A 127,839-nucleotide genomic window follows, 5' to 3' on the forward strand; every position below is an offset into this window, starting at 1 on the left:
GAAGGTGGTGGGGGTCCAGGTCGAACCAAGCTGGGGGTTGACTATATTTGGGGTTGCAGAAGAGCCGGGAGTGCAGGAGGCGAGAGAGGCTGATGTTTTGGCCTTTGTGTCCCTAGTAGCCCGGCGCAGGATATTGTTAATGTGGAAGGAAGCCAAACCCCCGGGTGTGGAGACCTGGATAAACGACATGGCAGGGTTTATAAAGTTAGAACGGATTAAGTTCGTACTAAGGGGTTCGGCTCAAGGGTTCACCAGGCGGTGGCAACCGTTCGTCGACTACCTCACAGAAAGATAGAGGGAATGGAAAAGAAGAAGACACCACCAGCAACCCAGGGGGGGGGGGGAGGAATCGGACGGACTCTCAGGGATGTTATTGTATATGTATAGGCACTTGTTTTAGGTATTGTATATTGGACTGTTGGATTGTATCTTTGGAGAGTATTTATTTTTGACAAGGCAGTTGCCATTTAGTTTGGTTTTTGTTTCTGTTCATATATTATTTATTTATTTGTTTAAAACTGGCCACTGTTACTTATATTGCTTTATTGTTGTTTAAAAGAAACACTACGTACTGTTATGTTTGGCCAAAAAATCTTGAATAAAATATATTTAAAAAAAAAAACACAGGTGGAGAAGGTAGTCAAGAGGCATACGGCATGCTTGCCTTCATTGGCCGGGGCATTGAGTATAAAAATTGGCAAGTCATGTTGCAGCTGTATAGAACCTTAGTTAGGCCACACTTGGAGTATAGTGTTCAATTCTGGTCGCTGATGCATTGGGTGCTCTGGATCCGTGGAACACATACAGGCCACCAACACTTAAAATAGTACAACACTATTTTATTAAGTTAGAAACTGTTGAACATACTTTCACTGTGGGTTAACACAATGTTAGATTAAATTAAACACCTATGCCTGTCCTAACCAGTCTATGCACTCAGCACATGGTGAGGATCTGTGCTGTAAGCTGTAAGCTCTGTCCTTCTGAGAGGCTGCATCCCGAATGAACGGGAACTCTGATGCCCTCTGTCTATATAGTTTGTGTGCTCTAACTGGTGATTGGCTGCGGTGCTGTGTGTGTTGATTGGTCTTGCTGTGTGTCCATCAGTGTGTGTGTCTGCACCATGATATACTGGTGTATATTATGACAGTCACCACACTACCAGAAGGATGTGGAGGCTTTAAAGAGGGTGCAGAAGAGATTTACCAGGATGTTACCTGGTATGGAGGGCACTAGCTATGAGGAGAGGTTGAATAAACTCGGTTTGTTCTCACTGGAATGACGGAAGTTGAGGGGCGACTGATAGAGGTCTACAAAATTATGAGGGGCATAGACAGAGTGGATAGTCAGAGGCTTTTTACCAGGGTAGAGGGGTCAATTACTAGGGGGCATAGGTTTAAGGTGCGAGGGGCAAGGTTTAGAGTAGATGTACGAGGCAAGTTTTTTCCACAGAGGGTAGTGGGTGCCTGGAACTAGCTGCCGGAGGAGGTGGTGGAAGCAGGGATGGTAGTGACGTTTAAGGGGCATCTTGACAAATACATGAATAGGATGGGAATAGAGGGATACGGACCCCGGAAGTGGAGAAGATTTTAGTTTAGTCGGGCAGCATGGTCGGCACAGGCTTGGAGGGCCGAAGGGCCTGTTCCTGTGCTGTACCTTTCTTTGTTCTTTGTTCTTTGACTACTGCATTTGGCATGGGTAAGTGATGAATGGGCATTGTGCAGTGTGTGGGACAGAGGAAGGGTGTTTGTTCATTATTGCAATCAAGCGTGTGGGTTTCAGGGAGGTTCAGGTCACACTTATGCCGGTGTGCCTGAAGGCTGGAGAGATGAATCTGAAGCTTGGACTCAACAAAGGGTCAGATGTTCAAACGGGTGGTGATGTTTTCTAGCCTCTTGTAGGTGATCTGAGTTAGAGGGCAGCATGAAGGTAGAGAGTTGAGTACTCAATTGAGCTCTGCACTTACTTACACGAGAAATATAGCCACAACAACCAAGAGAGAACTGCCACTAGTGGTGGGGTAGCACACCTAGCCATCCTCACCATTCATGAGATGGGAGCCCTGCAGCTTGACTGCGAGTGGGGAGTGAGGTCATCAGGTCATGTTGAGGCTGGCTGCTCAGAGGAAGCTAAGAGCCCAGTGGGTAGAATCATGACAGGATGCGGGTGAAAGTGATGAATGGACATCTCATCCCTCAGAACAACGTCAGGTATGTGCCAGTCACTGAGACACTTCGATGCAACTGAGACCATTCACAATGGGCAGCATATGTTGAAAATTAATTCTTGTTTCCATCCCTCAGATTAACCGTCCACCTGGCCAGCCAAGAAACCACGACCCTCCGTTGATACCACAGCATGACAACTCGCTGGATTCAACCGTGGCAAATCGGCGGGCATAACCGTTTTGGGAACGTTGGTAATGCACAGCAGTGAGGGCACATCATGCTCACTGGTGTAGATGGTGGGGACAGGGAGTGGCTAGTGTGCTGATAGTCGGAGGAATGTTGGAGACTAGGACCATGCTGAGCCCCAGGAGGATGATAATGAGACTCTGGAATCGTCAGTAAGGCAGCAAAAGCTGGCTGTCCAGGGGATGCGCAGAGAGATCTGACGGAGATCCCTGAGGGTCGGCGTGCCATGGGCTCTCTCATGGAGTGGTCTTTGCAAAGCATGAGTGCTGCTGTGACTCTGAGCTCCAAGCACACAGCCTCACCCATTGAGAGACTGGCGACTCATAGAGGCAACTCTAGGATCGAATGAGCCTTTCCTGGGGTTACATTCAGATATGTGAGCCCTCACATAGGCACTAAACTCAAGAAGTCACTTCCAGTGTGGGGGAAGGATGTGGCAACAGTCTCTTCGATGCCATCCTTTAGTGGCAAGCAGAAGGGTCCAGGCACACCTTGCAATGGTGGCCAAGGTGCCTTGTCATCTCCTCTCATGGCATCGCGGACGAGGGCAGCATCTCCACCGCCTCTCTGCCAGTCACAGAACCATCCTCCGAGTCCGTGCCAATTGAGGTTGCCTGGCTGGTCAGCTGGCACCCTGATAGCCACATGGGTGCAATCTATGTCATCCTGGATGCGGGGGGGAAAACAGCAATTGTGGCAAATTCTCTCATCTACTCAGTCTGCCTGACTTGGTCTGTCCTGAAATGAATGAATGTTCTCAGCCACCTGAATATAGAATCAGTGATCAGCTTGACACAGCTGTGTATAACTGACTGCGGGACTCCACAGAGATCACCCACAGTGTCCTGGAACAATCAAGAAGCATAAATATTTAGTGCCACAATGGCCTTCAGAGCCACAGGCATTGAGTGTCCACCCACAAATTTGTGACTATCTCAGCCAATCATCTGGCGGATGGTTGTCACGGCTTCCCTTGAAAGCAGGAACCTCCTGTGGCACTGGACCTCTGTCTTGTCCAAGTAATGTGATCGCAGCCTGTACGCCATGGCCTGAGCATGGTAATGACGTCTTCTCCAGGGGCGGCCTCCTTGTCCTCTCTGTTGGTCCTCACGATCCAGTTCCTGCGCCTCTGCCCGAGGTGGATGCCTACGACCACTAGGTGTCATCCCTCTTTGTTCCCTGTCCTCCACAGTGGAGGGGGCGATCCCTGCTGAGTAAACAATACCCATCTCAGGTAATGCTGATCCGCCCACCGACTGAAATATCGCGGGTGTGCGCAATGATGCCGGTACAGTTCTGGGCGCCACAGTATAGGAAGAATGTGAACGCATTGGAGAGAATTCAGAAGTGGTTTACAGAAGAATGGTTCCAAGGATGAGAAACTTCAGTTATGAGACTATATTGGAGAGGTTAGGACTGTTCTCAATGGAGAGAAGGCCATGAGAAGGCTAAGATGGATGGCACGGTGGCACAGTGGTTAGCACTGCTGTCTGACAGCGCCAGGGACCCCAGTTCAAATCCAGCCTTGTGCAACTGTGTGGAGTTTGCATGTTCTCCCAGTGTCTGCGTGGGTTTCCTCTGGGTGCTCCAGTTTCCTCCCACAGTCCAAAGATGTGCAGGTTAGGTGGATTGGCCATGCTAAATTGCTCCTTAGTGTCCAAAAAGGTCAGTTGGCATTACTGGGTTACGATAGGATGGGGTATGGGCCTAGGTATGGTGCTTTTTTCAGGGGTCGGTGCGGACGCAATGAGCCGAGTGGCCTCCTTCTGCAGTGTCGAGCTTCTATGATTCAATGATTTGATAGAAATGTTGAAAATCACGAGGGGGCTGGACAGGGTAGATAAGGAGAAACTGTTACTGTTCATAAAAGGATCAAGAACAAGAGGGCGCAGATTTAAAGTGATTTGCAAAAGAAGCAATTGTGATGCGTTAAAAATCTTCCACACAGGTGATTTGTCTCTGGAATGCACTGCCTGAAAGTGTGGTGGAGGCAGGTCCAATCGAGCAGCCGCGTGTACATCTATAAGATGCACTTTAGGAACTCCCCAAGGATCCTTAGCAACTTCCAAACCCACAATCACTACCATCTAGAAGGACAAGAGCAGGAGATACCTGGGAACACCACCACCTGGAGGTCCCCCTCCAAGTCACTCACCATCCTGACCTGAAAATATATCGCTGTTCCTTCACGGTCACTGGGAACTCTCCCGCTAACAGCACTGTGGGTGTACCTACACCTCAGGGACTGCAGCTTTTCAAGAAAGTAGTTCGCCACCACCTTCTCAAGTTCCATTAGGGATGGACAATAAATGCTGACAGGGCCAGCAATGCCCACATCCATTGAAGAATGAATTTTTAAAAATGATCTTAATACAAAAGTTAAATCCAACAGATGGTGGAAATCTGAAATAAGAACAAAAATGCTGGAAATTGTCAGCATGAGTGGAGAGAGAAATAGAGTTTACCAATGACCTTTTCATCACAACCGTCCACAGTGCAGTGAGCTGCATCATCCACAAGGCCATAAGACACAGAAGCTGAAATAGGCCACTTGGCCCATCAAGTCTGGTCTGCCATTCAATGAGATCATGAATGATCTGATCTGATAATCCTCAACTCCACTTTCCTGCCCTATCCTCTTAATCCTTGATTCCCTTAATGATTGTAAATCTGTCTATCTCAGCCTTGAATATACTTAACGACTCATCCTCTACAGCTCTCTGCGTAAAGGATTTCACAGATTCACTACCCTCTGAGAGAAGAAATTCCTCTTCATCTCTGTTTACAATGGACAACCCCTGAATCTGAGATTATGCCCTCTGGTCCGCGACTCTTTCACAAGGGGAAATAACCTCTCAGCATCCGAGCTTCACTAGTGTGTATATCCATGATGTTTATCCTTTATAGAAGCTTAAACTGTAATAACTTTAGATGTAAACATCATTGAAACTTTTTCATTGGAATTATCATTGAGTTGCTATGCAGTACAATGGTCCTTATATCAGTGTATATACCACTGCCATCGCCTACAATTCTCCTCAGCCTAACACCTCGTTCCCTTAACAGTGCCAGTTTTCAATTAGGGAAGCAATGCTGCATTAACATTTTTAAAAAATGAATTACGTTTTCCTACACTTGTTCCAGTTTCTTTCCACATTTACACGCGATGGTATTAAAGTTTAACGTCGCAGAAGGCCTAGGTGAACAACCTGTGTGCATTTTGATTACAGTATAATTAAACTAACCCTATATACAATTCAAAGCATTTTCACAATTCCTTAGCATCTACATAATTTCTGTGTTTAGCAGAGTAAGAGTCCGGCCAATTGATCAGCTTTTCTTTTCAACACAATAACGTCAGTTAAATCCGGACACTCCCACTCTGCTGCAGGAAACTTACCTGGATTACTGGAGCCCATTCTTTACTGCTGGATTCACTGCAGAAGCTCGTTTCTTTCTGGAAAGCAGGTTTGAGCGATTGAGTTAAAATGATCTATTTTGCTTGTAGTTCAGGAATCGTTAACAAAACAAACGGTTCTATTAATGGTATAAATAATATCCGTGATGTTAGAAATATTTGTCATTGCTTGTAAAAGTCACCTATCTACCCTTTTTTAACAAAAATGTGCAATGATTTACCAGGCTTGTGGATTTTTATGTATTTGGTTTGTTGGATTTTCTATGAGTTTTGGGTCCACCTTTAAAAAAAGTTGGTTAACGGGCTGGTCACTTGCCCCTTTGTAGCTAGCTTGGTGAAGAATGCCTGGAGGTTTTTTTACGATTAGATCTTTTGGGAATATTGGGTTAAGTCTGTCCAAAGCTGCAATGACTGGTGGATTTCTGTACTTGATTTTTTGGGGGATTAAACTAAAGATGTCGAAGGGGCGTTTGTGATATTCTGAGATTTTTGGAGCATTGATGGATGAGGAAACAAATTTCCGTGGGGATTGCTGGGAAGCAGCCTGTCTAACAGAGCTTGGACCAGTCAACACCCCCAGACACTCACATCCAGATAGAGACTCAATACTATAATACTAATAATAATCTTTAATGTCAAAAGTAGGCTTACATTAACACTGCAATGAAGTTACTGTGAAAAGTCCCTAGTCGCCACATTCCAGCACTTGTTCGGGTACACAGAGAGAGCCGGAGGAAACCCATGCAGACACGGAGAGAACATGCAGACTCCACACAGACAGTGACCCAAGCCAGGAATCGAACCTGGGACCCTGGAGCTGTGAAGCAACAGTGATAACGACTGTGCTAATTGTATGTGTCTGAATTTTGGATAAATTAATCTCAAATACTTCGCAATTTAAGTGTCATCCCAACCAAATGCACGCCTGTTTCTAAACAGAGATACTACAAAATATTCCAGGTTGTGTTTTTGTATCAAATGTGTGAATGGCTGAGAGTGATGGTTTCTGCAGGAGTTTTCAAAGCAGGCTAATTTTGTCAGTGAATATATGAGCAGTCATATTTGGGGGTGAATGTTTTTTCTTTTATAAATTTAGAGCATCCAATTATGTTTTTTTCAATTAATTTAGCATGACCAATCCACCTACCCTGCACATCTTTGGGTTGTGGGGGTTAGACCCACGCAGACACGGGGAGAATGTGCAAACTCCACACGGACAGTGACCCGGGGCCGGGATCGAACCAGGGACCTCAATGCCGTGAGGCTGCAGTGTTAACCACTGCACCACCGTTCCGCCCTAGGCGGCGAATGTTTAATGGAATCTTCAAACATCTTCCACCATCAAAACTGTTATAACCCCCATGTGACCCACGGGGATGAGCCGATCGATCTCCCCGTGGGGCTCATGGAATGTGAGCTCCCCCCTGGGCGGAGGCCCAACAGTGGGCTCCTTAATTCCCCGAGATAAAAGAGGGAGTCGGCATCTGAGGATGGTCCCGGCTGGGACTTGGAGTGTTGCTTAGTCGCTGTATTTCCTAGCTGTGAGTCGGAAATAAACAACTTTTGACTCACCTTTTCGGGACTTCTCATTGACTACAATAGAAACTAAACCTTGTGCAATTCTATCGCCAGTGGCCAGAACAAACCTGCAAACTTTTCTTTGCCCAAGTAGATTGGGATTGCACAGCTCAACTCTGACCTGACTGGTTAGGAACATTTGAGGGCCGTTGGTTGGCCACTATGTCAGAACACTCCCATTGGGGGATACTCGCTCAGTTTGAATACAGTCGATTTTCCTGTTTGGAAGAATTGATTTATTGGTCATGGTGCTGGTGGTGGAACGTTTTGGAGCTCAAACATGTGGGGCAGGATTCTCCAACCCCCCGCCAGTTCGGAGAATCGCCGGGGGCTGGCGTGAATCTCGCCTCTGCCGGTTACCGAATCCTCCGGCACCGGATATTCGGCGGGGGTGGGAATCGCGCCGCGCCGGTTGCCGGGCCCCCCCCCCGGCGATTCTCCAGCCCGCGATGGGCCGAAGTCCCGCTGCTGGAATGCCTGTCCCGCCGGCGAGAATCAAACCACCTCTCTTACCGGCGGGACAAGGCGGCGCGGGCGGGCTCCGGGGTCCTGGGGGGGGCGCGGGGCGATCTGGCCCCGGGGGGTGCCCCTACGGTGGCCTGGCCCACGATCGGGGCCCACCGATCCGCGGGCGGGCCTGTGCCGTGGGGGCACTCTTTTCCTTCCGCCTTCGCCATGGTCTCCACTATGGCGGAGGCGGAAGAGACCCCCTCCACTGCGCATGCGCGGGGATGCCGTGAGCGGCCGCTGACACTCCTGTGCATGCGCCGCACGGCAAAGTCATTTCCGCGCCAGCTGGCGGGGCACCAAAGGCCTTTCCCGCCAGCTGGCGGGGCACCAAAGGCCTTTCCCGCCAGCTGGCGGGGCGGAAATCAATCCGGCACGGGCCTAGCCCCTCAAGGTGAGGGCTCGGCCCCTCAAGATGTGGAGAATTCTGCACCTTTGGGGGGGCACGATGCTGGACTGATTTGCGCCATTTTTGGCGCCGGTCGGCGAACATCGCGCCGATTGCGGAGAATCCCGCCTGTGGCGTGTGCTGAGATAAAAAATATGTGTTTCAGAAAGGAGTGAGAAAGAGGGGAGTGTGAGAATGAGAAACAGACACACACAGTTGTAAAGGGGAAGTCAGAGAGACAGGTTGGGAAAGGCGGAGTGTAAGAGAGAGAGACAGAGGGGAAATGTAAAGTGAGAGAGACAGTGTGGGAAATGGGGGGGGGGGGGGAGAGGGGGGGGGGAGGGGGGGAGAGAGTGTGGGAAAGGAGAGGAAATTACAGTATTTAAGAGCTTAATGGCTCCAAGTGTCAGCACAGTAGAGTGAGATCCCCCTTGTGTGAAACAAATGGTTCAGTCACATAACTGAACCAACACATTTTAGAGGTTTGTATATCTCTTATTGGCCCATTTATACATTAATAGCAGTGTAATTTGTTAATGTACCTTTATAGTTCTGGAAAGATCTGTCTCCAAAGATTGTACAGGCCCTTGGTGACCTAGTTGGACACTTGCTGTCCTCTACACATGGCCTCGATTTTCAGCTTCTGGAGAAATCTTTATGCCTGAAGTCAGATTTTTTGAATCAATTGAAGACACCGATCGATTTTAAGGAAACAACTCATCTCAGCATTGTTTAGCTTTTATAGCACTGGTGAACTCAAAGGGAAAATGTTTCTTAAAGAATCAGTATAACCTACTGTGTTAAGGTTGACAAAATAGAAAGATGTACAATAATGAGTGGAGGAATGTTCTGATTGCAATCAATGACGGAAATTAAAAAACAAAACTTGTTGATAAATCCTGGAATCTGATCAGACTTGACGGTGTTTGAACAAGAATTTACCTCCCACAAGAAATGACAATAGGACAAAATAAAACAAGTACTAAGTTTATCTTCAATTGGTGCCACGATCAAACGTTTGGCATTCTCATGGACTTGCATTTCTGGAAAAAAGAAATAGAAAGATGGAATTGCAAAAACCAAAATGAATACAAGCAATTCATTTTCATATTCAAAGTATCCATAGAATCCCTACAGTGCAGAAGGAGATCATTCGGCCCATCGAGTTAGCACCAACCTTCTGAAAGAGCACCCTACCCAGGCCCAGTCCTCCACCCTATCCCCGTAACCCCACCGTCTTGGTCACTGCCAACCCACGTAACCCGCACATCTTTGGACTGTGGGAGGAAACCGGAGCACCCGGAGGAAACCCACGCAGACACAGGGAGAACGTGCAAACTCCACATAGTCACCCAAGGCCTGAATCAAACCCGGGTCCCTGATGCTGTGAGGCAGCAGTGCTGACCACAGTGCTGCAGTGCCACCCTCAACCATTTCATGTTTGCCCCATGAATTCTCTTGGCTCAGAATGTGTCAAAACGCCACCCAGTATAATTAGCATTTCCATCTTTCCAAATGTAACTGATTTGAATCTGGCAACGCAAGAGAAAAGTGTACCTAACTCAGACCAAAAATGTTCAATCATCTTCAGCTACTGCATTTTTAAAATTTGTTCTTGGGATGTGGGCATCACTGGCTGGGTCAGCATTAGTTGGCTATCCCTAATTGCCCTTGAGTTCAGTGCCTGGCTAAGCCATTTCAGTGGGGGGCAGTTAAGAGTCAATCACATTGCTGTGGGTCTGGAGTCACATGTAGGTCAGATCAGGTAAGGATGGCAGATTTCCTTCCCTTAAGGACATTAGTGAAGCAAATGACAATCGGCAATCATTTCATGTCATCATTAGACTTAATTCCAAGTTTTTTTAATTGAATTTAAATTCCACCCTCTGTCATGATGTGAATCGAACCCACGACTCCAGAGCATTACCCTGGGTCACACCACTAACTCCCTGCATCAATGACCTCCCTCCACCATAAGGTCAGATGTAGAGATGTTCGCTGATGATTGCAGCGTAAAATATCATTCGCAACTCCTCAGATACCAAAGCAATCCATGTCCATATGAAACAGGTCCCGGACAACGTGCAGACTTGGGCTGATGAAATCCAAGTACCAATGGTGTCGCACAAGTACCAGGTAATGACCATCTCTAACAAGAGAGTATCTAATCATCATCCCTTGACATTTAATAGCATTGAGTCCCCCACCATCAACATCCTGTGGGTTACTATTGATCAGTAACTGAACTGGATCAGCCATTAAAATACTGTAGCTGCAAGACCAAGTCACAGACTGGGGGGGTGGGGGGCTTCAGTGACAAGTAACTCACCTCCTGACTCCCCAAAGCATGCCCATCATCTGTAAGGCACAAGTCAGGAGTGTGGTTGAACACTCTACTCTTGCCTGGATGAGTGCAGCTCCAAATTGCAAGAAGATTGGCACTATTTACATTGTGTATTTATGTATGCTCCATGTCTTTTTCCATGTATGGAATAATCTCTCTGGACTGTACGTAGGACAATATTTTTCACTGCACCTCGATACACGTGACAATAGAACAAATCCAAATCCTATGCAGGACATAGCAACCCATTTGATTGGCAACCATTCACCACCATAAACATTCGCTAACTCCACCACCAATGAATAGTAGCAGCAGTGTGTGACATTCACAAGAACGTGCAGGAACTTGCCATGGCTCCTGTTACAAAGCCCTGGTGATGCTTTGTGCGAGAGTGTTCCAACCTTAAATGTTGGTTTCATGTGGTGCATTGTTTTTACAGATTAGTGAGCAATGTTTGCGGAAATAATGAGAAATAAAATCTCTCTTTCATTAAGCAACAACAAAGTATTTATTAAAGTAGAACAAAGATAATGGACAAAAGTCTCTGTTTGAGAGACAAAGTGTTGACACTAGCACTGAATTGCGTGCGGTTCGCATTACCATTGGGAACGTTATTCCCTGAGCAATTCATGACATGTTAATGGTCCAGTACCTCAGCCCACGCGAATCGAGAGCGATCCTCATTCCCGCTAGCATTGATTTGGCTGGGACTGGAATTGATGCTGGAGAGTCTGACAATCTGGATCTGCTTATAAGCACTCCACTCTCCACACAATCTTATTCCAGCCAAGACGCTGGCACAGAAGATAACGGCTCCGAGATTTGAGTCGGAGATCAATAGAACAGTGGTTTTCAAACTTTTTCCGAGGACCCATTTTTACCAACCGGCCAACTTCGGGACCCACGCCGGCCGACCTTCGGGACCCACGCCGGCCGACCTCCGCGACCCATGGCGACCGACCTTCGCGACCCACGTCGGCCGACCTTCGCGACTCACGAGGGCCGACCTTCGCGACGCACGCAGGCCGACATTCGCAAACCACCATTTTCTCTTACCTTTAATGCGAGAGGTGAGCCTGCTTGGTCCTCATTTACTTGTTTGCTGCTGACAAAATGGAGGAATTGCAATCGCGCACAAAGCACGTGACGTCGACGTTCGGGGGGCGAGACCTGTTCTCTGCCTCCCTTCAGGCAGGACGATTACATCAAATTTGAAAAAAATCTTCTCTTGCATCTCCGATTGCGCAAATACGCGCACAACAGCCGCAGCAGTCGTCTTTTAACACTGCTGGCTGGGAGTGGCCTTCAAAATGACGGCCGCGACCATATAAAAAAAGCGGGCACTACGCATGCGTATGCACAGTACCGTGTGCATGAGCACTGATGAGCAGGCACACATGCGCAATGCGTCCGCATTTTTCTATAAGGTTGCGGCGGTCATTTTGAAGGCCGCTCAAAGCCGGCATTGTTAAAAGCTGGTTGCTGCGGCTGTTGCGCATGAATTTGTGCAATAGGGAGCACTGCGATGGACGGTTTCACGACCCTCCCACAGGTCGCGACCCCGACTTTGAAAATGCCTGCAATAGAATGTTGGATGTGGTGGAGGAGAGGTGGGATTCCCTGTTCCCAGGGTGGGCAGGAGTCTATTGCCCACCGTCGTCATCCATGCCTGGGTAGAGGTGGCAGAGACCATGAGTGCTGCCAGCCTCACCAGATGAACTGGCGCACAGTGTTGCAAGGAGATGAACAACCTCCTTAGGGCAGCTCGGGTGAATCACCACCTCTGTTCCCTGGCATCACCTCTGTCCCTCACTCCTTACATCACCCCCACTCTAATATAGGCCAATCAAAACCCACCTGCCCACATCTCCCTCATATCCTACCTTGCACCAAATCACAACACCTGTATTGTCCTCTTTGGGCCTTGCTCACACATGCCACCAGCTACAGACCTCCCATGTAACTCGCTTCCATGTGTCTCACCATGTCCTTTATGTGTCCCCAGGAAACAAAAGCCCATGACAGAAGAGAGCGGGAGAAGACTGGAGGGAGTGACATGGATCTCCTAGCTCTCACCCCCGCCGAGAAGAGGGTGATGGCATTATCCAGAGAGGTGCAGGAGAGGGCTATCTCTGAGGCGGAGATTGGCATGTGACAACCAAGGGACCCCCTAATGCAAAATTATGTCCCTATAGCAAGTGAGTCACCCCACTTCCCCAGACCACTCCTTCCCAATATCTCACCATGTGTCTTGTCTTTTGTCTTGCAGTATCGCCAACGGTGGATTGGCCATGCTAAAATTGCCCTTCGTGTCCAAAATTGCCCTTAGTGTTGGGAGGGGTTAGTGGGATAGGGTGAAGGTGTAGGCTTGGGTAGGGTGCTCTTTGCAAGAACTGGTGCAGACTCGATGGGCCAAATGGTCTCCTTCTGCACTGTAAATTCTATGGTCTATACCAGGCCGGCCCGACTGGGGTACCTTGCCCTCAGGCACAACCCCAGCACAGCCGGAGATGACATGGACTTCTCGGCACTGCTTTCACTTGCACCCTCCACTATCGCAGAGACCATCACTTTGGTGGGTCATTTTAGCTCCTGGGTCACCATCTGGTGCGCACTTCACACATGTTGCAGCACATCAGGTGGAGATTGGGACTCCCAAGGGAGTGGACAATCAGAGAGTTGCCCGGTCGCAGGAACTAGCTGTAGTCAGGACAGATATCGCGTTTTTGGAATGAATGATCATATCACTGGTGGAGATGCAGACACAGAACCAGAATCTACAGGAGGGGCTGTCAGCAACTTTCCAGCACCTGCAGGTGCAGCTGGAGGAGTCCAACCATCTTCAAGCAAATGAGACGGCACCGACAATGCGTGGTACCCAGGCCATCATTGAATGGATAGCGTCCACAGGGGCAAGAAGTCAGAGCCATGGGTCAAGACGTCCAAGGCTTGGGGCATACTGTATGGTCGATGGCTAAGGCTCAGGACAGGCAAGCCCAGTCACAGGCAGACATATACACGGCCCACATGGACATTGCTGCAGCCCTCCATAGCTTGGCCCAGTCACAAAGGTGAATGGCTGAGGGAGTCAAGAGCATTGGCCGGGTGCTGAATGATCTGGGCCAGGCAGAGAGGAACATGACTCACTCACTGAGGGATGTGGCCCAGTCTCTGTGCTCCATGGTTGATGGCATCAAGACCTTGGTTGAGACAAGAGCGGGCCTCGAGGACTGGCAGCGCCAGATGGTAGTGGAGCCTCGAGAGCTCACTCCAGATTCACCTCTGACCCATGGAATAGCCCAAGGGCTATGGAGCACTCCGAGGGAGGAGGAAGTCAAGGGGTCCATGGAGGTTCCTCCCACAGAGGAGGTGCTGGAACATCTCAGCGCTTCTGAATCCCCCCCACCCCACCTGACACTGGCCCATCTCACGGGCAGCGGGCAGAACAGGGTGTCAAATTGTAACCAGTGACACCCGAAAGTCAGCCGGGCCCATCATGGTCCAGGCCCTCCAGAGGACAGCTGCCAAAGGCACCTCAGTTCAGAGGGTAACCTCCACATCTGACGTGCTGTCTGGTGTCACATCTAGAATGAACGGTAAGATAAGGAAGTTAGACAACAGTTAAGTTAACACGGGTGCACCACATACGTTAGAGGTAGAGTGTGAGGGATGGATTGGGCAGGGTTTAGAGGATGTGCCAGGTGGCAGGTGGGGGATGTGATATGTTGGTGGTTTTCGTATGGATGTTGGAGGATGGTATGGGGCAGGGCCCACAGGACAATTGGACATTCCACCTGGGGTCACCCTCAGAGGGGGCAGGGAATGAAGTGTGAGCCCATATTGTAGGACAGCTTACCCAGTGAGTGACCCACCACCATCTCCATAACTGATCCCCCTCCCCTCATCAAAGGGTAAAAATGGCCTGTGAGATGGAATAGCCATCACACATTCAACAATCACTCGGACGGTCAGTGAAATGCGATCATGCAGGCAGGAGTCAGACTTTGTCAAACGATGAGGAGCACCAGAGCTGATCTCACAATGAGTCATCAACATCGTCCGCCCCATGGGCAAGATGCGCTGATAGTGGCAACCCAGTGTCAACACCCTGCAGTGATGCTGGCAGAATCCTCGGAGGGGGGAGGGGGAGCTGGTGTGGTGGGGTGGAGTAATTTTTAAAAAAATCTTTATTAGTGTCACGAGTAGGCTTACATTAACACTGCAATGAAGTTACTGTGAAAATCCCCTAGTATCGGGTGGCACAGTAGCACACAAGTTAGCACTGTTGCTTCGCAGTGCCAGGGTCCCAGGTTCGATTCCCGGCTTGTGGCAATAAAGATTATATTAAAAAATAAAAATAAAATGACCACGCTCCGATGCCTGTTCGGGTACACTGAGGGAAAATTCAGAATGTCCAATTCACCTAACAAGCACGTCTTTCGGGATTTGTGGGAGGAAACCAGAGCACCCGGAGAAAACCCACACAGACACGGCAGACTCCGTGAACGCGCAGACTCCGCGCAGACAGTTTTCTTTTTGTTTTATAAATTTAGAGTACCAAATTAATTTTTTAATTAATTAATAGGCAATTTAGCGTGGTCAATCCACCTAGCCTGCACATCTTTGGGTTGTGGGGATGAAACCCACACACCGGCACAGACAGTGACTCAAGCTGAGAATTGAACCCGGGTCCCTGGCACTGTTAAGCAACAGTGCTAACTACTGTCCTATCGAGCTGCCCAAGTAAAGTAAGGGGACACCAATTGGAAGGTGTGCGGGGGGAGGGACAGTATGGAGGGGTGGGACAGGGTGGCGGAGCTGCCGGCAGGGGGTCGGGATTGAAAGCACTAGCAACAGCGCCCCCCCGATGGCCATGGGGAAATATTCAGGGAGTCCGGTAATAATAGCTTCATTGAGAATTTGGAGGCAGTTTCGCCAACACTTCGGGTGAACCACAGATTTGAGCAAGGGAAGTGGGGTGGAAATTTTCAGAAATGGGAGGAGAAGGGGATTAAGACACTAAAAGATTTGTTTCTTCGGGGTCGGTTTGCAGGATTGAAGGAGCTGGAAGCGAAGTATGGGCTGGAGCAGGGTGAAATGATTAGATACATGCAGGTTCGAGATTTTGCCAGAAAGGAGATACAGAGCTTCCTGGTGGAGCTGGCCTCCACATTGCTGGAGGAGGTGCTGACGACAGGGGGACTGGAGAAGGGGGTAGTGTCGGAGGTTGTGGAGCTATTTTGGAAGAGGAGAAGGCACCACTGGAAGTGATCAAAGCAAAAGTGGGAGGAAGAGTTGGGAGAGGATATGGAGGAGAGGTTCTGGTGTGAGGTGCTCTGGAGAGTGAACGCCTCCACCTCATGCGGGAGGTTGGGGCTGATACAGCTGAAGGTGGTATAAAGAGCACACCTCATGAGGGCGAGGATGAGCCGATTCTTTGAAGGAGTAGAAGATGTGTGTGAACGTTGCGAGGGGGGGCCCGGCTAACCACGTTCATATGTTTTGGTCCTGTCCAAAGCTGGAGAATTACTGGAAGGAGGTTTTAAGGGTAATCTCTAAAGTGGTGCACGTGAAACTGGACCCGGGCCCCCGGGAGGCCATATTCGGGGTGTCGGACCAGCCAGGGTTGGAAACGGGTGCTGAGGCAGATGTTGTAGCCTTCGCCTCGTTGATCGCCCGAAGGCAGATCCTGATGGGTTGGAGAGCAACCTCTCCACCCTGTGCCCTGGCGTGGCGGGGGGACCTGTTGGAATTCTTGACTCTTGAGAAGGTTAAGTTTGAACTGAGGGGAAGGATGGAGGGGTTGTACAATTCATGGGCATTATTCATTATGCACTTTCAAGAACTGGATAACATTGAACATTAGTTGGGAGGCGGGTGGGTGGGAGGGTTGGGGGGAGGGGGGTTGTGTGTGTTCATGGTGACTATGGGTGATCCCTAATTCCTTTTTGTCATTTATGTTAACATGCGGACTAATGTTTGAGGTTTGGTAGGAGGAAGGGATAGTTGTTATTGATATGGTGATTGACATATTTGTTACTGATTATTGTTTATTGTTGGTGGGTGTAAATTTGGGAGAAAATGTGAAAACTGAGGAGAATAAAAATATTTTTTTTAAAAACAATGTCCTGACCAGCTGCCTCCTTAATCCTTCCCATAACTCCGCTGTTTTTCCCAGTCATGTTGGCTGCTCCATCGTTTGTGATTCTTCTGCAACAAACCCAGTCGGACCCACACTTTCCAACCACAAAACTTTCAAAGCTTCAAAATTCTCTGTGCCAGTCGTGTGGGTTGGTAAAGTCTGGTAGCACAGCAAATCCTCAATAAATTCATAGTGCCAAACATACCTAGCCCAAACGTAAACTAGCAAGATTGTACAATCTGAAACATCTGTACTTTCATCCAGTTGTATTGAGAACTCCTGCGCTGACTTTAAACGAGAAATAAGCTGGGTTTCAAAATTCTCAGCAATATGCCAAATTTGGCGAGCCACTGTGTTATCACTAAATGGGATACATTTCACTTTTACAACGAATCTCTCATCTATGACCATATGAACTATATCTAATATTGCAGGGAGAATTAATCCCGATTGGCAGGCGGGCTGGTTCCATGGGGGCCTATGTTCCTCCGCGCCAGACCCCCGTAGGGCTCTGCCATATTGCCCGGAGGCCAGCGCGGAGAGGGGAACCCACGCGCATGCGCAGAATCACGCTGGCCGTTCCGCGCATGCACGAACTTGTGCCGGCCGGAACTTGGCCGCGGGATTGGAGAATCCCATCCAAAGTCTTTGGGCTGGATCCTCAGATTTTGAGGAAATGTCTGGAGGAAGCTTCTGGTCTTACGACCAAAAGGTCGGCGATACCCCCGCATCGATGCTCCGCCGGTGGGGGGTTAGCAGCCGCGCCACGTAAAGGCCTGCCAGATAGTACCCACCCATAAACCCCACTCAAAACCCCCAGACCACCCCCCACCAGTCCCCCCAGCCCCCGCTGAAGCCCCCTGTGCCAGTGGAACGGCTCACCCCCAGACTGTGGCGCCGTTCCTTCAATATCCTTTCTGGACAACAAAAATCTTTATCCCACAATATTAAAGATTAACTCATGCCTGTACATCTTAAGATTTTAATATCTTTCCCCATTCTAGTCTGTTCACATGGGAATACTTAACCTTCACACACAAAATCCTTAAACACATGAGCCACCTGCTGGTCATTCTGCTCCTGTACCATTTGTCCCACATTTTTATTCCTATTGTTTAGCCTTTTCCTCTGTGTATATATCCTATCTGCTTTTCCTATTATTGAACCTCTAATTTCATATTTCCCATTTTAAGATTAATAACTCCAACTGGCTTTCCGTTTAACACTGCAGCATACAGACTTTGTGTGGCTCAGTTTATTAGCGTGAAAGCATCTAGCTTTCCTCATGTCTCTTATCCCTAGAGTACCATCTTTTTGATTTTGAGGTGAAGTCTCTTTGGAAGGTTTAACCACTCTCTTGCTTGTATCGCACCTTCCTTAGAGTGTTGCTAAAAATGTTTTGACCTATGAACTAACTCATTATCGTCAGCATGCTCCACCACATGTTTTTCAGTCTTAACTCTTTGTTCCTCAACTTGAGCCCTTATCGTTGTAGCTAATGAGTCTTTAAATTCTTCCACCAGAACTACTTCTCTAAGGGCTTGATAGATTTTTGCTATTTTTAATGCTCTCACCCACCTCTCAAAATTACTTTGTTTTAACCCTTTCAAATTAATTGTAAATCTGTCCAGACTACTGTTTTTTTATATTTTGAAATTTTAGTCTGTAAGCCTCTGGTACTAACTCAGTATAGCTTTGTTCACTGTTTGATATTCCCCAGATCTTTCCTCCGACAAAGGCACATGGACTTTACTAGTCATACCCTCAAATTTACTTTGTAAGAGCAATGTCCAAATATCTTGTGCTCATTTAATCTGTTTAGTTATTTTCTTAAAAGCATTAAAAAATACCTGTGTCCCTTTCATCAAATTTTGGAAGTGCCTGTATAAATCTAAATATCTCCCCAGTAGGTTCATGTCAAGAACTACTTTCTTCTTCATTCAGCTCCGTTGTCCAGGCTGCAAGTCGCAGCATTTTAACTTAATGTTCTCTCTCTTTTTATCCTTTTCTCTTTCTGCCATTGTTAACTTCTGCAATTCCACTTACCCTGGGAAAACTCTCTCTTTCTTGCATTTCTAATTTCCTCATTTCTATTCTTTTTGTGATTGAATTTTTGCTCATTACATTTCCCCATTTTCGAAGTACTCAGTCTGTCTGACACAACTTTGCTTTGCTTGTAAATACTTCACTTTCTTAGCTCCTGTAGATATCATAATTTATTTGCCACTTCCATCAAGTTAGCTTTAGGTACAATTTTCAAATTTGCGAAGGTTATATTGTCTGGGTGGCACGGTTAACACTGCCATGGTTAACACTGTTACTTCACAGCGTCAAGGTCCCAGGTTCTATTCCTGGCTTGGGTCACTGTCTGTGCGGAGTCTGCATGTTCTCCCCGTGTCTGACCGGGTTTCCTTCAGGTGCTCCAGTTTCCTCCCAGGAGCCCCGAAAGACATGCTGTTATCATAGAATCATTCTGGGGGAGGTGGGACCAGTACAAACCGGACGGTCTGCACCTGGGCAGGACTGGAACCGACGTCCTAGGGGGGTGTTTGCTAGAGCTGTTGGGGAGAGTTTAAACTAATGTGGCAGGGGGATTGCAACCGATGCAGGAAGTTGGAAGGTAGTAAAACAGGGACAGAAATAAAAGGCAGTAAGGGGGAAAATGTAAGGCAGAGAAGCCAGAGTCAAAAATCAAAAAGGGCGACAGTACAAGGTACAGTGACTGAGGGGAGCTCAGTGAATAGGACCAGGAATACTAAAAGAAATAAAACGGGAAGTGAAAACATTAATGGTAAGCGACGCGGCAGGTTGTTACAGGAAGATATGGGTTCGATGACAAGGAAAATTAGGAGAAAGGTTAAGAGGAAATATAACTTAGGAGAGGTTACTGATCAAGGTGGTAAGATTAAGAACAGGGGTAAAAAAGCCAACATAAGCGTACTTTACCTGAATGCTCGTAGTATTCGGAATAAGGTAAATGAGTTGATGGCGCAAATCATCGTGAATGACTATGATTTAGTGGCCATTACTGAAACATGGTTAAAGGATGGTCACGACTGGGAGTTAAATATCCGAGGGTATCAAACTTTTCAGAAGGACAGAGTGGATGGTAAGGGAGGTGGTGTAGCTCTGTTATTTAAGGATGACATCCAGGCAACAGTAAGGGATGACATCGGTGCTATGGAGGATAAGGTTGAATCCATTTGGGTGGAAATCAGGAATAGTAAGGCGAAAAAGTCACTGATAGGAGTAATCTATAGGCCACCAAATAGTAACATTATGGTGGGGCAGGCAATAAACAAAGAAATAACAGATGCATGTAGAAATGGTACAGCAGTTATCATGGGGGATTTTAATCTACATGTTGATTGGTTTAACCAGGTCGGTCAAGGCAGCCTTGAGGAGGAGTTTATAGAATGTATCCGCGATAGTTTCCAAGAACAGTATGTAATGGAACCTACGAGGGAACAAGCGGTCCTAGATCTGGTCCTGTGTAATGAGACAGGATTGATTCAGGATCTCATAGTTAGGGATCCTCTCGGAAGGAGCGATCACAATATGGTGGAATTTAAAATACAGATGGAGGGTGAGAAGGTAAAATCAAACACTAGTGTTTTGTGCTTAAACAAAGGAGATTACAATGGGATGAGAGAAGAACTAGCTAAGGTAGACTGGGAGCAAAGACTTTATGGTGAAACAGTGGAGGAACAGTGGAGAACCTTCCAAGTGATTTTTCACAGTGCACAGCAAAGGTTTATACCAACAAAAAGGAAGGACGGTAAAAAGAGGGAAAATCGACCGTGGATATCTAAGGAAATAAGGGAGAGTATCAAATTGAAGGAAAAAACATACAAAGTAGCAAAGATCAGTGGGAGACTAGAGGACTGGGAAATCTTTAGGGGGCAACAGAAAGCTACTAAAAAAGCTATAAAGAAGAGTAAGATAGATTATGAGAGTAAACTTGCTCAGAATATAAAAACAGATAGTAAAAGTTTCTACAAATACATAAAACAAAAAAGAGTGGCGAAGGTAAACATTGGTCCTTTAGAGAATGAGTAGGGAGATTTAATAATGGGTGATGAGGAAATGGCTGAGGAACTGAACAGGTTTTTTGGGTCGGTCTTCACAGTGGAAGACACAAATAACATGCCAGTGACTGATGGAAATGAGGCTATGACAGGTGAGGACCTTGAGAGGATTGATATCACCAAGGAGGTAGTGATGGGCAAGCTAATGGGGCTAAAGGTAGACAAGTCTCCTGGCCCTGATGGAATGCATCCCAGAGTGCTAAAAGAGATGGCTAGGGAAATTGCAAATGCACTAGTGATAATTTACCAAAATTCACTAGACTCTGGGGTGGTCTCGGCGGATTGGAAATTAGCAAACGTGACATCACTGTTTAAAAAAGGAGGTAGGCAGAAAGCAGGTAATTATAGGCCAGTGAGCTTAACTTCGGTAGTAGGGAAGATGCTAGAATCTATCATCAAGGACGAAATAGCGAGGCATCTGGATGGAAATTGTCCCATTGGACAGACGCAGCATGGGTTCATAAAGTGCAGGTCGTGCCTAACTAATTTAGTGGAATTTTTTGAGGAAATTAACAGTGCGGTAGATAATGGGGAGCCAATGGATGTGGTATATCTGGATTTCCAGAAAGCCTTTGACAAGGTGCCACACAAAAGGTTGTTGCATAAGATAAAGATGCATGGCATTAAGGGGAAAGTAGTAGCATGAGTAGAGCGAAGTATGGGCTGGAGCAGGGTGAACTGATTAGATACATGCAGGTTCGAGATTTTGCCAGAAAGGAGATACAGAGCTTCCTGGTGGAGCTGGCCTCCACATTGCTGGAGGAGGTGCTGACCACAGGGGGACTGGAGAAGGGGGTAGTGTCGGCGGTTGTGGAGCTATTTTGGAAGGGGAGAAGGTACCACTGGAAGTGATCAAAGCAAACGTCGGAGGAAGAGTTGGGAGAGGATATGGAGGAGAGGTTCTGGTGTGAGGTGCTCTGGAGAGTGAACGCCTCCACCTCATGCGGGAGGTTAGGGCTGATACAGCTGAAGGTGGTATACAGAAAGCAAAGAGTGGGGATTAATGGGTGTTTCTCTGGTTGGCAATCAGTAGCTAGTGGCGTCCCTCAGGGATCAGTGTTGGGCCCACAACTGTTCACAATTTACATAGATGATTTGGAGTTGGGCACCAAGGGCAATGTGTCCAAGTTTGCAGACGACACTAAGATAAGTGGTAAAGCAAAAAGTGCAGAGGATACTGGAAGTCTGCAGAGGGATTTGGATAGGCTAAGTGAATGGGCTAGGGTCTGGCAGATGGAACACAATGTTGACAAATGTGAGGTTATCCATTTTGGTAGGAATAACAGCAAAAGGGATTATTATTTAAATGATAAAATATTAAAACATGCTGCTGTGCAGAGAGACCTGGGTGTGCTAGTGCATGAGTCGCAGAAAGTTGGTTTTCAGGTGCAACAGGTGATTAAGAAGGCAAATGGAATTTTGTCCTTCATTGCCAGAGGGATGGAGTTTAAGACTAGGGAGGTTCTGCTGCAATTGTATAAGGTGTTAGTGAGGCCACACCTGGAGTATTGTGTTCAGTTTTGGTCTCCTTACTTGAGAAAGGACGTACTGGCACTGGAGAGTGTGCAGAGGAGATTCACTAGGTTAATCCCAGAGCTGAAGGGGTTGGATTACGAGGAGAGGTTGAGTAGACTGGGACCATACTCGTTGGAATTTAGAAGGATGAGGGGGGATCTTATAGAAACATATAAGATTATGAAGGGAATAGATAGGATAGATGCGGGCAGGTTGTTTCCACTGGCGGGTGAAAGCAGAACTAGGGGGCATAGCCTCAAAATAAGGGGAAGTAGATTTAGGACTGAGTTTAGGAGGAACTTCTTCACCCAAAGGGTTGTGAAGCTATGGAATTCCTTGCCCAGTGAAGCAGTAGAGGCTCCTTCATTAAATGTTTTTAAGATAAAGATAGATAGTTTTTTGAAGAATAAAGGGATTAAGGGTTATGGTGTTCGGGTCAGAAAGTGGAGCTGAGTCCACAAAAGATCAGCCATGATCTCATTGAATGGTGGAGCAGGCTCGAGGGGCCAGATGGCCTACTCCTGCTCCTAGTTCTTATGTTCTTATGTTCTAATCATAGAATTTACAGTGCAGAAGGAGGCCATTCTGCCCATCAAGTCTGCAGCGGCCCCTGGAAAGAGCACCCCACCTAAGCCCACAACCCCACCCTATCCTCGCAACCCAGTCATCCCACCCAACCCAACCTTTTTTGGACACTAAGGGCAAGTTAGCATGGCCAATCCACCTAACCTGTTAGGTAATTTGGACATTCTGACTTCTATCCGTGTACCCGAACAGGCGCCGGAATGTGGCGACCTGGGCTTTTCACAGTAACTTCACTGCAATGTTAAGTCTACTTGTGACAATAACAAAGATGATTATTATTATTATTAAATAAGCCAGGGCTAGAAAAAGAGCCATCTTTGCAGTCTCCTTATTTAAATTACACATTCTCACTCCGTTCCATGATTCTTCAATCTTGTTACATTTAAAAAGTCACAAATCCTCTACATCCAAAAGGAATTATGCATTTTTAAATCCCAGCCAAGGTCCCCCAATGTTGTTAAGAACCCCGCTGACGTTATCTGTGAGAGTGTCTCAAAGACCGGAAGGATAACTTGAAACATTGGTTCTCAATGGTATATATTTTTTAGAATAATGTGAGGAATAATATACAACCAAGTGAGGAACAAGTTGTTGTGTAAACAAAAAATAAAGAATATTTATTAAAGTAATAGAAAAGAAAAAACTCACAACAAAAGCCGAGTATACACTATGACACTTAAGTATTTTATCTTGTTCCCAATATATACCCTAGATCCCTGAACAAACTGAGGCACCCCTTTTCCCAAACAACATCCAAGATTACTGACTCTATCTGTCAAATCCAGCTAATAGTTACCACACAATACCACTTAGGTTACCAAGTCTGAGAAAACGTCTCTTTCTGGTTTGGCAAAGGCACAAAATTATGTCTTTTAGAGGAGAATATTTGCAATCTGCTGTGACTCTAAATGTTAAATGGAACAGGCCTCCGTGGCTCGAATCATAGATGGAAGTGACCTGTCTGACTGTTGGATGGACACGAGCCTCTTTCAACAATGAGGCTGCCAGCAGTTATACTGTTCAATTTCTTTACTATTCTCCTCTGTGGACTCAGCTGTCTACTTCTCTCAAATTCCTTGCCTTTTGAAGTTATCATTCATATAGACCCACTGAGCTCTAGTAAACAATGTTTTTGAAATGCCCATTCACACCTCAATGCCTCCAAACTCCTCCTAATTTTGTTACTGGGCAAAATCACATCTAATTATTCCTCTAGATGCCTGCTGGTGTCATTACATTTCTGTTATTTTATTTTAATCTCAAATTTGCTGTTAATCTCGTTAACTCTCCACATTCCTGACAGATGATGTTGCCAGGACCGGAAACGTGGAGCTATGATGAAAGATTCGAGAGGCTGGAGTTGTCAGGGGGATGGGAAAACGAGCTGTAGCCCAGAAGCCAGTGTTGAGAGTAGTGAGGTACTGAGGAGGTTATCAAGGTCGCAGGAGTGTACTGGCAGACAGAAAGGTGGGTTGAAGTGTGTCTACTTCAATGCAAGGAGCATCCGGAATATGGTAGGTGAACTTGGAGCGTGGATTGGTACTTGGGGCTACGATGTTGTGGCCATTACGGAGACATGGTTAGAACAGGGACAGGAATGGTTGTTGGAAGTTTCGGGGTATAGATGTTTCAGTAAGAGTAGGAAAGGTGGTAAAAGAGGTGGAGGAGTAGCATTGTTAATCAAGGATAGTTTAACGACTGCAGAAAGGCAGTTCGAAGGGGATCTGCCTACTGAGGTAACATGGGCCGAAGTTAGAATAGGAAAGGAGCGGTCACGTTGTTAGGAGTTTTCTATAGGCCCCCAAATAGTAATAGAGATGTGGAGGAAGAAATTGCAAGACAGATTATGGATAGGTGTGGAGGTCTCAGGGTAGTTGTCATGAGTGACTTTAACTTTCCAAATATTGATTTGAACCTCTATAGGTCGAACAGTTCGGATGGGGCAGTTTTTGTACAGTGTGTGCAGGAGGGTCTCCTGACACAATGGGCGAGATTCTCCGACCCCCCGCCGGGTCGGAGAATCGCCGGGGGCTGGCGTGAATCTCGCCCCCGCCGGTTGCCGAAGTCTCCGGCACCGGAGATTCGGCGGGGGCGGGAATCGCGCCGCGCCTTTTGGCGGGCCCCCCCGCGCGATTCTCCGGCCCGGATGGGCCGAAGTCCCGCCGCTAAAATGCCTGTCCCACCGGCGTAAATTAAACCACCTACCTTACTGGCGGGACAAGGCGGCGCGGGCGGGCTCCGGGGTCCTGGGGGGGGGGGCGCGGGGCGATCTGGTCCTGGGGGGTGCCCCCACGGTGGCCTGGCCCACGATCGGGGCCCACCGGTCTGCGGGTGGGCTTGTGCCGTGGGGGCACTCTTTCCCTTCCGCCTCTGCCACGGTCTCCACCATGGCGGAGACGAAAGAGACTCCCTCCACTGCACATGCGCGGGAATGCTGTCAGTGGCCGCTAACGCTCCCGCGCATGCGCCGCCAGGAGATGTCATTTCCGCGCCAGCTGGCGGGGCACCAAAGGCCTTTACATCCAGCTGGCGGGGCGGAAATTCGTCCGGCGCCGACCTAGCCCCTTAAGGTTGGGGCCCGGCTCCCAAAGATGTGGAGCATTCCGCACCTTTGGGGCGGCACGATGCCCGTCTGATTTGCGCCGTTTTGGGCGCCAGTCGGCGGACACCGCGCCGTTTCCGGAGAATTTCGCCCAATATGTGGATAGGCCGACAAGAGGGGGGGGGCCACATTGGATTTGGTACTGGGTAATGAACTGGGCCAAGTGTTAGATTTGTTTGTGGGAGTGCACTTTGGAGATAGTGACCACAATTCGCTGTCTTTCACTATTGCAATGGAGAGGGATAGGAACATAGGGCAGGGCAAGGTTTATAATTGGGGGAGGGGTCATTATGATGTGATTAGGTAAGAATTAGGGAGCATAAGATGTAAACAGAAATTGTCAGGGAAAGGCACAAATGAAAAGTGGAGCTTGTTCAAGGAACAAATACTACGTGTCCTTGATAGGTATGTCCCTGTCAGGCAGGGAGGAAATGGCCGTGTGAGGGAACCATGGTTCACAAAAGAGGTTGAATGTCTTGTCAAGAGGAAAAAGGAAGTGTATGTAAGGATGAGAAAACAAGGTTCAGTTGGGTCACTTGAGGGTTATAAGGTAGCAAGGAATGAGCTAAAAAAAGGGCTGAGGTGAGCTCGGAAGGGGCATGAGAAGTCCTTGGCAGATCGGATCAAGGAAAACCCCAAGGCTTTTTACTCTTATGGGAGAAATAAAAGAATGATCAGGATGAGGTTAGGGCCGATCAAGCACAGTAGTGGGAACTTGTTCATGGAGTCAGAAGAAATTCGGATGGGCGCCGCCTCTCTCTCTATACGCACACAATGTTCATGGGGAACCTGGTGCTAAAATATTCACAGACGACCTGATTCTGGCTCAGGGTTTCGTACGTAGCAGAGCAGCTATCTCGCTGCGATCTATTGAAAGTCATCCCTCGAGCCAAACCTTTGTAAAAAACAAAAACAAATGGGCAGCACGGTAGCATAGTGGATAGCACAATTGCTTCACAGCTCCAGGGTCCCAGGTTCGATTCCGGCTTGGGTCACTGTCTATGCGGAGTCTGCACATCCTCCCCGTGTGTGCGTGGGTTTCCTCCGGGTGCTCCGGTTTCCTCCCACAGTCCAAAGATGTGCAGGTTAGGTGGATTGGCCGTGATAAATTGCCCTTAGTGTCCAAAGTTGCCCTTAGTGTTGGGTGGGATTACTGGGTTATGGGGATAGGGTGGAGGTGTTGACCTTGGGTAGGGTGCTCTTTCCAACAGCCGGTGCAGACTCGATGGGCTGAATGGCCTCCTTCTGCACTGTAAATTCTATGAAATAGGAGAGGCGTTGAATGAATACTTTTCTTCAGTGTTCACCAAGGAGAGGGGCCATGTTTTTGAGGATGAGAGTGTGATACAGGTGGGTAGGCTGGAGGAGGTACATGTTCTGAGGAAGGATGTATTAGCAATTTTGAAAAACCTTAGGGTCGACAAGCCCCCTGGGCCAGATGGGATATATCCAAGGATTCTTTGGGAGGCAAGGGGTGAGATTGCAGAGCCTTTGGCTTTGATCTTTGGGTCGTCACTGTCCACGGGGATAGTGCCAGAGGACTGGAGAGTGGTGAATGTTGTTCCTCTGTTCAAGAAAGGGTAATTATAGGCCGGTTAGTCTTACTTCGGTAGTCGGTAAGTTAATGGAAAAGGTCCTGAAGGATAGGATTTATGACCATTTGGAAAGCTGCAGCTTAATCCGGGATAGTCAACACGGATTTGTGAAGGGTAAGTGTTGCCTCACAAATTTGATTGAATTCTTTGAGGAGGTAACTAAGTGTGTAGATTAAGGTAGAGCAGTTGATGTCGTGTACATGGATTTTAGTAAGGCGTTTGATAAGGTTCCCATTGGTCGGCTTATGAAGAAATTAAGGAGGTGTGGGATAGAGGGAAATTTGGCCAATTGGATAAGTAACTGGCTATCACATAGAAGACAGAAGGTGGTGGCGGATGGAAAATTTTCAGACTGGAGACCAGTTACCAGCGGTGTACCACAGGGACCAGTGCTGGGTTCTCTGCTATTTGTGATTTTTATCAATGACTTACGTAACGGAGGAGGGGGCTGAAGGGTGGGTCAGTAAATTTGCTGATGACACCAAGATTGGTGGAGTAGTGGATGAGGTGGAGGGCTGTTGTAGGCTGCAAAGAGACATTGATAGGATGCAGAGCTGGGCCGAAAAATGGCAGATGGAGTTTAATCCTGATAAGTGCGAGGTGATTCATTTTGGTAGAAAAAATTTGAATGCGGATTACAGGGTCAACGGCAGGGTTCTGAGGAATGTGGAGGAACAGAGAGATCTTGGGGATCATGTCCACAGATCTCTGAAGGTTGCCACTCAAGTGGATAGAGCCGTGATGAAGGCCTACAGTGTGTTAGCGTTTATTAACAGGGGGTTGAGTTTAAGGGCCGCGGGGTTATGCTGGAACTGTACATGACCCTGGTGAGACCACATTTGGAGTATTCTGTGCAGTTCTGGTCACCTCATTATAGGAAGGATGTGGAAGCATTGGAAAGGGTGCAAAGGAGATTTACCAGGATGCTGCCTGGTTTGCAGGATAGGTCTTATGAGGAAAGGTTGAGGGAGCTAGGGCTTTTCTCTTTGGAGCGGAGGAGGATGAGAGGCAACTTAATAGAGGCTTATAAGATGATGAGGGGCGTAGATAGAGTGGACGTTCAGAGACTATTTCCTCGGGTGGATGTAGCTGTTACAAGGGGGCATAACTATAAGGTTCATGGTGGGAGATATAGGAGGGATGTCCGAGGTAGGTTTTTTACTCAGAGAGTGGTTAGGGTGTGGAATGGACTGCCTGCTGTGATAGTGGAGTCAGACACTTTAGGAACTTTCAAGCGGTTATTGGATAGGCACATGGAGCACACCAGAATGACAGGGAGTGGGATGGCTTGATCTTGGTTTCGGACAATGCTCGGCAAAACATCGAGGGCCGAAGGGCCTGTTCTGTGCTGTACTGTTCTATGTTCTATGTTTTCCATGGAACAGAGGAGGCTGAGGTGGGAGATTTGATTGAGATGTACAAAATTGTGGGGAGCCTGGATAGAGTGGGTGGGAAGGGCCGACTTACCTTAACAGAGAGGTCAGTGACTAGGGGACATAGATTTGCTGAAAGATTAGAGGGGAGAAGAGGAAAACATTTTCTTCACCCAGAGGGTTGTAACGGTTCTGGAAATTTCTGCCTGAAAGGCTGGTAGAGGCAGAAACCTACGACTGAAAGCTGGAAAGTATGACTAGGCTGGGTGACTCGTTTTTCAGACGACGCAGGCACAATGGGCCAAATGGCCTCTTTCTGTGATTCTAATAGAGAATTGGCAACACATGGACTCAGTGGCTTTTGCAGTATGGCTGACCAGGAACTCGCCCAGTCTTTGCATTGGGTTTATTGGAAGTATTTACAGAGTGCATGGCCATCAAGTCCTGAACTGGAACTTACATGCAGCTTGTGACCCAGAGTAGAGATGCGACCCACTGCGCCACAAGACCTCTGCTTATTAGCACCACTATCTCTTTGATATATCTGTATATTAGGCTATGTATATTAACCCAGCTGCACGGACAAAAGTTTGCAGGTGATCTCAAATTGGATAGTAAGTAAGCAATGAGGTGGATAGTAACAAACTTCAGGAGGACAAAGAGAGAGTGATGAAATGGGCAGGTAATTGGCAGATGAAATTTCCTCGAGAGACATGGGAAGCAAATACGTTTTATTGTGCAGCTTGAGGAGAGGCAATTTAAAAGGTACAATTTCAAAATGGCTGCCGAATGGTGCCTCACGTCATCACTGTGTTGGGACGACACAGAATGCCAAAGGAATTCAGCACAGTGATCAGGACTGCACTGCCTGAAAAGGAAGTCGAAGTAGATTAAATAGTAACTTTCAATAGAAAATTAGCTAAATATCTGAAACGAGAAAAATGATCGATGGGACTGTTTGGATAACTCTTTCAAATTAAGAGACATGTGTGGTATTATCATAACTATCAGCATTACACGGGTTAATGTAGTACCATGAATAGCTACTAGATGGAGCTGCAGATACTACTATAGAAATGTTAGACCTTAGTAAGAAGTCTTACAACAGCAGGGTAAAGTCTAACAGGTTTGTTTCGAATCACTAGCTTTCAGAGCACTGCTCCTTCCTCAGGAGTGCTACGAAAGCTAGTGCTCTGAAAGCTAGTGATTTGAAACAAACCTGTTGGACTTGAACCTGGTGTTGTAAGACTTCTTACTGTGCTCACCCCAGTCCAACGCTGGCAATTCCACATCATGGCTAGACCATAGGGGAAGCAGAAGACAGCTAATGAAGGTCATAAGAGCAGTTAGTGTGAGAAGGTTAGATTATAGTTTATACCAGTTAGTGAGATTAGCATTGGTGAGTGTAGTTAGATGCTATTGATCAATTCTGTATTCTAAAAGGACTAAATGTTGAAACCCAGTTTAGTAGTGTCAATAAAATCATAACTTGTTTAAGTAAAAGCTATACTGTGGTCTTTGTGAAACATTATGTCAACCATCCTAAATAAGCAACACAAAGAACACCACATTGTACCAGGAGTCTATTCCTTGAAAGAAACGGTAATTAGATTAGTGTAGAATAGCATTGGAGATTGAAGAAAGCAATCCAGAAGCTACATCTCAGAAAAAATCTACAGTAAAGACTGATCAGAAGATGGAAGGTCTCAAGAAGCCTGACCACTTCAAGCCACACGGTAAACTATGCCAGAACTGGGCTTTCTTCAAGCAACAGTTTGAAATCTGTATTTCTGCCTCCGCGCTTGAAAATGCATCAGACCAACATAAGATAGCTGTCCTGCTAAATTTGGCTGGACCGCAGGCATTGGAGTTATTTATTCGTTTTAGAATTCAGTGCAGATGAGGACAAAAATAAATACAGCATGGTGCTCCAGAAGTTTGGCACACACTGTAAGAACCAGGTGAATGAAATTTATGAGTGCTACATGTTTCGGAAAGGGCTGTAGCTCGGGGGAAAGTATTCCTTTGTCACAGCTTTCAAGCTCCGAGCACAGTCCTGGAATTTTAAAAAAAAGAAATTTTTTAATTCTCCTTTTTCACATTTTCTCCCACATTTACATCCATCAACAATAAACAATAATCAGCAAGATATGTCAATCCCCATAATAACAACGATCCCATCTGCCCACCAACCCCCAAACCTCAACCCGCATGTTTACATAAACAAATGACAAAAAGGAATCAGGGATTACCCGTAGTCACCCTTAATCTACACAGCTCCCCCCCCGCCCCCCCCCCCCCCCCGCAAATCTCCAGCTCCTCCCGTCCACTGCCTCTTGTAAAACTCCTCCTCCCAACCTCGGTTCCTTCCCCCCAACTTTCCACCCCGGCTAGACCACTCGGACCCTGTTCTGCCAGGCTCCGATGGCCGCAGCCCCTCCCCCCACCTCACTCCCGTTCACTGGCCGGCTTAAACCGGCCAGCGTGGAGGACCCGCCCGGGTCCCTTTCCCCCTTGCCCGGCCCTAGGAAAGCCCAAAGATCCCCTTTTAGCACACAAACCCCGCATGTCCACCTACTCCCCAAAGAGCCCTCATTTCGAGTGAAAGTCCCGTCCCTTCCCTTATCCAAATGTATACAACATTGGCTGCTTTAGCCTCTACACCCGCGTGCAGTGATACAAAAAAGAAAATACAGTCATGAGGTTCTGCCACAGTCCTTCTGCTTTCGCAAACTCCTCCGCTGCTTCCGCCGTTCCAAAATAAAAGTCCCTGAGCTTGTAAGTCACCCTCAGCTTCGCTGGATATACAATGCCGCACTGCACCTTGCTAATGTACAGTGCCTCTTCACCCGGTTGTAGGCAGCCCGCCTCCTTGCCAGCTCCACCGTAAAGTCCTGGTATACATGTATACCAGCTCCAGCCCACTGCACCACCCGCTTCTGCTTGGCCCAGCTCAGGACCTTCTCCTTCACACTGTACCTACGGAAGCACAGAGTCACTACCCTTGGCGGCTCACTCGCCTTTGGTACAGGCCTCCACGACCGATGAGCCCGATCCAGTTCATATCGGGAGGGATCCTTCCCCTCCCCCAATAGTTTTGCCAGCATCGCGGCAAAATACTCAGTCGGCTTCGGTCCTTCAACTCCTTCGGGCAGCCCCACAATCCTCAAATTCTGTCGCCTGGATCTGTTTTCCAGGTCTTCCATTTTTCCTCGCAGATCCTTGTTAGTGTCCATCACCTTCCGCATCTCCTTCCCCATCTGGGCAAGTTGATCACCGTGCTGCAATAATGACTCCTCCACTTCCTTCAACGCCTCCCCTTGCTCTCGCACCTCCGCCACTGCGCTTGCCACCGCCGTCCTCACATGGGAGACCGCCTCCTCCACCAGCGCACTCAAAACCTCCCTCATCTCCTTCCTCACCGTCTCCATGCATTTTGCAATCTGCGCCAACTGCTTTTCGAATTCCGCAGCCATCACCTGAGTTATTTCTTCAGCCGTAAGCAATGCGGCCTCCCCTGGTGCTCCAGCCTCCATTTTCCTTGGTGACCCTGTGGTGACCTTTCCACCCCCCGACAGACCGTCAGCTGTTTTGTTTAAGGCCGTTTTATTGCTCACCCTCGACATTTTTCTTTTTTTACTGTGCCTTCACTGTGCCTCCTCTGTGCCTTCTCCCTGCTTTTGCCGCCTCCGTGGACCCTGGGACCGGGCTTAAAGCCCCGAAAATGCCGTTCCCGAACGGGAGCCCTCCATTGTGCGGCCGCCTCCCGCCCGCTGTCACCAGAAGTCACAGTCCTGGAATTTTAACTCATTCTCCGAGTCTATGCTGTGGGACCAAGTTGTGTTCGGAATAAACGATGAACGGTTGCACGAGAAAATGTTGAGAAAACTGGTGTTGTCGATTGAAGATGTTATAAATATGTGTAAGGCCAGCAAGCAGACATTGAGCGAATATGCCGAATTCGTGGCTGAGGAAAAGTGCGAACCTTGAAGTCTGCTTTTAAATTATATGGCAGCAGTCCAAGGTTTTAGTCACAAATTTGTTACATAAACAAGATGAAATGGGCCATAAACTCAAGGCTATGTGGGAGCAAGACTAATACACTCACACAGTGAGGGAGTCAGCAGTGGTAACCAGGCAAGTGCTGGCTGATGTTCATGTACTGCTGATCTTCCATGCGCTGCATCACAAGTGTATATCTGAAATCATCATGGGCCACAGCACCAAGAGAACTGCGTACATTTTTGTCCCATTATTTGAGGAGGGCTGTAATTGCATTTGCAGCAGTTCAGAGGAGGTTCACTCGATTGATTCCAGAATTGAGCTCGGGCGGGATTCTCCGTGGGCTGATGCCGAAATCGGGAATCGTTCATGAAGCCGAAATTGTGGCAGGAGCCAGGGGGCTGCCAATTTCCAATGCTCCGGCGCCTCGACAGCGGCGTCAATGCGTTCTACTCCGCATGTACAGTAAACGCCGTTTACATATCACTAGCGGGCCTGACCTGGTATTCCCGGGGCATCAGCAATGCTCTTTCTCCGCCAGGGGGAATTCCCGACGGTGAGAGTCACTTGTGTTTTTAAAAATCGGGAAACAGGCTGGTGAGGAACAGAGAGGAGGTAGGTTACGCAGAGGCTGCCAGTCTTGCCGCCGACAGGGCTGGTGGGGGAAAGGGGTGGGGGCCAGGGGCCCCCACCAAGCCCGGGGGGTGACCAGCGGATGGGTCGTGGGGCCGAGGTGGCCCCCATGGGACCGGGCCTGCAAGGCAGCCACCTTGCTGCGCATCCCACTCACCGCCCACGGTGGCCCCTGGTTGTGTCGAGTGATACCGACCGTATGGGTGCCCCCATCCCACCTCCCTCCCACAAACTCCACCCCCCCACCCCAATCGGTCACCACCCACGAGCAGGGCAGCACATGGCTCACCCAAGGGCAATGCAGGAGGGTACCGGGCAGGGGCCGTGGACCGTACCACCGGCATGGGTATTGCCAGCCACCAGTACCCTTGGGTGGACAGTAACAGCGGGTCTGGTCCATGGGATGGAGGATGACGACAACCCGTTCTTTCCACCATCCACCTGGGTGATCCCTGCAGGCGATCTGGCCATTCAATCACACGGTCCTATTGAATCCCTGGGGGGGACGGTAGGTGGGACACCGGAGCGATGAGCACTGTCCGAACTGTGGACCCTGGGCACCCCGTCCCGTCCCGTCCCGTTCCCCCTCTGCGGCCAGCCCAGACAAACCCATCCTTCACACCCTTCTGACAGAGCACTGAGGCAGGTTGTGATGTTGTGCATAGGTGCTTAATGTGAACAAAATATACAACTTTGTGCCCTAGCCCATAACGCTATACCACGCCCTGCACCCATACCAACTTAACTGGTGTCTTAGAGGCCCTAATGCTATGTCAAGTGGAACCCACGGTGGTATATCAGGAGTAGAGATGGTCAGCTGCAATTCCTACCCTGTGACCTGGGTCCCCTTTGCAGCTGTCTTTTGGGGTGCCAGGCCTGGATGGGCCCGGCTGCTGCTCGGTTGTCCCAGGTGGCATGGTGTTGCGCTGTTCTGCCCCCTGCCCACCAGAGGCAGGAGAGATCAGGGGAATCCGAGGCATTGTGCTGTTCCAGCACCTCCCCTGCTGGAGTCACCAGCACGGGCGCCATCACCTTCTCCTTCCTCAGGGTGACCGATGGCCCCTGGGCTACTCCATGGGACAGGGGTGCGAGCAAGCTAACCCCTGAGGCTCCCCCGCCAGCTGGTGCTGCCAGTCCTGGAGGCCCATGCCCACCCAGACCAGTGTCGATGCTCGCAGCCATGGAGCGCTGGGAGTGGGCCACCTCCCTTTAGACTATGCCACATCACGCAGTGACTGTGCCACCAACCTCTGGGTCTGTTGCACACCAGCCAGTGACTGTACCACCTCTGTCTGGGAAATGCCACTGATGTCGTCAGTCATGGCCCGCTGTGACTGGGCTATGCTCCAGAGTGCCGCTCCAATGTCCTGGCTCATGGCTGCCTGTGACAGGGTGTTCCTGTCCTGGGCCTCGGCCACCGCCCACACCGAGTGCCCCAGGCCGTGGACATCTTGCTGCGGGTGTGGGTGATGGTGTAAGATGGTTTTGCAGCAATGGAAAAGGCCTGTCATTGGCCAGTGATGGGATCTTCTGGTCCCGTTGTATGTATCCCCTATCATTGGGCAGGACCAGATGATCCAGGCAGCGGAAACAGGTTGAATGTTCTGGCCTCTGTGAATCATCAGGGTATTTCTGACAACAGCTTCCAGATTTCCCTTTGTTAGTGTGCATATGCAGATATTACTGTTAGTTTTACCCTCGGGCAGTGCGCACTCGCAACCTCTGCACCATTATATCTCTATTGATTTTTAACAAAATATTGTGGTGCCATATTTTAGCAGATTCGTTCAGCCATTTCCTTGAATGAGTTCATGAGTGAGTTACAATGTTAGAGGAATTTCATATCAGCAGTTTCTTGGTACAATAGTCCTTTCAACTTGACAACTGAGTATTTGTCAGCAAATTTAAAAGTTACAAATATTTATTTTTTTCATCTGAAAGCGAACCTTTGATGCAGATCCTACAGCCTTGGGTGTGTGAAAATACCCACTTTAGAAAAATCCATCATTCTCTTGTGGCACAATTTGCAATACCTGTCGATGGTTCTAACATTTTTTCATCTCATTGATAATCATCCAGGGAATCCAAATATCAAGAGATGAATGCCACTTCAGCACCAATGCAAGCTGAGTTCCAGAAAGGACCAGGTCAGCCATCAACTGCGATGACAAATCAAAACCGTGCCCCAGTAATCGTACAACAGCCAGTATCACCTGCGTTTGCTGCTGCGTCTTTTACTGACCGTCCTGCTCGCACAGTTTGCCCAAACCCCAGCTGTGGGTACGAAATTATGACTCAGGTCACCTACAAAGTAGGTCTCCTGGGTTGGATCATTTTCGGCGCAACAATGTTCTTGGGGTAAGTGCTTTGAATTTTTTTCTTTGCTTATGCAATGTATTCTTCGTGAATGGGTTTAAAGGCTATCTTCAATCTATTCTTTGTGAATGGGTTTACAGGGTATCTTCAATCTGTTAATCACATTAATGATTGAGATGAGGGAACAAAATGTAATGTCTCCAAATTTGCAGATGACACCAAGTTGGGTGGGAGGGTCACCTGTGAAGAGGATGCAAAGATCCTTCATGTGATTAGGAGTAAATGAATGGCAGATGCATTACAATTTGGATAAACGTGAGGTTATCCAATTTGTAATGCAAGAACAAGAAGGCAGACTATTATCTGAATGGCCATAAATTAGGAGAGGAGAATGTGCTTCGAGACCTAGATGTCCACGTACACCAGTCACTGAAGGTAAGCATGCAGGTACAGCAGGCTGTAAAGGCAAATGGTATGCTGGCCTCCATTGCAAGAAGATTCGAGAACAGTAGCAGGGATGTCCTGCTGTAATTATGCAGGGCCTTGGTGAGGCCACATCTGGAGCAGTTTTGGTCTCCTTATCTGAGAAAAGATGCTCTTGCTCTAGAGGGAGTGTGGCACAGGTTTGCCAGACTGATTCCTAGGATGGTGGGACTGATGTATGAGGAGAGATTGAATTGGTTAAGATTGTATTCACTGGAGTTCAGATGAATGAGGCGGGGAATCTCATAGAAACCTATAAAAGCCTGACAGAATCAGACAGGATAGATGCAGGAAGGATGTTCCTGATAGTGGGTGCATCCAGAACCAGGGGACACAGTCTGAGTATACACGGTAGACCATTTAGGACAGAGAGGAGGAGAAATTTCTTCACCCAGAGAGTGATGAGCCTGTGGAATTCATTAGGAAGTATTTGAGGCCAAAATATAGTGTGTTGGATTCTCCATTTGGGAGACTATGGGTGGGATTCTCTGTCCCGGCCCTCCCATTTTCTGGTACAGCGCCCCTCCGCCGGCAGTGGGATCCTCCCTCCCAGTAGTAGGCCAATGGGCTTTCCCATTATGGACACTCCCATGGCGTCGGGAAATCCACGGGCGTGAGTGCTCTGCCGGCGAAGCGGAGGATCCTGCCGACGGAGTTCTTCCGCCGGAGCTGAGTTGAATCAGTTTTACAACCCCCTTGCGGTTGTAAAGCGGGATGCAATTCAGTATTCCACGCCATGTAAATCTATGCATTTTATGGAAAATTAGGGATTTCCACGGAATCTCGCTATCCCAGGCCATGATGCAGGCTAACGGGTTTATAGATCCCTGTTTTCTTTCTCTCTCTTTGAACAAGTTGCATTTGACACTTTCCAAACCACGTGGGTTGTTCCAGAATTCAGGGAGTCTGTGACGGTGGTGGCATACTCATTTAGGTTGGTCACTGAGTTCTTAAATATGGACCAGTCCACTGTCTCCAAGCAGTCACATGGGAGTTCTTCTGTTATAAAGAAGACCATGGTGGAAATTCCTGACATAGGTACGCACCGACTGATCATGGGGGGAACTTTAACTGTGTACAGGACCCACGGATGGACAGGTTGAACCCTTAAATGGAAAGACCTCCTGCATGGCAAAAGAGCTTTGCCTTTTTATGGAGCAGATGGGGGCGGTGGACCCATGGCGATTCACCCACCCAGGGGAGAAGGAGTTCTCCTTTGTCTGCCAAGTGCATAGCATATACTCAAGGATCGACTTTTTTGTAGTGGAGAAATCGGTGCTTCAAGGGTTGGTTAGGGTGAAATATTCCGCGATCGTAATCTCCAATCACACTCCATATTACATGGATATGAGGTTGGAGACAAGCAGTGCACAAATCCCCCCATGGAAGTTGGACATGGCCCTACTGGCCTTTTGCGAGAAAATATCACAGGCCATAGACAAATATATAAATAACAACCAGACGGGGAGGCCTCACATTCCACGCTCTGCGAGGCGCTAGTTGACTCCATACTGGAGGTGGACTGGCGATACTCCGAGCTCCAATCACAGAGCTCCTAGCGGAAAGGAAAAAACTATTGATGGACTTTGACCTGCTCTCCACGAGGAGAGTGGCGCACCAACTCCGCCAGGCATGGGGGCCCCATACAAGCACGCAGACAAAGCTCGCCATTTGCTGGCGCACCAGCTGAGAAAGAGGCAGCCACAAGGGAGATTACACAAATTGGGCATAGCAGAGGCACATTAATAATGGATCCAGACAATGTCAACAAAGCCTTCAAGACCTTCTGCCAGGAGCTGTACATCTCGGAGCCCCCAGCAGGGGGCTCGGGGATGAAGCAGTTCCTTAATGGACTGGACATGCCAGTTGTGGGGGAGGATGGGAAATCAGGCCTGGAAGCACCGCTAGAACTGGGGGAGATCATGGAGAGTATTAGCTCCATGCAGGCGGGAAAGGGGCCAGGACCGGACGGACTTCTGCAAAAGATTCGCGACAGCCGTGGCCCCGCACCTGCTGGAGATGTTCACAGACTCACTGGCGAGGGGCACATTGCTGCCCATGCTGGCACAAGCCTCAATCTCATTGATACCTAAAAAAGACAAAGACCCAACAGAGTGCGGTTCCGACAGACCCATCTCGCTACTAAACGTTGCGCAAAAATATTGGCCAAGATCCTTGCCAAAAGGCTGGTGGACTGCGTACTCGGGGTGGTCGCAGAGGATCAAGCGGGCTTTGTCAAAAGTAGACAGCTAACATCGAACATCAGGCGCCTGCTGAACGTGATCATGACCCCATCTGAGGAGAGAACACCTGAGGTGATCGTCTCCCTGGACGCAAAAAAGGCCTTCGACAGAGTCAAATTGAAGCACCTCAAAGAGGTACTGGAGCGGTTCAGGCTCAGAACAGGATTCACCACCTGGGTGAAACTGCTGTATAATGCCCCCATGGCGAGTGTACGGACAAACTTCGCCAGCTCTAAGTACTTCCAGCTGTCTGGGGCACAAGGCAGGGTGCCAGTTATCCCCTGCTGCTGTTCGCTTTAACGATAGAGCCATTAGCGATCTTGCTCAGAACAGCAAAGAACTGGAAGGGGATCCAAGAGGAGGGAGAGAGCACAGAGTCTCGCTCTATGAAGATAACCTGCTCCTTTACATCTCGGACTCACGGAGCATGGACGGAATCATGGCGCTCTTGAAAGAGTTTGGGGCTTTCTCGGGCTACAAACTCAACCTGGGCAAAAGCAAGAGTCTTCCCGGTGAACCCGCAAGGGGGAGGGGTGGCACTGGAAGGAATGCTGTTTAAACAGAGAGAGGGAAGAATGCAAGGATCCCAAAGAAAGTTCTACAGAGAACAAAATCCATGTGAGGACTAGTCCTCCCAAACCTCCAGTACTACCACTGGGCTGCGACAGCAGAGAGAGTAAAGCGGTGGAAAAAGGAGCCGGAGGCCGAATGGGTGCTCACGGTTGAGGACTCCTGCAGGGGGGCTACCCTCCGGGCCCTAGCCATGGTGGCACTTCCATCCCCATCCAAGAAGTACTCAACCAGCCCAATAGTATCCGCTAAAGCCCCCATCTGCAACAACCACAGGATTGGGCCGGCGCTCACAGACACCTCGTTCAAAAGGTGGAGGCAGGACTGGGGGGACGCTGACAGTTAACGATCTATACACTGACGGTAGGGTAACAACGCTGGATGAGCTGACAGAAAGATTCCAACTAACAGGTGGCAACGAATTCAGGTACCTGCAGCTTAAAACCTTTCTGCTAAAAGAAACAAGGACGTACCCATGGCCGCCACGACAGTCACTACTAGAGGACTTGCTGGACACAGACATTTTAGGCAAAGGGAACCGTAGCGATATGTACGGACGACTGATAGGGGGCGTCGGCACCCAACTGGACTGATGCGACCATCAATTCACACAAAACCAGGAGTAGAAGTAAACTGTGGCTTTAATCAACTAGAACAGTGCCTGCCTGCAACTGATCTGTTAGAGGGAGCCCCCTACAGGGCGAATGCTCTTTATACCGCCCCACAAGGGGTGGAGCCAGGGCGGAGCCCACACAGGCCCCAACATGCTACTTCAGAGGTAATACCTTACAATGGTACATAGGTGGAGACCCATTTTCCATGACGTAGCTGAGGATGGCTAGTCTGGTTGTGCGGAAAACGCATTTCTCCTTGTTGTAAGTGAGGTTAAGGGTTCGGGCGGTTTGGAGAAATCTCTGGAGGTTGGCATCGTGGTCCTGCTGATCATGGCCGCAGATGGTGACGTTGTCCAAGTATGGAAATGTGGCCCGCAGCCCGTACTGGTCCACCATTCGGTCCTTCATTCTTTGGAAGACTGAGACCCCGTTCGTGATGCCAAAGGGGACCCGGAGGAAGTGGAAGAGGCGGCCGTCAGCCTCAAAAGCCGTGTAGTGGCGGTCCTCCGGGCGGATTGCGAGGTGGTGGTATGCAGACTTCAGATCCACCGTGGAGAACACCCGGTAGTGCGCAATAGAACAAACAAAGAACAAAGAAATGTACAGCACAGGAACAGGCCCTTCGGCCCTCCAAGCCCGTGCCGACCATACTGCCCGACTAAACTACAATCTTCTACACTAATCTGATTAACCATGCCTGCGATCCGGGGAAGGGGGTACGCATCGAGGTGCGTGTACCGGTTTATGGTTTGGTTGTAATCTACAACCATTCGGTTCTTTTCCCCAGTCCTGACGACCACCACCTGGGCTTTCCAGGGGTTATTGCTGGCATCGATGATCCCTTCCCGCAAGAGTCGCTGGACCTCGGATCTGATAAAGTCCTGTCCTGGATGGTGTACCGCCTGCTTCTGGTGGCGACTGGTTTGCAGTCGGCGGTGAGATTTGCGAAGAGCGGGGGAGGGTCTACATACGGCGAGCCTACATATGGTGAGTGGGGGTAGGGGCCCGCCGAACTTCAGGGTTAGGCTCCTGAGGTTACATTGGAAATCCAGTCCCAATAGAAGAGGAGTGCAGAGGTCGGGAGTACATATAATTTAAAGTTGGCGTACTCAGCGCCCTGTATTGTGAGGGTTGCGGTAGTGCACCCCCGGACCTGCACCGAGTGCGACCCGGAGGCGAGGGAGATGGTTTGATGCGCCGGGAAGATTGGGAGCGAGCACCGTCTTACCATGTCTGGATGAATTAAGCTCTCTGTGCTCCTGGAGTCGAAAAGGCAGGGCGTTTCATGTCCGTTTACCCGGACGATCATCATAGAGCTCCAGAGGTGTTTGGGTCGTGACTGGTCAAGGGTGACCGCACTGAGTTGTGGGTAGCCGGTGTGGTCAGAGGTGCTGGGGCGGTTCCAAGATGGCTGCCCCCGTTGGTCGCATGTGTCGGGCAGCGTTGCAGATGGCGTCCAAGATGGCAGCCCCCATGAATCGCACATGGCGGGCAGCGTGGGCGAGGATGGCCAAGATGGCGGCCCCCGTGAGTCGCACACGCTGTGCGGGCTGGAAGATGGCTGCCCCCACAGACAACACGAGGCCGATGATGCGTCTGGGGATCGCAGAGCCGGCAGACACGCTGCCACACTGCGGGATCTGCGGGCCTGTGAGTCTGAGGGTCGGGCCAGCGATTTAGAGTTTTTGGACCTGGCCAGGCAAACTTTAGCAAAATGTCCTTTTCTCCCGCAGTCGCTGCAGTTCGCGTTCCGGGCCGGGCAGCACTGCCGTGGGTGTTGAGGCTGGCCGCAGAAATAACAGGGTAGCTCCAATGGTGGGCGGGCAGCCGTGCGGCACAGGCCTGGGGTATTTTTTGGTCGGGGGTCCACGAGGGGGTTGCGTGATCGGACGGGAATGTGTTAAGGCTTTGCAACGCTACTTCCAGAGAGGAGGCTAATTTTACCGTCTCTTCCAGGTCTAGGGCACCCTTTTCGAGTAGGCGCTGTCTCACGTAGTTGGACCTGACTCCAGCCACGTAGGTGTCCCGGATGGCGAGGTCCATATGTTGAGTGGCCGTAACGGCCTGGTAATTGCAGATTCATGCAAGGACTTTGAGGTCGCATAAGTGCTCTTCCAGCGATTCCCGGGACGCTGGCGGCAAGTGGTGAGGAGATGCCGCGCGTATACCTCGTTCACGGGTCTTACATACAGATGCTCTAGCATCGCGAGGGCGTCTGCGTAGGTGGAGGCTTCCTCGAGTTGAACAGAGATTCGATGGCTCACCCGTGCGTGGAGGAGACTCAGCTTCTGTTCGTCGGTGACGGAAGGCGAGGAGGAGGCAGCAAGGTAGGCCTTGGAACAGCAGAGCCAGTGCGAAAAAATCTCTTTCGCCTCCGCGGCCTGCGGATCGAGTTCCAGTCGGTCAGGTTTGAGGGCCGATTCCATAGCGACGTTGTGACCATCAATTCACACAAAACCAGGAGTAGAAGAAAACTGTGGCTTTAATCAACTAGAACAGTGCCTGCCTGCGACTGACCTGTTAGTGGGAGCCGCCTCCAGGGCGACTGCTCTTTATACCTCCCCTCAGGGGTGGAGCCAGGGGTGGAGCCCACACAGGCCCCAACATGCTACATCATAGGCAATACCTTACAATGGTCCATAGGTGGAGCCCACATGGGCAACAGCATAATACAGATATGCACATGGCGAATTGTTACAGCAATACATTCACCACATGGACGAGACAAGGGAGAAGTGGGAGGAGGAATTGGGGTTTGAAATAGGGTAGGGATTCTGGTTCGAAGCACTGCACAGGGTCAACTCCACCTCCACATGTGCAAGGCCTAACGCAACTAAAAGTGGTACATAGAGCCCAGTTGACCAGAACCCGAATGAGCAGGTTCTTCCCTGAGGTGGAGGACAGCATGTGAATGCTGCCGAGGGGCCCCGGCCAACGCGGCCACATGCTCTGGTCTAACCCCAGACTTGTTGGGTACTAGACAGCCTTCTTCAAGGCAATGCCCAAAGTGGTGGGGATGAGGGTGGAATCATGTCTGAGAGTGGCAGTCTTCAGGGTATCAGGACAGCCAGATCTCTTCATGGGAGGAGAGCGGACGCCCTTGCCTTTGCCTCCCTGATCACCTGCCGAAGAATCCTGCTCGACTGGTGGCCAGGAGCACCGCCGAAAGCTGCAGACTGGCTGTCCGGCCTATCGGAATTTCTCCAAATGGAGAAAATCAAATTCGCCGTCCATGGGTCGGAAGAGGGCCTCCAAAGAACATGGGAGCCATTTTCTCGTTTATTCCAGGACCTGTTTGTGGCCAACAACTAGGTAGCCAAAGATCAAGAAAGAGTTGCCACTACACAGAAGGGAAGAAAGGGGGGGAGGGGAAGGGGGAGGGTCCAGGTAAATAGGAAAGTACAACCAAACCCAGCAGGAGAGCCAGGGTCACAGAGAAGGGTTGAGGAGGGCTGGAGTAACAACAATGGGAACCAGGGGGAAGAAAAGAAAGGGGAAAACCGGCGGGAAGTGATACACAAGGGACCACAATGGCCACAGCAAACGCTGCGAGGAAAAGACAAAAGAGTGGAAAGAAGAAACTGTGAAAAATCCACGTGAATAGTGAAAACTGATCTCGATGCAAATAACTTTAAGGGCACTGCCCAGATGCACCCTTGCAAAACTCTCATTGTTCTGTTTGTATTTATAGAACATAGAACATAGAACAGTACAGCACAGACCAGGCCCTTCGGCCCGCGATGTTGTGCCAAGCATTGTCTGAAACCAAAATAAAGCTATCCCACTCCCTGTCATTCTGGTGTGCTCCATGTGCCTATCCAATAACCGCTTGAAAGTTCCTAAAGTGTCCGACTCCACTATCACAACAGGCAGTCCATTCCACACCCTAACCACTCTCTGAGTAAAGAATCTAACCTCGGACATCCCTCCTATATCTCCCACCCCGAACCTTATAGTTATGCCCCCTTGTAACAGCTACATCCACCTGAGGAAATAGTCTCTGATCGTCCATTCTATCTATCCCCCTCATCATCTTATAAACCTCTATTAAGTCGCCTCTCATCCTCCTCCGCTCCAAAGAGAAAAGCCCTAGCTCCCTCAGCCTTTCCTCTCAAGACCTATCCTGCAAACCAGGCAGCATCCCCGTAAAATTTGTAATGTATACCAAAAAAACCCAATAAAAACATTTTTTTTAAAAGGAAATGCACTTAACGTTTCCATTCAGTGATCGTTGCCTCCCTTGAGTTCCTGGGTTTCCTGAGGCTTTGACAACATGGCTGGCCAGCATAACACCTGGAAAAGAGACAAAAAGAAGGAGGCATGCAGCCTTGTTAAAGTATTTAAATAAACAATTTGCATCCTGGGAGTAGACTGATTGCCCATACTCTCTCCCACCTCCTTTCAAACTGGAAATGGCTAAGCTCCAAATGTGTTGAATTAGGGTTTGAAATTTATAAAATGTTAATATCCAATCCAATTCCCTGAAGTGAGGATCTCTACACCAAGCTGGCGGGGCCTTATCCAATCAAAGTTGGACCTCAGTCACACCTACCTACAACTAGAGCTGGATGAGGTGTTTCAGAGGTTTTCCATAATCAATACCCACAAAGGCCTTTTCCAGTACAACACTTTTTAAACAATTTGAAGGACCCAATTTTTCTTTCCCAATTAAGGGGTAATTTAGTGTGGCAAATTCGCCTACCCTACTCATCTTTGTGTTTTGGGGGTGAGACCCACGCAGACACTGGGAGAATGTGCAAACTCCACACAGACAGTGATCCCGAGCCAGGATCAAACCCGGGTCATCCGCATTATGAGGCAGCAATGATAACCACTGCACCCCTGTTCAGCATCTCTTCAGCCAGTTCTATCTTCCAGCGCACGATGGAAAATCTGCTCCAGGGGTCTACCTAAAACATGGAAAATGTCCCTTTCAGGCCTCAGAGGTAACGTACCTTGGATACTGCATCGATGCAGCAGACTAAAAAGGCCAAGACCATACGAGATAACCCTGCACCCAAAAATGTCAATGAACTTAAGTCTTTTCTTGGTATGATCAATTACTATGGAAGGTTTATTTCAAATCTAACCACAACATAGGCATCATTGTATCAACTATTAAGGAAGAATCAGCGGTAGCAATGGAGAGACCCTCAAAAAGAAGCTTTTTGAGTCGTGAAGCAAGTATTGCAATCTTCAAACCTCTTGGTGCATTTTGATTCGCGGAAACCAATAGTGCTGTTATGTGACACATTCCCTTATCCCACAAAATGGGAGATGGTAGAGAAAACTCTATTACCTTTGTCTCAAGGATCTTTCTGAAACAGAATGAAACTACACCTGGATTGAAAAGGAGGGCTTAGCATTTGTATTCGGTGTGAAGAAATTCCACGAGTATGTGTGTGGTTGACGGTTCAACACAGTGATTGACCACATGTCATTACTGGGCCTGTTAAGGGAAGACAAGCCCATACCACCCATAGCCTCGGCCAGGGTGCAGTGTTGGGCCCTGCTGTTGGTGGTTTACAACTATGTTTTTCAACACCGGCCTGGGTTGCAAATTGCTAAGTCCCCTGCCCCTACCCAAGAGCATTCCACCACCACCGGTACCACAGGAGACCATTCCAGATCTAATCTTTCGAGACACTCTGCCAGTGTCCCTGGGGCACATCCGCAACTGGACCCAAAGAGACCTATTCTTTCAAAAGTTAAACAAAAAATTCAATCTGGCCGGTGTTATGAGAAGTCTGAACAGCTGAGGCTCCACTTCACTCATCAGGATGAGTTGACTTATGAAGACGGTGTGATTTCCTGGGGATGACGGATGGCCGTCCTGCCTTAGGCTAGGGGGCTCTACCTTTGAGAGTTGCTCTGCGCCCACCCAGGGCAGATAAAAAAGATGTCTGGTGGCAACGGATAGACAAGGCCAATGAAGAGCTCATACAACAGTGCCACCCATGCCAAATGCAGCAATCTTTGCTGCCTTCTGTCACACTTCACCCCTGGGAATAGCCAGGTCCCCAGTGGACGAGGGTCCACATTGGATATGCGGGTCTGTTCTTGGGCAAGATGTTTTTGGTGCTGGTAGATGCCCACTTGAAGTGGTTATTGATCCAGGAGATGGGGGTCTGCTACCTCAGTGGCCACGGTTTAGGCTTTGCACTGTGTGTTGTGGTTCATGGGCTTCCCGAGGCAATCATTTCAGACACCCCATTCGCCGGCAATGATTTCAGCATTTTGTGAGAGTGAGTGGCATATGACACATGAGAATAGCTCCCTATCATCCAGCATCAAACGGTCTGGCTGAGCCGGCCTTTTAAACTTTCACCAACACCATGAAAAAGTAGTCAGATAAACCACCTCACTAGTTTGGCTACTTTTTGGTGTTCTATATCTCAACCCTTCATCCAACCACAGGGGTTACACCGGCTGAGTTGCTCATGGGCCATCGGTTGGCAAACCTGGTTGGACCTTGTATTTACAAACTTGGCTGGGAGGCTGGAGGGACACCACGCCTCCCAGATGAGTCAGCGGTCAGATAGGTCATTCCAGGCTGGTCTGTAAATTTGCAGGAAGTTCACCGCAGTTAGAAGGATGGTTGTGGCCTGGTTGCGGTCAGTATCATATAGTCAATGTTAACGAGTAGTCCGTTAAGGAGAACATCGACCACCTGAGGAGTTGAGGGATGGGGACCCCCAGCATGGAGTTGACGAGTCGCTGAGTTCTACAAGCACCATGAACATAGAACATAGAACTGTACAGCACATTACAGGCCCTTCGGCCCACGATGTTGTGCCAAACTAGTCTGAGACTAAGATCAAATAAACCTACTCCCAATCATTCTAGTGCACTCCATATGCCTATCCAATAACCGCTTGAAAGTTCCTAAATTGTGCGACTCCACAACCATAGCTGGGAGTGCGTTCCACGCCCCAACCACTCTCTGAGTAAAGAACCTACCTCTGACATCCCTCCTATAACTTTACCGTGAACCTTATAGTTATGCCCCCTTGTAACAGCTACATCCACCCGAGGAAAAAGTAATTGAACATCCACTCTATCTATCCCTGTTATCATCTTATACACCTCAATTAAGTTACCTCTCATCCTCCTTCGCTCCAATGAGAAATGCCCTAGCTCCCTCAACCTTTCCTCATAAGACCTACCCTCCAATCCAGGCAGCATCCTGGTAAATCTCCCTTGCACCCTTTCCAATGCTTCCACATCCTTCCTATAATAAGGTGACCAGAACTGCACACAATACTCCAAATGTGGTCTAACCAAGGTCTTGTACAGTTGCAGCATAACCTCACGGCTCTTAAACTCAATTCCCCGTTAATAAATGCTAACACACTATAGGCTTTCTTCACGGCTATATCCACTTGGGTGGCAACTTTCAGAGATCTATGGACATGAACTCCGAGATCTCTCTGCTCCTCCACATTCTTCAGAACTCTGCCGTTAACCCTGTAATCCGCATTCAAATTTGTCCTACCAAAATGAATCACCTCACACTTATCAGGGTTAAACTCCATCTGCCACTTTTCAGCCCAGCTCTGCATCCTATCAACGTCTCTTTGCAGCCTACAACAGCCCTCCACATTATCCACTACTCCACCAATCTTGGTGTCATCAGCAAATTTACTGACCCAACCTTCAACTCCATCATCCAAGTCATTGATAAAAATCACAAATAGCAGAGGACCCAGCACCGATCCCTGTGGTACACCGCTGGTAACTGGGCTCCAGGATGAAAATTTACCATCTACCACCACCCTCTGTCTTCTATGTGATAGCCAGTTACTAATCCAATCGGCCAAATTTCCCTCTATGCCATGCCTCCTTACTTTCTGCATGAGCCAACCATGGGGCACCTTATCAAACGCCTTACTAAAATCCATGCATACGACATCAACTGCTTTACCTTCATCTATGTAGTTAGTTACCGCCTCAAAGAATACAATCAAATTTGTGAGGCAAGACTTACCCCTCACAAATCCATGCTGACTATCCTGGATTAAGCTGTCTCTTTCCAAATGATCATAAATCCTAGCCCTCAGGACACTTTCCAATAATTTACCTTTGACCAAAGTGAGACCAACCGGCCTATAATTCCCAGGGTTATACCTATTCCCTTTCTTGAACAAGGGGACAACATTCGCCTCTCTCCAGTCTTCTAGCACTATTCCTGAAGACAGTGAGGACATAAAGATCAAAGCTAAAGGCTCTGCAATCTCATCCCTCGCTTCCCAAAGAATGCTAGGATATATCCCATCAGGCCCAGGGGACTTATCTATCCTCAGGCTTCTCAAAATTTCTAACACATCTTCCTTCCGAATATCTACCTCCTCCAGCCTACCAGCTTGTATCGCACTATCCTCCTCAACAACTCTCTTTTGTGAACACCGAAGAAAAGTATTCATTTAGGGCCTCTCCAATATCTTCAGACTCCATGCACACGTTCCCACTACTGTCCTTGACCGGCCCTAACTTCACCTTGGTCATTCTTTTATTCCTCACATAAGTGTAAAAAGCCTTGGTGTTTTCCTTGATCCTACCCGCCAAAGACTTCTCAGACCCCCTCATAGCTCTCCTAAGCCTTTTCTTGAGCTCCTTCCTAGCTATCTTGTATCCCTCAAGTGCCCTAACTGAACCTTGTTTTCTCATCCTTACATAAGCCTCCTTCTTCCTCTTCACAAGACATTCAACCTCTTTTGTAAACCATGGGTTCCCTCACTCGACCATTTCCTCCACAGTTCCCTGTTTCCATCTTATGCTCCCAATTCTTGCCTCATCGCATCGTAATTACCTTTCCCTCATTTATAAATCTTGCCCTGCCGTATATTCCTATCCCTCTCCATTGCTATCATGAAAGTCACTGAATTGTGGTCACTATCTCCAAAGTGCTCTCCCACAATCAAATCTAACACTGGCCCGGTTCATCACCCAGTATCAAATCCAATGTGGCCCCGCCTCTTGTCGGTCTATCCTCCTGCCCACACTGGATAAAAACAGCCCCATCCAAACTATTCGAATTATAGTGGTTCCACTCAATATTTGGAAAGTTAAAGTCACCCATGACAACTACCCTGTGACTACCGCACCTATCCAAAATCTGCATTGCAATCTTTTCCTTCACATCTCTGTTACTGTTTGGGGGCCAATAGAAAACTCCGAACAAAGTGACCGCTCCTTTCCTATTTCTAACTTCAGCCCACACTACCTCAGTAGACAGATCCTCCGCAAACTGCCTTTCTGCAGCCATTACACTATCCTTTAACAATGCTACCCCTCCATCTCTTTTACCACCTTCCCTAATCTTACTGAAACATCTAAACCCCGGAACCTCCAACAACCATTCCTGCCCCTGTTCTATCCACGTCTCCGTAATGGCCACAACATCGTAGGTACCAATCCATGCTTCAAGCTCACCAACCTTATTCCTGATGCTCCTCTCATTGAAGTAGACACACTTCAAACCACCTTCATGCCTGCAGATCCACTCTTGTGACCTTGGTATCTGCCTCAGTACTGCACTACCCTCAACTTCCTGAACTCCAGCAATGCTATCTCCTGGACCACCCAAATCACCCAAAGGAATGCCGAGCCTGGGGCTCGGGGGTCTGGGAGGATCCAGAGGGCCCCGGACCAATTGACTTTCTGATGGACTCTCTTTCCACGGTTGTCACTGTCACGGTTGTGACCAGCTCGGAGCCAATCATGCAGAAGCAAGCAAACACCGGCCAATGGGGAATTTGCACGGGGCCCTGGGCAGGAACCCGGGCAGGGAGCCGAAGTGATCTGTGTCTGATATCTAACTGCCTTTGCCTTTCATCAATAAGCCCCTTTGTTTACTATTGGAAGCCTCCAGTGCCTATCTCGAACCACCACACCCGTAAATTATCAAAGCTCTTTAATTTTGGGCGGGATTCTCTGGCCACATCCACCTGGCGACCAGGGTCAATGGATTTTTCCATTCTACACAGCTCACCCGTGGCGTTCTTGCAGCAGGCAGGGCGGGAGAATCCAGCCCTTACATTTACTTTTCAGGATATATCTGATGACCCTTCAGAATTCCTGCACAGTAGTGAATCTGCACAGTTGGTTCTCCGGTCAGCCAGCAGGGTTTTCCTGCGCGGCGTGCACTCACCGGCAGCGGGATTACTTGTTCCCATTACCTTCCAATGGGATTTCCCATTCTGGCCACCCCACGCCGCTGGGATACCCATGAGCGTGGGTGCGCTGCCGGCGCAACGGAGATACTCAGCGACTTTGCCTTTTAAATTCTCTCACATGAGGCGGGATTCTCCGACCCCCCGCCAGATCGGAGAATCGCCGGGGGCTGGCGTGAATCCCGCCCCCGCCGGTTGCCGAATTCTTCGGCACCGGATATTCGGGGGGGTGGGAATCGTGCCGCGCCGGTTGGCGGGCCCCCCCCGGCGATTCTCCGGCCCGGATGGGCCGAAGTCCCGCTGCTGGAATGCCTGTCCCGCCGGCGTGGATTAAACCACCTCTCTTACCGGCGGGACAAGGCGGCGCGGGCGAGCTCCGGGGTCCTAGGGGCGATCTGGCCCCGGGGGGTGCCCCCACGGTGGCCTGGCCCGCAATCGGGGCCCACCGACCCGCGGGCGGGCCTGTGCCGTGGGGGCACTCTTTTCCTTCTGCCTTCACCACGGTCTCCGCCATGGCGGAGGCGGAAGAGACCCCCTCCACTGCGCATGCGCGGGGATGCCGTGAGCGGCCGCTGGCGCTCCCGCGCATGCGCCACCCGGCAATGTCATTTCCGCGCCAGCTGGCGGGGCACCAAAGGCCTTTCCCACCAGCTGGCGGGGCGGAAATCAGTCCGGCGTGGGCCTAGCCCCTCAAGGTTAGGGCCCGGCCCCTCAAGATGCGGAGGATTCCGCACCTTTGGGGCGGCACGATGCCGGACTGATTTGCGCCGTTTTTGGCGCCGGTCGGCGGACATCGCGCCGATTACGGAGAATTGCGCCCCATGTCTCTGTGCAGAATTCTCTGTGCAGTTTTCGTCTCTTATTTAAGATAGGATTTGAATGTGTTGGAGATGGTTCAGAGATGGTTTACTAGATTGATAATTGGAATGAGCTGGTTGTCTTATGAGGAAAGGTTGGACAGACTGGGTTTGTTTCCGCTGGTGTTTAGAAGAGTGAGGGGTGACTTGATTGATGTCTATACCTGAACGGTCTCAACAAGGTAGACATAGAAAGGATGTTTCCTATTATCGGTGAGTCCAGAAATAGGAAGCACGGTTTTAAGGTTAGGGGTCCCCCTTTTAGGGGAGTGATGAGGAGAATTTTTTTTCTCTCAGAGGGTTGTGAGAGTTTGGAACTCTATGCCTCAGAAGGCGATGGAAGCCGAGTCACTGAATATATTTAAGATGGAGGTAAATAGATTCTTGTTCAGCGAGGAGATCAAAGGTTATCGGGGGTAGATGGAAAATGTGATATTCGAAACACAAACAGATCAGCAATGATCTTACAGAATAGTGGAACAGGCTCGAGGGGCTGAATGGCCTACTTCTGCTCCTATTTCACATGTTGGTATGTAAACACAATTTCCCTTTCTGATAAAATTAAAAGGGTAGGTTTCCATTATCCAGAAGTCAGAATTCCAATAGAAATGTCTCATTCTTGCACCTTTACCAATGCACTTTCCAGCACTCTCTCGCCCCTGTAGAGCCTGTAAAAGTAGTTTTGTTGTTCTCACCAATAGGTCTCATTGCATCTGGCGACCCCCCGCACCCCACCAATGCTCTGTACTCCTTTAAGTACATCACACCCTTTCACCTCCAATGTGTGAGTTCATAGAATCATAGAATTTACAGTGCAGAAGGAGGCCATTTGGCCCATCGAGTCTGCGCCGGCCCTTTGAAAGAGCACCCTACTTAATTCCACGCCTCCACCTTATCCTCATAAACCGACCTAACCTTTTGGACACTACGGGGCAATTTAGCACGGCCAATCCACCAAACCTGCATATCTTTGGACTGTGGGTGGAAACCGGAGCTCCCGGAGGAAACCCACGCAGACACGGGGAGAAAGTGCAAACTCCACACCGACAGTTACCCGAGGCCAGAATTGAACCCAGGTCCTGGCGCTGTGAGGCAACAGTGCTGACCACTGTGCCACCTTAACTTACAATCTTGATCCCTTCAGTTTATTTAAGTTCTACCTTGCTGCAAAGGAAATGGACGATCCTGAGGTACAGGTCCTCAAATGCAGTGTGGTAAACCACTGTTGCACCTATATTAGGTGATGTATGGTAGGATCTGTACTACAGGTATGACGGTAGTCCCTGCCTGCTGGCTCCGCCCAGTAGGCGGCGTATAAATATGTGCGTCCTCCGTGCAGCAGCCATTTCGCCAGCTGCTGTGGGAGGCCACACATCTTAGAGCAATAAAACCTCAGTTGTATTTAACTCTTGTCTTTGTCCAATTGATCGTGCATCAATTTATTGCTCTAAGATTTTCAGAAGATGGACCTCCGTATCAAGCCGGATCGCCTGCAGCTGGATCCGCAATCAAACTACGTCAAAAAGGACTTTCAGCACTGGCTAACTTGTTTCGAGGCGTACATCAACTTGGCGCCAAGCCCTGTTCCGGAGGCTAAGAAAATACAGATACTGTACTCGAGGTTGAGCTCCAATGTCTTTCCGCTGATCCAGAACGTGCCAAACTACGCCGAAGCCATGACGCTACTCAAAGAAAATTACACCCAGAAGACGAACATGCTCTTCACCAGGCACATACTCGCCACTCGCTCTCAACTCCCTGGTGAGTCCATAGAAGACTTCTGGTGGGCCCTAATCCCACTAGTCCGGGACTGTGATTGTCAGACCGTTACTGCCACGGATCATTCAAATCTCCTTATGCGGGACGCTTTTGTTACGGGGATCGGGTCGGACCTCATATGCCAGTGACTTCTAGAGGGGACCACGCTCGATTTCACAGAGACAAAGAAGCTAGCACTCTCTATGACGGTCGCCTCATGCAATATCCAGGCCTACACACCCAGCCGCGCGGCCCACCACTCCTAACCATCGTGGACCCCACAGACGGCTGCCCCAGCGGGGGCCTTACCCAGCCAATACGCCTGCATCAGCCAGCGAACCCCGGGGGTCCCCGATGTTACTTTTGCGGCCAGCAGAAACACCCCCGCCAATGCTGCTTGGCCCGCGCTGCCCTTTATAAGGCTTACGGTAAGAAGGGGCACTTCGCCGCGGTGTGCCAGGCCTGCGCAGTCACCGCAATCACCCCCACCCCCCTCGTTTACAGACAATGGGCGCCGCCATCTTCTCCCCCTCAAACCACGCGCGGCCAGTGGGTGCCGCCATCTTCTCCCCCTCAGACCATGCGCGGCCAGTGGGCGCCATCATCTTCCCCTCCGTGCAACACGTGCGGCCCATGGGCGCCGCGATCTTCTCCCCCTCAGACCAAGCACGGCCAGTGGGCGCTGTCATCTTCCCCTCCGTGTAACACGTGCGGCCCATGGGCGCCGCCATCTTTTTCAACCCCCGCCACGTGCGGCCCATGGGCGCAGCCAGTTGTCCTCCCCAAGATCTTCAGGCGCCGCCATCTTGTCTTCCCCACGGCACATGGGCACCACCAGCGTTCCAGGACCCGTGCCCCCCAGGCACCCCATCATCCGACACCAGCGACGACCAACCACAACTCGCTTCAGTGACCATCGACCAGTCTCATCCGCACAACCTGGCTACCGCATCAACCTGCATTAAAATCGATGGACACGTGACCTCTTGCCTGCTGGACTCCGGAAGCACCGAAAGCTTCATCCACCCGGATACGGTAAGGCGCTGCTCCCTTGCGGTACACCCCGCCAATCAAAGAATCTCCCTGGCCTTTGGATCCCATTCCGTGGCGATCTGGGGGCACTGTACGGTCACACGGTCCAGGGCGTAGAATTCAGCGGCTTCCGCCACTACGTCCTCACTAATCTCTGCGCTACCCTACTACTCGGCCTGGACTTCCAGTGTAACCTCCAGAGCCTAACCCTGAAATTCGGCGCGCCCGTACCACCCCTTACTGTGTGCGGCCTCGCGACCCTAAAGGTCGATCCACCTCCCCTCTTCACAACTTTAACCCCGGATTGCAAATCCGTCGCCACCAAGAGCAGATGGTACAGCACCCAGGACAGGTCTTTCATCAGGTCCGAGGTCCTGCGGCTGCTTCGGGAAGGCATCATCAAGGCCAGCAACAGCCCCTGGAGAGCCCAAGTGGTAGTAGTTAAAACTGGGGAGAAACACAGAATGCTCATGGACTACAGCCAGACCATCAATAGGTACACGCAGCTCAATGATTACCCCCTTCCACGCATATCTGATTTGGTCAATCAGATTGCACAGTACCGGTCCAGGAACCTCCCGGCCTCCCGCTGGCAGGAGGTCCTCCCTGATGCACTACACTCCATTCGGTCACTACTGTGCACCGCCACTAACAACACACCCCATGAACGTCTCTTTGCCTTCCCCAGGAAGTCCACATCCGGGGTGTTGCTCCCGACTTGGCTCGCAGCTCCAGGACCCGTCATTCTCCGTAGGCTCGTCCAAATCCACAAGGCGGACCCGTTGGTGGAGAGGGTGCAGTTGCTCCATGCGAACCCCCAGTATGCCTAGGTGGCGTACCCCGACGGCTACCAGGATACTGTCTCCCTCAGGGACCTGGCACCAGCAGGTTCCCCCCACACACACCCCTCCGGCCCGGCACCACCCTCCCCTTCCCCGGCGCTCCCAGCAGCAACCCCCCCCATGACCATCCGTCCTCCCCCTGCCCACACCCGAGGATGAAGAGGATTTCGGCATGCTCCCCGAGTCACCGAAGACCAGACCAGCATTGGCATCGCCGCCACCACTGCATCGCTCCCAGCGGCACATCAAGGCCCCTGACCTATTGAATCTCTAACTGGTCCACTGGACTTCAAAATACATTTTTTTCTCACAAAAATTGTACATGTAAAATTTAGCTGTTGTATATAATTCTCCACCACCCCCACCGGACTCAATTTTAACAGGGGGTGAATGTGGTAAACCACTGTTGCACCTATATTAGGTGATGTATGGTAGGACCTGTACTACAGGTACGACGGTAGTCCCTGCCTGCTGGCTCTGCCCATTAGGCGGAGTATAAATATGTGCATCCTCCCTGCAGCAGCCATTTTGCCAGCTGCTGTGGGAGGTCACACATCTTAGAGCAAAAAAGCCTCAGTTGTATTCAACTCTCGTCTTTGTCCAATTGATCGTGCATCATGCAGCAATTGATTTTGTTAGCCTTTATTGAATTACTCTTCTTGTAATGTTAACCTTTTCTCTGTATTAAAAGTGCCACTGTGTTTTTTTGACAGATGCTGGCTGGGCTGCTGTTTACTTCCCTTCTTTGTAAAAGCTCTGAAGGATGTGGAACACACTTGTCCACGATGCAGTTATAACATTTACACCTACAAGCGCATGTGATGATCACTGATTGGAGTAACTCTTGTTATCAAATTTGGCTGAACACAACATTTTTATGAAGGTCAAACTGTGCACTGTCTCTGAAATGACTCTACTTCACAAATCTATTTGCTTTGGGTTTTATGGATCAGCAATACATTAATATACCATTTTCAATCAACTGTGTACTACTTTATAAAGGTCTGACACCAGACTGCTATTAGACATCAACTATTATTTCAGACCAGTCTCTAAGGCGTGTGCTACATAGTCAGCAGATCAGAGTTATACTGTCAGCTGTGCGTCACATTGAGGCCAACAATAAAAATGCACATTTCTTTGGGTGAATGAGCAATGCTTTTATCAACAGTGACTAATTTATAATGGAAAGACTGGGCCGATGGTTGGGCTAGTTTCTAATAACATTGGGCGGCACGGTGGCACAGTGGTTAGCACTGCTGCATCACAGCACCAGGGACCCGGGTTCAATTCCAACCCTGGGTGACTGTGTGGAGTATGCATGTTCTCCTCGTGTTTGTGTGGGTTTCCGGGTGCTCCCGTTTCCTCCCACATTCCAAAGACGTGCAGGTTAAGTGGATTGGACAAACTAAATTGCCCCTTAGTGTTCAAAGATTAGGTGGGGTTGCGGGGATGGGGCGGAAGAATGGGTCTAGGTGGAGTGCTCTTTCAGAGGGTTTGTGCAGACTGAATGGGCCGAATGACCTACCTCTGCACTGTAGGGATTCTATGATTAATAACATATAGTTCCAGGAAGTCAACCAAAATCATTTTAAAGCTGTAGCTTTATGTGTTAAGCCAGGGTTAGACTAAAGCAAATGAAAACTCAAATGTCTGGGATGAAATTCACAGAATATTTTAATGGGATGTTAATTAGATTCAGATACAAAGGTGAAGGGCATTGCTTAATTTAGCCAGTGCACTTATAAAGAGAAACTGGTGGTACACAGGGAGAGTAGGTAGGAAGCAGACATATGTGATGCTGCATTCTAGCAATCAAGCTATTATCAAGAAAATTATTTGTGTCCACTTTCACCCATCACAACTGGTTTGGGATTGAGTTAACAGATTGGTTTTCATGTTACTTGGCTTTATCATGTTGGAGATTCCGTTTGTTCAATTTGTGTCAATTAGTTGATGCTGGAAGTCAGACTGCAATCTTTAAGTGTAAATGTGTTGATGCTTCTCATGGAGTAATGCCTCATTTGGTTTGGTGGATGTTAACGACTGTACTTTATGTATCCTTGGCATGTAGAATCTGTCCCACAGCCATTCTCCTCCCCTCCCCACACTGGGGCGAAATTCTCCATCCCGCCGCGCCACATTTCTGCCCCGACCCGCCGGCGGGATGCTCCGTTACACCGGCCGGTCAATGGGGTTTCCCATTGTGGGGCAGCCCCACGCCGTCGGGAAACCCCCGGGCTCCGGCAAAACAGAGACTCCCGCCGGCGGAGAATGACGCCCTAGGTGGGCACTGCAGCTGAAAGGTGAACAACCCTGACACCTGTTCTAATAACCCTGCCCCAAGGAAAGGGTCTGGAGAAGGGACTGAGGCAGAGGGACAAGTGAAAGTTGAACTGAGCTGAAAGTCTGCAGCTATTGTAGCCAAGGAGGAAAACCAGTCTGAAGAATCGCAAGAATGGGAGAATTAAAAAAAACAAAATTTAGAGTACCCAATTTATTTTTTTTCCAATTAAAGGGCAATTTTTTAGTGTGGTTAATCCACCTAACCTGCACATTTTTTGGGTTGTGGGGGCGAAACCCACGCAAACACGGGGAGAATGTACAAACTCCACACAGACAGTGACCCAGAGCCGGGGATCGAACCTGGGACCTCGGCGCCGTGAGGGAGAGGAACTTTTAAGGCACTAAAATCTTATGATCTGCTACTGTCATAATTGTTTTGAAACTCCAGTTGTACTGTAACAAAATCACTTATTTAATCTTTATTCTAAAAACTATGGGTGTTTTGCTTAATTTGGCTATAAATCTATTTATCCAGAATGTAATTTGCTGTAATTGTGTGGAATGTGAATTAGAATACTGGACTATCTATAAATGACCAGGAAACTGAAAGTTGTCGGGACTGTAATGTTCGGTAACACTTAAAAAAAACATAAAACCATATATTATGTTGTGTTGATTAGCATAAAATTGAGATTAATTTATATTTCAATGTGATTTTCAATTTCCCTATTTGACATTTTTTATTATTATCCATCTATACAAAGTTTTATACTTTGCAAAGCAAACTGTTAGTAATTATCTTACAAAAATATTCAAATATGTATCTTACAAAAATTGTTACAAATAAAATGACCTAACAGCAGTGTCTATCATTTTTGAGCTCTCACACTCTCATGCAATGCACTTATTAAGACACACATAATAATAATAGTAATCTTTTTATTGTCACAAGTAGGCTTACATTAACACTGCAATGAAGTTACTGTGAAAAGCCCCAAGTCGCCACATTCTAGCACCTGTTCGGGGGGGAGGGAGAATTCAGAATTCTCAGCTGGTACGGGAATTGAACCAACGCCTTGTTCTACATCACAAACCAGCTCTCTAGCCCACTGAGCTATGCAGGATGCATATATAATACATAACATATTACATCAGTGCATGATATAAGAACTATTTCACAGCACTGGAATCATTTCCTTACTTCTATGGCTGGGACATTTCCTCAAACATTACTGGCCTTGAGGTTAACATAAGAACATAAGAACATAAGAACTAGGAGCAGGAGTAGGCCATCTGGCCCCTCGAGCCTGCTCCGCCATTCAATGAGATCATGGCTGATCTTTTGTGGACTCAGCTCCACTTTCCGGCCCGAACACCATAACCCTTAATCCCTTTATTCTTCAAAACTGGGCAATGTATCATGTTCCTTTTGGGTGGTGGATATTGGGGGCGGGGATGGGGGTGGATGTTACCTCCCACCACTAATCAGGTCAGGGGTGGGATTCTCTGTTGCGAGCCCCCTCTGCTACCGCTGCTAGCGAGGAAGGAGAATGTGGTGCGCCTTCGCTGCTGGCGGAATCAGAACTTCCTGCCGCCAGCAAACAGCTGGAGAATTCCGACCCTGGAGTTAAAGTGGCACACATATTGCTCTGTTTATATTCTGCGGCCCACTTATTTTCACCACTGTTTCTCTGGGAGGTGAGGTGTTGGCTTAACTGAGGTGGGCAGCTCATAAATAGATTCAAATCTGATTCAGTCAGTCAGGAGGGAACCACAGTTAGGAACAGAGCAACAGGTCTGAGTATTCCATTCGAGAAAGATGTAAATTTGATATTCATCATTGTATAACCAAGATCAGTAGGAGTGCTCCTGTTTCTATTCCCACTCATTTAAATCTATGGGGTGGGATTCTCTAATAATGGGGCTATGTCCCCAGGCCGGCGTGAAAAGCGGCGCCAGCCACTCCGGTGTCAACGGTCCCTGATAATGGGGAATTCTCCCCTTCCTAGGGGGCTAGGTTGGCGACAGAGTGGTCCCTACAGCTCCAGCCGGCGCGGAATGGCGGGCGTATTTCTGCGCTTGCGCGAGGGTTCCCTTCTCCGCGCCGGCCCCCAGGCAATATGGCGGAGCCCGACATGGGCCCGGCGCGCAGTAAAATTGGCCCCCACGGAACCAGCCCACCTGCCAATCGGTAGGCCCCAATCACGGGCCAGGCCACCATGCACCCCCCCCCACCCCCCCCGGGGTCGGATCCCCCCGCCCCCCTCCAGCACGCACAGACTCACCTTCCAGGTCCCGCCGTGTAGGACCTGAGTAACCCACGCCGGCGGGACTCGGCCAAACTCGCCGCCGCTCAGCCCATCGGGGCCCAGAGACTCGACGGGGGGGGGGGCGCTGTCAACGACCCCCGGCCGGCGCGGCGGAAATCCCACGGGCGCCCGAGAATCGTCGCCAGAGAATGGTGAAGCCGGCATCGGGGCGGTGGGACGCGATTCTCGCGTCCCCCCGGGTCGGAAATCCCGGCCATGGTCTCTGGTCTGCCACTGGAAACAAGGGGCTGGGTCCTCCGATTTGAAGACTAAATGCTAATGCTGGTGTGAGAACAGTGGTGTTTTACACCCGAAAAAACGGCGCAAAAGCTGCACCGACCCTCCGTCTGGTGGGGGGCTAGCAGGAACACAGCCGGCTTTACCTGCGGATACAGCTGGAGAATTGCCGGGCCAGTGGCCGCACATGCAAACGGCAGTGGCCTGCAGCGGCCGCACCGTACAACATGGCGCCATCCGCGCACGGACCCGGCCTGCCACATACTGTCCTCCAGTCAACCCCTCTCCACCCCCGGCCACCCCCCACCAGTGACCCCCCCCCTCCCCTCCGACACTGTGACAGCGCTGGACTCAGTCTGCAGCCGCCACGCCGGGTTGACGAAAATAAAAAGGATAAGTGTTGCACGCCGTCGGGAACTCGGCCCATTGGGGGTAGAGCATCGGGTGAGGGCCTCAGGTGATGTCCTGAGCCTGCCCCAACGACGTGCGGCATACTCTGCAAGTACGCCATTTTCACGAGGGCGAAGCATTGCAAAAGCGGTGACGCCCCCCGATTTCGCCGCAAGCGGGGATTCTCCGACCGATCGCCGAATGCAAAATCGGCATCAGCGACCGGCAAATACCACCCCTGGTATTTGGAAGTAAATTAACACAGAACCATGTTGGGATTACCCAAATTGCCCTATTCATTTTTTTTCCCAGTCTTTACTTTTTTAAAATTCTCATCAGAAATACTGTGGGATGCTGGTTCTTGAACAGGACTTGCTGCAAATGTATTCAAAAAGTTTATTCTACTTTCCACAAATGAATGTATTCTTCGATACATAAATAAATTATATTGCATCTTTTTAAAAAGTTGTGAGGTTCAAACCAATAACTCTGGGTTTAAGAAGCCCCATTGAGCCTAGCCAAGAATTGTCGCCACCGAGTCTTCACAACTTGTCTCTGAAGACAGTTACTTAAACCTACGTTGACTATTTCCATTTTGTTTAACTGCAGTGTATTGTGAATCTAACAAGTTTATTCCCCGAAACAGAACAGAAGTCCAGAACAGGGATTTGATGTTCTGCAGCTACACGTGCGCCACTGGTTCTCCTGATGCCAATGGGGAAACAAAGATATTGGAGTGAGTGCGCATGTTGGCACAATGTGAGCTAAATGCACATGTACAAATTTCCCTGACGTCTGGCAGATGTTGACGAGCCACCTCATGGTGGAGTCACCCTCACCCTCTATAGAGAATTCCTTGAGTGCAGAAGTAGGCCATTTGGCCTGTTGGGTCTGCACCAACCTTCAAAAAACCACGCTACCTGTGCCCACCCTATCTCTGTGCATTTATCACGGCCAATCCATCTAACCTGCACACCTTTGGACGTGGGAGAAAACTGGAGCATCTGGAGCAAACCCACTCAGACACGGGGAGAAAAAGCAAATGCCACATAGACAGTCACCCAAGGCCAAAATTGAACCCGGGTCCATGGCGCTGTGAGGCAGCAGTGCTAACCACTGTGCCACCGTGCCGCCGACATACATGAGCAGCTCCCACCATGGACCGTGTGCCTACAAAGGCATAATTGATGCAGGGAGTCCATTAATCCTCCTTAATTGCATTAAATTGTTGGAGATCCACAGACTACACCCAATGCACTGCATGGTCAGGGCCCAGGAATCCTCCCCAAATAGGATTCCCGACCAAGGAAGTAAAATCCAGCTCCACCTCCTTACACTTTGGGAAACCTACACTAAAAGGTGCTATATGAATCCAAGTTGTTGGAGCTTCCTGTTGCTTTCTTTTCATCCAAATCTTTTTTCTGACGTTGGATGCAAATTCTGAATAATAGGGAAATTGAACTGACCAATGCTATTTGTTGTCAAAGCCACTCTGTAACCTGGCATAAAACCATGTTGTTCTGATGGGTGGGAAATGTTTACTTCGAAAAACGTCTTGTTCTGACGAATGTGATATAAAATAATTACTTTAGAGATATTAGTTACTGTAATGTAGAGATAGGCCAGTCTCATTCTGGTGAGTTCACAGACAAAGGATTTCAGAACGCATGGCAAAGCAAGGAGGAGGTGTGTCCACCAAAGGAGGAGAAAAGGATGCTGGGTAATAAGGGGGCCAGAGGAAGGGATGAGAAGTGAGCCAATCAGAATGTATGCCCAGGTCAGGAGGGGTATAGGATAACCTATGGGAATCGTGTATGTGAAACTTGATACCATTTGAATTGATTTGCAGAAATCCCTTTGTCTCTTTGTTCATTTGCTTTCCGGGGTGTAGGAGACTGGATGTGTCCTATGCCTCTGTGAAATGAATCAGGCTTGCAAGCCAAATAAAATAACTAATGCTGTACCTGCAAATCCATCTCGACTTTTATTGAGGCCAGACTGACGGGTAAAGAAATTTGTATTTTGTCAGTTCCGCACTGTGGTCAATCACTGTTGTCGATGTACCATTGTCAATGTACTCTGCCAATTATTCTTTTGTCTACTATGTACATACTGTGTACGTTCCCTCGGCCGCAGAAAAGTACTTTTCACTGTACTTCGGTACATGTGACAATAAATAAAATCAATCAGTCAGTCAATCAATCAATCAACACCCATTGAGCTTTATGCCTGAGATGTACCAATTTAAAAAAAAAAAAATCTTTTTATTGAGATATTTTTGGTATTGTAATAACAACAAAACAAACAATGTACATGAAACTATAAACATAGTGAAAAAGTCATCTCCCTTCCTTACAGGCCCCACCTTTATTAACCTCCTACTCTAAGCTAAACTAAACTAGGGGCTGGTTTAGCACACTGGGCTAAATCGCTGGCTTTTACAGCAGACCAAGCAGGCCAGCAGCACGGTTCAATTCCTGACCAGCCTCCCCGAACAGGTGCCGGAATGTGGCGACTAGGGGCTTTTCACAGTAACTTCATTGAAGCCTACTTGTGACAATAAGCGATTTTCATTTTTCATTTTCAACTCCCGCCCGCACCCCCCACCCCCCTTCTGCTGACGATTAATTTTCCGCGAAGAAATCGATGGACGGTTGCCACCTCCGGGCGAGCCCTAACAGTGACCTTCTCAAGGCGAACTTGATTTTCTCCAAACAGAGAAAGCTGGCCATATCCGACAGCCAGGTCTCCGACTTCGGAGTCCCTCCAAGCTAATATTATCCGTCTCCGGGCTACCAGGGAAGCAAAGGCTCGAACGTCTGCCTCTTTCTCCTCCTGGATACCAGGGTCTCCTGACACCCCGAAAATCACCGTGGATATGACATCTGAAAAACCCTGCCAAAACCCCCTAAGCTTCGGGCATGTCCCGAATATGTGGACATGGTTCGCTGGTCCTTCCGCACATTTTGCACACCTGTCTTCCACCCCAAAGAATCTGCTCATCCGGGCCACTGTCATGTGAGCCCGATGAACGACCTTGAATTGTATCAGGCTGAGCCTGGCACATGTTGCGGACGCGTTGACTCTACTCAATGCGTCCGCCCATAGACCATCCTCTATCTCTCCTCCCAACTCCTCCTCCCACTTGCGCTTCAGCTCCTCGCTCTGCATCTCCTCTGACCCCATAAGTTCTTTTTAAATGTCAGAGACGCTTCCTTCTCCTACCCACCCTCTGGAAACTACCCTGTCCTGAATCCCCCTTAGCGGTAGGAGCTGGAAGGTTGACACCTGTTTACGTAGGAAGTCCCGCACCTGCAGATACCTGAATTTTTTGCCCCTTGCCAACCCAAACTTCTCCTACAGCGCCCTCATACTCGGAAAGCTCCCCTCTACAAACATATCCCCCATCCTCTCAATCCCTGCTCTCCGCCATATCCGGAAGCCCCCATCCATACTTCCCTGGGCAAACCGGTGATTATTACAGATTGGGGACCAGACTGATGCTCCCTCTGCTCCCACATGTCTCCTCCATTGTCCCCAGACTCTCAGGGCTGCCACCACTCCTGGGCTGGTGGAGTACCGTGCCGGCGGGAATGGCAGAGGCACAGTTACCACGCCCCCAGATTGTGCCCTTGCATGATGCCGCCTCCATACGCTCCCATGCCGACCCCTCCCCCACCACCCTCTTCCTGATCATGGCTATATTCGCCGCCCAGTAATAGTTACTAAAATTTGGCAGGGCCAGCCCGCCCTCCCCCCCCGACTCCGCTCAAGCATTACCTTCCTTACTCGCGGGGTCTTGCCCGCCCAAATGAAGCTAGTGATCACTTTGTTGACCCGTTTAAACTAGGACGGTGGAATAAAGATGGGGAGACAATCAAATACAAACAGGAATCTCGGGAGGACCGTCAGCTTCACCATCTGCGCCCTCCCAGCCAGCGTCCCATCACCAAAAATCGTCCTTCATTTGGTCTACTAGTCAGGCCAGATTTATTTTATGCAGCCGGTTCCATTTTTGCTCCACTTGAATGCCCAGGTACCTAAAGCTTCCCCCTACTAATCTAAACGACAGCTCCCCCAATTGCCTCTCCTGTCCCCTTGCCTGGACCGCAAACATCTCACTTTTCCCCATATTTAGCTTATACCCCGGAAACCAGCCAAATTCCCCTATAATCCTCATGATTTCTTCCATCCCCTCTATTGGGTCCGATACATACAGAAGCAGGTCGTCTGCATAGAGCGAGACTCTGTGCTCGCCGCCCCCCCCCCCCCCCCCCCCCCCCCCCCCCCCCCACAGGCGTGCCTGTTCGAAGCAGGCACATCTGCGAACCTCATATCACAGTCGGACCTCGACAGCATCCGACACCAACCTAGCATTCTTCCACCAGCCTGCCAGCTCCTTGACTATAATGGTAATGCCATAGCTGCCAGTTGGTCGTGTCAGCTAGGTGTCTCTCACAAGACAATCAAGGCGACGTTGAGATTCGTGATCGTCCGGCCTGACAAGGCATCCCTGCTCGGTGCTCGCGCATGCAAACTCCTAAATCTGGTACAGCGAGTTCATGCCATGTCCTCGACACCGGCGACAGCCTCGCCCAATGCGAATCTCCAGGCTGAGATAGACGACATTCTCACACAATACCACAGTGTGTTTGATGGGATGGGCACGCTCCCATATCGCTACAAGATATTTCTCAAGCCGAATGCTACCCCAGTCATCCATGCAACACGTCGGGTGCGGCTCCTCTCAAGGTTCGTCTGAAAATGCAGCTACGAGAGCTCCAAGACCAGAGCATCATCTCAAAGGTCATGGAACCCACAGACTGGGTCAGCTCCATGGTCTGCATCAAGAAACCCTCTGGCGAACTCCGCATTTGCATTGATCCCAAAGACCTGAATCGCAATATCATGCAAGAGTATTACCCGATCCCGAAGCGTGAAGAATTGACCTGTGAGATGGCTCACGCCAAAGTCTTTGCCAAGCTGGATGCCTCCCGTGGTTTCTGGCAAATTCAGCTGGACGAGTCCAGTCGGAAGCTGTGCACTTTTAACAATCCGTTCGGCAGGTATTGCTACAACTGCATGCCTTTTGGTATCATATCAGCTTCCGAAGTATTTCACCGCATAATGGAGCAAATGATAGAGGGCATCGAGGGGGGTGCGAGTCTATGTGGACAACGTGATCATCTGGTCCACGACGCCCAAGAATCACATTGCTCGCCTCAAACAGGCTTTCAAGAGGATTCATGAAAATGGCCTCCAGCTCAACAGGGCCAAATGCTCGTTTGGGCGGTCTGCTATCCAGTTTTTAGGTGACCACATTTCACAGCAAGGTGTGCAACCTGACACCGACAAGGTGCTGACAATCAATGCCATGAAGACACCAGAGGACAAAAAGGCGGTCCTCCGCTTCCTCGGGATGGTAAATTTTCTCGGAAAATTAATTCCCAACATGGCATCCCACACCACGGCCCTCCGGCATCTCGTTAAAAAGTCGACAGTGTTCCAGTGGCTTCCCGCACGTCAAGCGGAGTGGCTTGAGCTGAAGGCGAAGCTCACCACAGCCCCAGTACTGGCGTTCTTTGACCCAACCAAGGATACCAAGATATCCCAGACGCATTGGGGCGGTGCTCCTCCAACGAGATGATTCCTCGTCCTGGGCTCCAGTGGCATATGCCTCCAGGGCCATGACTCCGACTGAACAACGGTATGCCCAGATCGAAAAGGCATGTCTGGGTCTCCTGACAGGAATAGTCAAGTTTCATGACTACCTATACGGTCTGCCGGAGTTCACGGTGGAAACAGACCACAGGCCTTTAGTCCACATAATCCAGAAGGATTTAAATGACACGACACCTCGGCTGCAGCGAATTCTTCTTCGTCTCCGCTGATATGACTTCGAACTCGTCTACACACTGGGCAAGGAGCTGATCGTCGCGGATGCCCTATCCCAATCCATCACCATGCCATGTGAACCGGGTGACTTCATTCACCACATCGAGGCACAGGTGCAGTTGCGTGCCAGCAATCTCCCAGCCACTGATGAACGAGTTGTCCAGATACACGAAGAAACTGCCAAAGATCCTCTACTGCAGTGCGTGATGCAGCACCTTGCCCATGGCTGGCAAAAGGGGCAGTGCCCCCAGTTCTTCAATGTGAAGGACGAGTTAACGGTTGTCGAGGGGATCCTTCTTAAACGAGATAGAATCATCATTCCCCAAAGCATGCAGCCATGGTGCTCAGACAGATCCATGAGGGTCACCTTGGCGTCGGAAAATGTTGACGCAGAGCCAACACAGTCCTCAACTGCACAACATGCCAGAAGTTTCAACCAGCTCAGCCCAAGGAAACACTGCAACAGCACGAGATCGTGGCTTCTCCATGGTCCAAGGTGAAGATAGACCTGTTTCACGCAAATGGGCGTGATTACGTGCTCTTGGTCGACTACTTCTCCAGCTACCCGGAAGTGGTGAAACTGTCGGACCTAAAGCCTGCAAAGAGACGTTTGCCAGGCATGGCATACCACTCACAGTAATGAGTGACAACGGCCCATGTTTCCACAGCCAAGAGTGGTCCGACTTTGCATGATCCTACCACTTCAGTCACATCACATCCAGTCCCCATTACCCGCAATCAAACGGGAAGGCCGAAAAAGGGGTCCATATTGTCAAGCGGTTGCTGTGCAAGGCTGCAGACCCAGCCTCGGACTTCAACCTGGCACTGTTGGCATACAGGGCAACCCCTCTGTCGACTGGTTTGTCTCCGGCGCAGCTGCTCATGAACCTCAACCTGAGGACGACTGTTCCAGCCATTCATGTTCCAGACCTTGACCGCCTCACGGTGCTGCAGAAAGTGCAGCGATCCAGGGACCAGCAGAAGATCACGTATGATGCTCATGCCAAAGATCTACCTGCGCTGGCTCCAGACGATGTTGTTCGCGCCCAGTTGCCTGAGGGAGGTTGGTCAGCCCCAGCTATTGTCGTCAGGCAGGCTTCCCCCAGATCCTTTGTTGCCTAAATGGCTGATGGCTCCATTCTACGGCGCAACAGGAGGGCGCTACGAAAAGTTCCCTGCCCACCGCCTGGCCGCACTTCTCCGCATGTCATCATGCCTCCTCCAGATATCACACACCAAGAGGCCACCTATCTGGCAGCGATCCCGCCTCTCCATGAGGCCACCGACATGGCAGCAATCCCGCCTGTCCAAGTGCCGGCGTCCCTCCCTCCACCTCTGAGGCGATCGAGAAGAATTTGTCGCCCGCCACAAAGACTGAATCTATAGACTTAAATCTTGTAAATTTTGTTCAGTTTGCTCTGTATCTGCACAAGACACCTTCCCATGTACATTTGTTCATTCACTCACCACTTGTATATAATCATGCATGTATATATATCGCCCCGTTCCAAAATTTACTTCAAAAAGGGGAGATGTCATAATATCCACTCATGTATATAATGAGATTCAGACAGGCAGTGATTGACACACAGGATAACCAATGAACACACACGACACATAACTGCCAATCACCAGACAGGACACCACCACTATAAAGCACACAGGGCATTAAGACTCTCCCTCTCTCTACAGGACACAACTACTGAGATAGTAAGAGTGCACTAGCCAGTGAGCACTAGCACCATGTGGTAGAGAGTTAGTCTGGTCAAGCCAGTATGAGGTTATCAGTTAGATTGATAGAGTGTCAACTCACAGCAGACTATGTACAGCAATCAGGAAGTTCAATAAAACAGTGTTGGACCATCTCCTGTGTCATAAGCCTGTTTCTAGTTTCACTGCATCCAGTTGCAGTCAACGTTGAACCAACTTACTTAACACAGCAACTACCTCCACCTCCCTACCTTCCGGGGGCACCATAAACACGTTTAACAACCTTCTTACATTGGCCACCAACTGCCTTCCCTTAACAAACCCCATCTGGTCCTCCCCAATAACGTCCGGAACACAATCCTCAATCCTGGAGGACATAATTTTGGCCAGCAATTTGGCATCCACATTCAACAGGGATATCGGCCTGTAGGACCCATACAGCTCCGGGTTCTTGTCCCACTTCAGAATCAGCAAAATCGTGGCCTGTGACAATGTCGGGGGCAGCACCCCTCTTTCCCTTGCCTCATTGAACATCCTCATCAATACCGGCACCAATATCCCAGAGAACCTTTTATAAAACTCCACTGGGTACCCGTCTGGCCCCGGGGCCTTACCCGCCTGCATGGTCTTCAGACCCTCCACTATCTCTTCCAACGCGATCGGGGCCCCCAGCCCTACTACCAGCTCCCCGTCCACCTTTGGGAAATTCAGCCCCTCCAAGAAGTGCCTCATCCCCTCCAACCCCGGAGGGGGTTCCGACCTGTGCAGCCTACTGTAGAAATCCCTAAATGCCTTATTCATAGAACATAGAACATAGAACGATACAGCGCAGTACAGGCCCTTCGGCCCACGATGTTGCACCGAAACAAAAAGCCATCTAATCTACACTATGCCATTATCATCCATATGCTTATCCAATAAACTTTTAAATGCCCTCAATGTTGGCGAGTTCACTACTGTTGCAGGTAGGGCATTCCACAGCCTCACCACTCTTCGCGTAAAGAACCTACCTCTGGCCTCTGTCCTATATCTATTACCCCTCAGTTTAAAGCTATGTCCCCTCGTGCCAGCCATTTCCATCCGCGGGAGAAGACTTTCACTGTCCACCCTATCTAATCCCCTGATCATTTTGTATGCCTCTATTAAGTCTCCTCTTAACCTTCTTCTCTCCAACGAAAACAACCTCAAGTCCATCAGCCTTTCCTCATAAGATTTTCCCTCCATACCAGGCAACATCCTGGTAAATCTCCTCTGCACCCGCTCCAAAGCTTCCACGTCCTTCCTATAATGCGGTGACCAGAACTGTACGCAATACTCCAAATGCGGCCGTACCAGAGTTTTGTACAGCTGCAACATGACCTCATGACTCCGGAACTCAATCCCTCTACCAATAAAGGCCAACACTCCATAGGCCTTCTTCACAACCCTATCAACCTGGGTGGCAACTTTCAGGGATCTATGTACATGGACACCGAGATCCCTCTGCTCATCCACACTTCCAAGAACTTTACCATTAGCCAAATATTCCGCATTCCTGTTATTCCTTCCAAAGTGAATCACCTCACACTTCTCTACATTAAACTCCATTTGCCACCTCTCAGCCGAGCTCTGCAGCTTATCTATGTCCCTCTGTAACCTGCTACATCCTTCCGCACTGTCGACAACACCACCGACTTTAGTGTCGTCCGCAAATTTACTCACCCAACCTTCTGCGCCCTCCTCTAGGTCATTGATAAAAATGACAAACAGCAACGGCCCCAGAACAGACCCTTGTGGTACGCCACTTGTAACTGAACTCCATTCTGAATATTTCCCATCAACCACCACCCTCTGTCTCCTTTCAGCTAGCCAATTTCTGATCCACATCTCTAAATCACCCTCAATCCCCAGCCTCCGTATTTTCTGCAATAGCCTACCATGGGGAACCTTATCAAACGCTTTACTGAAATCCATATACACCACATCAACTGCTCTACCCTCGTCTACCTGTTCAGTCACCTTCTCAAAGAATTCTATAAGGTTCGTGAGGCATGACGTACCCTTCACAAAGCCATGTTGACTATCCCTGATCATATTATTCCTATCTAGATGATTATAAATCTTGCCTCTTATAATCCCCTCCAAGACTTTACCCACTACAGACGTGAGGCTCACTGGTCTATAGTTGCCTGGGTTGTCTCTACTCCCCTTTTTGAACAAAGGGACCACATTTGCTAACCTCCAGTCCTCTGGCACTATTCATGTAGCCAATGATGACATAAAAATCAAAGCCAAAGGCCCAGCAATCTCTCCCCTGGCCTCCCAGAGAATCCTAGGATAAATCCCATCAGGCCCCGAGGACTTATCTATTTTCAGCCTGCCCAGAATTGCCAACATCTCTTCCCTACGTACCTCAATGCCATCTATTCTAATAGCCTGGGTCTCAGCATTCTCCTCCACAACATTATCATTTTCCTGAGTGAATACTGACGAAAAATATTCATTTAGTATCTCGCCTATCTCTTCAGACTCCACACACAACTTCCCATCCCTGTCCTTGACTGGCCCTACTCTTACCCTAGTCATTCTTTTATTCCTGACATACCTATAGAAAGCTTTTGGGTTTTCCTTGATCCTACCTGCCAAATACTTCTCATGTCCCCTCCTTGCTCGTCTTAGCTCTCTCTTCCTCGCTACCTTGTAACTATCCATCGCCCCAACTGAAACTTCACACCTCATCTTCACATAGGCCTCCTTCTTCCTCTTAACAAGAGATTCCACTTCTTTGGTAAACCACGGTTCCCTCGCTCGACGCCTTCCTCCCTGCCTGACCGGTACGTACTTATCCAGAACACGCAGTAGCTGTTCCTTGAACACTCTCCACTTATCCAGTGTGCCCAACACTTGCAGCCTACTTCGCCAACCTATCCCCCCCAAGTCATGTCTAATGGCATAATAATTGCCCTTCCCCCAGCTATAACTCTTGCCCTGAGGTGTATACTTATCCCTTTCCATCACTAACGTAAACGTCACCGAATTATGGTCACTGTCCCCAAAGTGCTCTCCCAACTCCAAATCCAACACCTGGCCTGGTTCATTACCCAAAACCAAATCCAAAGTGGCCTCGCCTCTTGTTGGCCTGTCAACATATTGTGTCAGGAAACCCTCCTGCACACATTGTACAAAAAACGACCCATCTAATGTACTCGAACTATATCTTTTCCAGTCAATATTTGGAAAGTTAAAGTCTCCCATAATAACTACCCTGTTACTTTCGCTCCTATCCAGAATCATCTTCGCCATCCTTTCCTCTACATCCCTCAACCTATTTGGAGGCCTATAGAAAACTCCCAACAGGGTGACCTCTCCTTTCCTGTTTCTAACCTCAGCCCATACTACCTCGGAAGAAAAGTCCCCATCTAGCACCCTCTCCGCCACCGTAATACTGCTCTTGACTAGCAGCACCACTCCTCCCCCTCTTTTGCCTCCTCCTCTGAGCTTACTAAAACATCTAAACCCCGGAATCTGCAACATCCATTCCTGTCCCTGCTCTATCCATGTCTCCGAAATGGCCACAACGTCGAAGTCCCAGGTGCCAACCCATGCTGCCAGTTCCCCTACCTTATTTCATATACTCCTGGAATTGAAGTAGACACACTTCAAACCACCTACCTGAACACTGGCCCCCTCCTGCGACGTCAAATCTGTGCTCCTGACCTCTATACTCTCATTCTCCCGTACCCTAAAACTACAATCCAGGTTCCCATGCCCCTGCTGCATTAGTTTAAACCCCACCCCAAAGAGCACTAACAAATCTCCCCCCCAGGATATTTGTGCCCCTCAGGTTCAGATGTAGACCATCCTGTCTGTAGAGGTCCCACCTTCCCCAGAAAGAGCCCCAGTTATCCAGAAATCTGAATCCCTCCCGCCTGCACCAACCCTGTAGCCACGTGTTTAATTGCTCTCTCTCCCTATTCCTCATCTCATTATCACGTGGCACGGGCAACAACCCAGAGATAACAACTCTGTTTGTTCTGATTCTGAGCTTCCATCCTAGCTCCCTGAAAGCCTGCCTGACATCCTTGTCCCCTTTCCTACCTATGTCGTTAGTGCCAATGTGGACTACGACTTGGGGCTGCTCCCCCTCCCCCTTAAGGACCCGGAAAACATGATCCGAGACATCACGTACCCTTGCACCTGGGAGGCAACATACCAAACGTGAGTCTCTCTCGCTCCCACAAAATCTCCTATCCGTGCCCCTGACTATCGAGTCCCCAATTACTAATGCTCTACTCCTCGCCCCCCTTCCCTTCTGAGCAACAGGGACAGACTCCGTGCCAGAGGCCCGTACCCCATCTCTGCTGGATCTCCAACCAGGTTCCCATCTCCGTCATTTACTTTCCCTATCTCCCTGGCTGCTTCCCTCTTTCTAAGCTGCTGTGCAAGCATTCTGCTGGCCTTTTCTCCATGCTCATAGATCGCCCCCCTCACCTTTCTCAGCTGCTCCACCACCCTCCCGGTGGTTAACAAGCCAAACTCCGCCTGTAGCCTCCGCCATTCCCTAAAAAGCCCTGCCTATGGGGTCTCCGCATACCTCCTATCGATCTGTAGTATCTCCTTTACCAGTCGGTCCGTCTCTGCCCTGTCCGCCTTCTTCCTATGGGCCCATATCGAGATCAGCTCCCCTCTGACCACCGCCTTCAGTGTTTCCCAGACCACCGCTGCTGAAAGTTCCCCGTGTCGTTGACCTGCAGGTAGCTCTGAATACATTTCCTCAGCCGCTCGCACACCCTTTTGTCAGCCAAAAGTCCCACATCTAACCTCCAGTGCGGGTGCTGGTTACTGTCTTTACTGACCTGCAGGTCAACCCAGTGCGGGGCATGGTCTGAGATTATGATCACCGAGTACCCCGTGTCCACCACCCCTGCCAGTAAGGCTCTGCTCAAAATGAAGAAATCGATCCGGGAGTACACTTAATGCACGTGTGAGTAGAAGGAGAACTCCTTCAGCCTCGGCTGCCCAAATCTCCATAGATCCACCACCCCCATTTGCTCCATGAACCCTTTTAGTTCCTTTGCCATTGCTGGCACCCTGCCCGTTTTCGAGCTTGACCGGTCCAAGCCAGGTTCAATAACTGTGGTGAAGTCCCCTCCCATGACCAACCTGTGCGAGTCCAGATCCAATATCTTCCCCAGCATCCTCTTTATAAACTCCACATCATCCCAATTTGGCGCATACACATTTACTATTATCACCTGCAACCCCTCCAGTTTCCCACTGACCATAATGTACCAACCTCCCACATCCGAGACTATTCTACCCGTTTCAAACACCACCCGCTTATTGATGAGGATCGTGACCCCCCTAGTCTTTGAGTCTAGTCCTGAGTGAAAGACCTGACTGACCCAGCCTTTCCTCAATCTAATCTAGTCAGTTACTCGAAGGTGCGTATCGTGCAACATTACCATGTCCGCCTTCAGTCCCCTAAGATGCGCAAACACACCTGCCCTCTTGACCGGCCCATTTAACCCTCGAACATTCCAGGTGATTAGCCTAGTTGGGGGGCTCATTGCCTCCCCCCTTCGCCGATCAGCCATCCCCTTTTTGGGCCTGCCTACAGCCCATGCTTTACACCTCCACCGGTCTGCCCCCAGGCAGCCTCCGCCCCCAACCTCCTTTCTGTCCCTTGGCCCAAGTCCCTCCCTCGTCAGCAGAACATTTTACCCCCCCCCCCCCAAGTAACAACACTCTGTAACTCAACCCCTTTAATAAACCGAACATATGCACACCCAACACTGCGCTTCCGTGAGCTAGCCCGCCCAGCTTGGTGGCCCCCATCCCCAGTGCCGGATTGTCTCCCACCTATTGTTCCCTCCCCACCCTCCCCCCACTCATGCAAACACACTCAAACATCAAACAATCCCCACACAATTGCCCAACAGAAAAACACCAAGATCTAAACAAGCACACCTCCATCCCCCAACAGTGCAAATGAAAACCTTAACTCATTCAGCTCTACCACTGGTCCCAAATCAATGCAAAAGGCATTACAAACAGCTTCCACAAAACGAAAAATGAGAAACTTTTTTAAAAAAAGAACAGAAAAAAAAAACAAGAACGTTGCAGCAAAGTTCAAAAGTTCACAGTCCACCACCAGTCCTTTCCTTTTCGCGAAGTCCAGCGCGTCCTCAGGCTACTCAAAATAAAAGTACTGTTCCTCGTGCGTGACCCAGAGACGGGCCGGATACAACAGTCCGAACTTCACCTTTTTCTTAAAAAGGACCGACATAATCTGGTTGAAGCCTGCTCTTCTCCTGGCCACCTCCACACTCAGGTCTTGGTAAATCCGCAGGATACTGTTGTCCCACTTACAGCTCCGTGTCTGCTTGGCCCACTGTAGAATGCGCTCCTTATCCAAGTACCTATGGAATCTCACTACCATTGCCCTCGGGGGTCTCCCATTTGCGGCTTCCTTGCGAGTGCTCTGTGAGCCCTGTCCATCTCCAAGGGTCGGGAGAATGTCCCCTCCCCCAGCAGCTTCTCAAACTTACCCGCTATGTACGCCCCAGCGTCCGCTCCTTCGGACCCCTCCGGGAGCCCAACGATTCGCAAGTTATGCTGGGGGGACCTATTCTCTAGGTCCTCCACCTTCTCCAGGAGCCTTTTCTGCTTGTCTCTCAGCAACCCCACCTCCAACTCCACCGCAGTTTGATGTTCCTCCTGCTCAGCCAGTGCCTTCTCTACTTTCTGGATCGCCCAATCTTAGGCATCCAATCTAAGCTCCAGCCGCTCAATTGACTCTTTTATTGGGTCCAAGCAGTCCCGTTTCCGCTTAGCAAAGCCTTCCTGAACAACTTGCATCAGCTGCTCCTTTGACCGCTGAGTCGACAAACCAGAGGTCCGGTCCTCCGCCATGCTGTCTCCTGCTGCAGCTTCAGCCCAAGCCTTCTCTGTCTTTCTGTTTCTGCCTTTACGAGCACTTCTAGTCCTTCTCTTCATGCACCGATGTGGGAATTCAGTACACAATTGCCTCTGTCATCAGTTTTACAATTCAAGTCTGGTAGAAAATCGGGGGAAAAGGTCCAAAAGTCCGATCAGAGCGGGAGCCACCAAATGTGCAACTTACTCCTTCATAGCTGCCACCGGAGGTCGGGTGTACCAATTTTAATATGCTCACCATTGAGCCTGTTTCTTGATGTATTTAGAACATGTCTGTCAGATAAAGTCTCTGATTTTGATCCTAAAGTAATAAGAGCAGACCTTAATGCTTCTACTTGTCCCACATTAGCCAAGACAGAGAGTTTAAGAGCAGGGAGGTTATGCCGCAACCGTATAAAATGTTAGTTAGGCCACAGCTCGGGAATTGTGTGCACCGTATGCTTCACCCGATGTCTGTGTCTGTGTATTTACATTGTATATTCATCGTATGTCCTATGTTTTATCCATATATGGATAGATCTGTCTGGACTGTACGCAGAACAATACTTTTCACTGTACCTCGGTCCACATGACAATAAATCAAATCAAATCTAAAATCCAAAATCCAGTTCTGGAATCCACGTTATAGGAGGGATGTGACAGCACTGGAAAGGGTGCAGCAGAGATTTACCAGGATGTTGCCCGGGCTGGAGAGTTTAAGCTACGGAGAGGGACTGGATAGACTGAGGTTATTTTGCTGGGAGCAGAGGAGACCAAGGGGGTAAATGATTGAGATGTATAAAATTATTAGGGGCATAGGTAGAGTAGACAGGGAGAAATATTTCCACTTGCTGGAGGGATCAATTACCAGGGGGATAGATTTAAGGCAAGGGGCAGGAGATTTAGAGGGGATGTGAGGAAAAATGTTTTCACTCAGAGGGTGGAGGGAGTCCGGAACTTGATGCCTGAAAGGGTGGTGGAGGCAGAGTCCATCATATCATTTGAGAAGTATTTAGATATGCACTTGCGATCCCAAGGCATGCAAGGCTATGGCCGAGTTCAGCACACTCTGCATTTTCTTGCGATCTTGGGCCGAGCAGTTGACAGACCAAGCAGTGATGTAGCCAGATATGATGCTCTCTATGGCACATCTGTAGAAATTTGTGAGAGTCAATGCAGACATGCTGAATTCCTTTAGCTTCCATAGGAAGTAGAGACGTTGTTGGGATTTCTTGACTTCGCATCAATGTGACTGGACCAGGACAGACTGTTGGTCACCCCCAGGAACTTAAATGTATTGACTGTCTCCACTTCGGAGCCATTGATGCAGATGGGAGTGTGTGTCGTGCTATGCTTCCTGAAGTCAATGATCAGTTCCTTGGTCTTGCCTTCCCAAGTGGAAATTAATTATTTCCTTCAGAATTTTCTCCAATAGCTTCCCTACCACTTCCATGAGACTCATTAATCTGTAATTCCCTAGTTTATCTCTACCACCCTTCTTGAACAACATTAGCTATTCGCCAGTCCTTTGGCACTTCCCCCGTGACCAGAGAGGAATTAAAAACTTGCATCACCCTGCCTCGCCTCCCACAGCAGTCTGGGCTGCAATTCATCCGGGTCTGGGAATTTGTCTATTTTTAAGCCCTTCAAAGGGTTCAATACCTCCTCACCTCCGATGTCAAACTGCTCAACAGTCCCATGTCCTGAATTCTGTACCTACGCCCTCCTTCTCCTGAGTGAAGACTGATGAGAAGAATTCAATTAACACCCCAGAAATGTGCTGCGGCTTCACACACACATTGCTCCCTTGGTCGCTAATGGGCCTTACTCTTTCCCTGGTTAACCTTTTCCCTTTAATGCATTTATAGACTATCTTAGGGTTCACCCTAATCATAGTCGCAAGTTGTTTTTCATGCCCCTTTGGGACACTTTGGGGGCCTATAATACACGCCCAGTAATGTGACGCTCCCTTTTTTCATAAATTCTACCTATAAAACCTCATTTGAAGCCCTCCAAGATTTGGACATTGAACAGGCCCTTCGGCCCACGATGTTGTGCCGAACCTTTGTCCTAGATTAAAACTAATCTACACCCCATCATTCTACCATGTACATGGTAATCCATGTACCTATCCAATAGCTGCTTGAAGGTCCCTAATGTTTTTCCGACTCAACTACTTCCACAGGCAGTGCATTCCATGTCCCCACTACTCTCTGGGTGAAGCACCTACCTCTGACATTCCCCCCCTCTATCTTCCACCATTCACCTTAAATTTATGTCCCCTTGTAATGGTTTGTTCCACCCGGGGACCAAGTCTCTGACTGTCTACTCTATCTATTCCCCTGATCATCTTATAAACCTCTATCAAGTCTCCCCTCACCCTTCTCCATTCTAATGAGAAAAGGCCTAGCACCCTCAACCTTTCCTCGTAAGACTGACTCTCCATTCCAGGCAACATCCTGGTAAATCTCCTTTGCACCTTTTCCAAAGCTGCCACATCCTTCCTAAAATGAGGCGACCAGAGCTACACACAGTACTCCAAATGTGGCCTTACCAAGGTTTAGCACAACTGCATCATCACCTCACGGCTCTTAAATTCAATCACTCTGCTAATGAACGCTAGCACACCATAGGCCTTCTTCACAGCTCTATCCACTTGAGTGGCAACTTTCAAAGATCTATGAACATAGACCCCAAGATCTCTCTGCTCCTCCACATTGCCAAGAACTCTACCGTTAACCCTGTATTCCGCATTTATATTTGTCCTTCCAAAATGGACAAACTCACACTTTTCAGGGTTAAACTCCATCTGCCACTTCTCAGCCCAGCTCTGCATCCTATCTATGTCTCTTTGCAGCCGACAACAGCCCTCCTCACTATCTACAACTCCACCAATCTTCGTATCGTCTGCAAATTTACTGACCCACCCTTCAGCTCCCTCATCCAAGTCACTAATGAAAATCACAAACAGCAGAGGACCCAGAAATGATCCCTGCGTACTGCCACTGATAACTGGGCTCCAGGCTGAATATTTGCCATCCACCACCACTCTCTGACTCTTATCGGTTAGCCAGTTTGTTATCCAACTGGCCAAATTTCCCACTATCCCATGCCTCCTTACTTTCTGCATAAGTCTACCATGGGGAACCTTATCAAATGCCTTACTAAAATCCATGTACACTACATCCACTGCTTTACCTTCATCCACGTGCTTGGTCACCTCCTCAAAGAATTCAATAAGACTTGTGAGGTAAGATCTACACCTCACAAATCCGTGCTGACTATCCCTAATCAAGCAGTGTCTTTCCAGATGCTCAGAAATCCTATCCCTCAGTACCCTTTCCATTACTTTGCCTACAACCGAAGTAAGACTAACTGGCCTGTAATTCCCAGGGTTATCCCTATTCCCTTTTTGAACAGGGGCACGACATTCACCACACTCCTATCCCCTGGTACCACCCCTGTTGACAGTGAGGACGAAAAGATCATTGCCAACGGCTCTGCAATTTCATCTCTTGCTTCCCATAGAATCCTTGGATATATCCCGTCAGGCCCGGGGGACTTGTCTATCCTCAAGTTTTTCAAAATACCCAACACATCTTCCTTCCTAACAAGTATCTCCTCGAGCTTACCAGTCTGTTTCACATTGTTCTCTCCAACAATATGGCCCCTCTCATTCGTAAATACTGAAGAAAAGTACTCGTTAAAGACTTCTCCTATGTCTTCAGACTCAATACACAATCTCCCACTACTGTCCTTGATCGGACCTACCCTCGCTCTAGTCATTCTCATATTTCTCACATATGTGTAAAAGGTCTTGGGGTTTTCCTTGATCCTACCCACCAAAGATTTTTCATGCCCCCTCTTAGATCTCCTAATCCCTTTCTTCAGTTCCCTCCTGGCTATCTTGTATCTCCCCAGCGCCCTGCCTGAACCTTGTTTCCTCAGCCTTACATAAGTATCATTCTTCCTCTTAACAAGACATTCAACCTCTCTTGTCAACCATGTTTCCCTCACTCAACCATCTCTTCCCTGCCTGACAGGGACATACATATCAAGGACACGTAGAATCTGTTCTTTGAACAAGTTCCACATTTCACTTGTGTCCTTCCCTGACAGCCTATGTTCCCAACTTATGCACTTTAGTTCTTGTCTGACAGCATCGTATTTACCCTTCCCCCAATTTTAAACATTGCCCTGTTGCACGCACCTATCCCTCTCCATTACTAAAGTGAAAGTCAGAATTGTGGTCACTATCTCCAAACCGCTCCCCCGCTAACAAATCTATCACTTGCCCTGGTTCATTACCAAGTACCAAATCCAATATGGCCTCCCCTCTGGTCGGACAATCTACATACTGTGTTAGAAAAGCTTCCTGGACACAATGCATAAACACCACCCCATCCAAACTATTTGATCTAAAGAGTTTCCACTCAATATTTGGGAAGTTGAAGTCACCCATGACTACTACCCTGTGACTTCTGCACCTTTCCAAAATCTGTTTCCCAATCTGTTCCTCCACATCTCTGCTGCTATTGGGGGGACCTATAAAAAACTCCCAACAAGGTGACCGCTCCTTTCCTATTTCTGACTTCAACCAATACTACCTCCTCGAACTGCCTTTCTGCAGCTGTTATACTATCTCTAATTAACAATGCAACCCGCCCCCCCCCCACCTCTTTTACCACCCTCCCTAATCTTATTGAAACATCTATAACCAGGAACCTCCAACAACTATTTCTGCCCCCCTTCTATCCATGTTTCCGTGATGGCCACCACATCGTAGTCCCAAGTACTGATCCATGCCTTAAGTTCACCCACCTTATTCCTGATGCTTCTTGCGTTGAAGTATACACATTTCAACCCATCTCTGTGCCAGCAAGTACTCTCCTTTGTCAGTGTTCCCTTCCCCACTGCCTCACTACACACTTTGACGTCCTGAACATCGGCTACCTTAGTTGCTGGACTACAACTCCGGTTCCCATTCCCCTGCCAAATTAGTTTAAACCCTCCCGAAGAGTATTAGAAAACCTCCCTCCCAGGATATTGGTGCCCCTCTGGTTCGGATGCAACCCGTCCTGCTTGTACAGGTCCCACCTTCCCCAGAATGTGCTCCAATTATCCAAATACCTGAAGCCCTCCCTCTTAAACCATTCCTGCAGCCACGTGTTCAACTGCACTCCCTCCCTATTCCTAGCCTCGCTATCATGTGGCACTGGCAACAAACCAGAGATGACAACTCTGTCTGTCCTGGCTTTTAACTTCCGGCCTAACTCTCTAAACTTGTTTATTACATCCACATCCCTTTTCCAACCTACGTCGTTGGTACCAATGTGCACCAAGTCTTCTGGCTGCTCACCAACCCCCTTAAGGATCCTGAAGACATGATTCGAGACATCCCTGGTCCTGGCACCCGGGATGCAACAAACCTATCTATTCCCCTAACCATTGAGTCTCCTATCACTATTGCTTTTCTATTCTATATCGGGCAGGATTCCCCGTGAATCGGCCCGAAACCGGCGCCAAAAACGGCGCAAATCACTCCCGCGTCGTGCTCCCCGAAACGTCGGAAATTCTCCGGCCCCAAATGGGCTAGTAGCAGCATCACCCGTCATGGACTCACGCGGCGTCACTGCACAAAACACCCCCCCTCCCCGGAGGCACTGCAAAATGACCGCCCGCCATGCAGTGCCAAGTGAGATCCCTCACTGCCTGACCCTCTTTCCTCCTTCCCCCATCCCCCTTTCCCCCATATCCCCCTTCCTCCATATCCACTTTCCCCATATCCCCCTTCCCCATATCCCCTTCCCCATATCCTCCCTTCCCCCATATCCCCCTTCCCTCATATCCCCCCTTCCCCATACTCCACTTCCCCCATATCCCCCCTTCCCCATATCCCCCATATCTCCCCTTCCTCATATCCCCCTTCCCCCATATCCCCCTTCCCTCATATCCCCCTTCCCATTATCCCCCTTCCCCATATCCCTTTCCCCATATTCCCCTTCCCCCATATCCTCCTTCCTCCATATCCCCCTTCCCCATATATCCCATATCCCCTTCCCCCCATATCCCCCTTCCCAATATCCCCCTTCCCCCATATCCACCCTTCCCCCATATACCCACTTCCCCATATGCCACTTCCCCCATATCCCCCCTTCTCCCATATCTCCCCTTCCCCATATCCCCCCTTCCCCCATATCTGTCCCGGCGACGCCGGTGGGCCACACCCAGCGACGAGGAGGGCAACCACAGCAACAGGCCCCCGTCGCAGCCGACCCAGAACACTGACGCACAGGACACCGACACACAGGACATTGACACACAGGACACCAACACACAGGACCCTAACACACAGGACCCTAACACACAGGGCCCTGACACACAAGCCACTGACGCCCAGGACACTGATGCACACAACACCCACACTTAGGGGACGAATGGACAGGAATCACCACTCCAGGGAACCCCGGACTTCGGGTCGGATGAGGATCACGCCATTACGCCACTGCTATCTCCTAAACCCTCCACCATCGCAGAGACACTCACCTCGGTTGGGCATTTTAGCGATGAGGCATCTGGGACACTAACTGGTGCTGACAACTCAGCCGACCCAGCACAGCAGGTGGAGGCAGGAGCAACCGAGGGGCCGGGCGGTCAGAGGGCAGCCCGGCGCAGGCAACCAACTGCCCCCCAGACGGGTCCCGGGTTCCTGGAGTTACCACACCCGCCCATAGACCCGATGCAGGCACGGACCAAGGGACGACCGAAGGGGGTGACGGCCGGCTTGCGGCAGCTGCAGTCGAAGTTGGAGGAGTCCACCCGCGTGCAGGAGCAGGGACTGGTGCCGGTCATGCGTGCCACCCAGGCTGAGGTAATGGGTGCAACGGTGTCAGACATGGGTCGCAGTATGCAACCCCCCCTTCTCCGCCCAGGCACGCACCCTCCCCAACCAGCCCCCCCCTCCCTCTCCACCCCGGCACGCACCTTCCCCAACCCTGACCCTTCTCCTTTCCGGCATGCACCCTCCCCAATCCCCCCCCCCCCCTCCTCCCCAACTCCCCCCTCTCCATCACGCAGCCTCCCCTCCCTCCCCCTCCCCCTCCCCCTCCCCTGCCTCCCCCTCCCCCTCAACAGCACCTCCCCTCCCATCCCCCTCCCAATCCCTCCCCAGCCCCTCGCTCACCCAGCCCCTCCCTCCCCCAGCCCCTCCCTCACCTCCAGGCCCTCCCCCCAGCCCCTCCTCCCCAGTCCCTCCCTCAACTCCAGGCCCTCCCCCCAGCCCCTCCCTCCCTCTACCCCTCCCTCTCCCATGCCCCTCCCTCCCCCCAGCCCCTACCTTCCCTCCCCCCTCCCAATCCATCCCCCCAGCCGCTACCTTCCCTCCCCCTCCCAATCCCTCCCCCAGCACCTCCCTCACCCAGCCCCTCCCACCAACACCTCCCGCTCCCTCCCACCAACCCCTCCCACTCCCTCCCACAGCCCCTCCCTCTCCCTCCCCCTCCCTCCCCTAGCCTCTCCCTCCCCAGCCCTTCCCCCCAGCCCCTCCCTCCCGCTCAGCCCCTCCCTCCCCCCCCCCCCCCAGCCCCTGTGATGAATATCACGTTCGCCGCAGGATTTGGTTTAAAATAAGCCATTATTACAAACAGCGTTTTAATTTAATGTGGAATAAAACCACTTCAGCTAAAGGTCAGGTAGAGGTTACCACCTGATGGGAGAAACTTGGAGCTGATTTCAAAGGCTCATTAATACAAACAAATACAAAAGTTTTTCTTTGACAGACCATAAATTCTTTGGGATCACTCCCTGCACCTAACATAAGAACAGGGAATTCTTCAAATAAATAGATACACAAATCTTTCCCTAACTATACCTCTTGACACTTAGAATAACACCCTCAGAGGATGGAGATGGCGTCCTGTAAAGGAACGAGCCTGGGGGCGTTGGTAACGGCACCGCTGCCGCTCTCGCCGACAAAACACACCACAAGCCCGGTGGTGGCGGCAACGCTAAGGATCTGGGGCCAGTGGAGAAGGCACAGGGGTGCAATGGGAGCATCGGTGTGGTCCCCGATCAGGGGTAACCACCGGTTTGTCCCGGGGAAGATGGACGGGGGGTTCCAAGGCTGGCATCGGGCGGGGATTAGAAGAATGGGGGACCTGTTCATTGACGGGACATTTGCGAGCCTAGGGGCACTGGAGGAGAAATTTGAGTTACCCCCGGGAAACGCATTTAGATATATGCAGGTGAGGGCTTTTGTGAGGCAACAGGTGAGGGAATTTCCGTTGCTCCCGGCACAAGAAGTTCAAGATAGGGTGATCTCGGGGGTATGGGTCGGGCAGGGCAAGGTGTCGGAAATATACCAAGAGATGAAAGAAGGGGGGGAAGCGCTAGTAGAAAAATTGAAAGGTAAATGGGAGGAGGAGCTGGGGGAGGAGATTGAGGAAGGGCTATGGGCTGATGCCCTGGGTAGGGTTAATACCTCCTCCTCATGTGCCAGGCTCGGTCTGATACAATTTAAGGTGGTTCACAGAGCGCATTTGACGAGGGCGAGGCTGAGTAGGTTCTTTGGAGTAGAGGATAGATGTGAAAGATGTTCGGGGGGCCCGGCAAACCATGTCCATATGTTTTGGTCATGCCCGGCATTGGAGGGGTTCTGGAGAGGAGTGGCGGGAGTAATATCCCAGGTGGTGAAAGTCCGGGTCAAGCCAAGCTGGGGGCTAGCAATATTTGGAGTAGTGGATGAGCTGGGAGTGCAGGAGGTGAAAGAGGCCGGAATTCTGGCCTTTGCGTCCCTAGTAGCCCGGCGAAGGGTCTTGCTATTGTGGAAGGAGGCGAAGCCCCCTAACCTGGAGGTCTGGATAAACGACATGGCGGGGTGCATAAAATTGGAGAGAATTAAGTTCGCTTTGAGAGGATCTGCACAAGGGTTCCACAGGCGGTGGCAACCGTTCCTAGAATATTTCGCGGAGCGTTAGAGGAAAGTCGGTCAGCAGCAGCAGCAACCCTGGGGGGAGGGGGGGGGGGAGGGAGGGAAGGGACGAGAGATTGCTTGAGGGGGCGGATGAGCGGGGGATAACATGGAGGGTGGGGGAAACTGGCACGAATGGGCGAGAGCCAGTGTATAAAGCTATGTAAATATACCATCTTGCCATATATATATCTTGCTCAGGGAGAATTTGCGTTATTTTGTTACCGGGGTGGGGGGGGGGGGGGGGTTATTGTTTGTAAGGGGAAAAAATTGTGTTGTTAAAAAACCTTAATAAAAATATTTTTTAAAAAAAAGAATAACACCCTCTCAAAAAGTGTCTATTTTGGTATCTAAAGAACATGACAACACTGAAAAAAGATAGGCCTCTATACGAGTTCCCTTTGCCAAGCTATCTTAAGACACCTGACATTTACACAGACCCTATGACCATTAAAAGATGTATTAATGATAATACATCCAATTAACTAACAATAAATGACAAGATAACAGATGCCGTCCTTGACCGATAAGATGATTTTATGTATATAAAAAGAGAGGCATTTTAGCCTTCTCACTCCCCTGCAGGAGTGTGGGTTAAAGCTCTGTTCTTCAAGCTTGCCTCGTCAGACAAAACCCCAGGTTTTGTAAGTATGTTTTTGTTTAACATTTTAGAAATGTATTAAGAAATTGATAGGAGATACTTTAGGATTTTCCATGTTTCAGATATCTCATTCTATTGAGAGAAGTTAGTGTGTTAGCAGACAGCATAGGACTGTTAATGATTTTATATTATTAACAGATAACTAAAGACTGTTAATAATTTATATTTTTAACTCTACAATTCTGTATGTATCTATTGGGAATATATTTACAATAAAAATACTTTGATTAAAATTATACTGTGTACACTCACTCTCAAAGTCTAAACTCCTAGACACTCATTTAGGAAGCCTTAAATGGCGAGGACACACGACGATAGAGGTAAAGATTTAGTTATGAATGACGCATCTGAACTTTCCCCATAAAAAGTAACTGAAATCCTGTTTAACTGTCTGAGACCCGGAAAAGCATTCTCCCTTCGTGAGATCTATTCTGAGTCTTGGCAGGAAAACAGGTTTCCCTCTTTCAGTGGGTTAACCTAGAGCATAGATTATTAATAAAGTATTATCAGGTCCGGAATAACCTAAATCTATCACACCCTTCCCTCCCCCCCAGCCCCTCCCTCCCCCCCAGCCCATCCCTCCTCCCCTCCCTCTCCCTCCCCCCTCCCCTTCCTCCCCTCCAGCCTCTCCCCCCAGCCCCTCCCCCCCGGTATGCACACTCCAATGGCTCCTGTGACCCCCCCCCCACCACCTGAGGCTGTGCCGTCACATCTCCGGCGGCCGCCCCACGCCAACCTCTACCTCTGCGCTGGCCGGCGTCAACCATCACGACTGGTTGATACCGTTACATAGGTGGTTTGATTTACACCGGTGTGACCTGTGGTCACGTTGGCAGGACTTTGGCCCATCCGGCCTGGAGAATTGGGGCGGCCCCGGGGCCCGTTGCGCCGCGCCGGTCCTCGACATTTTCCGAGGTGTTACTAACTTGGTTGGCTCTTGAATGTTGCTCGTTGTGTCTTTACTTAATTTGCTTTGTTTCTATTACCTTTGCTCTAGAGCCGCCAGGTATCTTTATGATACCGCCACGAGGTTCAAGTTCAAGTACTGATCAATAACTCACGACACCGGTTAGTAAGTTTCAAATCAAGACACATTTATTATACGCAGTCAATCACTACTCATGCATAAAACTCTACTTACTAGACTATCTCTATCACTAAAAGGCCTATACTTAGCTTTGGAACTGGCCCACCAGGTCAGGGGAACAAATGGCCTTTCATTTGATTCTGAGTCTGCAGGATTCAAAAGCTGGTATGGACTGGTAGCTAGGAGCGCCTATCTCGGAGCGAGCGTTGACTGGAGACTTACTTGGTTGATGCAGCAGCTAGGCAGTTCACTGTCAAGGGTTGTTTCGCGCTGCTGAGTGACCCTGCCAAGAAGACCGAATTGAACTTGGGGACTCTACTTTATAGTCCCCAGGGGCTTTGCGCCATTCGGGGCAGATCCCGTATCTGGTTCCAAGTGATTGGACTAGGTTCCGATCACTTGGATCGATTTCTCCAATACTGGAGCCGTTCGCTGATCGCTGGGCGGTCCCTGAGTGTCCGTTGGCTTTCCTTTGTCTTGGCTCCTGCTGGCGCCGAGGAGTCTGGCTTGGCCGTATTCACCTTAAATGTTTCAATTGTTCCCGGGGATCGCTCATTACAAAGAACAAAGAAATGTACAGCACAGGAACAGGCCCTTCGGCCCTCCAAGCAGAAATATGCAGACGGCTGTTGGTTTCAGTGCTGTCTGGGTTTCTGCAAGTTTTAATACACAGGAACTTTTCACCTGCTTGTTTTTCCTGGCCTGACTGAATTTCCCTGCATTCTTTGCGGATCCCCATTTTAAGTCGAGAAGTGGGCAACCCAGGTGGCTACACTCCCTCCTTGTGATCCCTAACGCGAAGCATGAAGGATCACATAACTGTGTTGTCTTCACTTCCTGACCCAGCGAGAACTCTTCCATGGCCTCTACACTGACCATTACTATGTATGAAAATTTTTTACTAACAATTCTAAGTGGCGCTATGTCACAACAGGGGCATGCATTACAACATAAAAAAACAGTACCTCTAACTATCTTCCATAAACTACACTCATTTAAACATCTAATCATACTAACTTCCTAACAATACAAAAATAATAGCAGCATTCACATTTTCCTTGGCGGTCAAGCTCAGAGTTGTACAATCTCTCAGTTGTCTTTAGTCACAAAATGACGCCAAACGAATGTCCATTATTGTAGATCAAGGGGTTTGGGGGCCTGGTGAAAACCGAAAATAGGGGATCTCATCCTGTATACTGGGGTGCGAGAGCGGTAGGCTCTCCTTCGCCATTTTCTCATGCGGATAGTCTGCACAAACATGCAGAATATCGCCAATACTAAAAGGGATTCAATTACGTATGAAAGGGAGTACCATGTTATAAACCTCTCACACCATGATGGTGCATTGTTACTTATCACTGGGCTTTGGGTGCCATGGGGAAGTGAATCATTGATGGCCGGGGGGGTTGGGGTCATGGGGTTCGCGTCCGCGGTAAACGAATATACATTATAACGAAAAACACGTACGCCGTCTTCATTGTTCTCTTCTTTTCCTTTCTTCTCTTCCTTTTTGTCTCTTCTCTTTTCCTGGAGCTTCTGGAATTCTGAGGATCAAGCATAGTTTCTGTTACCATCTTATTTAATATTTTGTACGTTAGCATGTCTGTCTTTAGTGCCAATTTCTCTTTATAATTTGTCACCATGTGTGACTCCCTCATTTTAAAAAAAAAACGAATATTTGGACTAGACATCTAAGAAAATACTGCGTATTGCGAGCCGTCTCGCAGTCTGTGTGATTTATCATCCTAGTGTTTTAGGATGTAAATAGCATCGGGAAGCAATCCTAAGGGTTGCTAAACCAAACAAAAGAGTTTTGAATGTAATCGAGCCAAAATGGCTCATGGTGGGTAAGATTTGGATGGAATCCCCGGGTAGCCTACCTGAGCGTAGCTGACCAGAGGGGGGTCCTCAGGCAGGGCGGAGACCAATGCCGTTTCTCCACTACCTGAGCAACCGGCAAGGACAGGTAAGAATGTAGTTTTCGTGGGGGCTGCCTCTCGTGGTTACCTTCAAATCAGGAGAGTAGTTACAGACTAGTTCCTCTGAACTAGTGTCTGGGACAAACTAGATCCATTAACAGCCATTGGCCGTCAAAGGGGGTGGTGACGTGGGGCCGTGAAAAATTTTCCGATTTTACATACAACACTTAACGATAACATTAACGAACAAACATTGAACAAACATGCTGCAGGTTCCATCAGAAAGGACACCGTTTCTCCCAAGCGGTTCCTTTTTAAAACATCATCTGGACACCTCAGTTATCAGTTGCGAGCAGGGTCGCAAAGGGATTCTCGTTTTGGGAGTCAGACTCAATGTCATCATCTTCTCCCGGATGCCATACTTGTGAATGGATGAGGGTTGCTAAAGATGCATGGTGTGACATAGGGTCCATCTCGTCGTTTCGGACGAGCCTGTACGAATTGTCACGGTGCCAAAAAGTGGTGTCTATTTCTGTGGGGACGGAGTCGGGGTCGTCATCGTAGGACGGTGGTCTTTGGTGAGGTCTGTTAAGGAATTTGATCAGGAAGGGATCACTCGAATCGTGTTCAGATTCGCTGGGTGTGGGGCCTGTTGCATGGGGATAGTAGGGAGGTGTGCTGTGGCTGTTGTCTGTGTCACAGTTGCTGTCTCTGCTGCTGCTGTCTGTGGGCGTTCTGGGGCGGAGTCTAGAGTTCGGGGGTGGAGTCGAGGGCGAGTCCGTGGGTGGGGTGGACGTGTTGGGGGAAGGTAGGGATACGTTGGCTGTGGGCGTGGTGTGGTCTGCTGCGTCGAGCATGACGTGGTGTGCGTGGTTAGACTGCGAGCCATATGCCTTGAGCTGGTTAATATCAAACAACGCGGTCTTCCCATTGGGGTACTTCATTCTATAAACGGAGGGGCTTACTTTGTCCGCAATGGAGTACGGACCCGAATACTTTGGTTACAGGAACGTGCTGGGATTGTAAATGGAGAGCCTGACCTGCTGTCCTACTTCAAAATCAGCCGCATGCACTGTCTTGTCGAAACAGGCCTTGCTCTGTTTCTTCCTGGTGCCTAATTTTACTGCGGATGCTCGCTGAGCCGTTTTTACATTCTCAACTAATTGTTTGACTGCGTTCTCGTGTGTGAGGGCTGTCACTTCAGGGCTGGTCAAGTCAAGTCCCAATAAAAATTCTGTGCCTTTCATGGGGCGTCCGGTCATGAGAGTGTGGGTTGTATCCTGTGGATGTCGACACAGTGTTACGCAAAAACATTAGTGCAAAAGGGAGGACTGAATCCCAAGTGGTGCTGTTTTGTTGGACCATTTTCCTGAGGGTTGCTTTTAGGGTCCGATTCATTTGCTCCACGATACCACTTGACTGGGGGTGGTATGCGATGTGGAATTTTTGGGTAATGCCAAATATCGTGAGGACGTTCTTCATGACACGTCCCGTAAAATGGGAGCCTTGGTCGGATTCAATGCTGCAGGGGAGTCCACATCTCGTAAAAATGTGGTGGGTTAAAATCTTTGCGGTAGTCTTTGCCGTGTTCATTCTAGATGGGAATGCGGAATATTTGGCTAATGGTAAAGTTCTTGGAAGTGTGGATGAGCAGAGGGATCTAGGTGTCCATGTACATAGATCCCTGAAAGTTGCCACCCAGGTTGATAGGGTTGTGAAGAAGGCCTATGGAGTGTTGGCCTTTATTGGTAGAGGGATTGAGTTCCGGAGTCGGGAGGTCATGTTGCAGCTGTACAGAACTCTGGTACGGCCGCATTTGGAGTATTGCGTACAGTTCTGGTCACCGCATTATAGGAAGGACGTGGAGGCTTTGGAGCAGGTGCAGAGGGGATTTACCAGGATGTTGCCTGGTATAGAGGGAAAATCTTATGAGGAAAGGCTGATGGACTTGAGGTTGTTTTCGTTGGAGAGAGGAAGGTTAAGAGGAGACTTAATAGAGGCATACAAAATGATCAGGGGGTTACATAGGGTGGACAGTGAGAGCCTTCTCCCACGGATGGAAATGGCTGGCACGAGGGGACATAGCTTTAAACTGAAGGGTAATAGATATAGGATAGAGGTCAGAGGTAGGTTCTTTACGCAAAGAGTAGTGAGGCCGTGGAATGCCCTACCTGCTACAGTAGTGAACTCGCCAACATTGAGGGCATTTAAAAGTTTATTGGATAAACATATGGATGATAATGGCATAGTGTAGGTTAGATGGCTTTTGTTTTGGTGCAACATCGTGGGCCGAAGGGCCTGTACTGCGCTGTATCGTTCTATGTTCTATGTTCTATGTTTCTACCCATTTTGTAAACGTGTCTATAACGATGAAGACATACTTGTAACCATTCCTGGAAGGGGGCAATGGCCCTATAAGATCAGTCTGGAGGTTAGTCCAGGGGCCATTAACGGGGTGGGTGTGGCTAAGCTGAGCTTTCTTTGCGTATCTGTCCTGATTGTTTGGGCCACAGATAAGGCAATTTTCCACATAGTGCGTGACGTCTTCTTGTAAATTCGGCCACCAACAGAGCTGCCTGAGGTGGGCTGTAGTGGGGTCAATTCCCTGATGCCCATGACTATCATGGAACAAACAAATAAGCTGATTCCTCTCCTGTTCAGGAACCACATAAAGGGTGGTCTTTTAGGATCACACCGTCATGTGTGGTCAGTGCATTTTTAAACCTATCGTATGGGGCTGGAAAGCTTCCTTTTAAAATCTCCCGGAGATTACTATCTTGCTTCTGGGCCTGCACTAAATCCTCGATATTAGTCTGTGAGACCTGAACTGCATTCACTGGTTTGCTTTCAGGGGGGTTCCAAAAATATCCATGTCTGGAACCTGCTTTAGCCAGTGCACGGCTTTTACATTTCCAGGTGAGGAGGAACGGTGGTGACTTCGAACTTTAATAATGCCAAAAGTCCTGTCCTGTGCTTTGTCCAAAATGTGCCGGAGCAATGGGGCTGAAGGGAGGGGTTCTCCGTCCGTTGAAACAAATCCTCTTGCTTTCCACAGGCGTAGGAATTCTGTGAGGCTGTTACAGACGTAGAGGCTGTCCGAGTATATGTCTGCTGGGCTGGGGAAGGAATCTGGGCGATATATGGTGTACGCAATGGCTGCTAGTTCTGCCGCCTGTGCGCCTAAGTGTCCTGGTAGTGACGAATGTGATATAAAATAGTTACTTTAGAGATACTAGTTAATGTAATGTAGAAATAAGCCACTTTGATTCTGGCAGTTAGGGACAAAGGGGTTTGAGACCGCATGGAAAAAGCAGGAAGAGGTGTGTCTATGAGAGTGATGCTGCATTGATAGGGGCCAGAGAAAGGGATAATTAGTGAGCCAATCAGAATAGATCGAACAGGTCAGGAGGGACATAGGCTGACCTATGTCCGTCGAGTATGTGAAACTTGATACCATTTGAATTGATTTTGCAGAGATCCCTTTGTCTTTTAGTTCAGTCGTTTTCTGGGGTGTAAGAGGCTGGATGTCTCTTACGTTTCTGTAAGATGATTTAAGCTTGCAAGCTAAATAAATAACTTCTTTTTACGTGCGAATCCATCTCAACTTTTATTGAGGCCAGACTGACAGAGAAAGAAATTTGGGGATCAACATTTGGTGCCGAAACCCGGGATTTCTCAGGGCGATCCTGATCCAACTGCGAAATCAGAATTAGACTGATTATGAACAGGAGGATGGGGAACAAAGGGCCCTCAATGTAGAACTGGAAAACGACCGCGCATTGATTGTTCCCCTCTTCTTATCATCTGATTAGTCTGGTCACTCGCGGTTGGCACAGAAAGATCGCCTCGACGAAATCACAGGTCAGTCTGGGGATTAGCACTTTAGTTGATGGGATTTCATATTGTTGTTTCGGCTTGGGTTAGGGTTTTGGGTTGATGGGACATCTAAAATGATGATTCAATTCCAAGTATAAGGGGTCAGAGGCTGATGTGACTTCATTAATGAAGGTTCAGTCTATTATATGGGTTCAGAGGCTGATGTGACTTCATTAATGAAGGTTCAGTCTATTATATGGGTTCAGGGGCTGATGGGACTTCAATAGATGAAGGTTCAGTCCAGTATAACTGTTTTTAAATCTGAAGATGGTTCAACTCTATGTGTGAGTGTTTTAAATATATAGTTGATTAAGCTAAAATTGTCTCCTTGGACTGTAAAGTTCCGAGGTCTAGTTGAGATTGTGAGGAATGCTGCATATTGGTTGAAGCAGAAGTCTCTCAAAGGGTTAACAGCAGCAGGCGGAGTTGAAAACAGACAGTGCTTCTCACTCAGGCTTTGAGATAACAGCAGCAGCCGTAGTGTAATCGGATACCTTTCCTTTGAGTCAGTGAACACCAGCAAAGTTACGTTTTGAATTAATTAAAGGAAACCAGTGGGTTTCTCCACCTCTTTGATAAAAGTTATTATTTTCGAAAGCAATTGATTGAAATTGCCAGAATCTTAAGTTTTACTTACTTGAAATAAGGTTTATCTCATTTTATCTGGAGATTAATAGAAACTTAAAGAAGATCATGGACACCATTTTAAAAAGTGTCAATCTGGAGATGATAGTTGATTTTGCTAATACTTATGTGTATGTAAAAGAAAAAAAAACTTGTTAAAAGAAAAATTGTTAAGATAAAGAAATAATTAAGTTGTAAATGTTATACAAGTTTGTGTTAAGCAAATTGTAAATTGAGTTCTGAGTTGAGATCAGAGCTAAGCTTGCAAGTTGCAGTAATTCAATTTGAATTTTCAAACATTTTTAAGTTTAAAAAAAAAAGAGAGCAAATAGAGAAAAGAAGGACACAGATCTTGAATGCGTTGAATAGCACATTTCAAAGGCCCATAAATCTTTCTGTTATCTTAGACCTAAAACCTAGGAAGATTGAAGAGCCAGAGGAATGTCTGGAGCGTTTTAATGAAATCTACCGGGGGCAGTCAGGCGATTTGCTGTATCAAAATGGTCAGAATTCCCCTCAATACTGTGCTATGTTAATGCATTGCCTACCACCTTCTGTGGTTACTGCTGTGAAATGTAATAACATGAATTGGACAGAGAACGACCCTTCCCAGATGGCAAGGGCAGTCAGATTTTACTGGAAGGAGGGTGTAGGCCAAGAAGGAGGCTCAGTTACAAAGGTTAAGACTGAGTATGTAATGAAAAAGGATGATCTGCGACCCCAACAAGCGGCAGAAATGGTAGTTTACCAGCAGGAGCTCCAATATAGTGACTTTGGGTGGGTGGATCAGCGAAGAGGAGGATGAGACAACAGTGCTATATTTCTATCACCCCCCAGTGGTGGACGTTAGACGTTGAACAGTCACTGCATCACGTTACCCTGGCCTATGACAGAACTGGACGAAACAGGGAGTTGGAGGACAAATACCGGCCATTACTTGAGACCGAATGGCCAGTCAAGGTTACAGCTACAGTCACGGGAAAAGAAGGTACAGCCGATTTTGTTACAATATCGCCACATTTATGGCCACAGTCAGCTTCGGTAAGCCCTCATATTACACGTCAGGTCCATGACCAGTACCATGCCAGGGATATGGGGCGAATGGTCAGCATCTTACCGCAGCTCGTCAGAATAGGTATGAGATATACCTTTTGAACAATCCACGTCTGACATTTAAATACTGTACCACTATCAATCCAGCCTCTTTTCTTAGTGGTCCCCCTGTCCATGAAGATGCACCTGGCCACGACTGTTTAGCCTTGATTCAGGAAACTACCACAATAAGGGGCGATTTGAGTGACATTTCGTCAGAACAACCTGACATGATTATGTGTGGTCAAATATCCCACCGGGGTTTAGTTAATGACCTACTGCAGGCCCTCCTTATGCCCGCGCAGATTTCCGTTATTAAATGCGCTGCCCACACGAATGGTACAACCCCAGTTGACGTTGGTAATGAACGAGCAGATCGTGCAGCGCGCACAGCCGCACAAATTCAGCAAGTGATGGTGCCTAAAATGTTGAGTCAGACTAAACGATCTACTATGAATATGTCTGCTTCTGACAAGCCAATGCCAACCATCCAAGACGTCATAAGGTTACAGGAGGACGCTCCTGAGAGTGATAAACAAATGTGGAAACGGTTAGGTTGTACATATGATTCTGTTTCCATAAGGACCACGCCTGCACATCAGACTTGTATGTCTGATGTGCTGGCTTTATGGGTCATTGAATGTGTACACTTTGCAACTCATTGTGGGGCTCGAGGGACTAGTGATTTGTTGCTGGACACTTGGTGGCACCCTGAAATGCAGGGGTTGGCCCAAAGTATCAGTAATCGGTGTTTGATTTGTCAGCAATATAACACCAGAAAAGGTATCCCTTGTGGGAAGGGGCAAACCCCGTTGCCCAGTGGTCCCTTTGAGACGCTCCAAATGGATTACATTGAGTTGGAAAGGTGTCAATGTTACAAATATGTTTTGGTCATTGTGGATGTGTTCAGCAGATGGGTCGAGGCGTATCCGACTATCTATAGTAAAGCTGCTACTGTGGTTAAAGGTTTGATGCGGGAAATCATTCCCCGGTACGGTATACCAGCTCAGTTAAGTTCTGATAATGGGCCTCATTTTATTGGACAAATTAACAAGGAGTTTTGCTCCCAGTTGGGCATACGCCAGCAGTTACACTGTGATTACAGACCGCAGGCGGCCGGGTTGGTTGAGAGACACAATCAGACCCTCAAAACTAAATTGGCTAAATTAAGAGCAGACACGGGACTGACATGGCTTAAGTTGCTCCCCGTTGCCCTCTTCCAGCTGTGGGTTACACCTGCGGGACCAGCCCGGCTCTCTCCCGCCGAGATTCTTTATGGCAGGCCTCTTAGAACTCCTTGGAGCCTGCAGGTTCCCAGACGGGTTCAGTTTCATCAGATGACTGAAGAAATGACCACCTATGTTCTAGCCCTTACGCAAGTGCTCAAGGAACTCCATGGCCAAGTCTGCGCGGCTCACGAGCCATTGCCCCCAGTACCTAGCTCACTTTCTGTCCAGCCCGGTAGTTATGCCATGGTCAAAAATTGGACTAGGAAGGGGTCGGAGCCGCGATGGGACGGGCCCTTCCAAGTTCTCCTTACCACCCCCACAGCAGTTAAAGTGGAGGGGCGAAGTGCTTGGGTCCACCTACATCACTGTAAATTGAGTCCATCTCCACTACTGTAAAAGGTCGGATACTAACCTGCCTCCCTTCTCCAGTGCTATTTTACAGGTGTGGAGCATGATGGAGTGGCTACACATCGTCTGTCTGATATTTGGCCTCACTTCGCTTGGCGTGTTATTGGCGATGGACATGGAAAAGGGGAATATTATGTATCTGTGTAGCCCCAACCAATCTACAAGGATACATCACCTATGCGAAGGTGATGTTCTTCGCTGCCCCCATATACGAGGACATGGTATCGACTCATGGAAGGTCATCAAAGTTAAGGAGAATGCAGGAGTCATGAAGCAGCTGCACCGGTCCCGGCGATGGGAAGGGAACATTATATGGACATTGCCTTGTTTTTGGAATACATGTAAATTTGATTTTGGATGTGTTAAAAGTGGTACAATAAAGGTAACATCAGGCTGTCAGAAGAGTGTAGGAAGAGACCATGAGAAAGAGAAAGGGACTAGAGAGAGGATGGGGCGTGTGAGAAGGGAAGTACAGCTAGAACGTAGGTTACCGGGAGATACACTTAAGTTAATTAAAGGCCAAACTGAGGAAAACCCGGGTAGTATGAATCTCTTCTGCCAGATTTACCACCGTCTGTATGGCCAGGGACGGGTTGGCTGCTACCCAAACCCCGCAGCGGTGTCTAGGTTATTTTCTGTTTCACCGCTTTGGGGCACTCCCCAAACGGTGGTTCATTGTCAGCATTCCGAGCCATTGCCCGAGCAAGTCACTCTTCCTTACGATCCGGATTCAGCACCACCGGCTATTTGCCTTCCCCTTCCTCGGGATAATTCCCATTCACAGTACGATAGGCTGCGAAGGTGGAGGGCATACATACCTAGCCACTTCACTCCCAATAGGGATTCCCGGTCGTACGAGAATTGCTTCAGCAGTGAAGGATATGGCTGTTTGCTGGTAGAGGTGGACACAAATATAACATGTCTGTTTCCCACCTGTACGGACAGGAGGTGCCATATCACCCAGGCGTCTGGCCAATGCGTTTGTTACAACACCACTTGCGTTCCATTGAACGCCGGCCTCCAGCTCCTCTGTGGCTGGGCGAATGTCTCTCATATCACTGTTGGGACTAGGGCTTTCCGCATTGCTGGGCGGCCCGAATGGGCATTTCAAAGTTGGATAAACTGGGCAACTGGGAGGTCCTTACGCAACCGATATGCTGATTGTGATGCTAGTCTCCACACGGAACAAGGATACTACTTTTTATTTAATGGTACGGCGACCAACGTTTTGTCACCCCCATTTCCCCGCCGAATTGCTATAGGGACTCTAGTCCCTACCACAGTCCCCTGCCCTTCGGCGTGGAACCTGCATAATCAGTTAGCACGCCGGGCAGTCTCTGCTGAATTTTGCGAGAACTGGAAAAAAACTCAGGTTCTTGCACCCAACCGGGGCCACTCAGCCAGGTGGGGCATTCTGAGCGTATTGACACTGGGAGGTGTGGGGGGTTCCTTGGCTGTTAGTGATCGGAATTATTTTATTTGCGGCCTTCCCATCTTGGGAAATGAAACCTTGGGAGCCCTCGGGGCAATAACCAAGGAGTTGTCTCAGCTACGGTTGTTTGCAATGCAGAACCGGTATGCTCTTGACTATCTTCTGGCCCGTGAGGGTGGGGTATGCGCCATAGTACAGGGCAAGTGTATCATGGGGGTTCAGGACTTGACCGCTAACATCACTAAATTTATGGATCGCATACGGGATCACTTGGACGGGATGCAGGATCCTGGCTCTTGGGGTAACTGGGGATTTGGAGGATGGAAGGACTGGTTGATAAATATGGCCATGTATCTAGTGGTAGCTATCGGCTGCATCTTTGTGGGCCTGGCCATCCTTAAATGTGTGATGGGTAGAATGCGGGGTGCACTAGATCAGATCACCGCCCCAATCACCGAAAAAAAAAATTTAACTGTTAAAATCCATGAGGGTGAGGCAGATGAAGCGGGGCTAAGACAGGAATTGGAAATGCAGCGACGGATCTTTTTAGATGAGGAACCGTAGCTATGGATTGGATAGTTCGGTTATCATGGAATGATAAAAGGCGGGAATGACGAATGTGATATAAAATAGTTACTTTAGAGATACTAGTTAATGTAATGTAGAAATAAGCCACTTTGATTCTGGCAGTTAGGGACAAAGGGGTTTGAGACCGCATGGAAAAAGCAGGAAGAGGTGTGTCTATGAGAGTGATGCTGCATTGATAGGGGCCAGAGAAAGGGATAATTAGTGAGCCAATCAGAATAGATCGAACAGGTCAGGAGGGACATAGGCTGACCTATGTCCGTCGAGTATGTGAAACTTGATACCATTTGAATTGATTTTGCAGAGATCCCTTTGTCTTTTAGTTCAGTCGTTTTCTGGGGTGTAAGAGGCTGGATGTCTCTTACGTTTCTGTAAGATGATTTAAGCTTGCAAGCTAAATAAATAACTTCTTTTTACGTGCGAATCCATCTCAACTTTTATTGAGGACAGACTGACAGAGAAAGAAATTTGGGGATCAACAGTAGTTTTAATGATATTTCCTCTAGGGCGCGTCCCTGCACATCTTCGACATAGATGCCACATCCTGTAATGCACTTCCCGTTTAATACAGTGGAAGAACCATCCACATAGATTCTCAAGGGAGTGCACGTGTCTGTGTGCTGGGGGCTCTGGGGTGAACTACCTATCTTTTTTGGGGGGGGGGGTTGCGATAAAGGGGCCTGTGTTGTGGTGTGGTGAGATGATTTCACATTCGTGGGTGGTGCCTGGGCACTGAAGGTTGTCGGCTAGGAAAGTGTGGGTCTTGGTCCTTTTAACAGTGATGACCCGTCCCTGCAAAAGAAGGGTCCATCTGGCTGCTCTAATCTGGCTTACTGTACCGTCCTTATGTCGTCCGTCTAGTAAAGGTTGGGTGGGGGGTGTTCCGTGAGGATTGTGATGGGGTTTAGTCCGGTGATGTATGAAAAGTATTGAACTGCCCAGAAAACTGCAAGCAGGTGCCTTTCACAGGCTGAAAATCCCTGCTCCACAGGATCTAAAACTCTGGAGGCGTAAGCCATGGGTCTTAACTGTTCGTGCGTTCCTGGAGGAGCACGGCCGAAAGGGTACGCTCTGTGCTAGCTATCTCTATAGTATAGGGGGAAAGCGCGTCAGGAACCTGTAGTGCGGGGGCTGCAATGAGTGCGCACTTTAAAACATCTACAGCATCCGTGTACTGCGGAAGACATTCCCAAGGGGCTCCTTTCTTTAGGAGTTCCGTGAGGGGTGCTGCTTTGGTGGCAAAACCGTCAATATGGTTTCGGCAGTAGCCAACCAGGCCTAAAAACGACCGGAGGGCTGAAACATTCTGGGGAAGGGGCAATTTGACAACCGAGTCAATTCTTTTATGCTCGATCTCGCGTTTACCATGCGTGATAATCGTTCCTAAATATACCACTTTGTTTTCCAATGTTTGGGCCTTTTTGGGGTTTACTTTGCATCCAATTTGCTGTAGGAGTTCCAGGAGTTCGGACAGAAGAGCGATGTGCTCTGCCTTGGTGTCTGTCTGCAGTAGTAGGTCATCTACATACTGGACCAGACATTCGGGGCGAGAAAATTTTGATAAACCATTTACCAGCTGTCGGTGGAAAGTGGAGGGGGAGTTGTGGAATCCTTGTGGAAGGCATGTCCACGTGTACTGCTGACCTTTAAAAGTGACGGCAAATTTGTACTGGCACGCTTTTTCCAATGGAATGGACCAGAATCCGTTACTGATGTCCAAAACCGTAAAATATTGTGAGTTGAGTCCCTGTTTGAGCATGGTCTTGGGACTTGTGGCTACCGTGGGGGCTGCTGCGGGGGTGACTTTGTTGAGTTCCCGGTAATCGATGGTCAGTCGCCATGATCCTTCGGGCTTTCTCACTGGCCAAATCGGGACATTATTAGTAGAGGCTACCGATCTAAGTACGCCTTGTTCTAATAAGCTGTCAATAACCTTTGAGATTTCTCCCTCTGCCTCTTGGGGAAATCCGTATTCCTTCTGGGGTCTAGGGTCAGGTCCTATTATTTGAACCGAACCAGCCATTCTGTCGCAGTCATGTTTATGACTTGATAATGCAGTCCTGTTCTTCTGAAGAACTGCCCTAACCTGTTTGTCTGCACTAATCATGGTCGGGTCAAACCAAAAATCGCCGACTGCGCTAATCTTGTTTGCATACTCACCTACTGTGAGCATTGCGGGGGCTCTTGCGGACTTTGTCATTTTCCAGACACATTGATTTACTGGGTCAAATGACAGGTTGTGGGAGTTCATGAAATCAATGCCCAATATGTGTTCTGCTGTGTGGGGCAGATCAACCAAAACTATGGGGTGTCTTGTTGTAATATTGCCAATTTGAATGGGTACAGGGGCTGTGATGTGTCCCTGTTGTGAGTGGCCTGTAAAGCCGCTGAGGGTGATGGGGGCTGTAGTGGGCCACGTGTCTTTTTGGAACATGGTGGAGGAATTAATTGTGGTGCGGGACCCTCCTGTGTCCCAGAGAAATTCGATGGGCTGTCCCCGTATTTTCGCTGCAGCGACTGGTCTGCCGGACCTAGCCCAAAGGGTGTCGCAGACCCAGGTGGGGAAGCCCGAACACCGTCAGTCTGTTCCGTTCATGTCTGTCTGGTCTGAACGGGTGCTCGCACTATGTATGGGCTTTTTCCTGTTATTATTCAGAGTGCCTGCCTGCTGGGCTTTCTGTGGCTTTCGTGGGGCATTGCACTCTCGTGCAAAGTGACCTAATTGTCCACAGTTGTAACACTCCTGTGATTTTTGTGGGGGGCAGTTTCTCCCTTCGTTCACCCATATGGGGTTCTGGTGTGCTTTAACTGCTTGGATATCTGCCTCTGCCTGCTGTTCTAATTGCGGGTTTGTTGTGGACAGAATTCTCCCAGGCGCGGTACAACCTTTTTAAAACCCACTTTTCGTTGTGCGCTTCTTCCGAGGGGTCATAATTGGAACAAGCTTTTTGTCCTGCCTCTGTGGCATGGGAGATAAGGGTATGGGTCCATTTGGCCATATCTTGTGGGGACAAATGGGCCTAAGTTGCCGAAAATGGCTGTAAAATGGATCCACAGGCATCCAGCAAACGCTGTGGGGTGTTCTGTCTTCTTCTGCCTGCACTTATTCACGCCTTCTACTGGGTCACCTCTGTTATAGCCGATCGCGTCAAGGATCGCCGTGTGCATCTCTGCAAGGGTGCCCCCTCCTACATTCTGCGGGTCGGGAAGGGCTGCTGCAACTGAAGAGTCTAAACCATAAACTGTGAGCTTCACTTGCTCATACTCATCCAGGCCGTACATGGTCGCCTGCTGCTTTACCCTAGCAAAGAAGTGGTGGGGGTCTGAGGTGGGGAGGAATGGTGTGATCCTTTTGCACGCATCCTGTAATTTGGTCACGGTTAAGGGGTGGTGTAAAGGAATTCTTCGTCTCCTTCCGATGTGACTGTGCGGTGGGTAGTGGCTGGATTCATGGGTGCCTGATCTATCTGTTCTGTGGCGGGTTGGGGTGCTTTCCTCTTTTGGGGCTTTCCTTGCGCACATGTTCCCTGAACATACCTATGCGCGGTTTCGTTTAATTCTTGCCAATCAGGGCCGTCTTTCTCATCTAATTGGGATCCAAAGGTGCTCTGAAACCCATTTTGTACTGAAAGCAAAGACTGCAGTTCCGCAATCTGCTTCCTGCATTTCGCATGATCTAATGAGCTTTGTCTGTGCTCCGTGGTGGCAGCATGGAGTGCTCTTAACGGTGCTTTTAAATCGCTGCACTGCCTTTGCAATGCCTCTACCTGTTTCTCTGTCTCTTCTCTTACTAGGACTGCACGTTGTGTGTCCTGATAGGCCTTCTCATATTGGGTTTGGAAGCTGCTCAGATGCGCTAGACAAAGACTGGTGTGCCCACTTGACATCATCCACCTCTCCGTCCTTTGCTGCCAGCTTCCTTCTCAAATCTATATTCTCTCTTTTGATCTCACTAACATTGACCTTGCTCATTCGATGTCTCTCTTCTATCTCTTTGCGGAGCGTCCGAACGACCTCCTCTGTGCCTCGCAATTGTGCCAGACAGGACACGATTGCCATCGGCTTGCGAGCTTTCCCTAAGCTTTTCTTATGGAGCTCTGCCAGGTTCTCCCATCAAGTATGTCCTATACTCCCGGGTCCTGTTTCCTCATTATCACAGAAATCACTCCAAAGGGGCCATCCTTTCCCTTTGAGATATGTCCTGATCTCTTCTTCCCAAACGGGACACTGTCCTACTCTGCTGCTGGTCGCTGTGACCATGAATTCTTGAGGGTTCATGAGGCATTCCATTGCCTTCATTGCCATTTTTCCTATCTGAATGCTCTTTTAAAATTTGGAACGAGGGGTACTAAGGCGGTGCTGTAAATACGGGCACGGCATTCGCTAATTTCTGGGATACAAACTCCCGACAGTTTTGTCGCAACAAAAAATCTATCAGTTTTACTTTATAGCCCTGTTAGTTACGCATGCATTAACACGCTTCCGAATTATGAGGATTGATCAGAACTGCTTGAACACTTGTGACTGTTTCTGTTCCCAATTGGATTCTCAATTCAAATTTTGGGTTCTTCCGGAGTGGTTAGGCCACTTCTAAGTCAGGTCCCAGCGGAGTCGCCACTAAATGTTACTAACTTTTGGGTGGCTCTTAAATGTTGCCCGTTGTGTCTTTACTTAATTTGCTCTATTTGTATAACCTTTGCTCTAGAGTCGCCAGGTATCTTTATGATACCGCCACGAGGTTCAAGTTCAAGTACACCAGTTAGTAAGTTTCAAATCAAAACACATTTATTATACACAGTCAATCACTACTCATGCATAAAACTCTACTTACTAGACTATCTCTAACACTAAAAGGCCTATATTTAGCTTTGGAACTAGCCCACCAGTTCAGAGGAACAAATGGCCTTTCGTTCGATTCTGAGTCTGAAGGATTCAAAAGCTAGTATGGACTGGTAGCTAGGAGTGCCTATCTCATAGCGAGCGTTGACTGGAGACTTACTTGGTTGGTGCGGCAGCTAGGCAGGTCATTGTCAAGGGTTGGTTCGAGCTGCTGAGTGACATTGCCAAGAAGGATGATTTGAACTTGGGGGCTCTACTTTATAGTCCCCAGGGGCTTCACGCCGTTCGGGCGGACCCCGTATCTGGTTCCAAGTGATTGGACTAGGTTCCGATCACTTGGATCAATTTCTCCAATACTGGAGCCGTTCCCTGATCACTGGGTGGTCCCTCAATGTCCGTTGGCTTTCCTTTGTCTTGGCTCCTGCTGGCGCCAAGGAGTCTGGCTTGGCCGTATTTACCTTAAATGTTTCAATTGTTCCCGGGGACCGCTCATTAGAATGCAGATGGCTGTTGGTTTCAGTGCTGTCTGGGTTTCTGCAAGTTTTAATACACAGGAACTTTGCACCTGCTAGTTTTTCCTGGCTTGACTGAATTTCCCTGCATTCTTTGTAGATCTCCATTTTAAGTCGGGAAGTGGCCAACCCAGGTGGCTACAGAGGCGCGTGGCGTGATTCACGACAAAGGGATTTTTGGGGGTCCAGAGAATATCGCGCGGCGGCCGGGTGGGATTTACGCCGCCCCCGTCGATTCTCCGACCCGCCGGGGGGGTCGGAGAATCCCGCCCATCATCTCTCCTCATTGCAGTAATTGATTCCTTAATTAATAATGCAATACCACCTCCCTTTTTACACCCTCCTCTGTCTCGCCTAAAGAATCTATACCCCAGATTGTTAAGTTGTCAGTCCTGCCCTTCTCTTAACCATCTCTCTGTAATGTCAACAATGTCACAATTCTACGTGTCAAATCACGCCATTGACTCATCAGTTTTACCAGCCTCCCCGGACCGGCGCCGGAATGTGGCGACTAGGGGCTTTTCACAGTAACTTAATTGAATCCTACTTGTGACAATAAGCGATTATTATTATTATTGCACTCCTTTTAAAGTAAAGAACTTCCAGCCTTGTCTTACTCTTCACATTCAACATAGCTGAACTCACTCTGACTTGTTTTCTTTACTATAGCATGATGTGTCCCTATTTTACGAATACTCTATCTCCCCTCCACCTGTCAAATTTCTCTAAACTCCTCACAACAGCATTAGCAAACTTACCTGCAATGATGATGGTCCCAATGTGGTTCAGCTGCAGACCGACCCTCTTGAACATTTCCCACCTTCCCCAGAAAAAGTCCCGGTGATCCAAGAATCTAAAACACTCCCTGCTGCACCACCTCTCAAGCTATACATTTATCTATCCCATTTTCCTATTTCTATACACGCTAGCACATGGTACTGGGAATGTACAACCTTAGAGGTCCTGCTTTTTATTCTCCATCCTAGCTCCCAGAATTCTTGATTCATTTAGAATTTAGAATTTAAATGCTGAAGGAGATCATTCGGCCCATCGAGTCTGACCGGCCCTTGGAAAGAGCCCCCTACTTAAGCTCAGACGTCCACACTATCCCCGTAACCCAGTCACTCCAACTAGCCTTTTGGGCACTAAAGGGCAATTTAGCATGGCCAATCCACCTATGCTGCACATGTTTGAACTATGGGAGGAAACCGGAGCACCCGGAGGAAACCCACGCAGACACGGGGAGGAAGTGCAAACTCCACACAGATGGTCACCCGAGATCGGAATTGAACCTGGGACCCTGGATGTGAGGCAGCAGTGCTAACCACTGTGCGGCCCTGCTGCCCATGCAAGAACTCATCCTGCATTCTACTTATATCATTGGTACCAACGTGTACCATGACCTCTGACTTTTCACCTTCCCTTTTCGGATGCCCTGCAGTCGTTCAGTGACATCCGTGATCCTGTCACCAGGGAGGCAACACACCATCTTGGAGTCACGTCTTTGGCCACAGAAACGCCTGTCTGCACCCCTGACGAATGAATTCCCTGTTACTATTGATCTTCCTTTCTTCTTTCTCCGCCCCCCCTACCCGTACAGTCAAGGCCATCCTTAAAGGGTGTTAAACATTGCATTGTGGGTAAATTGTAAGTTTCACACAATTCCTATTTGGACGTTAGAGTATCTTGGCTCCTCCAGTTAGATATAAATAACAAACCACATGCTATGTGCAGAGTAGTGCTGCCAGTCTGCCTCCTGCATGGAACTGAGCAAAGACTCGAGCTGTTCTTGCAGCTTCCCGTGTGCTCTCTACCAATTCGACGACATGACCCTTCAGAAGAAGGGGCCAGCTACTACAACCCTCCTGCTCTTAGCTCCTTAATACACAGAATGACAGTTAAATTTTACAGTTCCCCATAATTTACAACAATCAATATTTTTAATCAGTCCATCAAAAACTCAGTCTTTCTATTGTTTTTAGCTTCTTCGTAGAATGGTGCAACTCCACCGACTGGGGTGCTTCTGTTGGGGTGCTTCCTGTAGACAGTCACACTCGACCTCTCTTCTGGAACTGAGGGTTTAACCTTCTCTGTTTCAGTTGGAACAATATTCCCGCCTGTCCCAGGCTCATTGGAAATTTCATTTCCTAGGCAGCCAACATCACCTCCAGGTGGCAACAGCGATCAAGCTGTAACACTGGCTCCTGGGGCGCCTAGCGCCCACGCAGAAGGTCTCTTCTCCTTCGGCGATCACTCGCTAACGAGTATGGTTGGTCTTCTCCGTCTCGGCAGACGGCCAGTGGGGTTTCCCATTGTGAGCAGCCCCACGCCGTTGGAAAATCCCCGGGCTGCTGGCACAACAGAGAATGCCGACAGCGGAGAATCCAGCCCAGTGTTTTTCAATCTTTTTTTTCCTGGATTTTGTCAAACGGCCGACCTTTGGGACCCACACTGGCTGACCTTTGGACCTACAACATAGTCGCTTAGCCAGTCCATCCCGAGTCAAGGCCATGTTGGGTACACTAAAGGTTTCTTGCCCCAGGTATGGAACGGAAGGAAAATTATCTAGTTTTCCTGTTCTTATTCACTATCCAGTATCCCCTGGTTCATTGATTTCATGTCAGCATTGAGTGAGGACGGGGTCAGACATGCCTGTGCTGTCCTCCTCTGTAAAGGTTCACTGCCCAGAGTCACACATGAAGAATAGTTACTCATGAGAGATACAGGAGGGCCGCCTACGATTGTGAACCTGCCTTCATCATGGGACACTGCCTCGAGGGAAAAAAAGATCAGAAGGGAGAAGACTGAGGAGAAGAGGCCAAAGAACAGCTATCGCTAGAGAGAGCCATATGTGGTTCTTAAAAATAAAACAGCCATAAATCTGAAGATAGCGTTATAAAGTCTTGATTCATAATTAGTTTAAATTCTATTCAATTACTTGGTGTAAGTTTATTCAACTTCCAAGTACACGATTAGAAACAAGTTAATCAATATTGATGAATGCTAACAACACTGAAACTGCCCCACAGAGAACTAACAAACTAACTGTTCTGGTTATCATTAATCAGAAAGAATGGACATTGAAGAAAGTTTTCTAAGGCATTCTTTATTTTCTCAGATATTCAATGTGGCATTGTGATGTGCTCATGTCTCCCCAACCAGAAGACATGTCCTTGCAGACACTTCATGGATACTGATGTCTCCAATAATGTATCTCTTGCTGCAATGGCGGCTGATTCCCTCACACTGAAGGTACCTCCATGATGTCGCAGACATACATGCTGCTGGCCCCTCAGCAGCAACCACACTGCCAGAAGTTCTGCAGAAGATATTTCAAGTTATTTGGCTGCATGGAGACATTTCCTCAGTTATATTGCTGTTGTCATAAAGGAGAACACAACAAACACACACGCGCACTGGGGATCCATGAGGTTTACAGGAGTGAAATTTTCTAATGTCCCCCATTTTAATATTACAGTTTCATTGACGGAGCAGCTGCAATCAGTTTCAAAAATATCCTGGAACTTTTCTCTTCCCTTCTTCTGTCAAATAATTGCTCCCTCTAGAGGACTGGATTGTTATTTTAGGCAGGACTTTCCCTGCAAGATTCTGAATGCTGCTGTTGGGAAGCTCTGTGTTAGCAGCTGATGGGCGCAGAACACCATGACCCTTAACTCCGTGACCCTTTTGACACCCACCCGCGACCCACCAATGGGTCCTGACCTCCACTTTGACAAACCCTGACCTCGGTGTTGCTAGTCATGGGTTCTGTGGCTGCTGAGCCCGATCCTAGAGACACACCTTTGACCACACACTTGGCAGGTATTTCCAGGAGATAGGATTATTCCTTGGTCGCTAGATCGCTTGTATTCCTTTCCCAGGCTCCTTTTCCAGGCATCCTCTTTCTGTCGGGTGTCCTCGAAGAATTGTGCCTCTTCAATCAAGAGTTCCTGCAAGTATGTTTCTTCTGAGCAGCCCTCGCACCCATGGTCGACCAGCCCATTCCCAAGGGTGTAAAGGGGCTGTAGCAGGCAACCTCTGCTGTAACTGGCACTGATCGTAATGCTTCACCAATCTCTCAATGTCGATGTTGATGCCTGGCCACCAGACATAGATTATGGCAAGCATCTTCATTTTTAGACATGCAGGATGGGCACAATTCAACTCTGCAAGGAGCAATTCCCTCTTTGGCACATGGATAATTACTCTTGCTCCACAAAGAATGACGCCATCCTCAAAGCTTAGTTCATCTTCCCTAACATGGCATGGCTTCAAGTCTTCAGCAATTCTCATTCTGCCAACCTACTAGTATCTTGTGTTTTATCTTTGATAACCGAGGTTCTCTGCTGGTCCACAATTTTATTTGCTGTGCTCTGTCGAAAATTCATTACCATCATGATTTCTTATGGCACTGGCAGGAAAAGCCTGCTCTCTGAAGATTTAAAAGTTACAAAGCAAGGAGAAAAAGCAAAGAGCACTTCTTCCCGCTCTGCACCAAACCCCACTCTGCTTCAAATTCCCAAGTTTAAAGCTTAAAGTTCTCTCTGCCTGTGGCCTCACTCCGAATGTAGTCTCTCTCCCACTGCTCGTGCGCAGATGGGCATTTCTGGGTGGGCAGGGCTAGAACAATCCCACCCATAGTCTTTAAATTGTACAGGTCTTTGAATGGAGCGTATGCGCAGTGACATTGGCTGTTCATCTTGGTGATATTTCTTGTCCAGAAAGTGTAGTTCCCATGGCCCTTGTTACCTTGGTGACTGTTGTTGTTGCACTGGAGTTGTTGGGGATTTGTGGATCTCCAGGGTTGATAGTTGTTCTGGAATCAATGCAGCTGGTGAGATTCCTTCTCCTTGACCGGCTGAAGGAGCAGCTTCACTAGTTAAGCAAATATGCGCGACTGCACCTGCAGTTTTATTTTCAACTCCTCCTTTGCGTTGACAACTGTGGAATTGTGGGTCATTATTTTCCTCCTAATTAACCTTGTTAATTCTGATGTAGCATAGTTTGGTTAATTGAAGGCTTCAGTTTAATGTATGTTTCAATGGTATGTACTCAGCTTGAATCTTGTCCTTCAAATCTTTCAGTTCAGCTCTGATATGTACATATTCCTGCAGAACTGAGTAATTTACCTTCAGATCACTGATTTTATTGGTCTGCAATCATCCTGTGGTTTACTTGAATATTGACTCCCTGTCTGTGGGGTCTCCTGTCTCCTTCGCTCTGGAGTTTTATGTTTCCCCCTCTTTGTTGGTAGATTCAGGATTAGCGGACCAAGTTCGAAACTGCTCCAGCTGAGATGGATGAAACTTGAAAAGAAAATGACACAGGTTAAAGTCTCAATTTAAAGGAACTGATAGGACCAATTTTTGTTGTATTTATAATGTAAGTGTTTGTAAAGTGTTTGCCCCCTACTAAATTGTACGAGTAATGCAAAGTATGTTCATTATTTTACAGCTAATATTTGATGTATTTTGAGATGGGATCCATGGTAGGAATATTTATGCATTGACAGAAGCACAGAATGATTGCGACCAATATTAGCCCCTGGCCCCACAAGTTGAAACATCCTCTTCCAATGCTCTAAGATGCTCTAGTTCAGTGTTTTTCTAACTTTTTTCCCCCGGGACCCACTGGTTTTACCAACTGGCTAACCTTCAGCACCCATGCCTGCCAAACTTCACAACCAATTCCGGTTGACCTTCGCAACCCAGGCCAGCCGATCTTCGCAACCCACATGGGACGATCTTCGTGGCCCACCATTATTTTTTACCTTTAATGCAACAGGTGAGTCTGCTTGATCCTCACAATCTCACTTACTTTATCATTCAATGTTACATTTCTGCTAAGGGCTTCAGCTGACGATTTAAGTTCTTGCTGCGTCCTCGAACGCCTTCAAAGTTTTGAGGGTTTTAAACTTTCATTTACCAGTAACTTCCTGCATATAACACACATGGGCTTTTCATCCTGATTTTCATTGGCACAATTAAGAAAGCCCCACCTCAGTAAATTATTTTTAGACTGTTTTATACCTGACTTCAGTTTTGTCTTTGTTGGGTGTTCACCAGAAGCCCACAAGCTCTTTATATAGCTTACACCAGCGCTGCTTTGTCCTTCCCTGGACTCTCCTGTGAAGATCTCTCTGTGGTAGTACCAGGTATTGGGGTACCTGAGAGTCTGATGACCATTGGTTAGACCCAGGAGTTGACCATTGGCTGTATTACGTAGCTCCAACCTGAAGGCGGGATATAAGAGATGGTGCCGTCCCAGCAGCCTTCACTTTCTGTATCGAAGCTGCTGGGGAAAAGGTTCTAGCAGATTAAAGCCTTCAGTTATGGAATCACTTTGGCTTGAGTGTAATTGATTGCGTATCAATTTAATCTGCTACAACTTAAGTTGGAAGGATGGATCTCCGAATCAAACCGGAGTGCCGCCAGCTCAGCCCCCACACGGATAACTCTGCTGCAATTTTCAACACTGGCTGGCGTGCTTTAAGGGCTACCTCGACACAGCCGTATGCACCCCCACGGAAGGACAGAAGATGCATCTCCTGCGCTCCCGGGTCAGCCCTGGGATCTACCCCCTTATCAAGAAGGTGGAGAACTATGCTGCCACTATCGAACTGCTAGAAGGTTATTACATCCGCCCTGTAAACCAGGTCAACGCTCGCCGCCTGCTTGCGACTAGGCGGCAAAGCCCCGAGGAAACGTTGGAAGATTCCTACCGGGCGCTACTGGTGCTGGGCCGAAACTGTGGCTGCCCGCAAGTTTGGGGGAGTGAGCACACGGAACTTTTAATCAGGGATGCTTTCGTTGCAGGTATGAGCTCCCCCGATATCCGCTGAAGACTCCGAGAAAGGGACACTCTGGGACTTACAGAGGCACGGGCCCTGGCAGAGTCCATGGACGTTGCCTACAAAAATGCGCTGTCTTTTGCACCCGATCGCGCGGCATCCCCTCGGGCTGCATGGTACCCCGCAGCGGCAGCCCCGCAGACCTTCCTCCTGACCCCGCAAGCCTACGCGGCGTGACAGCCCGCTAACGCCACCGGGCCTCGCTGTTTCTTCTGCGGCAGGCGAACCATCCCCGCCCGCGCTGCCTGGCCCACACCGCCGCCTGCAAAGGGTGAGGCAAGAAGGCACCCCTTCAGGCCCCGAGCGGCCAGCGCTCACCGCCACCTCCCTATCCTAGCGCCACGGGCGCGGCCATCGTGCCCCCCGGACTCCACGCTGGATGGGTGGGCGCTGCCATTTTGTCCATCGCCGCCACCATCTTCTTCATCCCCGGACACCATGTGCGACCCATGGGTGACGCCATCTTGGATGGGGCCTCAGGCCCCCAGCACGGCCGGCTACATGCTGCCCGACCAGAACTTGCAATTGCTTCATCTGGCCTCGGTGACACTGGACCAAAGTCGACCCCAGACACTCGCAACGGCTACAACGACGGTCCTCATCAACGGCCATGAGACGTCGTGCCTGATTGACTCTGGGAGCACGGAACGCTTTGTTCACCCCGACACGGTAAGGCGCTGTTCACTTGTAACCCACCCTGTAAATCAAAGGATCTCCCTGGCCTCCGGGTCACACTCGGTGGAGATAAAGGGGTTCTGCCTAGTGAACCTCACTGTCCAAGGCAGGAAATTCAACAATTTCCGCCTGTACGTCCTGCCGCACCTCTGTGCGGCTACCCTCCTGGGGCTGGACTTCCAATGCTATTTGCAAAGCCTGACTTTTAAATTCGGCGGCCCTATACCTCCCCTTACTGTCTGTGGCCTCGCGACCCTTAAGGTCGACCCGCCTTCCCTGTTTGCGAACCTCACCCCGGGTTGCAAACCCGTCGCCACCAGGAGCAGACGGTACAGTGCCCAGGACCGGACCTTCATCAGGTCAGAGGTCCAAAGGCTGCTGGGGGGTGGGGTTATCGAAGCGAGCAACAGTCCCTGGAGAGCTCAAGTAGTGGTGGTAAAGACCGGGGAGAAGCATATGATGGTCATAGACTACAGCCAGACCATCAACAGGTTTACGCAACTAGATGCGTACCCTCTCCCCAGTATAGCCGACCTGGGAAACAGGATCACACAATACAAGGTCTCTTCCACGGTGGACCTCAAGTCCGCCTACCACCAGCCACTCCTCCGCACTAGTGACCGCAAGTACACTGCCTTCGAAGCAGATGGGCGGCTCTATCAATTTTTAAGAGTTCCCTTTGGTGTCACTAATGGGTTCTCGGTCTTCCAGCGAGAGATGGACCGAATGGTTGACCGGTACGACTTATGCGCAACATTCCCGTATCTGGATAACGTCACCATCTGCGGCCATGACCAGCAGGACCACGACACCAACCTCCGCAAATTCCTCCAGACCGCGAAAATCCTTAATCTGACATACAATAAGGATAAATGCGTGTTTAGCACCGACCGTCTAGCCATTCTAGGCTACGTAGTGCGAAGTGGAGTCATAGGCCCCGACCCTGAGCGCATGCGCCCCCTTATGGAGTTCCCCCTCCCTCACTGCCCCAAGGCCCTGAAGCGCTACCTCGGGTTCTTCAGCTATTATGCACAGTGGGTCCCCAATTACGCAGACAAAGCCCGACCACTGATCCAGTCCTCAACCTGTCGACAGAGGCCCGCCAGGCCTTCAGCCGCATCAAAGCAGACATCGCAAAGGCCACGATGCGCGCCATCGACGAGTCCCTCCCCTTCCAGGTGGAGAGCGATGCGTCCGACGTAGCTCTGGCCGCCACCCTCAACCAAGCGGGCAGGCCCGTGGTTTCTTCTCCCGTACTCTCCATGCTTCCGAAATTCGCCTTTCCTCAGTCGACAAAGAAGCACAAGCCATAGTTGAAGCTGTGAGACATTGGAGGCATTACCTGGCCGGCAGGAGATTCACTATTCACCTATCCCGCGGCACTTGTGCCACTGCACAAGTGGACCACCTCCGAGCCCTCCACGAGGACCTCTGCCACCCGGGGGTCACTCGTTTTTTCCATTTCGTCAAGACCTGCAACCTGCCCAACACAATCGAGGAGGTCAGGACAGTCACCAAGGACTGCCAAATCTGCGCGGAGTGCAAACCGCACTTCTACCGGCTAGAGAGGGCGCACCTGATAAAGGCTTCCCGTCCCTTTGAACGGATCAGCATGGACTTCAAAGGCCCCCTCCCCTCCACCGACCGCAACACGTACTTCCTGAATGTGATTGATGAGTACTCCCGGTTCCCATTCGCCATCCCCTGCCCAGACATGACCACAACCATCGTCATCAAGGCCCTCCAGGGTATCTTTACACTGTTTGGTTTCCCCGCATACATTCAGAGTGATAGGGTGTCCTCCTTTATGAGCGACGAACTGCGTCAATTCCTGCTCAGCAAGGGCATTGCCTCGAGCAGGACGACCAGTTACAACCCCCAGGGAAACGGGCAGGTAGAGAGGGAGAACGGAACGGTCTGGAAGACCGTTCTACTGGCCCTATGGTCCAGGAATCTCCCGGTCTTCCGCTGGCAAGAGGTCCTCCCGATGGCCCTCCACGCCATCCGGTCGCTGCTCTGTACAACCACAAATCAGACGCCTCATGAACGTCTCCTTGTCTTCCCCAGAAAGTCCACCTCCGGGACCTCGCTCCCAACCTGGCTAGCGACACACGGACCCATCCTGCTTCAGAAGCACGTGCGGGCGCACAAGTCGGACCCGTTGGTCGACAGGGTCCACCTGCTGCATGCTAACCCCCAGTACACCTACGTGGTGTTCTCTGATGGCCGGCAAGACACAGTCTCCCTTCGGGACCTGGCGCCCGCCGGAATCCCGCATGCACCCGAACCATTGCCCCCACCCCCACCTCCCCCACAGCATCTCACTGAAGGGTCAGTACTCCCGCCGCTCCTGCCTAGGCCCGACCACCCACCGACGCCCCCTACAGGCGCCCCCCTCCCTGTCAATCTTTTGCCCCTACAGCGCCGCCTAGGGGTGACGATGCTGCCAGGGAGGACGACACCACGCTCCCGGAGTCGCAACCTCCGGGACCCTCGTCAGAATCACCGCTGAAGCCCAGATGCTCCAGAAGGATGACCAGGCCGCCCGATCGACTTATTGCTGCACTATAAACACTTTGTACATATCCTTGACATCACGGTACCTCCATACCTGGTCATACCATGCCAAAGGTGATTATTAACGCTGGCCACCACCCCCGCCGGGCTCTTTTTTAACAGGGGGTGAATGTGGTAGTACCAGGTATTGCGGTGCCTGAGAGGTTGATGACCATTGGTTAGACTCAGGAGTCTACCATTGGCTGTATTATGTAGCTCCGCCCTGAAGGCGGGGTATAAGAGATGTTGCCATCCCAGCAGCCTTCACTTTCTGTATTGAAGCTGCTGGGGAAAAGGTTCTAGCAGATTAAAGCCTTCAGTTATGGAATCGCTTCGTCTTGAGTGTAATTGATTGCGCATCAGTCTCCAGCAGATTCAATTGTGAGCTCCTGGCCTGTTTGCATCTCTGGCCCTCTCTTCCTTATTACAAAATGACCCACCTTCAGTTTTTCACATCGTCCTGTTGCTTGCTTGCTGGCAGCTACAAATGGAAGAATCTCTTCTTCATGATTTTGCGCCCAAAGCATGGATGTACAGGGCTCACGTGCCACGCTCATGAGTGGTCTCTGCCACCACTTCTGGCGGGAAGACTCCATCGTTTGTGTTTAAAGGCAAGTTGTGGCCTGAATTCTTAAAAGCCAATTGCGGCCGTTGGACGCTTCGTCCGCAATCAGGAATGCCGTGACTGATCGCACCGTGACCCTCTGTAAGGTTTTCGGGCAATTTGGCCCTTTTGGAACTGCCCAAGCATAAAAACTCAGAGACTGTAAACTGACTTTTCAGCCAAGAGAACAGAACCAGTTTTCCCAGCAGGCTTGGTCCGCTGAGCTGAGTAGGGACATAAGTACATAAATATTTACAAACACCCCCCTAGGAGCTACAAGGAAGAAGGAGCCAGACAACAAGATAACATCAAAACACAGACAAAGGGGCACGGGAATACACAGGAGGCTTGCATGCAAGCAGGACAATGGGATGGTCATAGCCCCATGCAGATGTAAAGGACTTTGCCTCCACCAGAGCAGAATCCAATCAACACCCCATCAACATAGCAGCTATCTCCGGAGCAGATGGAAGTCTTTGAAAATCTTCAAGGGAGCTCAACCTCGTTATCTCAAAAAAACAGACTGGAGGCGGACCTAGGGGAGGTACTCCCAACTCGACAGGTCTGACCGGCCCAAAGGGGGCGGGACCAGCGGGAACTTTAAACCTTACCTTTTTCAATGCAAAAGGGGCTGGCCGATCACAGGACAAAGCCAGGTAAAACAATATAAAAGGGGCTGTGTTTCGATTGAGGGTCTCTTCGTTCTTGGCTCGACCTCTGCACCCCTGACTTGACCTCTGCAGCCTGTGACCGTAAGTATCCTGCAGCAGCTTGCGAAACTCCCTGACTTTAATAGTGGTTGAGGCTTTGGGGAAGGGAACTTGTTTTGTGCCTTGTGATATTGCTAAAAACTGTGTAATCATAAGAATTTTTGTTGTGTCCGCTATATTACTTTTGAATAGACTTAGTTTGTATTAGAGCATAAGATTTTATTGTGTTTCTTCTGTTGATGATTTTGACCTGGGTTTTGCAATAAACCTTGATTTGATGATAATTGGAGTCGTTTAAATTCTTCAATCTTTCACCAGCGATCTCTGACCAAGTCATTGTTAAAATACTCCTCACCTTAATTCCGGGTTCAAGAATCGAGGGTCATCTTGAGCGATTCACTCAGGACAGACTGCTGGTTAGGAAATAAACAGCAGTGTCCTATTCTCTCTCTTGGGAAAGCTACTCTAGTGGAGTAGGAACCGGGTGGGTGTTGTACCACCGGCAAGAGAGAGAATCACCTGGGTATTGGTAGGGGTCTGGAGATCTGTGTGATATAAGTCTCAGGCTGTCGGTTAGGAATAAACGGCAGGCTTGAATCAGTGCTCTCTTCAGTGGAAGTGTCCCAGTGCGACATCCCCTGGCCTCTGAAGTTTCAGTGCCAGCTGGAGAGAGACACACACAGATATTCAAACCCCAGATATCAGCCCAGTAGTGGAGTAGCGGAGATGGCACCCTCTACAATGGCGAGTCAGGCAGGAGCCCGGTGGTTTGGAGTATGTGACTTGGCAGAGGGGGTGAGGGAACGAAGCAAAATGGAGGAGAGAATATCCTCATATTTGTGGCAAAAGGTCAACCTCACCAAACCTTGGGTCTCAGAATTGATCAATGCGGAGCAACCGGTAATGGCAGCGGCTGCATGGACAGAAAGCAAAGCGCACAAAAGGCACTTGGAGAAGGCAGTTTGGCTGGTTTGCCTGTCTCAGCAGGTGGTCAACGCAGAGCAAAGGATCGAAGAGTTAGAGCAGGAGGCTAGCGCAGCGGAACGACTGCGGGGGGAATTGGCAGAAATGAAACAGGAAAGCGAGTCTAACAGGTGTGAGAAGGACTATCTCCACTGCCAGATAGTGGAGGGTAAAGAAAAGGAACGGAGGCTCCAGGAACTCTATGCTCGGAGTACAGAGCAGTGTAGGAAGCTGGAGGGGAAGTTCCGGGACATCCAGGCAGCGTACCGAGTGGCTCGCGAGGAAGTAGGGGACTGTGTCCATGGGCCGTGCCAGGCACGAATAACGGAGTTGGAGGAGACCTTGTCCAAGTTCAGGGGACAGATACACCTGGTAGGTCCAGGGGGGTTCCCTAGGGGCAAGGTGCTCCTCGCAGCGGATGATTCCCCAAAGGCCAAGGGGAATAGACCGCCTCCTGAGGCACCGAGATTGTGTCCGGGTCGGCAGGGGGGGATCGGACTGCACGTTCAGGGGCAAGTCCAAGGGGGGTCGGCAGGGTACCCCCAGCTGGAGGCGTGTCCGCCTGGTTTCGTATGTGGGTCCCCATGGGATGGGGACAGACCGCTGCCTGGGATGCCGGTGATGGGGCCGGGTCAGCAGGTAGGGTTTGGACCGCCCGGTCAGGGGCAGGTCCAAGGGGGGTCAGTGGTGTATCCCCAGATAGCGGCGTCTCCTATATGGATAGTTAGCCCGGGGACAGGGGGGCTACCCAACGGGGCAGGAGAGCTGGACAGTGGGGAGGAGGAGCAGGAACCCCAGGTAGGGCAGATGTGCCCTGTCAGGCAAAGAAGGTATGGTCCCCCGGCGGGGATGGCAAATAGGGGACCGGTTGAGGGCGACATTATCGTTCCTCATGGGGCATCCGCGCTCAGGGGGATGGTGGCCCACGTTCCCAGACTAACTCCAAAAGGGGATCCGTCGCTTCATTTTATGGAGGTGGAACAGGCAGCCAGCATCAATGACTGCGACGAAGGGGAGCAAATAAAGATGCTCCTGATGACCCTAGATGCACAGCTATGCAGGACAGTGACCTCTGGGAATGGGGGAAGACCTGACACATGGGCGGCAGCACAGACTGCTGTTCTGGAGGCGATGGGTTTGAATCTGGGGAGGCCTTTCATGAGGGTGGGGGAAACCAAGCAGCAACCAGGGGAATCTCCCACCGTGTTCGCAGACAGACTGTGGACTGTCTATATGGAGGCATGCGGGGTTCCCGCGGATAGACGGAATTTAGGGGAAAGAACTGCCCACTGGCTGAAGACCCTCGTAGCTAACTGTCTCCCTCACGTTAGGGCAAAGGCCGAACACTGGTTCGACCCGCAGAGTCCGGACCTTAATGAGGAAGAGGTCCTTAGGAAACTTACCCTCGCATATCGTAATGGGGAGAGGGGTGAGGACAAGCCCCTTAAGGGTAGGGTGCATGAAATCGCGCCAGCAGCCCCTAAGAGAGAGTGGAAGCATGAGGGCACCCGGACCTCCGACAGGAAACCGGTATGCTACGGGTGTGGGAAGGCCGGGCATTTCAAGAGTGAATGTAAAAACCCTAGCAAGCAGGAGAGGGCTCCCGCAGTAGAGAGTCAGACCCCGGCGGTAGGAGCAGCTGCCCCGGGAACCATCGAGATAAGTAAAATTTTAGCCCTTTTGCAAGGCTCAGGACAGGTGACAATGGCAACGGGCCAGGGCCTGCCCGCACCCACACCACAAGAACCCGTATGACTACCCAGGGAGCAGCCTCAGGAAAAAGGGAGCGCAGGGGTAGTTCTAGCCCCAGACCCTGGTCCGGTCCAGGTGCAGGGTCCCATTCTGGAGGCTGCCTCAGGAGCTATTTGCAGTTTAAATCCCTTAAGGTGGGACCCATGCGAACGCCACATCAGTCAATTTAAATTGTTCCACCCCATAAGGACAAGAAAGAGCAAGGTGGGGGGAAGACTGGGGGTGATAGTGGAGAAACCCCCCGTAGAATTAACGACGGTGGGGGAGGTCCCTGACTCCACGGTCACACAACCGGTGACAAGGTGCTGTCCCGAAGGGGCAGTCCCAAAGAAACCGACCGTGCTGCAAGCACCCAGCCCAGGGACAGTAACGATTCCCAAGCCCCTACCTGTGGGTCAGGTGGCCTGCCTTAGTATAGAGGCTAAGGAGGCGGAGGAAGTGGAGGTATCACCTTGGGTTTGGGAACCAGTCAGGGGACAAAGGAGCAATCGGGTCTCCAAGCCCCCTCTAAGATGGTCCCCATCACACCTCCCTAGAACCCGGTCCCGCAGTAAGGGGGCCCGAGTAGAAGGGAACGCTGAGGGATCCCCGAACCCTGTTGGGGAAGGAGAGGCAAGGGGCAGCCCGAACCCCCGGGAGGGGACGGTCTGGCCCGAGCCGTTGGACCAAACAGGTGAACTGCCCCAGTTTAGCGGGGCCCAGTTTTAATTTGGCCACCCGGAGACGGGTGGCATTGTATATAGCATTCCCCCCCTGTTAGTTCTAATTAGTGTGTAGTTGTGTGTGAAGTATTTAGGATCGTGGGAACACAGAAGCGCCTGGTGCAATGGTAAAATGATGAAGCACCAGGCACTAGGACCCTGGTGCAGCCGGGCTGTAAACACAGAATCACAGACAGGCTGCGGCAACTTCAAAGCGGGAGCTGCTGCTGCCGCCGGATAGCGGCAGGCACTAGGACCCTGGGGAGCCGGGCTGTGGACACAGAATCACAGACAGGCTGCGGCAACTTCAAAGCGGGAGCTGCTGCTGCCACTGGATAGAACCCATGCACTTTAAGGTAGGTAGGGCTGTAGAGGCAAGAATGTGTTTTGTTTTTACAGATGGGGCACCCGACGATGTGGAGTTTGAGGATCTTGGCGATGGTGGGACCGGGAGAACTCCGCAGAGGCGAGACAGAAGAGTCCTTCGACTGACCGGGTTAGGGTGACTGAGGGCAGGCGGGTGTATTTAACCTGTGAGGGGGACGTTCCTTTGGGGAGATGGTGGTGGCCCAGGAAGCCGAGGCTGGACATGAGGGATCGGTCCTCGGACTGGGAACGGACTGGACAACACCTAACGGACCATCACGGGGTCACCGGGTAGGATCACCGTTTGCGGGGATAAGGGGTGGGCTTCTGACCAGGGCATTTATTTGTGTTTATGGGGATCTACCAAGGCATGTCCACAAGGGGCATTAATCACTTTTGTAAGGTGGTGGCAGAACCCAGGGAACGGGATAAATTGACCGCACTGGGGAGGGATGTGTAACGCCCAGGGAAGGGATGACTGTAAAAGCTACCGAACTGCTGGTTCAGGTAAAGCGACCCCTGCCCACAGCCCAACCGATCGACCCTCACAACTGTCCGATCACCACCAGGGGGGGGCCTGAGAATGGTTTAGTGTTTGCCCCCACAAAGGAAATGTTGTACAGGGGGTACATTATGCTGTCGCCTCAGTTGGACTAAACCTCTCAGCTGCAGGTATCGACGATGGAGGATAAATGAAGAGCCCTCAACGGGAAGAAGCGAAGTGCAGCCAAGAAAGGAGGATCCTTGGTGAAATAAACAGATGCAATTGTAAATAGTTGTATGGATTCGCGTGAAATGTGTACTTGATTGTGATATATGTACAGGGACCCTTACGTTTGGGGTCCCGGTGAAATGTGTACTTGATTGTGATATATGTACAGGGACCCTTACGTTTGGGGTTCCGGTGAAATGTGTATATGTTACTGTCTGCTTGAATTAAGTATGGTCTTGTCTTTCCCTCTCATTGAAATCAGGGGTAGCCTAGATTAAGGGAACTGTCTTGGGAATTGTAATTTCGCATGTTGTTGGGGGGGGCCTACGGTCCACACAAGAGGAAATAATTGCCCTTCACCTGTGTCGATACGGTCCAAGCAGGTAGGGACGTATCGAAGGGGCATCTGTAAGGTTTTCGGGCAATTTGGCCCTTTTGGAACTGCCCAAGCATAAAAACTCAGAGACTGTAAACTGACTTTTCAGCCAAGAGAACAGAACCAGTTTTCCCAGCAGGCTTGGTCCGCTGAGCTGAGTAGGGACATAAGTACATAAATATTTACAAACACCCCCCTAGGAGCTACAAGGAAGAAGGAGCCAGACAACAAGATAACATCAAAACACAGACAAAGGGGCACGGGAATACACAGGAGGCTTGCATGCAAGCAGGACAATGGGATGGTCATAGCCCCATGCAGATGTAAAGGACTTTGCCTCCACCAGAGCAGAATCCAATCAACACCCCATCAACATAGCAGCTATCTCCGGAGCAGATGGAAGTCTTTGAAAATCTTCAAGGGAGCTCAACCTCGTTATCTCAAAAAAACAGACTGGAGGCGGACCTAGGGGAGGTACTCCCATCTCGACAGGTCTGACCGGCCCAAAGGGGGCGGGACCAGCGGGAACTTTAAACCTTACCTTTTTCAATGCAAAAGGGGCTGGCCGATCACAGGACAAAGCCAGGTAAAACAATATAAAAGGGGCTGTGTTTCGATTGAGGGTCTCTTCGTTCTTGGCTCGACCTCTGCACCCCTGACTTGACCTCTGCAGCCTGTGACCGTAAGTATCCTGCAGCAGCTTGCGAAACTCCCTGACTTTAATAGTGGTTGAGGCTTTGGGGAAGGGAACTTGTTTTGTGCCTTGTGATATTGCTAAAAACTGTGTAATCATAAGAATTTTCGTTGTGTCCGCTATATTACTTTTGAATAGACTTAGTTTGTATTAGAGCATAAGATTTTATTGTGTTTCTTCTGTTGATGATTTTGACCTGGGTTTTGCAATAAACCTTGATTTGATGATAATTGGAGTCGTTTAAATTCTTCAATCTTTCACCAGCGATCTCTGACCAAGTCATTGTTAAAATACTCCTCACCTTAATTCCGGGTTCAAGAATCGAGGGTCATCTTGAGCGATTCACTCAGGACAGACTGCTGGTTAGGAAATAAACAGCAGTGTCCTATTCTCTCTCTTGGGAAAGCTACTCTAGTGGAGTAGGAACCGGGTGGGTGTTGTACCACCGGCAAGAGAGAGAATCACCTGGGTATTGGTAGGGGTCTGGAGATCTGTGTGATATAAGTCTCAGGCTGTCGGTTAGGAATAAACGGCAGGCTTGAATCAGTGCTCTCTTCAGTGGAAGTGTCCCAGTGCGACATCCCCTGGCCTCTGAAGTTTCAGTGCCAGCTGGAGAGAGACACACACAGATATTCAAACCCCAGATATCAGCCCAGTAGTGGAGTAGCGGAGATGGCACCCTCTACACCTCCCAACACCCACACGTGACCCACCTGCGGGACGCGATCCTGAATTTGAAAATCCCTGCTCTAGTTGACGTTTCACAATGTCTGCATTTTGACACGTTTATCGTTTTCTTACGCGCCGGTTTCTTCTCTTTCAGGAGGCTTGCTCTCACTGAGCGTTCTCTCCAGAGACCTGGATGCTGCTGTGGGGACCTGGATTCGAATCCCACCACGGCAGAATGTGAAATTTCTATTCAATACAAATCTGGAATTAAAAGTCTAATAATGACCATGAAACCATTGCTGATTGCTGTAAACCCATGTTTCTTTCTAAGATATCTTTTTTTTATATGGACAGTCATATATGGCCATTGCAGTACTGTGCTAAAATATAATAGTAATAATAGCTTATTGTCACAACTATGCTTCAATGAAGTTATTGTGAAAAGCGCCTTGTCGCCACATTCCGGTGCTGTTTGGGGAGGCCGGTACGGGAATTGAACCCGCGCTGCTGGCATTGTTCTGCATTACAGCCATCTGTTTAGCCCACTGTGCTAAACCGGCTCCTTACATTGCAATAACCATCATTAGAGAGACGGTATTAAATAAACAAATGCAATTAAAGATCTCATCAGGCCTCCGGGACCTGATGACCTGCACCCTAGGGTATTAATTGAGGTGGCAGCAGAGATAGTGGACACATTGGTTATGATATTTCAGAATTCATTGAATTCTGGAAGAGTCCCGGTGGATTGAAAATATGCTAATATTCCTATTCAAAAAGTAGTAAACTATAGATCGGTTAGCTTGACCTCTGTGGTGGGGAAGTTGCTGGAATCAATCATTAAAAAGGAAATCACTGAATATTTGGAAAGACAAAGCTCAATCCATCATTGTCAGCATGATTTCATGAAGGGTAAGTGATACTTGATAAAACTTGCTAGAGTTCTTTGAGGACATAACCAGCAAGGTGGATAATGGAGAACATGTGGATGTGGTATATCTAGACTCCAGAAGACATTTGACAAGGTGCCGCATAAAAGAATGATCCATAAGGTGAGCTCTCAGGAGATTGGGGAGAGTACTGGATTGGATTGAGGATCAGCTGAATGACAGAAAGCAAATGGTCAGGATAAATGGGTCCTTCTCTGGCTAGTGGATTGTAACAAGTGAGGTGCTGCAGGGTCAGTCCTCGGGTCTCATCTGTTTACAATCTACATAAATGATCTGCAAGCAGGGGCAGTGTGTAACATAACAAAATTTATGGACTATACTAAAATAGGTGGGAAATCAGGCAATGAAGATGAGATAAAGATTTTACAGATGGATAGAGATTGGGCTAAAATTTAGCAGATGGAGTTTATTGCAGATAAGTGTGAGGTTATCCATTTTGGCTGAAAAAATAGAAAGGCAAATTATTATCCAAATGGAAAGCAGATTCAAAATGCACCTGAGAAGAGGGATCCGGGTGTCTTTGTTCATGAATCGCAGAAAGTCGGTATGTAGGTACAGCATGTAATCAAAAAGGCAAATGGAATGTTAGTGTTTATGATAAAAGTATAACTGGAGTATAAAAGTAGAGAAATGTTGTTGCAATTGTATAGAATGTTGGTGAGACTGCATCTGGAGTATTGTGTCCAGTTTTGGTCCCTTATTTGAGGAAGGATGTGGTGGCATTGGAAGCAGTTCAGAGGAGGTTCACTAGATTGATTCCGGAGATGAACGGTTGACGTATGAGGAGAGATCAAACAGTTTGGGCTTATACTCACTGGTGTTCAAAAGAGTGCGATGGGATGAGATTGAGGTGTAAAAAAATACTAAAAGGGATTGATAAAGTAAATGTAGACCAAATGTTCCCCGTTGTGGGTTAACCTATAGGTTGAGAGGCAGTAGATTTAGAACTGAAATGAGGAGGAACTACTTCTCACAGTGGGTGGTGAATTTGTGGAACTCGCTGCCCCATAGTGCGGTGGAATCTGAATCATTAAATGATTTCAAGAAGGAGATAGATATATTTCTGATTTTAAAAAACAGGTTAAAGGGATATGGGGAACAGATGGGGAGGTGGTTTTGAGACCAGGAAAATATCAGCTATGATCTTATTGAATGGCGGAGCAAGCTTGAAGGGTCGAATTGCCTACTTTTGCTCCTAATTCTTATGTTCCTATGTTTCCAGAGCAGTTCTTTTTTTGCCTCTGAGTACAGGTCAACTTTTATTTTTTTTAAAGGAAGCTGAGAAAGGCACTCTTCTGGGGCGGCACGGTGGCGCAGTGATTAACACTGCTTCCTACCGCACTGAGGGCCTGGGTTCGATCCCGGCTCCGGGCCACTGTCTATGTGGAATTTGCTCATTCTCCCCATGTCTGCGTGGGTTTCACCCCCACAACCCAAAGATGTGCAGGTTAGGTGGCTTAGCCACACTAAATTGCCCCTTAATTGGAAAAATGTATCTAATTGGTACTATCAATTTATTTTAAAAAAGGGAAAGACACTCTTCTGTGATCGTTGTTACACAATGAGAATTGGCAGCTAATTTACATTCCGCAACTTTCAACAAACAGTAATGCATTAGGAATGTGGGAAATTACTGAGATTAACAGTGACTTTGAGATGAAAACCAAATAAACCAAGTAACAAGGCTAACAGGCGTCTAGATCACAACAGTGATAACTCCCCTGTGTAGTTTAAATAGTGCCACAGGTTTTCCCCCCCCATTAATCTAAGAGGATAGGCTTCACTTGATTTAACTTCTCATCTGAAAGATGGCATTAGTGACAGTGCAACACTCTCTGAGTGTTGCTAGATTTCCATCCTGGCTTACATACTCAAGTGAATCCAGTGAGGCAAAGACACAATCTTCTGTCTCAGAAATGTAACTGCTATCAATGTGCCATACCCTGAGGTTAAGCAGGTCATGGGACATGTATGAGATTGGGGAATTGATATTCCAAAACGACTATGGGGAATAAATACTCCCCCACTGAGCAATGCATCGCCCCCTTCTACACCCTGTATAAAACCAGAGGGTCATGACCTGTGAGTGACCTCCTGTAGTAGAGTAACGGTTCTGTTGCATTAAACCTTTTTCCTTTAATTCAACCTGTTCGGCTCAGTGTGGGCACCTTTCCGGAACTTATAATACAATGGGTCATTGCTAAAACTGAGAGAAATGAGGTCACGGTCTCATGTTGCTTAACATCACAAATTGGGGATCAAATTTCCCTATTTGGCAACAGTGGTAGAAGAGATCCTCACTCAATTTGTGTTCGACTTACAAAGGAGGATCTTACTTGTAATCACAGGTGCAATGCTGTAACACTCAATCCGCTCACAGTGGGTGTGAAGGTATGTCATGCGACTGGATATATTTCAAAATGTACAACTAGAGTCATGCTACTATTTACCATAAGATTATTATCTACCTTTATGTATTGTTTAACAAAGCGTGGTATGAATGAAGCAACATCCCCAACCCGGAGTCACATCCCTCTATAAAGTTTGCAAAACTTGCTTCTGTTTCATCTCCTTGAGAGCCAGGAAGTCAGCGACTTAATCTTGCCTTGACCAATAGCACATTTTGTTTATTCATTTATGGGCTGCAGGCATTGCCGATTAGGCCATTTATTGCCCATCCCTAACTGCTCTTCAGAAGGTGATGGTGAACTGCCTTCTTGAATTGCTGCAGTGCTGCAGCCCCTGAGGTGTAGGTACACACACAGTGCTGTTAGGGAGGGAGTTCCAGGATTTTGCCCCATCGACTGTGAAGGAAAGGCGATATATTCCCAAGTCAGGGTGAGTGACTTGGGGGGGAATCTCCAGGTGCTGGGTGCCCAGGCATCTGCTGCTCTTGTCCTTCTAGATGGTAGTTGTCGTGTTAGGTACACTGGTCTAACACTGGCTGCAACTGGATGCAGCTTAGATCAGAAAGATATTCCAGACCTTGAAGTTAGTTCAATCAGGTTTATTGAACTAATAGCACAGTTCTCTGTGAGTTCGACTCTCTGCTAACTTAAGTGTGGTTACTCTGTCTGACTGAACCAGACTAGCTCTTAGCCACATAGTGGAGGTGTGAGATTGTAACAACACCCTTGACTGACTCTCTAGATGTTCATCAGTGGCACTGCGCAAAGGTGCCCGCCCGCAACCACATTCTTCTCCATTTCCTTCCGTTGTTTTGCCACCTCCTGATACGGAGGCGGAGTGTGAGTGTGTCTTTTTCAGTCAGATCCCACCCCTGAGTGCCCTGCCTGCTTATTTGTCATGTCCTGTTCTCTGTGTCCATTAGCTGCTTGTCTGTATATCATTGTGTGTGTGTCTGCATATCCTGACATCGCCCCCTTTTTTATGTTTGGATGACATATGTGAACATATTTGCAAGAATAGGCCAATATTAACATATATACATGCAGCGGATGTGAACATATGTACATGTGAAAACAGCTGTCTAGTGCGAGAACACAGAACATAACAAATAGAACAAATGTTCATAAGTCCAGTCTCTGTGGCTTGCATCTGATCCTGGTCGACCGCCGGAGAAGTGGAGGTGGGGACGACAGTGCCTTGATGGGCGGGATTGAAGCCTGACTAGTGGCCTCGTGAGTTGAGGTATCAGGAGGTGGCAAAACAACAGAAGGAAACGGAAAAGAATGTGGTTGCGGGCAGGCAACTTTGCGCAGTGCCCGTCTGTTTCGTCGCACAACAGAACCATCAGCCAGACGCACAACATACGAGCGGGGGGCAGCCTGTCGAACAACGACAGCTGGAGCTGACCAGCCCCCATGAGGGGTCTTGACCCGAACAGTGTCTGATGGGGATAACACGGGCAAATTGGTGGTATGAGCATCATAGCCCTGTTTTTGCTGGTCTCGGAGTTGCTGAACCTTCTGCAGCACTGGGAGGTGATCCAGGTTGGGCACGTGTATGGCTGGAAGTGTCGTTCGCAGGTCCCTGTTCATCAGGAGTTGAGCCGGCGACATGCCAGTGGACAGTGGGGTCGCCCTGTATGCCAGCAGCGCAAGGTGAATGTCAGACGCAGAATCCGCGGCCTTGCAGATGAGCTGCTTCACTATGTGCACCCCTTTCTCAACTTTTCCATTTGACTGCGGATAGTGAGGGCTGGAAGTGACGTGTTTGAACTGATACGACTGGGCAAACAGAGACCATTCATCGCTGCTGAAGCACGGGGATTTTGTCACTCATTTTTTTTTTTTTTAAATTTTTATTAAAGGTTTTCATAAAATATCAATAACAAAATGAGAAAGAAAAAGAACCCAACAGGGTTAAGTACAAAACACAATCTAAAAAAGCAACCCCCCAAACCCCTCCCCTGTACATAAATAATAAATTAACATTAACACCCCGACTTAACACAACAGGTGTATACACCCCCTCAGACCTCCAGTGTAAATAACATAAACAAAAATAAAGTAAACCTCCACCCCCCCCTCCCCCCGAACTGCTGCTGCCATTGACCAATGTCTAGCGTTCTGCCAGAAAGTCTAAGAACGGTTGCCACCGTCTAAAGAACCCTTGTACCGACCCTCTCAAGGCGAATTTCACCCTCTCCAATTTAATGAACCCTGCCATATCGCTGATCCAGGATTCCACGCTTGGGGGCCTCGCATCTTTCCACTGAAGAAGAATCCTTCGCCGGGCTACCAGGGACGCAAAGGCCAGAATTCCGGCCTCTTTCGCCTCCTGCACTCCCGGCCCCTCTGCCACCCCAAATATTGCGAGCCCCCAGCCCGGATTGACCCTGGATCCTACCACCCTCGACACCGTCCTCGCTGTCATGATATTCAAACACACACATCATGGTAGACACACCAACAGACAAATCAGAACACACAACACCACAACCAATGACAGAAAGATATAAAAGCACAGACACGACCCCCGGTGGTCAGTATTAGCTGCAGAGGAGGACCAGGACAGATCTACTACACGACACACTCAGGGAGACAGCACGTGCAGAGTATCCAGAACGAACTGTATTATAAGAGTTAAAATAAAATAGAGTTGTACCACATACAACTGTGTTGGCTCATCTGTGCACCAGAGCACCCAACACCACACTCGCTACGCCCTTCCAAAATTCCTCCAGCGCTGGGCATGCCCAGAACACATGGGTGTTATTTGCTGGGCTCCCTGAGCACCTAACACACCTGTCCTCGCCCCCAAAGAACCGGCTCATCTGTGTCCTGGTCATGTGTGCCCTGTGCAGCACCTTAAACTGTATGAGGCTGAGCCTCGCGCACAAAGAGGAAGAATTCACCCTCCCTAGGGCATCTGCCCACGTCCCCTCTTCGATCTCCTCTCCCAACTCCTCCTCCCACTTACCTTTCAACTCCACCACCGAGGCCTCCTCCTCCTCCTGCATCACCTGGTAAGTTTCCGAGATCTTCCCCAATCCCACCCACCCCCCGAGAGCACCCTGTCCTGTACTGTGTGTGGCAGTAGCCGCAGGAATTCCACCACCTGCCGCCTGGCAAACGCCCTTACCTGTAAGTACCTGAAGGTACCTGAAGGTGTTCCCCAGGGGGAGCCCGTACTTCTCCTCCAGCTCCTCCAAGCTCGCGAACTTTCCGTCCACAAACAGGTCCCCCAACTTTCGTATCCCTGCCCTGTGCCACCCCGAAAACCCTCCACCTGTTCTTCCTGGGGCGTACCGGCAGTTCCCCCGTAATGGGGTCCACGCCGAGGCCCCAACATCCCCCCTATGCCGCCTCCACTGCCCCCAAATTTTGAGGGCCGCCACCACCACCGGGCTTGTGGTATACCTCCTTGGAGGGAGCGGCAGCGGCGCCGTTGCCAGCGCCCCCAGACCCGTACCCACACAGGACGCCATCTACAGCCTCTTCCATGCAGCCCCCTCCCCCTCCATCACCCACTTGCGCACCATCGTCGCATTGGCGGCCCAGTAGTACCCACAGAGGTTGGGCAGTGCCAGCCCCGCCCTAGCTCTACTCCGCTCCAGGAACACCCTTCTCACCCTCGGAGTCCCTCGCGCCCACACAAACCCCATTATGCTCCTGTTAACCCGCCTGAAAAAAGCATTCGGGATAAACACGGGGAGGCACTGGAACAAGAACAAAAACCTTGGGAGCACCGTCATTTTGATTGACTGCACCCTACCCGCCAAGGACAGCGGCAACGCGTCCCACCTCTTGAACTCCTCCTCCATTTGCTCCACCAGCCTTGTAAAGTTAAGCCTATGCAGGGCCCCCCAGCTCCTGGCCACCTGAACCCCAAAATATCTGAAGCTCTTCTCCGCCCTTTTTAGTGGGAGCTCGCCAATCCCCCTCTCCTGGTCCCCTAGCTAAACTACGAACAGCTCGCTCTTCCTCATATTGAGCTTGTACCCCGAAAAGTCCCCGAATTCCCTAAGGATCCTCATTACCTCTGGCATTCCTCCCACCGGGTCCGCCACATACAGCAGCAGGTCATCCGCATAAAGCGACACCCTGTGCTCCTCCCCACCCCGCACCAACCCCCTCCAGTTCCTCAACTCTCTCAGTGCCATAGCCAGGGGTTCAATTGCCAGTGCGAAGAGCAGGGGGGACAGGGGACACCCCTGTCTCGTCCCTCGGTGCAACCGCAAGTACTCGGACCTCCTCCTATTTGTGGCCACACTCGCCATCGGGACCTCATACAACAGCCTAACCCACCTGACAAACCCCTCCCCAAACCCGAACCTCTTCAGCACCTCCCACAGGTACCCCCACTCTACCCTATCGAAGGCTTTCTTAGCGTCCATCGCCACCACTATCTCCGCCTCCCCCTCCCTCGCTGGCATCATGGTAACGTTCAAAAGCCTCCGCACATTCGCATTCAATTGTCTCCCCTTCACAAACCCCGTCTGGTCTTCATGGATGATCTGTGGCACACAATCCTCAATCCTCGTGGCTAAGACCTTCGCCAGCACCTTGGCATCTACATTTAGCAAGGAAATCAGTCTGTAAGACCCACATTGCAGGGGGCCCTTGTCCAGCTTCAGGATCAAGGAGACCAGTGCCCGGGACATCATCGGGGGTAAAGCCCCCCCCTTCCTTGCCTCATTAAAGGTCCTAACTAACAGCGGGCCCAACAGGTCCATATATTTTTTATAGAACTCGACCGGGAAACCGTCCGGCCCCGGTGCCCTCCCCGCCTGCATGCTTCCTATCCCTTTGATCAGCTCCTCCAGCCCAATCGGGGCCCCCAGTCCCACCATCAGTCCCTCTTCCACCTTTGGAAACCTCAATTGGCCCAGGAAACGGCCCATCCCTCCCTCCTCCCGTGGGGGCTCGGATCGGTACAATTCCTCGCAGAGGTCCCTGAAAACCCCATTGATGCCAACCCCACTCCGCACCACGCTCCCTCCCCTGTCCTTAACTCCCCCGATCTCCCTAGCTGCGTCCCGCTTCCGAAGCTGATGCGCCAGCATCCGGCTTGTCTTTTCCCCATACTCGTAGACCGCCCCCTAGGCCTTCCTCCACTGCACCTCCGCCTTCCTGGTGGTCACCAGGTCGAATTCGGCCTGGAGGCTGCGCCTCTTCCTCAACAATCCTTCCTCAGGCTCTTCCTCATACCTCCTGTCTACCCTCACCATCTCCCCCACCAGCCTCTCCCTCTCCCCCAGCTCCTTGTGGGCCCTAATGGAGATCAGCTCTCCCCTCACCACTGCCTTCAGTGCCTCCCATACCATCCCCACTCGGACATCCCCGTTGTCGTTGGTCTCCAAGTACCTATCTATACTTCCTCGGACCCGCTCGCTCACCTCCTCATCCGCCAACAGCCCCACCTTCAAGCGCCACAGTGGGCGCTGGTCCCTCTCCTCCCCCATCTCCAAGTCCACCCAATGCGGGGCGTGGTCCGAAATGGCTATTGCCGAATACTCGGTATCCTCTACTCTCGTTATCAGCGCCCTACTCAAAATTAAAAAGTCGATTCGAGAATAAGCCTTATGGACATGTGAGAAGAATGAAAATTCCCTAGCCCCCAGCCTTGCAAATCTCCAAGGGTCCACCCCTCCCATTTGGTCCATAAATCCCCTCAGCACTCTAGCCGCCGCCGGCTTCCTACCCGTCCTAGACCTGGAGAGATCCAGTGCCGGATCCAACACCGTGTTATAGTCTCACCCCATTATCGGGCCCCCCACTTCCAAGTGTGGGATTCGACCCAACATACGCCGCATAAAACCCGCATCA

General features: G+C 49.4%; 1 protein-coding gene across 1 annotated transcript; it reads left to right on the forward strand.

Annotated features, from left to right (window-relative positions):
* The first annotated feature begins 5,824 nt into the window (after positions 1 to 5,824).
* LOC140393558 (LITAF domain-containing protein-like) lies at positions 5,825 to 57,219 on the forward strand. The gene is made up of 3 exons (XM_072479848.1): positions 5,825 to 5,882; positions 35,264 to 35,542; positions 54,785 to 57,219. The coding sequence occupies exons 2-3, from the start codon at positions 35,283 to 35,285 to the stop codon at positions 54,891 to 54,893; spliced, it is 369 nt and encodes a 122-aa protein (XP_072335949.1). The 5' UTR covers positions 5,825 to 5,882; positions 35,264 to 35,282; the 3' UTR covers positions 54,894 to 57,219.
* Positions 57,220 to 127,839: the final 70,620 nt, after the last annotated feature.

This window comes from Scyliorhinus torazame, chromosome 17, assembly GCF_047496885.1.
Source record: "Scyliorhinus torazame isolate Kashiwa2021f chromosome 17, sScyTor2.1, whole genome shotgun sequence".
NCBI classification, from domain to species: domain Eukaryota; kingdom Metazoa; phylum Chordata; class Chondrichthyes; order Carcharhiniformes; family Scyliorhinidae; genus Scyliorhinus; species Scyliorhinus torazame.

Excerpts from the sequence above, each read along its gene's own strand:
- LOC140393558 (XM_072479848.1), top strand. The coding sequence starts at position 35,283 with ATGAATGCCACTTCAGCACCAATGCAAGCTGAGTTCCAGAAAGGACCA. Across the intron at positions 35,543-54,784 it reads GGCGCAACAATGTTCTTGGG|ATGCTGGCTGGGCTGCTGTT; the intron begins GTAAGTGCTTTG and ends TTTTTTTGACAG.